Raw genomic sequence first — 144,179 nt, 5'->3', positions numbered from 1 at the left:
GGGAAGTAGCCAGCACTCAGCACAATATTGAAGAGTTTAACCATTGCAGCCTGTATTTCTGGTGGGCTGTACTTCAGCATTTCTGGTAGGATTCCATCCAGGCCACTGGCTTTTCTACATCTTATGGAGGGGAGTCTCTCGGCTACTTCCTGTAGTGTTATAGGTGTATCCACCGGGTTTTGGAAGTTTTTGATTTTTTCCTCCATTGCTTTTAGTTTCGCCATTATGTTTTCCTGTTCTTGGCTTAGCTCTTCCTTTGGAATGTCTTTATAGAGGTCTCTGAAGTATTGGAGCCAGAGGTTGCCATTTTGGATATGGGTGTTGTTTTTCTTGTCTTTGGTGCCCATGTGGTTCCATAGTTCCCAGAAGGAGTTGTCATGGAGGGCGTCTTGGAGTTGGTTAAGCTTGGTAGAGATGTAACTCTGCTTCTTCCTCCTGAGGAGGGTTTTGTACTGCCTTTGTATGGAGTCATAGGCTTCCCTCAGACCCAGGTGGTTGGGGTCTCTGTGTTTCTTGTTGGAGGCTGTTCTCAGGGTCTTCCGTACAGCTTTACATTCTTTGTCAAACCAGCCATTGACCTGTGTTTCTTTTGGTCTCTTGTAGTCGACTTTTTTAAGGTCGGACAGTCTGGCCATTGCGTAGAATATATTGTTGAGGTCCTTTGCGGCTTGGCTCACTCCCTCTGGGTTTGGCTTGTACTCGAGGTTGTAGAAGTGGTGCAGCATCCGCTGTATTTCAGGTCTGCTGGAAGCTTCTTTATACTTTAGTGCCGACATTTTGGACCATTTATAGGATGGAGGCCGGGTGAAGAGGCCGCTCTGCTGTGGCTTCTGAGTGGATGGTTTCTCTGTAGATTTCATGTACAGAAGAAGTTGGCTGTGGTCTGACAGGTGCGTTTGTGGGGTGACTATGAGGGCGCTGACATCTGCCAGGTTCAGATCTGTAATGGCGTAGTCTACTACACTCCTCCCTACATGGGAGTTTAGTGTATACCTTCCTAAGGAGTCACCCTTGCTTCGTCCATTAAGGATATGAAGTCCTAGACTTCTACATACGTTCAGGAGCTTTCTGCCACTTTTGTTGACTGTAGTGTCATAGCTGTTTCTCTCAGTGTGTACAGGGTCTTGGTCGTCATTCTCTGCTCCAAGTATGTAGATGTTTCCATCCGTGGTCAGGAAGTCTCTCTCTCTCCCTGTTCTTGCATTGAGGTCTCCAAAGATGAGAACTTTGCCCAGGGCCTGATAATGGGCGGCTTCTCTTTGTAAGATCTGGAAGCAGTCTGGATTGAAGTAGGGGGACTCTGGCGGTGGTATATAGGTGGCACAGAGGTGGACATCAGACTGGCAGGTGAGGATGGAGCTGCTGATTCTGATCCATATGTGGCTGCCTCCTTTCTTCACCGGTTTGATGTACTGGTGAAGCTCCTCTTTATACCAGATCAATACTCCTCCTGAGCCCCGGCCCTGTTTGGTGTTTTTATTTTTCTGGGCATGGACCGAGAATTCCTTGTATCCAGTAGGCACCAGGGATTCGTTTTCGGCTCTGGTCCATGTTTCCAGGAGGATCTGAATGTCTATATTTTTCAGTCTTTGTATAAAATCAGGGTCCTTTGTTTTAGATCCAAAGGTTGAGGCGTTGAGACCCTGGATATTCCAGCTGCTGATTGTAAGTGAAGACATTCTTCAGTGTATTTTGTGTGTATATACCTTGTAATGAGTATAGCTGTGTATATCTCTGATCCTGTATATATATATATATCTCCCCTCCTGTGTATATATATATATATATATATATATATATATATATATATCTCCCCTCCTGTATATATATATATCTCCCCCTCTGTATATATATATATATATATATATATATATATATATATATATATATATATATATATATATATATATCTCCCCTCCTGTATATATATATATCTCCCCTCCTGTATATATATATATATATATATATATATCTCCCCTCCTGTATATATGTATCTCCCCTCCTGTATATATATATATATATATCTCCCCTCCTGTATATATATATCTCCCCTCCTGTATATATATATCTCCCCCCCTGTATATATATATATATCTCCCCTCCTGTATATATATATATATCCCCCCTGTGTATATATATATCTCCCCTCCTGTATATATATATATCTCCCCCCTGTATATATATATATATCTCCCCTCCTGTATATATATATATCTCCCCCTCTGTATATATATATATATATATATATATATATATATATATATATATATCTCTCCCCTCCTGTGTATATATATATATATATATATATATATATATATATCTCCCCTCCTGTATATATATATATATCTCCCCTCCTGTATATATATATATCTCCCCCCTGTATATATATATCTCCCCTCCTGTATATATATATATATCTCCCCCCCTGTATATATATATATATATATATATATATCTCCCCTCCTGTATATATATATATCTCCCCCTCTGTATATATATATATATATATATCTCCCCTCCTGTATATATATATATATATATATATCCCCCCTGTATATATATATATATATATGTCCCCTCCTGTATATATATATATATATATATATCCCCCCTGTATATATATATCTCCCCTCCTGTATATATATATATATGTCCCCTCCTGTATATATATATATATATATATATCCCCCCTGTATATATATATCTCCCCTCCTGTATGTATATATATATATATATCTCCCCCCCTGTATATATATATATATATCTCCCCTCCTGTATATATATATATCTCCCCCCCTGTATATATATATATATCTCCCCTCCTGTATATATATATATCTCCCCCCTGTATATATATATATCTCCCCTCCTGTATATATATATATCTCCCCCCCTGTGTATATATATATCTCCCCTCCTGTATATATATATATATCTCCCCCCTGTATATATATATATCTCCCCTCCTGTATATATATATATCTCCCCTCCTGTATATATATATATATCTCCCCTCCTGTATATATATATATCTCCCCTCCTGTATATATATATATCTCCCCCCCTGTATATATATATATCTCCCCCCCTGTATATATATATATATATATATATATCTCCCCTCCTGTATATATATATCTCCCCCCCTGTATATATATATATCTCCCCCCCTGTATATATATATATCTCCCCTCCTGTATATATATATCTCCTCTCCTGTATATATATATATATCCCCCCTGTATATATATATATACAGCACTGAACATGAGCTCCTGAACTTTCATCACCTTATACCTTGTAATGAGGAAACTTTAGGACATAACCAGGATAAATACCAGTTTACCAAAGAAAAAATCCCCCATATAAAACTTGATGCTTTATTGAATTATCAAAAATACCCACATATAAAAGAGAGAAAAAAAACCCTATCAGAAAAGTCAGCTCAAAAAGAGGGGGAGTAAATAACCCCCCTACACAGATTATAAATATGTAACTAGATGGGTATTTCCTGAAGGAACTACAGATAGTGCTTTGGAATGGTGCCCGGGCTGCCCCTGCAAGACTTTCACACTTGGGTGCCCCTCAGGCGCTGGTTTGGTAGTTGTAGCCCCTAAAGGGGTGAGGCCACTCTGGGTCCGATTTGGTGGGTGGGGTCACTCTGGGACCAATTTGGCGGGCGGCGCCACTCTGGGTCCGATTTGGCGGGCGGCGCACCTCGGGATCCGATTTTGTGGGCGGGTCACTTTAAGAGTTGATATTATCTGGCAAAACTGTGTCTTGGTAGAGTTCGTAGGCGTTGGCATAATAACTGTGTCTGACTGTGCATATCAATGAGCTAATCAGCCAGGTGGCAAGTGGCAGTTATTTTTAGAAATTGCCTCAGAAACCAGGCCCATTATAAACGTATGGGAAGATTTCCCTATTGAAATGCATTGAAACACTTTTTTCAAATGCAAATTGCGCCAAAACTACAAATCCGATCGACACGAAAAATACTTAGCAGACCTCTTGGGGACGCTGGCTTCGAAATGACACCTCACTGGAGTCTGTGAGTGAAGCGGTTCGGGCCGCATTACGTGCGGACTGAATAATAAGAATAAGAAGAAGAAGTTATCCACGATGGAATAACAGTATAGTGCTTTGTTCCAAAGCACTATAATTAGGCAGTACACATACATTTAAATATCACAAATTGACGGTGATCAACACGCGTGATAACTGATACTTGCTAGAAGGGTGTATAGATATACGTGGAGTATCCCTCCAATCTACAAAAATGACCCTAAGATTCAATCTGCCTAGGTGCAGAGGTTGGCACCCTAAGAGGTAGCGAGAATGGCGCCCCCGCTGGTACGATGGCTGTCCCTAATCTCCTACCTCTTCCCTATAAGGTAATAGGGCAGAAACAGAAGGCCAGATGGCTGATAATAACTTGTAGCAGTATGTGCATTAATCTACACCGCGTCTCAGGCCCTCCCCCTCCAATGTGCTGTAAGACAAAGAGACAGGGATGCTATATACACTGAGTATAGCCACCACACTATTTAGGGTAAAGCAGAACAAAATAATATGAATGTGCACCTAATCCTACTATACAGCTGACTGATAGTCTAGTATATTATAAAGATAGATTTACCATGTACATACTAAGGTGCCACCACGCCTATCTAGAAAAGATAATGGCTAGACACAGCAGGGTAACCCAATGCCATAATTATAGATACAAACTAGAATGGTAGTATACTCAGCTGCTGTATTCATGGTCCCTAGATGGATAACTAGTCCAGATACCGTGGTTCAAACATCAGTTAATAAACGAAGAAACCTTCAAAGACACTCTCGACGCGTTTCCCCCACATAACTGGGTTCATCAGGAGAGACTGGATAGAGATATGGCAGTATGGAGTTGTCCACGAAAATAGGGCTGCCTATTGTAGGGGGCTTATTTACTCCCCCTCTTTTTGAGCTGACTTTTCTGATAGGGTTTTTTTTTTCTCTTTTATATGTGGGTATTTTTGATAATTCAATAAAGCATCAAGTTTTATATGGGGGTTTTTTTCTTTGGTAAACTGGTATTTTTCCCTTGATTTATATATTTCTTTAGTGAACCACATAACCAGGATAAATTCATCCCTGTGGATTACAGAAGTGAGCTGGACTGAGCCGGACTAAAGATCTTTATGAAAAAGGAGGAAAAATAAGTTTTAAAGGACAAAACAAGAATCTCCTGGCGGCCATACAGCAGGCAGCACCAGGTCTGACATCCAGAGGACAGCACCCTCAGGTAGGACCATCCTCAGCCTCATCACACTCGTAGACTTGCTAGAACTTACAACTATCAGAAATTAGAATATATATTAGAATAGGATTAGAATTATAAAAATGGAAAATGTAAATTTGGATCAAAACAAACAGAACAAAGTAAATGCAGATAGCAGAGAGCCGGGGACACAAGCCAGCAGGGGGTCAGAAGGGCAGAAGAGCATTCAAGCAAAGAAAGCCATAAAAACTGCCACAATTAGAGACAACCCAGAGACCCTCTATGCTGACTTTACATCTAGTGAGGAAGATAAAAGAAAAACCAATGTGTTAAGGTACCTTCACACGAAGCGACGCTGCAGTGATAGCGACAACGATGCCGATCGCTGCAGCGTCGCTGTTTGATCGCTGGGGAGCTGTCACACAGACCGCTCTCCAGCGACCAACGATGCCGAGGTCCCCGGGTAACCAGGGTAAACATCGGGTTGCTAAGCGCAGGGCCGCGCTTAGTAACCCGATGTTTACCCTGGTTACCAGCGTAAAAGTAAAAAAAACAAACACTGCATACTCACCTGCGCGTCCCCCGGCGTCCGCTTCCTGACACAGACTGAGCTCCGGCCCTAACAGCACAGCGGTGACGTCACCGCTGTGCTTTCACTTTCACTTTAGGGCCGGCACTCAGTAAGTGTCAGGAAGGGGACGCGCAGGTGAGCATGTACTATTTGTTTTTTTTACTTTTACGCTGGCAACCAGGGTAAACATCGGGTTACTAAGCGCGGCCCTGCACTTAGTAACCCGATGTTTATCCTGGTTACCAGTGTAAAACATCGCTGTTATCGTTGCTTTTGCTTTCAAACACAACGATACACGGCGATCGGACGACCAAATAAAGTTCTGGACTTTATTCAGCGACCAGCGACATCACAGCAGGATCCTGATCGCTGCTGCGTGTCAAACGAAACGAGATCGCTAGCGAGGACGCTGCAACGTCACGGATCGCTAGCGATATCGTTACAAAGTCGTTTCGTGTGAAGGTACCTTTATTCTTCACTGAACATCTCCTGGCCTGGCAAACCGCCCTGTGCAAACATTATAAATATACAACCAAGTCCAATATCAATAATGGCCGACAGATCAGAGTCAGAAACCATGAAGATGACGAGTGCAGCTCACTTACCATCACTCTGTATAACAATGGCACCGTCCTGGTACAAGGGACTGAGGACAATCTGGAGCAATTTGAAGACAGATTCACTGATATTAAACTCCAGGCCCAAACTCACAAAGTACAACAAACCCCAGCCACCTCTGGTGTCTGCAGCACTACAGAGACCTCTGTCGGCACCTCTACAGCCACCTATGATGACCCCACCACTACAGAGACCTCCAGAGATACCACTGCCCCAATGTTTCACACCCCTCACCCCAGACCCCCAGAGACTGTCTACGTCAACTAGAAAGAGACTTGATACAATTTAAGGAAGAACATCTGAGGAACACTGGTGACAGAAATGCTAATGACCCAGCAATTAAGGAGATAAACAAACTGAAATGTGAATATAGGTCGGCTCTGCAGGAAATACGAGCTGCAATGTGTGAACTGCAGCAGGAAAATGCCAGACTGAGGCAGGAGATAGAAAAGCTGAAACCACCGACCCCTGGACATCTGAGCCAGGAGGGGGCCATGGATAGGAGGAGTGCAGAGGACATGACCTCCACTGGCCAGGAGGCTGAGAGGCCTAATAACCTCAATATGGAGGAACCCGAGTCTAATAAAAGGGAGACAGAAATAAGACCCACAGAAGAGAACCTGCTACCAGCACAATCTCCAGCACAGACCCCCATCAGCAGCCACATCACCCATCCACAACGTCACAAAGTCCTGATACCGTCCTCATAATGGACTCAAATGGGAAATACCTGAATACACGGCGGCTATTCCCAGGAAAAAGGGTCAATAAAATCCGCTGTGCAACTATTGAGCAGGTGACAGCGGTCATCAATAATCCACGGTTTACCAACCCAAACCATATCATCATACACACCGGCACAAACAATCTGCCAGACCAGCACCAGCAGATCTCAGGACAACTGACCCAACTAGCAAGGACGGCACAACTAAAATTCCCTGAGAGCAAAATCATTCTGTCATCTTTGCTCCCAAGAAAGGATATATCCAGCCACACCATCCAGAACATTAACACGGACCTAACCGCAAGAATGAAATCTGTGCCAGGAGTGATTCTGGCACAACACCCCTCCATAAATCACCATCACCTCCATGACAGCAAGCACTTGAATAAACTAGGGGTCAGCCTTCTGGCCAAAGAGCTGAAGGACATTGTACTGAACAGGGACCCTAGGCCTGAATCCAACACCAACCACAATCTCATGAAAAGACCCTCAACAATATCTAAGGAACCTGGAAACAAACACCCTCACCCAAAATCTGACCATCAGAGGAAGAGACCACCATGGAGGAAACCACCGAACTCACACAGAGACCTACAAAACAGAGGCATCCAGAGCAGAGATATACAGAGCAGAGACATGGAGGAGATAAGGACATTGTGCAGGAAACTAATGTGACTGGATGGAACATCATTACTAAACCAGTCAGAGATCCAGTGTGTCCTACACAGCCACACTCATTACAAGGTATACACACACAAGTGATATATTAAAAAAAGTGACTTCACTTAAAGTTAGCAGCTGGAACATCCAAGGCCTGAACACCTCGGTGTTTGGATGTAAAACAAACGACCCAGATTTTATACAAAACCTGAAAAACATAGACATTCAGATTCTCCTAGAAACATGGACCAGGGCCGAAAATGAATCCCTGGTGCCCATCGGATACAGGGAAATCTGTGTCCCTGCCCTACAAAATAAGAACATTAAACAGGGCCGCTGCTCAGGAGGAATATTGATCTGGCATAAAGAAGAGCTCCACCAGTACATCAAACCGGTGAAGAGAGGAGACAGCCACATATGGTTTAAAATCAGCAGCTCCATCCTCACCGCTCAGTCTGATTGCTATGTCTGCGCCATCTATATACCACCACCAGAGTCACCCTACTTCAATCCAGAGAGCTTTGAGATCTTACAAGGAGAAGCTGCCCATTTTCAGGCCCTGGGCAAAGTTCTCATCATCGGAGACCTCAACGCAAGAACTGGGAGAGAAAAAGACTTTCTGACCACGGATGGAAACACCTACATTCTTGGTGCAGAGACTGACAGCTATGACTCAGTACACATGGAGAGAAACAGCTACGACAGTACAGTCAACAAAAGTGGCAAAAAGATCTTGAACCTATGTAGAAGTTTAGGACTTCATATTCTTAATGGTCGCACCAAGGGAGACTCCCTAGGAAGATACACATTAAACTCCCATGTAGGAAGGAGTGTAGTAGACTACGCCATTACAGATATGGACATGGAAAATATCGGCGGCTTCATAGTCACCCCACAAACGCACCTGTCAGATCACAGCCAACTTCTTCTGTACATAAAATCTACAGAGAACCATCAGCACAAAAGCCTCAGCAGAGTGGCCTCTTCAACCTGCCTCCATCCTATAAATGGTCCAAGACGTCAGCAATAAAATATCAAGAGGCTCCCAGCAGACACAGAATACAGCGGATGCTCCACCACTTCTACAACTACGAGTACAAGCCTAACCCAGAAGGAGTGAACCAAGCTACAAAAGACCTCAACGATATATTCTACACCATGGCCGAACTGTCCGACCTGAAAAAAGTCAACTATAAAAGGCCAAAAGAAAAACAGACCAATGGTTGGTTTGACAGAGAATGTAAAGCTGTACGGAAGACCCTGAGAACAGCCTCAAACAAGAAACACAGAGACCCCAACCATCCGGGTCTGAGGGATGCCTACGACACCATACAAAGGCAATACAAAACCATCCTCAAGAGGAAGAAACAAAGTTACATCTCCACCAAACTTAACCAACTGGAAGACGCCCTCCAGGACAACTCCTTCTGGGAACTATGGAACCACATGGGCACAAAAAACAAGAAGAACATCATCCATATCCAAAATGGCAATATCTGGCTTCAGTACTTCAGAGACCTCTACAAAGACATCCCGAAGGAAGAACTAAACCAAGAACAGAAAAACATAACGGAAAAACTAAAAGCTATGGAGGAAAAAGTCAAACATTTCCAAAACCCACTGGATACACCAATCACACTTCAGGAAGTTACAGAGAGAATATCTTCCATAAGGTGTAGAAAAGCCAGTGGCCCAGATGGAATCCCACCAGAAATGCTGAAGTACAGCCCACCAGAAATACATGCAGCAATGGTCAAATTGTTCAATATTGTGCTGAGTGCTGGCTACTTTCCTCGTACCTGGAATCAAGGCCTCATCTCACCCATTCACAAGAGTGGGGACAGGTACGACCCTGCCAACTACAGAGGCATATGTGTCAGCAGCAACCTGGGAAAACTGTTCAACAGTATCCTGAACAAGAGGATCCTCACCTTCCTCACCGAGCACAACGTCCTCAGCAAGAGCCAAGCAGGGTTCATGCCAAACCATCGCACTACCGACCACATCTACACCCTGCACAGCCTCATTCAGAGCCACGTCCACAACACTAAGCACGGGAAGATGTACGCTTGTTTTGTGGATTTCAGAAAGGCTTTTGACTCAGTGTGGCACCCGGGCCTGTTACTGAAACTGCTGGAGAGCGGAATAGGAGGAAAGACCTACGATGTCATCAAAAGCTCCTACACCGAGAACCGCTGCAGCGTGAGTGTGAACGGTAGAAGAACGGCTGATTTCCAGCGGAGTCAGACAGGGCTGCACCCTAAGCCTAACGCTCTTCAATATCTACATCAATGAGCTGGCCACCACTCTGGAATCTTCCACGGCACCAGGTCTCACACTCCATAATACCCAGGTGAAATTCTTGCTGTATGCAGATGACCTATTGCTCCTGTCACCAACTGAGAAAGGTCTCCAAGACAACCTGAAAATCCTGGAGAAATTCAGCTCCACGTGGGCACTACCGGTCAATGCAAAGAAAACCAACATCATGGTGTTCCAGAAGAGAAAACCAAGACCGAACCAGCACCTTTCATTCATGCTAAACAACTGCGCTCTTACAGAAATGAACAAATATACCTACCTGGGCCTGGAAATTCACCAGTCAGGGAGCTTCAAACAAGCCATAGAGACACTGAAGGACAAGGCCTGCAAAACCTTCTATGCCATCTGAAGGAAACTCTACCATCTGAAGCCACCAGTGAGAGTCTGGCTAAAAATCTTCGATGCCATAATCACCCCAATCCTCCTATACGGCAGTGAACTCTGGGGCCCTCACACATACCCAGACTGGTCAAAGTGGGATTCCAGTCCAACAGAAATATTCCACCTGGAATTCTGTAAACACCTTCTCCAGGTCCATCGGAGCACCACCAACAATGCCTGCCGAGCTGAGCTGGGCAGATTTCCACTGCACCTAGCAGTCCTGAAGAGGGTGCTGTCCTTCCAGGCTCACCTACAGAGTAGCAACCCAAGCTCCCATCACCATAAAGCCATGCTACATATAGGTGGTCCCCACAAACCAGGACCCCCGGAACAGCTCACCCAAACCCAACCTGCCCGAACCGTCAACCAAAACAACTCAACAAAAGCCACAATCAGGAAGATGGTAGAGGAGGGGCAGGAGAGGTACGTCAGTGTCTGGAGGAACGAGATCAGCAACTCCCAGAAACTGACCGTGTACCAGAGTCTACAGAGAGACTACAGACTGGCTCCATATCTGGAGAAACTCTCGGATCCCAGAGACCGCCAGATCCTAAGCCGGTATAGACTCAGCGCCCACAATCTGGCCATCGAGGTCGGCCGGCACAGACAGAGCTACAAGCCCAGAGAAGACAGACTGTGCCTACACTGTGACCTGGAGACCCTGGAGGATGAGACCCACTTCCTGCTACACTGCCCCAAATACTCAGCAGTGAGGGACACTCACTTCAGGAGACTCTCACATCTCTTCCCGGACTTCATCACCATGAAGGAGGAAGAGAAGACATATATCCTGCTGGGGGAAGAAGAGAGCGCAGTGGAGATAGCAGCGCGGTATGTGAGCGAATGTCATAGACTGCGAGAAAGACAGCCATGATATGCCATGGACTTCCTTACCCCCACCCTGCACCCCATCCATCGTCCCCGCAGTCCCCATCCATCGTCCCCGCAGTCCCTACCCATTATCCCCACAGTCCCTAGTCCCTACTGTACTTGTGCTTTGGCAAAACTGATGTTTGGCAGACGCGGTACTGTATAAGGTGCGCGTCTCTGACTGGGGAGCACCTAGATAGAGCAGCACGGAAAGGTTGTCAGTGCCAGTTCCCCCCTGGCATCACTCCCCTTTAGTGATGCACTAATTGGAAGACCCCCGGCCGGCCAGTGGTCACTGGAGGGGAGGGTACTACGGCCACTCCTACAGGGGTTAAATCCAGGTGTCTGGCCGGGAACTTTCTCTTTTCCTCCCGGCGGACACCTGGAAGCATTGTCCCTGTAGTAGCGATGTCGGACCCCCTGGTTGAGGCCTTGCAGAGGAGAGCGGCACAGAAAGGTGAGAACTGGCTTCAGGCCATTGTTGCCGACATCAGGGCTCAGCTTTCTGTGCGCTCTCCCGACCCCCTGCTCACACCCCCCTCATCTGGTCTGGTCGGGTCAGTCTCGTCCACCCTCACGCCCCCGGTGCCCCTTATGGTCACCTCACCTTCGGCCTGCTCGCCAGCTGGGGGGTGTCCTGGGCGGCCTCCCCACGGTCCGGAGCAGGAATCGGTGATGCCCCTATCTTCCGCGCAGCGGTCCGGGGGTCTCCCATCCGCCGAGGTTGGGCAGGCCTCTCGGAAGCGGCGGGGAAGGGCCGGGCGCCGCACACGCCGCAAAAACATAGGGGCCCCCCTGGCCGGCGAGGCACCGGGCTGCGCCGAGCGGTGCGCAGCGTCGCCTCCTCTCCCCGCGGCTCCGGGGGCTGGCGGCGAGCAGGCGGGCGGCGCGAGGCATCGCCCCCTTCCCTGGCTGCTCCGGTGGATCTCCCAGCCGCGCGGGGGGGCAGGCGGTCTGCCCGCTTGCCCCGCGCCCCGGAGCGGCTCCAGGTTGGGGAGGGGGCGGCCTCGCCGCCTCGCAGCTGCCGGCGTCTTCCGGCTCCCTCGTCGGGCTCGGTCCGGCGGTCAGAGGTAGCCCCGCCCACCAACTTCCTGTCCCCGCCCACCCACTTCCGGTCCCCGCATTTCAGCGCTGAGTACAGCGCTGGCCGGTCCTCCGTTACCTTCCCTGCGGGCACATATATGCTGCCCGCAGAGGGTAACCTGGAGGCCGGCACTAACCCTACACGGTCCCCAGAGCGCGCTGATCGGTCAAACCAGACCGATCAGCGCGCGGTTTTCTCACCAGGCCTGACCTCCAGCATACCCCCAGCAGGCGCAGCACTGATGCCTGCACGGGGGTATCAGGGGTCAGGCCGTATATGTGACAGGTCAGCTGAAGAGCGCGCGGTTCGGTCCAATAGGACCGATCAATGCGCTCAACAGCTGCACAGCGGGAATCACTGCGTAATATCATTAAACGCACCTAACACAGACACAGTTACACCTCCCCCCACTGACCAAATCCCTAATATTTTCCGTTAACCTCCGCCCCGCCAAATCCCAGCAATGTGGCTGAATACAGTTACCTCCTAACTCCCCCCCTTTTCAGTAGCACTGCTGAACCGTACACTGACGGTAATCCCCCTAGTAACAATGTTAGAATCCCCCACGTTACACCGCTAAGTAACGGCGGACGCAGGCGTAGACGCCAAACGTCCTCCCATTCTTCCACTGATGACTCCCGGCACCATTTGCGCTACCCCTCTAAACGCCCCTCCCGTCACAGACGCAGACGCAGCTCCCATAGGAGCCGCCGCAGATCCCGGGCCTCAGGATGGCTGTCATCAGCAACATCCGCAGGGTCCGATGTATCGCTGGGCACGGATAGGAGTCATCGCGCACGTGACAAATCCTCTACATCACGGGCACCCGCTAGGGCTTTCAGCCGGGGAGAACAATCCCCCACGGCTTCCAGCCACAACAACCACGCAGTCGCTGAAGACAGAGCCATTAATCCGCCACGTTGTGGTTGTAATCGGGCTCCAACGCACGATACTCAGTGCAACGGCCAATCCCTCGCTGTAGCGGGAGCCAGAGTTTCCCCGTCCTGCGACATCACCCCGTCAACATCTGCGGGGGTTCCTCCAGGATCGGTGTACACTCGTCCAGAGTCACACAGCGGTGAGTGTTCCAAGGGTGGCAAGGAAATGTTACAAGAAATGGAGCTGACTTCAGCGGTTAAGGAGTCAATCCTACAACTATCACACTCGAGCGGAAAAGTGGCGAATAATACAGCGCCACAGTCAGCTAATCTACACAAAGACGCCTTCTTCTGTGGGATCAGCCCGCTAGGCACCCATATAGATCAGGAAACTAGACAGAAAATCTGGAGCAACGATTATATTGATATATGGTCGCTGCTATCAGCGGACCAACAAACAGTGGATAAACCTAACGAGAGGGGTTTCGATAGGGGGAGATCAAGAATTGCATTAACCATGAATAATTGGCTCCAGGCCTTCGCAGTATTGGGCTGTATTATGGGCCAGAAACATCCGGAACGCTGCTCCGAATTGTTTATATATCAGGACATGATATATAGTTCATACAAGTCGCACGGCGGTTCAGCCTGGTGGCGGTATGACGAGGAGTTCCGCAGGCGTCTGGCCCTACAGCCCGATCTAGGCTGGGGAGTTAAAGCAACGGACGTGTGGTTGCGTTTGATGCTGTCCCAGAAGCAGCCCCCCTTTTCGGTCTCGACCACTAATTACTCCACAGCCGCAGGTCAAAACTCAGTGGTCGTGCAAAAACCCGGGGCCTGCTGGCTGTTCAACAAGGGAAACTGTCGTTTCCACACATTATGCAAATTTGCAGGGGGGGGGGGGGCACCCAGCGTCAAGGTGCACTCATCAGCCATACAAAGCGCCTACGCGGCAGAACCCCAGTGAGCGTAACCGCGATGGCCCCCTGGCTAAAGCTCTACCCCAATAAGGAAGCGGCGCAGCAGCTGCAAGCAGGATTCTCCGACGGGTTTTTTATTCCCTTTAGGCTAACAAGAACGCCAACCCTATCCGATAACCTAAAATCGGCTCGCGAATTCCCAGAAATACTTAGACAAAAAATCGAAAAGGAGGTCGAGTGGGGTAGAATAGCAGGCCCCTTCCAGGCGCTCCCCTTCAAAAATATGAAAATATCACCGTTAGGCATCATACCAAAAAAGGAACCTGGTAAATACCGCCTAATCCATCATCTATCTCACCCAAAGGGCGATTCGGTTAACGACGCAATTTCCCCAGAAGAAGCTTCCGTCTCATACGCGTCTTTCGATAAAGCGGTAGAATTAGTCCGGGCAGCCGGACCCGGCGCCCTGCTAGCCAAATCCGACATTGAATCGGCATTCCGCTTACTACCCGTGCACCCCGAATGTTTCCACCTTCTGGGCTGCAAAGTGGAACAGCTATATTACTTCGACATGTGCCTCCCGATGGGATGTTCCATCTCATGTCACTATTTTGAGCTATTCAGCACATTCCTAGATTGGGTAGTTCGGTACGAAACAGGCAGTAAATCCCTAATTCACTACCTCGATGATTTCCTGTTCGTCGGCCCCAGAAACTCTAAACTCTGCTCCGAGCTACTAGAAAAATTCAAATCTATCGCACTCGAATTCGGCGTGCCATTGTCACCGGAAAAAACGGAGGGACCATGTAATGTATTGCCTTTCTTGGGCATCGAAATAGATACCACTTCAATGGTTTTCCGCTTACCAAAGGATAAAATATTAAAAACCCTACAAATGTTGAAAGGCTTCCACGTGGTTAACAAGGTAACCCTCCAACAAATGCAGGCATTACTGGGCCTACTGACGTTCGCTTGTCGCGTAATGCCGGTCGGCAGAGCATTCTCGCGCAGACTGTCCTTGGCAACAAAAGGCGCTTCTCAACCCGGCCATAGAATCAGGCTCACTCGATCGCTAAAAGCAGATCTGCTAGTATGGCAAACGTTCCTGCAATCGTACAACGGTCACACGTGTGTCATGGCGAGAGAGATCGCAAGCAAGGATTTAGGGCTGACAGTAGGGTGGAACAAAAAAGAGGGATTTGCAGCAATTTATAAAAACCAATGGTGCAAATCGGGTTGGCCAGAGAGATGGACGACAACAAAATGGGGGCAAGACCCGGCCCTATGGGAATTATTTGCGGTGGTAGCAGCGCTGGAGATATGGGCCGTTCAGTTGAGAAACACGAACATTCGTTTCCAAACAAAAAATACGAAAACGGCGAAGAGTTTGAATCACATGTCTTCTTCATCACTGCCCATACTCGCCCTCTTGCGCCGGCTAGCGCTGATTTGCCTAGAAAACAATATTTGGTGTAGAGCCACTGTGGTGGCGGAAGTAGATGAGAATATCATTAACCCTCTGTTATTTTCCAATTGGCAGGCTTTCAGAATCCAGCAGCCCAACGCGCAACCCCGGGGTACTCTGTGTCCACTGTCCCTGTGGGATACAGTGGCCAATCATTGATGCCCTTAATCCGGGCCTCCGTTTCGCCAGCTACCTGGCAGGTGTATGGTAAGGCTTGGGAGGAGTGGTGCTCACTAATTCAGGGTAGGCCAGTCGACGAAAGCGACGGAGCGCGAAGCGCAGTGACAACTGATTTCCTATTACGGATGAGGGAAGGCGGGGCGTCGGGCACCTCGGCACAACAAAAATTATCGGGGCTAGCATTTTTCTTTCAATTATTGGGATGGGTAGACGTAACTAAATCCTTCTGCATAAGACAAGCCATAAAAGGTTGGAAAAGGCTTCACCCAAGCCAAGAATGTCGCCGCCCCATTTCTCTGAGACTATTGCAGGACCTGATTGCGATATCCCCGTCAGTCTGCTCATCGCAATATGAGGCGGCCCTCATATCGGCAGCTTTTGCGACCGTCTTTTTCGGAGCACTGCGTATTAGCGAATTGCTACCGCGGTCAAAAAACGCGGCGGAAGGAGGCTTAATTAACGAGGACATAGTTATATGCAGCGACGCCCTGCGCATCAGGGTTAGAAAATCCAAATGCGATCCCACTGGTAGGGGCACATGGGTCCTGGTTAACTCTACAGAGGGCCCAGCTTGCCCACTAAAAATGGTTAAAACATACGCAGTAATAAGACACGCTGGTAGATTTTTCTTCACTCATACAGACGGGTCCCCTCTGACCAAGTACCAATTCCAGGCAATGTTCAAGCTATGCTTGGAAAAAACCGGCGCAAATCCAAAGGAGTACGGAACACATTCGTTCCGGATAGGGGCGGCCACCGAGGCAGCTAGGGCAGGAGTGCCTGAGGCCGAAGTTCAGAGAATGGGTCGTTGGAAGTCCGCATGCTTCGCTAGATACATAAGACCCGACTTGCTTAATTAACATGTGTTGTCTCTTACAGGGGTTGAAGTTTGGGTTGTAGGAGATTCCTACGTACACTGGGCCGAAAAGAGGGCCAAACTGCGGCCAGGAGGAACAAATCTCTACATCCCAGGAATAAAAGTTAACTGGAGGGGTATCAGAGGCCTCCAGTGGAAACAGGTGTTTAAGGAGATGGTTGGCATAGCAAAGTTGACGGAACGCCCGGTGATATTGGTGTTACACGCGGGTGGCAATGACCTGGGCAAACAAAAGGTGGCCGAATTGTACAAATGGGTGACAACGGATACGGAACGGTTCAGCAGTCTGTTCAGGAACATGATTCTGGTGTGGTCGGAGATAACACCACGGGCCGTATGGCATGGTGCAAGAGATAAAAAAGCCATAGAGCAGACAAGGGTAAAATTCAATGCTCGGATCGGAAAATATGTGAGAGGAAGAGGCGGTATCGTGATTCATCACCAATACCTACAAAAGAAAAGCACGCCACAATTAAGACCGGACGGAGTTCACCTAACGGACATTGGCCTCGATATTTTTCTGTTGGGTTTACAGGACGGGGTTGAACAGGCCCTAAAAGTGATGGGTGGGGTCAGAGTCCCGCGTAGGTAATACACGGGATCCTCCGTGGCGGAAGAAGCGGAGGAGGGCAAAGGTCGTAGTGGCTCGTTGGTCCAATTCCCCTGTCGATCACGGACAGGAGCTCGGCGCGAGCGGCCGTCATGATATGTAATTGCCCTTCTCAGCTTATTTAATTAATAAACTGTGACCGACCTGTTCAACCCACCTAGGACTGTGTGTGTTTCATTACGGGATTGATGGGAGGGGGGAAGGCACTGGTTACGACACCCAGGTCTCCACAGTCTGGCAGACGCGGTACTGTATAAGGTGCGCGTCTCTGACTGGGGAGCACCTAGATAGAGCAGCACGGAAAGGTTGTCAGTGCCAGATCCCCCCTGGCATCACTCCCCTTTAGTGATGCACTAATTGGAAGACCCCCGGCCGGCCAGTGGTCACTGGAGGGGAGGGTCCTACGGCCACTCCTACAGGGGTTAAATCCAGGTGTCCGGCCGGGAACTTTCTCTTTTCCTCCCGGCGGACACCTGGAAGCATTGTCCCACCCTCCCTCCCTTTTAAAGGCTAAAGATGATACTAACCTGCGGGATTATGTGGATTGGTAAATGCTATTGTAATATTTTACGTAAAAAAAAAAAAAATGTATATACGTATGTGATATAACTAATCCTAGTAAACGTTATTAAGTCACAGCGGAAGAAGCGGAGGAGGGCAAAGGTCGTAGTCGCTCGTTGGTCCAATTCCCCTGTCGATCACGGACAGGAGCTCGGCGCGAGCGGCCGTCACGATATGTAATTGCCCTTCTCAGCTTATTTAATTAATAAACTTTGACCGACCTGTTCAACCCAACCCAGGACTGTGTGTGTTTCATTACGGGACTGATGGGAGGGGGGAAGGCACTGGTTACGACACCCAGGTCTCCACAGTCTATTTGGTCCTGCCAATAAAGCTTCTTTGAATTTGAATTTATATATATATCTCCCCTCCTGTATATATATATATATATATATATCTCCCCTCCTGTGTGTATATATATATATATATATATATATATATATATATCTCTCCCCTCCTGTATATATATATATATATCTCCCCTCCTGTGTATATATATATCTCCCCTCCTGTATATATATATCTCCCCTCCTGTATATATATATATATATCTCCCCTCCTGTATATACACTCACTGGCCACTTTGTTAGGTACACCTGTCCAACTTCTTGTTAACACTTAATTTCTAATCAGCCAATCACATGGCGGCAACTCAGTGCATTTAGGCATTTAGACATGGTCAAGACAATCTCCTGCAGTTCAAACCGAGCATCAGTATGGGGAAGAAAGGTGATTTGAGTGCCTTTGAACGTGGCATGGTTGTTGGTGCCAGAAGGGCTGGTCTGAGTATTTCAGAAACTGCTGATCTACTGGGATTTTCACGCACAACCATCTCTAGGGTTTACAGAGAATGGTCCGAAAAAGAAAAAAAATCCAGTGAGCGGCAGTTCTGTGGGCAGAAATGCCTTGTTGATGCCAGAGGTCAGAGGAGAATGGGCAGACTGGTTCGAGCTGATAGAAAGGCAACAGTGACTCAAATCGCCACCCGTTACAACCAAGGTAGGCCTAAGAGCATCTCTGAACGCACAGTGCGTCGAACTTTGAGGCAGATGGGCTACAGCAGCAGAAGACCACACCGGGTACCACTCCTTTCAGCTAAGAACAGGAAACTGAGGCTACAATTTGTACAAGCTCATCGAAATTGGACAGTAGAAGATTGGAAAAAACGTTGCTTGGTCTGATGAGTCTCGATTTCTGCTGCGACATTCGGATGGTAGGGTCAGAATTTGGCGTCAACAACATGAAAGCATGGATCCATCCTGCCTTGTATGGAGCATCTTTGGGATGTGCAGCCGACAAATCTGCGGCAACTGTGTGATGCCATCATGTCAATATGGACCAAAATCTCTGAGGAATGCTTCCAGCACCTTGTTGAATCTATGCCACGAAGAATTGAGGCAGTTCTGAAGGCAAAAGGGGGTCCAACCCGTTACTAGCATGGTGTACCTAATAAAGTGGCCGGTGAGTGTATATATATATGTCCCCTCCTGTATATATATATATCTCCCCTCCTGTGTATATATATATATATATATATATATCCCCTCCTGTATATATATATCTCCCCTCCTGTATATATATATATATATATATATCTCCCCTCCTGTATATATATATATCTCCCCTCCTGTGTATATATATATATATCTCCCCTCCTGTATATATATATATATATATATATATATATATATATATCTCCCCTCCTGTATATATATATCTCCCCTCCTGTATATATATATATATCTCCCCTCCTGTATATATATATCTCCCCTCCTGTATATATATATATATATCTCCCCTCCTGTATATATATATATATATCTCCCCTCCTGTATATATATATATATATATATCTCCCCTCCTGTATATATATATCTCCCCTCCTGTATATATATATATATATATATATATCTCCCCTCCTGTATATATATATCTCCCCTCCTGTATATATATATATATATATATATATATATATATATATCCCCTCCTGTATATATATCTCCCCTCCTGTATATATATATATCTCCCCTCCTGTATATATATATATATATATCTCCCCTCCTGTGTATATATATATATATCTCCCCTCCTGTATATATATATATATATATATATATATATATATATATATCTCCCCTCCTGTATATATATATCTCCCCTCCTGTGTATATATATATACATCTCCCCTCCTGTATATATATATATCTCCCCTCCTGTATATATATATCTCCCCTCCTGTGTATATATATATCTCCCCTCCTGTATATATATATATCTCCCCTCCTGTATATATATATATCTCCCCTCCTGTGTATATATATATATATCTCCCCTCCTGTATATATATATATATATATATCTCCCCTCCTGTATATATATATCTCCCCTCCTGTATATATATATATCTCCCCTCCTGTATATATATATATATATATATATATATACCTACCAACACGCAACCTCCGATCCTCTCAAGATCTCCTTCTCTACTCCCCCCTCATCTCTTCTTCCCACAACCGCATCCAAGACTTCTCCCGTGCTTCCCCCATACTCTGGAACTCTCTACCCCAGCACATCAGACTCTCGCCTACCATAGAAACTTTCAAAAAGAGCCTGAAGACTCACCTCTTCCGACAAGCCTACAGCCTGCAGTGATCCTGAACCTACTGAACCGCCGCACAACCAGCTCTACCCTCTCCTAGAGTATCCTCACCCATCCTCTGCAGACTGTGAGCCCTCGCGGGCAGGGTCCTCCCTCCTTATGTACCTATGTGCCTTGTTTTTGCTCATGTTTAATGTGTTTGTCTATATTTGCCCCGTACTTCACATGTAAAGCGCCATGGAATAAATGGCGCTATAAAAATGAATAATAATAATAATAAAATAATATATATATCTCCCCTCCTGTATATATATATATCTCCCCTCCTGTATGTATATATATATATATATATATATATATCTCCCCTCCTGTATATATATATATCTCCCCTCCTGTGTATATATATATATATATATCTCCCCTTCTGTATATATATATATATCTCCCCTCCTGTATATATATATATATATATCTCCCCTCCTGTATATATATATCTCCCCTCCTGTATATATATATATATCTCCCCTCCTGTGTATATATATATCTCCCCTCCTGTATATATATATATCTCCCCTCCTGTATATATATATATCTCCCCTCCTGTATATATATATCTCCCCTCCTGTATATATATATATCTCCCCTCCTGTATATATATATATCTATATATATAATTGTCTAAGGGTTTTTCCGTCTGTCTGTCTGTCTTTCTGTCTGTCTTTCTGTCTGTCTGTCTGTCTGTCCTGGAAATCCTGCGTCTCTGATTGGTCGAGGCCGCCAGGCGATGATGATGTCATAAAGGTTGCCTCGACCAATCAGCGACGGGCACAGTCTGCCGCCAGGCCTCGACCAATCAGCGACGGGCACAGTATCGACGTAGACGTCATAATGGTTGCCATGGCGACGATGATGTCATAAAGGTTTCCTCGACCAATCAGCGACGGGCACAGTCTGCCGCGAATTCTGGAATCATCATTGTCCATATACTACGGGGACATGCATATTCTAGAATACCCGATGCGTTAGAATCGGGCCACAATCTAGTATATATATATATATCTCCCCTCCTGTATATATATATATATATCTCCCCTCCTGTGTATATATATATATATATATATATATCTCCCCTCCTGTATATATATATATATATCTCCCCTCCTGTATATATATATCTCCCCTCCTGTATATATATATATATATCTCCCCTCCTGTGTATGTATATATCTCCCCTCCTGTGTATATATATATCTCCCCTCCTGTATATATATATATATATCTCCCCTCCTGTATATATATATATATATCTCCCCTCCTGTATATATATATATATATATATATATCTCCCCTCCTGTATATATATATCTCCCCTCCTGTATATATATATATATCTCCCCTCCTGTGTATATATATATCTCCCCTCCTGTATATATATATATCTCCCCTCCTGTATATATATATATCTCCCCTCCTGTATATATTGTTATGACCCCAATGGCGAGGGTCTCAGAGGAACGTGGAAGTCTGCAGAATACAAAAATCCAGCTCATAGGGCAGTGGTAGCTGGGTTGACCATATATCTACTCCTAACGCCAACACTAGAAGTAGCCGGGGATCATTCCTACGTTGATTCTAGATGACACGCTCCAGCCGGAGAATCTAGCTACCCCTAGTAGAGGAAAACAAAAGACCTTTCTTGCCTCCAGAGAAGGGGACCCCAAAGCTGGATAGAAGCCCCCCACAAATAATAACGGTGAGGTAAGATGAAATGACAAACACAGAAATGAACCAGGTTTAGCACAGAGAGGCCCGCTTACTGATAGCAGAATAAAGAAAGGTAACTTATATGGTCAACAAAAACCCTATCAAAATCCACACTGGAAATTCAAGAACCCCCGAACCGTCTAACGGTCCGGGGGGAGAACACCAGCCCCCTAGAGCTTCCAGCAAAGGTCAGGATATATATTTGGAACAAGCTGGACAAAAATACAAAACCAAAACAAAATAGCAAAAAGCAAAAAGCGGACTTAGCTGATATAACTGGAACCAGGATCAGTAGACAAGAGCACAGCAGACTAGCTCTGATAACTACGTTGCCAGGCATTGAACTGAAGGTCCAGGGAGCTTAAATAGCAACACCCTTAACTAACGACCCAGGTGCGGATAAAAGGAATGACAGAAAAACCAGAGTCAAAAAACTAGTAACCACTAGAGGGAGCAAAAAGTAAATTCACAACAGTACCCCCCCCCTTAGTGAGGGGTCACCGAACCCTCACCACGACCACCAGGGCGATCAGGATGAGCGGCATGAAAGGCACGAACTAAATCGGCCGCATGAACATCAGAGGCGACCACCCAGGAATTATCCTCCTGACCATAGCCCTTCCACTTGACCAGGTACTGAAGCCTCCGCCTGGAGAGGCGAGAATCCAAGATCTTCTCCACCACGTACTCCAACTCGCCCTCAACCAACACCGGAGCAGGATGCTCAGCAGAAGGAACTATAGGCACAATGTACCGCCGCAACAAGGACCTATGAAATACATTGTGAATAGCAAACGACACAGGAAGATCCAGACGAAAAGATACAGGATTAAGGATTTCCAATATCTTGTAAGGCCCAATAAAACGAGGTTTAAATTTGGGAGAGGAGACCTTCATAGGAACAAAGTGGGAAGAAAGCCATACCAAATCCCCAACGCGTAGTCGGGGACCCACACCGCGGCGGCGGTTGGCAAAGCGCTGAGCCCTCTCCTGTGACAACTTCAAGTTGTCCACCACATGATTCCAGATCCGCTGCAACCTATCCACCACAGAATCCACCCCAGGACAGTCAGAAGGCTCCACATGACCCGAAGAAAAGCGAGGATGGAAACCAGAGTTGCAGAAAAAAGGCGAAACCAAGGTGGCGGAACTAGCCCGATTATTAAGGGCAAACTCAGCCAACGGCAAGAATGTCACCCAATCGTCCTGATCAGCAGAGACAAAACACCTCAAATAAGCCTCCAAAGTCTGATTGGTTCGCTCCGTCTGTCCATTAGTCTGAGGATGGAAAGCAGACGAAAACGACAAATCAATGCCCATCCTACTACAAAAGGATCGCCAGAATCTGGAAACGAACTGGGATCCTCTGTCTGACACAATATTCTCAGGGATGCCGTGCAAACGAACCACGTTCTGGAAAAACACAGGAACCAGATCGGAAGAGGAAGGCAGCTTAGGCAAAGGAACCAAATGGACCATCTTTGAGAAGCGATCACATATCACCCAGATAACGGACATGCCCTGGGATAGCGGAAGATCAGAAATGAAATCCATGGAGATATGTGTCCAAGGTCTCTTCGGGACAGGCAAGGGCAAGAGCAAACCGCTGGCACGAGAACAGCAAGGCTTAGCTCGAGCACAAGTCCCACAGGACTGCACAAATGACCGCACATCCCTTGACAAGGAAGGCCACCAAAAGGACCTGGCCACCAGATCTCTGGTGCCAAAAATTCCCGGGTGACCTGCCAACACCGAGGAATGAACCTCGGAAATGACTCTGCTGGTCCACTTATCCGGGACAAACAGTCTGTCAGGTGGACAAGACTCAGGCCTATCAGCCTGAAATCTCTGCAACACACGTCGCAGATCCGGAGAAATAGCTGACAAGATAACTCCATCTTTAAGAATACCAACAGGATCAGCGACTCCAGGAGCATCAGGCACAAAGCTCCTAGAAAGAGCATCGGCCTTCACATTCTTTGAACCTGGTAAATACGAGACAACAAAATCAAAGCGGGAGAAAAACAATGACCAGCGGGCCTGTCTAGGATTAAGGCGTTTAGCAGACTCGAGATACATCAGATTTTTGTGATCAGTCAAGACCACCACACGATGCTTAGCACCCTCGAGCCAATGACGCCACTCCTCAAATGCCCATTTCATGGCCAACAACTCCCGATTGCCCACATCATAATTTCGCTCGGCAGGCGAAAACTTCCTAGAGAAAAAGGCACAAGGTTTCATAACAGAGCAACCAGGGCCTCTCTGCGACAAAACGGCCCCTGCTCCAATCTCTGAAGCATCCACCTCAACCTGAAAGGGAAGTGAGACATCGGGCTGGCACAAAACAGGCGCCGAAGTAAACCGGCGTTTCAACTCCTGGAAAGCCTCCACGGCAGCAGGAGCCCAGTTAGCTACATCGGAGCCCTTCTTGGTCATATCCGTCAAAGGTTTCACAATGCTAGAAAAATTAGCGATAAAACGACGGTAGAAGTTAGCGAAACCCAAGAACTTCTGTAGACTCTTAACTGACGAGGGCTGAGTCCAATCAAGAATAGCTCGGACCTTGACTGGGTCCATCTCCACAGCAGAAGGGGAAAAAATGAACCCCAAAAAGGGAACCTTCTGTACACCAAAGAGACACTTTGAGCCCTTGACAAACAAAAAATTTTCACGCAAAATTTTAAAGACCAACCTGACCTGCTCCACATGCGAATCCCAATTATCAGAAAAAACCAAAATATCATCCAGATAAACAATCAAAAATTTATCCAGATACTTCCGGAAAATGTCATGCATAAAGGACTGAAAAACTGAAGGCGCATTGGAGAGCCCAAAAGGCATCACCAAGTACTCAAAATGACCTTCGGGCGTATTGAATGCGGTTTTCCATTCATCACCTTGCTTAATGCGCACAAGGTTGTACGCACCACGAAGATCTATCTTGGTGAACCACTTGGCACCTTTAATCCGGGCAAACAAGTCAGACAACAGCGGTAAAGGATACTGAAATTTGACAGTGATCTTATTTAAAAGCCGATAATCAATACAAGGTCTCAAAGATCCGTCCTTTTTTGCCACAAAAAAGAATCCCGCACCAAGAGGGGAAGAAGACGGACGAATATGTCCTTTCTCTAGAGACTCCTTGATATATGAACGCATAGCGGTATGTTCAGGTACCGACAGATTAAACAGTCTTCCCTTAGGAAATTTACTGCCTGGGATCAAATCTATAGCACAGTCACAGTCCCTATGAGGAGGCAGTGCACTGGACTCAGACTCACTGAAGACATCCTGATAATCAGACAAATACTCCGGAACTTCCGAAGGCGTAGAAGAAGCAATAGACACAGGCAGGGAATCCCCATGAATACCACGACAGCCCCAACTTGAGACTGACATAGCCTTCCAGTCCAGGACTGGATTATGGGTCTGTAACCATGGCAGCCCTAAAACAACCAAATCATGCATTTTATGTAAAACCAGGAAACGTATCACCTCGCGGTGTTCAGGAGTCATGCACATGGTAACCTGTGTCCAATACTGCGGTTTATTTGCTGCCAATGGCGTAGCATCAATACCCCTAAGAGGAATAGGATTTTCTAATGGTTCAAGAGTAAAACCACAGTGCTTAGCAAATGACAGATCCATAAGACTCAGGGCAGCACCTGAATCTACAAACGCCATGACAGGAAAAGACGACAGTGAGCAAATCAAAGTTACAGACAGAATAAATTTAGGTTGCAAATTACCAACGGTGACAGGACTAACAACCTTAGCTATACGTTTAGAGCATGCTGAGATAATATGTGTAGAATCACCACAGTAGTAGCACAAGCCATTCCGGCGTCTATGAATTTTCCGCTCATTTCTAGTCAGGATTCTATCACATTGCATTAAATCAGGTGTCTGTTCAGACAACACCATGAGGGAATTTGCGATTTTTCTATCACATTGCACCGAATTAGGTGTCTGTTCAGACAACACCATGAGGGAATTTGCGGTTTTGCGCTCCCGCAACCGCCGGTCAATTTGAATAGCCAGTGCCATAGTATCATTCAGACCTGTGGGAATGGGAAAACCCACCATAACATTCTTAATGGCTTCAGAAAGGCCATTTCTAAAATTAGCGGCCAGTGCACACTCGTTCCAATGTGTCAGCACGGACCATTTCCGAAATTTTTGGCAGTACACTTCAGCCTCGTCCTGCCCCTGAGACATAGCCAGCAAGGCCTTTTCTGCCTGAATCTCAAGATTGGGTTCCTCATAAAGTAAACCGAGCGCCAGAAAAAACGCATTAATATCAGCCAATGCCGGATCTCCTGGCGCCAGCGAAAAAGCCCAATCCTGAGGGTCGCCCCGTAAGAACGAAATAACAATTTTTACTTGCTGAGCAGAGTCTCCAGATGAACAGGGTCTCAGGGACAAAAACAATTTACAATTATTCACAAAATTCCTAAACTTAAACCTGTCTCCGGAAAACAGTTCAGGAATCGGTATTTTAGGTTCTGACCTAGGATTACTGATAACATAGTCTTGTATGCCCTGCACACGAGTAGCCAGCTGGTCCACACTTGTAATCAAGGTCTGGACATTCATGTCTGCAGCAAGCATAGCCACTCTGAGGTAAAGGGGAAGAAGAAAAAAAAAAAAAACTCAGAATCTTCTTTCTTATAATCCCTCTTCTGCAATGCATTAAACATTTAATACTGGCCTGGCAAACTGTTATGACCCCAATGGCGAGGGTCTCAGAGGTACGTGGAAGTCTGCAGAATACAAAAATCCAGCTCATAGGGCAGTGGTAACTGGTTTGACCATATATCTACTCCTAACGCCAACACTAGAAGTAGCCGGGGATCATTCCTACGTTGATTTTAGATGACACGCTCCAGCCGGAGAATCTAGCTACCCCTAGTAGAGGAAAACAAAAGACCTTTCTTGCCTCCAGAGAAGGGGACCCCAAAGCTGGATAGAAGCCCCCCACAAATAATAACGGTGAGGTAAGATGAAATGACAAACACAGAAATGAACCAGGTTTAGCACAGAGAGGCCCGCTTACTGATAGCAGAATAAAGAAAGGTAACTTATATGGTCAACAAAAACCCTATCAAAATCCACACTGGAAATTCAAGAACCCCCGAACCGTCTAACGGTCCGGGGGGAGAACACCAGCCCCCTAGAGCTTCCAGCAAAGGTCAGGATATAGATTTGGAACAAGCTGGACAAAAATACAAAACCAAAACAAAATAGCAAAAAGCAAAAAGCGGACTTAGCTGATATAACTGGAACCAGGATCAGTAGACAAGAGCACAGCAGACTAGCTCTGATAACTACGTTGCCAGGCATTGAACTGAAGGTCCAGGGAGCTTAAATAGCAACACCCTTAACTAACGACCCAGGTGCGGATAAAAGGAATGACAGAAAAAACCAGAGTCAAAAAACTAGTAACCACTAGAGGGAGCAAAAAGTAAATTCACAACAATATATATATATCTCCCCTCCTGTATATATATATCTCCCCTCCTGTATATATATATATATCTCCCCTCCTGTATATATATATATATATCTCCCCTCCTGTATATATATATATCTCCCCTCCTGTATATATATATATATCTCCCCTCCTGTATATATATATCTCCCCTCCTGTATATATATATATATATCTCCCCTCCTGTATATATATATATATATCTCCCCTCCTGTATATATATATATATATATATATTCAATATTCAATATTCAAATAAGCTTTATTGGCAGGACCAAATACACATCAGTTTTGCCAAAGCAAGTGTATAAAGGCAATAGGAATAGGGACTGTGGGGATGTTGGGTAGGAGCTGTAGGGGAGGTGGATGGGGGCAGATCCAGGGTGGGGGCTATAGTCCATGGCATAGGGAAGGTGGATGGGGGCAGATCCTGGGTGGGGGCTATAGTCCATGGCATAGGGGAGGTGGATGGGGCAGATCCATTGTGGGGGCTATAGTCCATGGCATCATAGTTCTCTTTCTCGCAGTCTATGACATTCGCTCACATACCGCGCTGCTATCTCCACTGCTTTCTCTTCTTCTCCCAGCAGGATGTATGTCTTCTCTTCCTCCTTCATGGTGATGAAGTCCGGGAAGAGATGTGAGAGTCTCCTGAAGTGAGTGTCCCTCACTGCTGAGTATTTGGAGCAGTGTAGCAGGAAGTGGGTTTCGTCCTCTATGGCCTCCTGATCACAGTGTTGGCACAGTCTTTCCTCCCTGGGCTTGTAGTTCTGCCTGTGTCGGCCACATTCGATGGCCAGACTGTGGTCACTGAGTCTATATCGGCTCAGGATCTTGCGATCTCTGGGGTCCGGGAGTTTCTCCAGATATGGGGCCAGTCTGTAGTCTCTCTGTAGACTCCGGTACGTGTTCAGTTTCTTTGAGTTGTTGATATCATTCTTCCAGTCACTGACATACCTCTCCTGGCCTTCTTCTGCCATCTTCCTGATTCCGGCTTTTGTCAGGTTGTTGTGATTGGTGTTCTGGTCCGGTTGGGTTTGGCTTGGCTGTTCCGAGGGTTCTGGTTTTTCTGTTTCACCTACATGTATCAGGGCTTTATGGTGATGGGAGCTTGGATTGCTCCTATGCAGGTGAGCCCGGAATGACAGCGCCCTCTTTAGAACTGTTAGGTGTAGAGGGAATCTGCCCAGCTCAGCCCGACAAGCACTGTTGGAGGTGCTCCGATGGACCTGGAGAAGGTGCTTGCAGAATTCCAGGTGGAATATTTCTGTTGGACTGGAATCCCACCTTGACCAGTCTGGGTAGGTGTGAGGACCCCAGACTTCGCTGCCATACAGGAGGATTGGGGCGATGATGGAGTCGAAAATTTTTAGCCAGACCCTCACTGGTGGCTTCAGATGGTAGAGTTTCCTTTGGATGGCATAGAAGGTTTTGCAGGCCTTGTCTTTCAGGGTCTCTATGGCTTGTTTGAAGCTCCCTGACCGGTGAATCTCTAGGCCCAGGTAGGTATATTTGTCCGTTCCTGTGAGGTCGCAGTTGTTGAGGACAAATGATGGGTGCTGGTCTGATTTTCTCTTTCTCCTCTGGAACACCATGGTGTTGGTTTTCTTTAGGTTGACCGGTAGAGCCCAGGTGGAGCTGAATTTCTCTAGGATTTTCAGGTTGTCCTGGAGGCCTTTCTCGGTTGGTGACAGCAGCAGTAGGTCATCTGCATACAGCAGGAATTTCACCTGCGTGTCGTGGAGGGTGAGACCTGGTGCTGAGGAGGATTCCAGGACGGTAGCCAGCTCGTTGATGTAAATGTTGAAGAGTGTTGGACTTAGGCTGCAGCCTTGTCTGACCCCGCGGTTCTGCTGGAAATAAGCCGTTCTTCTGCCGTTCACACTCACGCTGCAGCGGTTCTCGGTGTAGGAGCTTTTGATGACATCATAGGTCTTTCCTCCTATTCCGCTCTCCAGCAGTTTCAGGAATAAGCCCGGGTGCCACACTGAATCAAAGGCCTTTTTAAAGTCCACAAAGCAGGCGTATATCTTCCCATTCTTTGTATTGTAGACGTGTCTCTGAATGAGGCTGTGCAGAGTGTAGATGTGGTCAGTGGTTCGGCATGAACCCTGCTTGGCTCTTGCTGAGGACGTTGTGCTCGGTGAGGAAGGTGAGGATCCTCTTGTTCAGGATACTGTTGAACAGTTTTCCCAGGTTGCTGCTGACACATATGCCTCTGTAGTTGGCTGGGTCATACCTGTCCCCACTCTTGTGGATGGGTGTGATGAGGCCTTGGTTCCATTTACAAGGGAAGTAGCCGGCACTCAGCACAATATTGAAGAGTTTGACCATTGCAGCCTGTATTTCTGGTGGGCTGTACTTCAGCATTTCTGGTAGGATTCCGTCCAGGCCACTGGCTTTTCTACATCTTATGGAGGAGAGTCTCTCGGCTACTTCCTGTAGTGTTATAGGTGTATCCACCGGGTTTTGGAAGTTTTTGATTTTTTCCTCCATTGCTTTTAGTTTCGCCATTATGTTTTCCTGTTCTTGGCTTAGCTCTTCCTTTGGAATGTCTTTATAGAGGTCTCTGAAGTATTGGAGCCAGAGGTTGCCATTTTGGATATGGGTGTTGTTTTTCTTGTCTTTGGTGCCCATGTGGTTCCATAGTTCCCAGAAGGAGTTGTCCTGGAGGGCGTCTTGGAGTTGGTTAAGCTTGGTAGAGATGTAACTCTGCTTCTTCCTCCTGAGGAGGGTTTTGTACTGCCTTTGTATGGAGTCATAGGCTTCCCTCAGACCCAGGTGGTTGGGGTCTCTGTGTGTCTTGTTGGAGGCTGTTCTCAAGGTCTTCCGTACAGCTTTACATTCTTTGTCAAACCAGCCATTGACCTGTGTTTCATTTGGTCTCTTGTAGTCGACTTTTTTAAGGTCGGACAGTCTGGCCATTGCGTAGAATATATTGTTGAGGTCCTTTGCGGCTTGGCTCACTCCCTCTGGGTTTGGCTTGTACTCGAGGTTGTAGAAGTGGTGCAGCATCCGCTGTATTTCAGGTCTGCTGGAAGCTTCTTTATACTTTAGTGCCGACATTTTGGACCATTTATAGGATGGAGGCCGGGTGAAGAGGCCGCTATAGCGAACTAGGAGAGACAAGAGTGGACCCTCTGGACCGTGGGGAGCCCTACCCCTGGGCGAGCGACCTAGGAGATAACGACCCCTATACAGGGACCGCAAGGAGCAAGCCCAGAGGTCACTTACCCACGGTGAGATACCAGTAGGGACGGCTCCAGGAAGAGAGATAAACGAAGGCAGGATACTGAGGAAAAATACGGGAAGCAGCTAGAGAGCCCGGAGGGCTGGGAGGCAGGAATGGAGCTGAGCTGAGGGAAGGAAAACAAAACAAAGACCATAGGAAAACTACAGGAAAAGAAGAACGGGGACTGCAGGTAACAACAAGGAGGAAACGGAGTGAACCAGAGAGAACCGGAAGGTAGCACGGTAAGGCACAGAGTGCAGGTACTTGAGCAGGGAATACGAAGGGCCAAACGTAATAGCAAACGTGCTAAAACAATCAGGCACCAGGAAGCAGGAAGAACTACCTTTTATAGGAGGAGCAGGAACAGGATTGGATGGAAAGAACATGTGACTTCAGGAGGAGGTAACAGAGACGCTGGGCCTGCGAGCTACAGGGAAGCTAGAGCGCCTGCGCAGAGAAAGAACACCTGCAGAGGAGCGTGCAGACCGGGACGCTGGAGCGATGGAACGAGGACGCTGGAGCGTAGCGGAGGATGTAACAGTACCCCCCTTCTTACACCCCCCTTTACGAAGAGTAGCAAAAAAACTATTGAGAATACGAGGAGCATCAATGTTCTCCAAGGGCTCCCAGGACCTCTCCTCCGGACCAAAACCCTTCCAGTCCACCAGAAAAAACTCTTTTCCCCGAACCTTTTTAACAGCCAAAATGTCCTTAACCTCAAAAATGTTGTCCGTGCTGGCAGGTTGAGAAGAGGAACAAGAGGGAGAATGAAAACGGTTAAAGACGGCTGGTTTGAGAAGAGAGACATGAAACGTATTGGGTATACGGAGCGAAGCAGGCAATTTCAGCTTGTAGGCGACATCGTTGACTCGACGTAGAATCTCAAAAGGACCGATGAACCGTGGACCAAGCTTGTAGGAAGGAATCTTGAGTCTGATGAATTTTGAAGAAAGCCAAACTTTGTCACCAGGAGAAAAAGGAGGAGAATCTAAACGCCTCTTGTCTGCTTGTCTCTTCATTCTAGAAGAAGCTAGATTTAAGGTCCCTTTGACCTCGCTCCAGATGGAAGAAAAGTTGAGAGCCGTAGAGTCAGCAGCTGGAACACCAGAGGCAGGAGAAACCGGTAGGGGAACACTTGGATGCCGTCCAAAAACAACAAAAAATGGAGACTTTGCGGAGGATTCGCTGGAATGGTTGTTATAGGCAAACTCCGCCCAAGGAAGTAGTTCGACCCAGTCATTATGGTGAGCATTAGAAAAATGCCGAAGATAAGCAGCCAAGGTTTGGTTGGTACGTTCTGCTTGACCGTTAGTTTGAGGGTGATACGAGGAAGAGAAGTCCAGATTCACCTTTAAAAGTTTGCACAAAGCTCTCCAAAAGCGGGAAGTAAATTGAACCCCTCTGTCTGACACGATGTGCTGAGGAAGACCATGGAATTTGAAGATGTTAAGAATAAAAATGTTAGCCAACTCAGGAGCTGAAGGTAAACCGGATAATGGAATGAAGTGAGCCATCTTAGAGAATCTGTCCACAACGACGAGGATGACCGTGCAGGCGGAAGAGCAAGGTAGATCGGTGATGAAGTCCATTGCGATGTGTTGCCAAGGTGCGGATGGAACAGGAAGAGGAAGGAGATTTCCATGCGGTAGTCGCCTGGGTACCTTGTTTCTGGCACAAGAAGGACAAGAGGCTACGAAGTCCTTTACGTCTTGACGTAAAGTAGGCCACCAATAGTAACGCGAAATGAGAAGAAAAGTCTTTCTAGTACCGGCATGACCAGCCAATTTGGAAGAATGGCCCCAAGATAAGACCCTCTTAGTGTCTTCATCCAAGACAAGAGTTTTGCCCGGAGGAGGTTGGAACATCCGTAAAGGGGCTACGGTGACCATCTTAGTAGGGTCAATGATGTAAGCTGGCTCCTCTACGGTATCTGACGATTGGAAGGACATGGACAGGGCGTCAGCTCTTATGTTTTTGTTGCCGGGCCGAAAACGAAGTTCGAACTCAAAGCGAGCAAAGAACAAGGACCATCTAGCTTGACGTGGATTCAATCTTTGCGCAGTCTGTAGGTAAGTAAGATTCTTGTGATCGGAGAAGATTACAAACGGGTGCACCGAGCCCTCCAGTAGATATCTCCACTCGCCTAGAGCCAATTTGATGGCCAGCAATTCTCGATCTCCAATTGTGTAATTTCGTTCAGAGGGTGAAAAGGCTTTTGAGAAGAAGCCGCACGGTGCCGTTAAACCCTCAGGAGTCTTTTGTGAGAGCACAGCTCCAGCTCCGGTAGAGGAGGCGTCAACTTCCAGAATAAAAGGCTTGTTCACCTCCGGGTGATGCAAGACTGGGGCAGAAGAAAAAGATCTCTTGAGAAGGACAAAGGACTTCTCGGCCTCAGGAGACCAATCCTTGGAGCAGGAACCTTTGCGAGTGAGAGAAGAGAGAGGACGAATCATGGAGGAGAAATGTGGGATGAATTGCCTGTAGTAATTAGCGAATCCGATGAAGCGTTGAATGGCTTTCACTCCGCAGGGCCGTGGCCAGTTAATAATGGCATTCACCTTCTCAGGGTCCATCTTAAGGCCGGAGTCAGAGACAATGTAACCAAGGAAAGGTAGTGAGGTTTGCTCAAACAAGCACTTCTCTATCTTGGCATACAAGTGGTTTTCTCTTAGGCGTTGCAAGACCTCGCGGACACTCCTGCGATGTGACGGAAGATCAGAAGAAAAAATAAGGATATCATCCAAATAAACCAAAACACAAGAGTACAGAAGATCCCGGAACACATCGTTAACGAACTCTTGGAAAACCGCAGGAGCGTTGCAGAGACCGAAAGGCATGACTAAATACTCGTAGTGTCCATCCCGGGTGTTAAAAGCTGTTTTCCACTCATCACCAGAGCGGATCCGGACCAAATTGTAAGCGCCTCGTAAATCCAACTTAGTAAAAATACGAGCGCCACGGAGGCGATCGAAGAGCTCCGGTATAAGGGGCAGAGGATACCGATTCTTAATCGTGATGCTGTTCAAACCCCGATAGTCTATACAAGGTCTTAAGGAACCGTCCTTCTTCTTCACAAAGAAGAACCCTGCTCCAGCAGGGGAGGAGGATTTCCGGATGAATCCTTTAGCTAGGTTCTCTTGTATGTACTCAGACATAGATTTGGTCTCAGCTGCAGAAAGCGGGTAAATCCTTCCCCTAGGTGGAGAACGGCCGGGAAGAAGCTCCACAGGACAATCGTAAGAACGATGGGGAGGAAGATTCTCAGCCTCTCGCTTGTTGAAGACGTCAGCGTAAGACCAGTAAGGAGAAGGTAACCCGTCAGGAACTTCAGCAGGCTGGGTACGAGAAACCGGACATACAGACCGAAGGCAACGATCATGGCACGAAGGACCCCACCGAAGTACATCTCCAGTGCGCCAATTCAGTGTGGGCTCATGTAGTCGAAGCCAAGGGAGACCCAGCAGGAAGGCGTAGGAAAGGTTAGGCAGAACATAAAAAGCGATCTTCTCGCGATGAAGGGCCCAATTTGTATCTCCACCTCTTCAGTGACGAGGGAAATTGCATCTTGTAAAGGTCTTCCATCCACAGAGGCGATTAGACGGGGGGTGTCCAAAGAGATTACTGGTACGCGAAGCCTCCGAACCGCCTCAAGACTGATAAAATTGCCTGCCGCTCCAGAATCCACATACGCCACCTCGGAAGATTGATGCTGGTTAGAGAAAAAAAGAATGGAAAGAGTCAAAGGTTGAGAGGAAACGCGGACACCTAGGGAGGCCTCTCTTACCTGTCCTAGGCGGAAGAGTTTTCCGGTCTGTCAGGGCAACTGCGGAGTAAATGGGTTGCACTACCACAATAGAAGCAGAGGCCCTGGGTGCGTCTCTCTTTGCGGCGTTGTTCCGCCATTTTAACTCGATCCACTTGCATAGGTTCAGAGGTTGGAACAGTAGAGGGAACAGAAACGGGAGCACGAGAAATACTAGACTGACGGAAGGTAGCGGAGACAGGCATAGATCTCCTCTCTCTAGCAGACTCCCGCGAACGCTCCTGGAAGCGGAGGTCGATCCGAGTGGCGAGAGAGATAAGGTCCTCCAGGGTAGTTGGAGTGTCACGACCGGCGAGCTCGTCTTTAATACGGCTGGACAGGCCTCGCCAGAAAGCACCCACAAGAGCCTCATTGTTCCACCCTAACTCCGAGGCCAAAGTACGAAAGCGGATGGCATATTGTCCAACGGAAGAAGAACCCTGACGCAGATTAAAGAGAGACTCGGTCGTAGAGGCTAAACGTCCGGGCTCATCGAAAACTTTCCGAAACGTCTCAAGAAAGTCCTCCAGGTGGCTGACAACGGGATCGTCACGCTCCCATAAGGGGTTCACCCAAGCTAATGCCTCCCCCTCAAGATGAGACACTATGAACGCCACTCTCGCCCGATCTGATGGATACTGAAGTGGGAGAAGCTCAAAGTGGAGGCGGCATTGATTTAAAAAACCCCTGCAAAGTTTTGGATCGCCAGAGTACCTGGGAGGTTTACCCAAACGAGGGGGAGGGTGAGCGGTAGACGGAGGACTGGAGTCAAGGGAAGAGGCTTGTGTGACCACAGCTGGGGCAGACTGGAGATTAAACAAACGGTCATCAATAGAGGCCATATAACTCAGCATGCGGGATTGGGTATCGCGTTGCTGGGCAAGCTCTTGTTGGAGACTAGCTAACTGGGCAGCGTTAACTGGGTCTGAAGTCTGTATCGAGGTAAGGCGGGACTCCATAGACTTCATAAAAGCCATTATGCACCGTTGGTTTTCACGCAAATGGGCTAGCTCTTTCTGGGCCGAGAAAGGGGTACCCGCGGGGTCCATGGCCTGATTGTACTATAGCGAACTAGGAGAGACAAGAGTGGACCCTCTGGACCGTGGGGAGCCCTACCCCTGGGCGAGCGACCTAGGAGATAACGACCCCTATACAGGGACCGCAAGGAGCAAGCCCAGAGGTCACTTACCCACGGTGAGATACCAGTAGGTACGGCTCCAGGAAGAGAGATAAACGAAGGCAGGATACTGAGGAAAAATACGGGAAGCAGCTAGAGAGCCCGGAGGGCTGGGAGGCAGGAATGGAGCTGAGCTGAGGGAAGGAAAACAAAACAAAGACCATAGGAAAACTACAGGAAAAGAAGAACGGGGACTGCAGGTAACAACAAGGAGGAAACGGAGTGAACCAGAGAGAACCGGAAGGTAGCACGGTAAGGCACAGAGTGCAGGTACTTGAGCAGGGAATACGAAGGGCCAAACGTAATAGCAAACGTGCTAAAACAATCAGGCACCAGGAAGCAGGAAGAACTACCTTTTATAGGAGGAGCAGGAACAGGATTGGATGGAAAGAACATGTGACTTCAGGAGGAGGTAACAGAGACGCTGGGCCTGCGAGCTACAGGGAAGCTAGAGCGCCTGCGCAGAGAAAGAACACCTGCAGAGGAGCGTGCAGACCGGGACGCTGGAGCGGTGGAAACGGCGACGCTGGAGCGTGCAGACCGGGACGCTGGAGCGATGGAACGAGGACGCTGGAGCATAGCGGAGGATGTAACAGCCGCTCTGCTGTGGTTTCTGAGTGGATGGTTTCTCTGTAGATTTCATGTACAGAAGAAGTTGGCTGTGGTCTGACAGGTGCGTTTGTGGGGTGACTATGAGGGCGCTGACATCTGCCAGGTTCAGATCTGTAATGGCGTAGTCTACTACACTCCTCCCTACATGGGAGTTTAGTGTATACCTTCCTAAGGAGTCACCCTTGCTTCGTCCATTAAGGATATGAAGTCCTAGACTTCTACATACGTTCAGGAGCTTTCTGCCACTTTTGTTGACTGTAGTGTCATAGCTGTTTCTCTCAGTGTGTACAGGGTCTTGGTCGTCATTCTCTGCTCCAAGTATGTAGATGTTTCCATCCGTGGTCAGGAAGTCTCTCTCTCTCCCTGTTCTTGCATTGAGGTCTCCAAAGATGAGAACTTTGCCCAGGGCCTGATAATGGGCGGCTTCTCTTTGTAAGATCTGGAAGCAGTCTGGATTGAAGTAGGGGGACTCTGGCGGTGGTATATAGGTGGCACAGAGGTGGACATCAGACTGGCAGGTGAGGATGGAGCTGCTGATTCTGATCCATATGTGGCTGCCTCCTTTCTTCACCGGTTTGATGTACTGGTGAAGCTCCTCTTTATACCAGATCAATACTCCTCCTGAGCCCCGGCCCTGTTTGATGTTTTTATTTTTCTGGGCATGGACCGAGAATTCCTTGTATCCAGTAGGCACCAGGAATTCGTTTTCGGCTCTGGTCCATGTTTCCAGGAGGATCTGAATGTCTATATTTTTCAGTCTTTGTATAAAATCAGGGTCCTTTGTTTTAGATCCAAAGGTTGAGGCATTGAGACCCTGAATATTCCAGCTGCTGATTGTAAGTGAAGACATTCTTCAGTGTATTTTGTGTGTATATACCTTGTAATGAGTATAGCTGTGTGGGACAAACTGGATTTCTGACTGTTTTATAGAAGTGCTTGGTTCCATCCAGTCACATTAGAATTCTGCACAGTGCATTGAGCAGGTTCTTTATCTCATCCCTATCTCTGCTCTGCATGTGTCTGTGCGGGCTCGGTGGTCTCCTCCATGGAGGTCTCCTCCTCTGATGGTCTGACACTGGGTGAAGAGCTTTGTTTCCAGCTTCAGGAGGTAGCGTTGGGGTTTTCTGCTCTTTCGTTCTCGGGGGTCTTTCAGTGTGATTATGGCCACTGTTGGATCCAGCCCTGGGGTCTCTGTTTAGCACGATGTCCTTCAGCTCTTTGGCCAGGAGGCTGACCCCTTGTTTGTTGAGGTGTTTATTATCGTGCAGGTGACTGGTGTTTATGGAGGGGTGTTGTGCCAGGGTCACGTTTGGCACAGTCTTGATCCTTTCAGTCAGTTCTGTATTGATGGTTTGGGTGGTTTGCCTGGGTGTATCCTTTCTTGGGAGCAGCGATGACAGAATGATTTTACTGTCCGGGAATTTTTGTTGTGCCATCTTTGCCAGGTTGATCAGTTGTTCTGCGATCTGCTGGTGCTGGTCTGGCAGATTGTTTGTACCCGTGTGTATAATAATATGCTTTGGGTTGGTAAACCGTGGCTTACTGATGACCTCTGCCACCTGTTCAATATTCGCACAGCGGATTGTACGGACCTGTTTTCCTGGGAATAGCCGCTGTGTATTTAGGTACTTCCCATTTGAGTCCATTATTAGGACAATGTCAGGACTTTGTGATGTCTTGGGTGGGCTACGGTGCTGCTGACGGGGGTCTGTGAGGCTGGCTTTGCTGGTGGCTGGTTCTCTTCTCTCTTCCATCTCTCTGGTTTCAGGATCAGTCATATTGTTGGTTATTATTTTATTGCTAGTAGGTGTCTCTACATTCTGTTCAGTGGTGGCCATGTTGTCTGCTCTCTGGCTGGTTTCCATTGCCCCCTGCGGGTTCAGATGCCCAGGGCTATGGGCTTTTAATTCTGCAATCTCCTTTCTGAGTTCATCATTGTCTTTTTTCAGGTCCCCCATTTCCTGTAGAGCTGCCTGGTGTTGACATTTCAGTTCACACATTTCTTCCCTTATTTTCTGTAGGGCTGTGTCATTTGTTGCTTGGTAATTTGCATTCCCTTGTGCGTTTCTTTCACATTCTAATTTCAGTTGGACCAAGGGTACCGTCACACATTGAAATTTTCATCGCTGCGACGGCACGATCCGTGACGTCGCAGCGATCGTATGAATATCGCTCCAGCGTCGTAGACTGCGGTCACACGTTGCAATCACGGCGCTGGAGCGATGCCGAAGTCCCCGGGTAACCAGGGTAAACATCGGGTAACTAAGCGCAGGGCCGCGCTTAGTAACCCGATGTTTACCCTGGTTACCAGCGTAAACGTAAAAAAACAAACCGTACATGCTCACCCGTCGGTGTCCTTCAGGTCCCTTGCCGTCTGCTTCCTGCTCTGAGTGCAGCCGTACAGTGAGAGCAGAGCGCAGCACCGCTGTGATCTGCTCTCACTTTCCGGCCGGCACTCAGAGCAGGAAGCAGACGGCAAGGGACCTGAAGGACACCGACGGGTGAGCATGTACGGTTTGTTTTTTTACGTTTACGCTTGTAACCAGGGTAAACATCGGGTTACTAAGCGCGGCCCTGCGCTTAGTTACCCGATGTTTACCCTGGTTACAAGCGAAGACATCGCTGGATCGGTGTCACACACAACGATCCAGCGATGTCAGCGGGTGATCAAGCGACGAAAGAAAGTTCCATACGATCTGCTACGACGTACGATTCTCAGCAGGATCCCTGATCGCTGCTGCGTGTCAGACACTGCGATATCGTAACGATATCGCTAGAACGTCACGAATCGTACCGTCATAGCGATGGAAATTTCAATGTGTGACGGTACCCCAAGTCTCTTTCTAATTGAGATAAGAAGTCTCTGATGTTATCCTGCGAGAGGTGGGAAGTGTCGGGGGATAGGCGGCTCTGTCTGGGAATCTCTATATGAGCATTAGAGGTAGCATTAGAGGTAGCATTAGAGGTAGCTGCTGGGGCTTGTAGTCCTTTAAAGGTTTGTGCCTGCTCTTTGATATCAGAAAAACACTTTTCAAATTGCTGCAGAATCTCCTCCGTCCCCTGCACCATGACGGTGCCATTGTTGTACAGGCTTATGGTGAGCACATTGGTGTCGTCATCGGCTTGGCTGGTAATTTTCATCCGCTGGGCATTATTGGTGTTGGATTTAGATACATGTTTATATCGATTGCACAGGGCAGTGTGCCAGGCTGAGAGCTGCTCTGTATAGAATAATACATTGGTTTTTCTTTTTGGTTCTTCCTTTGTGAAATCTGCATAAAGAGTCTCTGGATTCTCTCTAATATAGTCCTTCTTGGGTTTATTGCCCCACTGCCCCTGTATTATCTCGAGATCTGACCCCCAGCATTCCTGTGTCTCTGGGCTTTGTTCTTTTACTTGTTCCAAATTTGTGTTCTCCATTTTGTAGTTATGTTAATTATAATCCTTATTTCTAAGAAGATTAATTTGTAACAAGTCTATGGGTTGTGTTGTGGTTAAGGAATTCTCCTACATTTTATAGGTCCAGGTATCAGAAGGTGAGATGTACGATGCCAGCTGTTTCCAGTCTGCTTCCTCCAGGGGATTCTTGTTTTCTCCTTTAAATCCTCCAATTCTTCCTTTTTTCATAAAATTTAAAGTCCAGTTCGGTCCAGATCACTTTTATGTTCCACGGAGTTGAGTTTTTCCAGGTTTTGTCTTACAGTTGCCTCATTACAAGGTATAAAGTGATGGAAATTCAGGAGCTCATGTTCAGTGCTTCTCACTCCTAGGAATGGTGGGCGGGATATATCTCCCCTCCTGTATATATATATATCTCCCCTCCTGTATATATATATATCTCCCCTCCTGTATATATATATATCTCCCCCCTGTATATATATATATATCTCCCCTCCTGTATATATATATATCTCCCCTCCTGTATATATATATATATCTCCCCTCCTGTATATATATATATATCTCCCCTCCTGTATATATATATATATCTCCCCTCCTGTATATATATATATCTCCCCCCTGTATATATATATATATCTCCCCTCCTGTATATATATATATCTCCCCTCCTGTATATATATATATATCTCCCCTCCTGTATATATATATATATCTCCCCTCCTGTATATATATATATCTCCCCTCCTGTATATATATATATCTCCCCTCCTGTATATATATATATCTCCCCTCCTGTATATATATATATCTCCCCTCCTGTGTATATATATATATCTCCCCTCCTGTATATATATATATATCTCCCCTCCTGTGTATATATATATCTCCCCTCCTGTATATATATATATCTCCCCTCCTGTATATATATATCTCCCCTCCTGTATATATATATATCTCCCCTCCTGTATATATATATATCTCCCCTCCTGTATATATATATCTCCCCTCCTGTATATATATATATCTCCCCTCCTGTATATATATATATCTCCCCTCCTGTATATATATATATATATATATATATATATATATATATATATATATATATATATATCTCCCCTCCTGTGTATATATATATCTCCCCTCCTGTATATATATATATATCTCCCCTCCTGTATATATATCTCCCCTCCTGTATATATATATATCTCCCCTCCTGTGTATATATATATCTCCCCTCCTGTATATATATATCTCCCCTCCTGTATATATATATATCTCCCCTCCTGTGTATATATATATCTCCCCTCCTGTATATATATCTCCCCTCCTGTATATATATCTATCTCCCCTCCTGTATATATATATATCTCCCCCCTGTATATATATATATCTCCCCTCCTGTATATATATATATATATCTCCCCTCCTGTATATATATATATCTCCCCTCCTGTATATATATATCTCCCCTCCTGTATATATATATATCTCCCCACCTGTATATATATATATCTCCCCACCTGTATATATATATATATCTCCCCCCCTGTATATATATATATATATCTCCCCTCCTGTATATATATATATCTCCCCCCCTGTATATATATATATCTCCCCTCCTGTATATATATATATCTCCCCTCCTGTATATATATCTATCTCCCCTCCTGTATATATATATATCTCCCCCCTGTATATATATATATCTCCCCACCTGTATATATATATATATATCTCCCCTCCTGTATATATATATATATATCTCCCCTCCTGTATATATATATATCTCCCCTCCTGTATATATATATATCTCCCCCCTGTATATATATATATCTCCCCTCCTGTATATATATATATCTCCCCCCCTGTATATATATATATATATCTCCCCTCCTGTATATATATATATATCTCCCCTCCTGTATATATATCTATCTCCCCTCCTGTATATATATCTATCTCCCCTCCTGTATATATATATATCTCCCCCCTGTATATATATATATCTCCCCACCTGTATATATATATATATATCTCCCCTCCTGTATATATATATATATATATATCTCCCCTCCTGTGTATATATATATATATCTCCCCTCCTGTATATATATATATATATATATATATCTCCCCTCCTGTATATATATATATATATATCTCCCCTCCTGTATATATATATATATATCTCCCCTCCTGTATATATATATATCTCCCCTCCTGTATATATATATATATATCTCCCCTCCTGTATATATATATATCTCCCCTCCTGTATATATATATATATATATCTCCCCTCCTGTATATATATATATATCTCCCCTCCTGTATATATATCTATCTCCCCCCTGTATATATATATATCTCCCCACCTGTATATATATATATATATATATATATCTCCCCCCCTGTATATATATCTATCTCCCCTCCTGTATATATATATATCTCCCCTCCTGTATATATATATATCTCCCCCCTGTATATATATATATCTCCCCACCTGTATATATATATATATATATATCTCCCCTCCTGTGTATATATATATCTCCCCTCCTGTATATATATATATATATATCTCCCCCCCTGTATATATATATCTCCCCTCCTGTATATATATATATATATCTCCCCCCCTGTATATATATATATATCTCCCCTCCTGTATATATATATATCTCCCCTCCTGTATATATATATATATATATATATATATCTCCCCTCCTGTATATATATATATATCTCCCCTCCTGTATATATATATATATCTCCCCTCCTGTATATATATATATATATCTCCCCTCCTGTATATATATCTATCTCCCCTCCTGTATATATATATATCTCCCCCCTGTATATATATATATCTCCCCACCTGTATATATATATATATATATATATATATCTCCCCCCCTGTATATATATATATCTCCCCTCCTGTATATATATATATATCTCCCCTCCTGTATATATATCTATCTCCCCTCCTGTATATATATATATCTCCCCTCCTGTATATATATATATCTCCCCCCTGTATATATATATATCTCCCCACCTGTATATATATATATATATCTCCCCCCCTGTATATATATATCTCCCCTCCTGTATATATATATATCTCCCCTCCTGTATATATATATATATCTCCCCTCCTGTATATATATATCTCCCCCCCTGTATATATATATATCTCCCCTCCTGTATATATATATATCTCCCCTCCTGTATATATATATATATCTCCCCTCCTGTATATATATATATCTCCCCCCTGTATATATATATATCTCCCCTCCTGTATATATATATATATATCTCCCCTCCTGTATATATATATATATATATATATATATCTCCCCTCCTGTATATATATATATCTCCCCCCCTGTATATATATATATATATATCTCCCCCTCCTGTATATATATATATCTCCCCTCCTGTATATATATATATCTCCCCCCCTGTATATATATATGTCTCCCCTCCTGTATATATATATATCTCCCCTCCTGTATATATATATATCTCCCCTCCTGTATATATATATATCTCCCCTCCTGTATATATATATATCTCCCCTCCTGTATATATATATATCTCCCCCCCTGTATATATATATATCTCCCCCCTGTATATATATATATCTCCCCCTCCTGTATATATATATATATATATATATCTCCCCTCCTGTATATATATATATCTCCCCCTCCTGTATATATATATATCTCCCCTCCTGTATATATATATATATCTCCCCTCCTGTATATATATATATATATCTCCCCCTCCTGTATATATATATATCTCCCCTCCTGTATATATATATATCTCCCCCTCCTGTATATATATATATCTCCCCTCCTGTATATATATATATCTCCCCTCCTGTATATATATATATATATCTCCCCCTCCTGTATACATATATATCTCCCCTCCTGTATATATATATATCTCCCCTCCTGTATATATATATCTCCCCCCCTGTATATATATATATCTCCCCTCCTGTATATATATATATCTCCCCCTCTGTATATATATATATATATCTCCCCTCCTGTATATATATATATATATATATCTCCCCTCCTGTATATATATATATATCTCCCCCTCTGTATATATATATATATATATCTCCCCTCCTGTATATATATATATATATCTCCCCTCCTGTATATATATATATATATCTCCCCTCCTGTATATATATATATATATATATATATATCTCCCCCTCCTGTATATATATATATCTCCCCCTCCTGTATATATATATCTCCCCTCCTGTATATATATATATCTCCCCCCTGTATATATATATATATATATCTCCCCTCCTGTATATATATATATATATATCTCCCCCTCCTGTATATATATATATATATATCTCCCCTCCTGTATATATATATCTCCCCTCCTGTATATATATATATATATATATATATATATCTCCCCCCTGTATATATATATATATATATATCTCCCCTCCTGTATATATATATCTCCCCTCCTGTATATATATATATATATCTCCCCTCCTGTATATATATATATATATATATATATCTCCCCCCTGTATATATATATATCTCCCCTCCTGTATATATATATGTTGTGAATTTGGATTCTGGGCTCCCCCGGTGGCCGCTTGTGGAATTGGACTTGTCATCCTCTTTCCTGTTTCACCTGGTTCCATCAGTAGTGGGTGTCGCTATTTAAGCTCATTTCTCTGGTGGTTTCTTGCCGGTCAACAATGTTATCTGATGCCTCTCAGTGCTTGTTCCTGCTTCTAGACAACTACTAGATAAGTTGGACTTTTGTCCATGTTTTGTTTTGCCTATTTGTTCCAGTTCACAGCTGAAGTTTTGTTACTGTGTCTGGAAAGCTCTCGTTGATCAGGGATTGCTACTCTGGCATTATGAGTTAATGCCAGAGTTTAAGGTAATCTCTGGATGGTGTTTTGTTAGTGTTTTTCTGCTGACCATGAAAGTATACTATCTGTCTTCTGCTATCTAGTAAGCGGACCTCAAATTTGCTAAGACTATTTTCCTGCTGCGTTTGTTGTTTCATCTGAACTCACCGTCATTATATGTGGGGGGGCTACTGTCTTCTTTGGAATATTTCTCTAGAGGTGAGCCAGGTCTTATATTTCCCTCTGCTAGCTATTTAGGTCTTAGGCCAGAGCTGGGCATCTAGCGATAAATAGGAAATGCTACCTGGCTATTTCTAGTTGCGCGGCAGGCTTAGTTCATGGTCAGTATAGTTCCATCTTCCGAGAGCTTGTCCCTCTATAGGCTTGCTATGATCTCTGCCTGCAGAGATCATGACAGTTTGACCGGCCAATAAAGTGTTAAAAACCCAGGTTGAGAAAGGAGAGTTATAAGAAGTCTGCTGGAATTTTTTTTTTTTTTTTTCCTCCAGTCTGCCTTGCTGCAGTCTTTTTTTCTCTCTCTCCTCCTAATCTCTGTATGCTCTGTGTGCACCTGACAATAATGGATCTCCAGAGTGTAACTGCGGGTTTGAATAATCTCATCACGAAAGTACAAAATTTACAAGATTTTGTGGTACATGCTCCGGTATCTGAGCCGAGAATTCCTTTGCCGGAGTTCTTCACAGGGAATAGAGCTAGCTTCCAGAATTTCCGAAATAATTGTAAGCTTTATTTGTCCCTGAAGTCTCGTTCAGCTGGAGACCCTGCTCAGCAGGTTAGGATTGTGATTTCCTTGCTCAGGGGTGACCCTCAAGATTGGGCCTTCTCATTGCCAGCAGGGGATCCTGCGTTACGCGATGTGGATGCGTTTTTTCTGGCCTTGGGCTTGCTTTATGAGGAACCTCATTTGGAACTTCAGGCAGAAAAAACTTTGATGGCACTATCTCAGGGGCAAGACGAAGCTGAAGTTTTCTGCCAAAAATTCCGTAAATGGTCTGTGCTTACTCAGTGGAATGAGTGCGCCTTGGCGGCAACTTTCAGAGAAGGTCTCTCTGATGCCGTTAAGGATGTTATGGTGGGGTTCCCTTTGCCTGCAGGTCTGAACGAGTCCATGACAATGGCTATTCAGATTGATAGGCGTCTGCGGGAGCGCAAACCGGTGCACCATCTGGCGGTGTCTATGGAAAAGACGCCAGAAAGTATGCAGTGTGATAGAATTCTGTCCAGGAGCGAGCGACAGAATTTTAGACGGAAGAATGGATTGTGTTTCTATTGTGGGGATTCTACTCATGTTATATCAGCATGCTCTAGGCGTACAAAGAAGCTTGATAAGTCTGTTTCCATTGGCACCATTCAGTCTAAGTTTATTTTGTCTGTAACCCTGATTTGCTCTTTGTCATCCATTGCCACGGACGCCTATGTTGACTCTGGCGCCGCTCTGAGTCTTATGGATTGGTCCTTTGCCAATCGTTGTGGTTTTGATTTAGAGCCTTTGGAGACTCTTATTCCTCTGAAGGGGATTGACTCCACCCCATTGGCTAATAATAAACCACAATACTGGACACAAGTAACCATGCGTATCAATCCGGATCACCAGGAGATTATTCGTTTCCTGGTGCTGTATAATTTACATGACGATTTGGTACTGGGATTGCCATGGTTGCAGTCTCACAACCCAGTCTTGGACTGGAGAGCAATGTCTGTGTTGAGCTGGGGATGTAAGGGTATTCATGGGGACGTACCTTTGGTTTCTATTTCGTCGTCCATTCCCTCTGAAGTCCCTGAGTTCCTCTCTGATTATCAAGACGTCTTTGACGAACCCAAGCTTGGGTCGTTACCTCCGCACCGTGAGTGCGATTGTGCCATAGATTTGATACCGGGTTGTAAATATCCAAAGGGTCGTTTGTTTAATTTGTCTGTGCCGGAACATGCTGCTATGCGGGAATATATAAAGGAGTCTTTGGAAAAGGGACATATTCGTCCATCTTCTTCTCCCTTGGGAGCTGGGTTTTTCTTTGTCTCAAAAAAAGACGGCTCTTTGAGACCATGTATTGATTATCGGCTTCTGAATAAGATCACTGTTAAGTATCAATACCCATTGCCATTGCTTACTGATTTGTTTGCTCGTATAGAGGGTGCTAAGTGGTTCTCTAAAATTGATCTTCGTGGGGCGTATAATTTGGTGCGGATCAGGCAGGGGGATGAGTGGAAGACCGCATTTAATACGCCCGAGGGCCACTTTGAGTATTTGGTCATGCCTTTTGGTCTTTCTAATGCCCCTTCAGTTTTCCAGTCTTTTATGCATGATATTTTCCGCGATTTTCTGGATAAATTTATGATAATATATCTGGATGATATTCTGATTTTTTCTGATGACTGGGACTCTCATGTCCAGCAGGTCAGGAGAGTTTTTCAGGTTCTGCGGTCTAATTCTTTATGTGTGAAGGGGTCTAAGTGCGTTTTTGGGGTCCAGAAAATTTCCTTTTTGGGGTATATTTTTTCTCCCTCTTCCATTGAGATGGATCCCGTCAAGGTGCAAGCTATTTGTGACTGGACTCAGCCCTCCTCTCTTAAGGGTCTTCAGAGATTTTTGGGCTTTGCCAACTTTTACCGCCGATTTATTGCTGGTTTTTCGGATGTCGTTAAACCACTGACTGATTTGACCAGACAAGGCGCTGATGTTGCTAATTGGTCCCCTCATGCTGTAGAGGCCTTTCAGGAGCTTAAGCGCCGTTTTGCCTCTGCCCCTGTGTTGCGTCAGCCTGATGTGAATCTGCCTTTTCAGGTTGAGGTTGACGCTTCGGAGATCGGAGCTGGGGCAGTGTTGTCGCAGAAAGGTTCCGACTGCTCCGTCATTAGGCCTTGTGCCTTCTTTTCTCGCAAATTTTCGCCCGCAGAGCGGAATTATGATGTTGGGAATCGGGAGCTTTTGGCCATGAAGTGGGCGTTTGAGGAGTGGCGCCATTGGCTCGAGGGGGCTAGGCATCAGGTGGTGGTATTGACTGACCACAAAAATTTGATTTATCTTGAGACTGCCAGACGCCTGAATCCTAGACAGGCGCGCTGGTCTTTATTTTTTTCTCGCTTTAATTTTGTGGTGTCATACCTACCGGGTTCTAAGAATGTTAAGGCAGATGCCCTTTCTAGGAGTTTTGACCCGGACTCTCCTGGTAATTCTGAACCCACAGGTATCCTTAGGGAGGGAGTAATTTTGTCGGCCGTTTCTCCTGATCTGCGGCGGTCCTTGCAAGAGTTTCAGGCGGATAGACCGGATCGTTGTCCGCCTGATAGACTGTTTGTTCCGGATGATTGGACCAGCAGAGTCATCTCTGAGGTACATTCTTCTGCATTGGCAGGTCATCCCGGAATTTTTGGTACCAGGGATTTGGTGGCAAGATCCTTCTGGTGGCCTTCCCTGTCACGAGATGTGCGAGTCTTTGTGCAGTCATGTGACGTTTGTGCTCGGGCCAAGTCTTGTAGTTCTCGGGCTAGCGGACTGCTGTTGCCCTTGCCTATTCCTAAGAGGCCTTGGACACACATCTCGATGGATTTTATTTCAGATCTGCCTGTTTCCCAGAAGATGTCTGTCATCTGGGTGGTCTGTGACCGTTTCTCTAAAATGGTCCATTTGGTTCCTCTGCCCAAGTTGCCTTCTTCTTCTGAGTTGGTTCCTCTGTTTTTTCAGAATGTTGTCCGATTGCACGGTATTCCTGAGAATATTGTTTCTGACAGAGGTACCCAATTTGTGTCTAGATTTTGGCGGGCATTCTGTGCTAGGATGGGCATAGATTTGTCTTTTTCATCTGCTTTTCACCCTCAGACTAATGGCCAGACCGAGCGGACTAATCAGACCCTTGAGACATATCTGAGGTGTTTTGTCTCTGCTGACCAGGATGATTGGGTTGCTTTTTTGCCATTGGCAGAGTTCGCCCTCAATAATCGGGCCAGTTCTTCCACCTTGGTGTCCCCGTTTTTCTGTAATTCGGGGTTTCACCCTCGATTTTCCTCCGGTCAGGTGGAATCCTCGGATTGTCCTGGAGTGGATGCGGTGGTGGAGAGATTGCATCACATCTGGGGGCAGGTTATGGACAATTTGAAGTTGTCCCAGGAGAAGACTCAGCGTTTTGCCAACCGTCATCGTCGTGTTGGTTCTCGGCTTTGTGTTGGAGATTTAGTGTGGTTGTCTTCTCGTTTTGTCCCTATGAGGGTCTCTTCTCCTAAGTTTAAACCTCGGTTCATCGGCCCTTATAGAATATTGGAGATTCTTAATCCTGTTTCTTTCCGTTTGGACCTCCCTGCGTCCTTTTCCATTCATAACGTTTTTCATCGGTCGTTATTGCGCAGGTATGAGGTACCTGTTGTACCTTCAGTTGAGCCTCCTGCTCCGGTGTTGGTTGAGGGTGAGTTGGAGTACGTTGTGGAGAAAATTTTGGACTCTCGTGTTTCCAGACGGAAACTCCAGTATCTGGTCAACTGGAAGGGTTACGGCCAGGAGGATAATTCTTGGGTCAATGCATCTGATGTTCATGCTTCTGATCTTGTTCGTGCCTTCCATAGGGCTCATCCTGGTCGCCCTGGTGGATCTGGTGAGGGTTCGGTGCCCCCTCCTTGAGGGGGGGGTACTGTTGTGAATTTGGATTCTGGGCTCCCCCGGTGGCCGCTTGTGGAATTGGACTTGTCATCCTCTTTCCTGTTTCACCTGGTTCCATCAGTAGTGGGTGTCGCTATTTAAGCTCATTTCTCTGGTGGTTTCTTGCCGGTCAACAATGTTATCTGATGCCTCTCAGTGCTTGTTCCTGCTTCTAGACAACTACTAGATAAGTTGGACTTTTGTCCATGTTTTGTTTTGCCTATTTGTTCCAGTTCACAGCTGAAGTTTTGTTACTGTGTCTGGAAAGCTCTCGTTGATCAGGGATTGCTACTCTGGCATTATGAGTTAATGCCAGAGTTTAAGGTAATCTCTGGATGGTGTTTTGTTAGTGTTTTTCTGCTGACCATGAAAGTATACTATCTGTCTTCTGCTATCTAGTAAGCGGACCTCAAATTTGCTAAGACTATTTTCCTGCTGCGTTTGTTGTTTCATCTGAACTCACCGTCATTATATGTGGGGGGGCTACTGTCTTCTTTGGAATATTTCTCTAGAGGTGAGCCAGGTCTTATATTTCCCTCTGCTAGCTATTTAGGTCTTAGGCCAGAGCTGGGCATCTAGCGATAAATAGGAAATGCTACCTGGCTATTTCTAGTTGCGCGGCAGGCTTAGTTCATGGTCAGTATAGTTCCATCTTCCGAGAGCTTGTCCCTCTATAGGCTTGCTATGATCTCTGCCTGCAGAGATCATGACATATATATCTCCCCTCCTGTATATATATATCTCCCCTCCTGTGTATATATATATATATATATATATATCTCCCCTCCTGTATATATATATCTCCCCTCCTGTATATATATATCTCCCCTCCTGTATATATATATATATATATATCTCCCCTCCTGTATATATATATATCTCCCCTCCTGTATATATATATATCTCCCCTCCTGTATATATATATATCTCCCCTCCTGTATATATATATATATATATATATATATATATATCTCCCCTCCTGTATATATATATATCTCCCCTCCTGTATATATATATATCTCCCCTCCTGTATATATATATCTCCCCTCCTGTATATATATATATATCTCCCCCTCCTGTATATATATATCTCCCCTCCTGTATATATATATATATCTCCCCTCCTGTATATATATATATCTCCCCTCCTGTATATATATATATCTCCTCCTGTATATATATATATATCTCCCCCTCCTGTATATATATATCTCCCCTCCTGTATATATATATATATCTCCCCTCCTGTATATATATATATCTCCCCTCCTGTATATATATATATCCCCTCCTGTATATATATATATATCTCCCCCCCTGTATATATATATATCTCCCCTCCTGTATATATATATATCTCCCCCCCTGTATATATATATATCTCCCCTCCTGTATATATATATATCCCCTCCTGTATATATATATATCTCCCCCCCTGTATATATATATATCTCCCCTCCTGTATATATATATATCTCCCCTCCTGTATATATATATATCTCCCCTCCTGTATATATATATCCCCTCCTGTATATATATATATCTCCCCCCCTGTATATATATATATCTCCCCCCCTGTATATATATATATCTCCCCCCCTGTATATATATATCTCCCCTCCTGTATATATATATATCTCCCCTCCTGTATATATATATATCTCCCCTCCTGTATATATATATATATCTCCCCTCCTGTATATATATATATCTCCCCCCCTGTATATATATATATCTCCCCCCTGTATATATATATATCTCCCCCCCTGTATATATATATATCTCCCCTCCTGTATATATATATATCTCCCCTCCTGTATATATATATATCTCCTCTCCTGTATATATATATATATCTCCCCTCCTGTATATATATATATATATATATATATATATATATATATATATCTCCCCTCCTGTATATATATATATATATATCTCCCCTCCTGTATATATATATATCTCCCCTCCTGTATATATATATATCCCCTCCTGTATATATATATATCTCCCCTCCTGTATATATATATATCTCCCCTCCTGTATATATATATATATATATATCTCCCCTCCTGTATATATATATATATCCCCTCCTGTATATATATATATCTCCCCTCCTGTATATATATATATCTCCCCTCCTGTATATATATATATCTCCCCTCCTGTATATATATATATATCCCCTCCTGTATATATATATATCCCCTCCTGTATATATATATATCTCCCCCCCTGTATATATATATATCTCCCCTCCTGTATATATATATATATATATATATATATATATATATCTCCCCTCCTGTATATATATATATATCTCCCCTCCTGTATATATATATATATCTCCCCCCCTGTATATATATCTCCCCTCCTGTATATATATATATATATATATATATATATATATATATATATATATATCCCCTCCTGTATATATATATATATCTCCCCTCCTGTATATATATATATATATCCCCTCCTGTATATATATATATCTCCCCCCCTGTATATATATATATCTCCCCTCCTGTATATATATATATATATATCTCCCCTCCTGTATATATATATCTCCCCTCCTGTATATATATATATATATATCTCCCCTCCTGTATATATATATATATATATATATATATATATATATCTCCCCTCCTGTATATATATATATATCTCCCCTCCTGTATATATATATATATCTCCCCCCCTGTATATATATCTCCCCTCCTGTATATATATATATATATATATATATATATATATATATATATATATATATCCCCTCCTGTATATATATATATATCTCCCCTCCTGTATATATATATATATATCCCCTCCTGTATATATATATATCTCCCCCCCTGTATATATATATATCTCCCCTCCTGTATATATATATATATATATCTCCCCTCCTGTGTATTCCTGCAGTTCCCGCTCCGGCCGTTAGGTGTCATCTTCTTCCTCTCGGTGACGTCACCCTTGTTCTGCGCAGACGCTTTTGGTGGAAAATGACACCTGACAAGTTCGGCGCCAGCTGTTCTCCTGCGTCATCGCTTGGTAACCATGGCAGCAGAGACATCAATGTGCGCGTCAGAACCCCGGTCACCAGGCAACAGGGCGGAGTTTCTGGGCCGATGGCGCAGGTGTGACGTCAATAAGGCGGGGCTACGGTGCTGTGGGCGGAGTTATGTAGCGCAGACACTAGAAACACGTGATGAACGGGGAAAGAAGACGAGAAACCGGGCGAGAAGCATGAGCAAGAGGGAGAGCGGGAGCTGAGAGACCCCCGGGACAGGTGAGGGAGGAGAGACCCCCGGGAGAGAGAGGAGACCCCCGGGAGAGAGATTAGACCCCCGGGAGAGAGAGAGGAGAGACCCGGGAGTGAGGGGAGACCCCCGGGAGAGAGAGGAGAGACCCCCGGGAGAGAGAGGAGAGACCCCCGGGAGAGAGAGGGGAGACCCCCGGGAGAGAGAGAGAGAGAGGAGAGACTCCCGGGAGAGAGAGGGGAGACCCCCGGGAGAGAGAGGAGAGACCCCCGGGAGAGAGAGGGGAGACCCCCGGGAGAGAGAGGGGAGACCCCCGGGAGAGAGAGGAGAGACCCCCGGGAGAGAGAGGAGAGACCCCCGGGAGAGAGGAGAGACCCCCGGGAGAGAGAGAGAGGAGAGACTCCCGGGAGAGAGAGGAGACCCCCGGGAGAGAGAGAGAGGGGAGACCCCCGGGAGAGAGAGAGAGGAGAGACCCCCGGGAGAGAGAGGGGAGACCCCCGGGAGAGAGAGGAGAGACCCCCGGGAGAGAGGAGAGACCCCCGGGAGAGAGAGAGAGGAGAGACTCCCGGGAGAGGGAGGAGACCCCCGGGAGAGAGAGAGAGGGGAGACCCCCGGGAGAGAGAGAGAGGAGAGACCCCCGGGAGAGAGAGGGGAGACCCCCGGGAGAGAGAGAGAGGAGAGACTCCCGGGAGAGAGAGGAGACCCCCGGGAGAGAGAGAGAGGAGAGACCCCCGGGAGAGAGAGAGAGAGGAGAGACTCCCGGGAGAGAGAGAGAGGAGAGACCCCCGGGAGAGAGAGAGAGGAGAGACTCCCGGGAGAGAGAGAGAGAAGAGACTCCCGGGAGAGAGAGGAGACCCCCGGGAGAGAGAGAGAGGAGAGACCCCCGGGAGAGAGAGAGAGAGGAGAGACTCCCGAGAGAGAGAGGAGACCCCCGGGAGAGAGAGAGAGAGAGGAGAGACCCCCGGGAGAGAGAGAGAGGAGAGACTCCCGGGAGAGAGAGGAGACCCCCGGGAGAGAGAGAGAGAGAGGAGAGACCCCCGGGAGAGAGAGGAGAGACCCCCGGGAGAGAGAGAGAGGAGAGACCCCCGGGAGAGAGAGAGAGGAGAGACTCCCGGGAGAGAGAGAGAGAAGAGACTCCCGGGAGAGAGAGGAGACCCCCGGGAGAGAGAGAGAGGAGAGACCCCCGGGAGAGAGAGAGAGAGAGGAGAGACTCCCGGGAGAGAGAGGAGACCCCCGGGAGAGAGAGAGAGAGAGGAGAGACCCCCGGGAGAGAGAGAGAGGAGAGACTCCTGGGAGAGAGAGGAGACCCCCGGGAGAGAGAGAGAGGAGAGACTCCCGGGAGAGAGAGGAGACCCCCGGGAGAGAGAGAGAGAGAGAGGAGAGACCCCCGGGAGAGAGAGAGAGGGGAGACCCCCGGGAGAGAGAGAGAGGAGAGACTCCCGGGAGAGAGAGGAGAGACCCCCGGGAGAGAGAGAGAGGAGAGACCCCCGGGAGAGAGAGAGAGGAGAGACTCCCGGGAGAGAGAGGAGACCCCCGGGAGAGAGAGAGAGAGAGAGGAGAGACCCCCGGGAGAGAGAGAGGAGAGACCCCCGGGAGAGAGAGAGAGGGGAGACCCCCGGGAGAGAGAGGGGAGACCCCCGGGAGAGAGGAGACCCCCGGGAGAGAGAGGGGAGACCCCCGGGAGAGAGAGAGAGAGAGGAGAGACCCCCGGGAGAGAGAGAGAGGGGAGACCCCCGGGAGAGAGAGGGGAGACCCCCGGGAGAGAGAGAGAGGAGAGACTCCCGGGAGAGAGAGAGAGAAGAGACTCCCGGGAGAGAGAGGAGACCCCCGGGAGAGAGAGAGAGGAGAGACCCCCGGGAGAGAGAGAGAGAGGAGAGACTCCCGGGAGAGAGAGGAGACCCCCGGGAGAGAGAGAGAGAGAGGAGAGACCCCCGGGAGAGAGAGAGAGGAGAGACTCCCGGGAGAGAGAGGAGACCCCCGGGAGAGAGAGAGAGAGAGGAGAGACCCCCGGGAGAGAGAGGAGAGACCCCCGGGAGAGAGAGAGAGGAGAGACCCCCGGGAGAGAGAGAGAGGAGAGACTCCCGGGAGAGAGAGAGAGAAGAGACTCCCGGGAGAGAGAGGAGACCCCCGGGAGAGAGAGAGAGGAGAGACCCCCGGGAGAGAGAGAGAGAGAGGAGAGACTCCCGGGAGAGAGAGGAGACCCCCGGGAGAGAGAGAGAGAGAGGAGAGACCCCCGGGAGAGAGAGAGAGGAGAGACTCCCGGGAGAGAGAGGAGACCCCCGGGAGAGAGAGAGAGGAGAGACTCCCGGGAGAGAGAGGAGACCCCCGGGAGAGAGAGAGAGAGAGAGGAGAGACCCCCGGGAGAGAGAGAGAGGGGAGACCCCCGGGAGAGAGAGAGAGGAGAGACTCCCGGGAGAGAGAGGAGAGACCCCCGGGAGAGAGAGAGAGGAGAGACCCCCGGGAGAGAGAGAGAGGAGAGACTCCCGGGAGAGAGAGGAGACCCCCGGGAGAGAGAGAGAGAGAGAGGAGAGACCCCCGGGAGAGAGAGAGGAGAGACCCCCGGGAGAGAGAGAGAGGGGAGACCCCCGGGAGAGAGAGGGGAGACCCCCGGGAGAGAGGAGACCCCCGGGAGAGAGAGGGGAGACCCCCGGGAGAGAGAGAGAGAGAGAGGAGAGACCCCCGGGAGAGAGAGAGAGGGGAGACCCCCGGGAGAGAGAGGGGAGACCCCCGGGAGAGAGAGAGAGGGGAGAGACCCCCGGGAGAGAGAGAGAGGGGAGAGACCCCCGGGAGAGAGAGAGAGGGGAGAGACCCCCGGGAGAGAGAGAGAGGGGAGAGACCCCCGGGAGAGAGAGAGAGGGGAGACCCCCGGGAGAGAGAGGGGAGAGACCCGGGAGAGAGGGGAGACCCCCGGGAGAGAGAGAGAGGAGAGAGAGGGGAGACCCCCGGGAGAGAGAGGAGAGACCCCCGAGACAGGTGAGAGAGGAGAGACCCCCGGGAGAGAGAGAGGAGACCCCCGGGAGAGAGAGAGGAGAGACCCGGGAGAGAGGGGAGACCCCCGGGAGAGAGAGAGAGGAGAGAGAGGGGAGACCCCCGGGAGAGAGAGGAGAGACCCCCGAGACAGGTGAGAGAGAGGAGACCCCCGGGAGAGAGAGGAGACCCCCGGGAGAGAGAGAGAGGAGAGACTCCCGGGAGAGAGAGGAGACCCCCGGGAGAGAGAGAGAGAGAGGAGAGACCCCCGGGAGAGAGAGAGAGGGGAGACCCCCGGGAGAGAGAGAGAGAGGAGAGACCTCCGGGAGAGAGAGAGGAGAGACCCCCGGGAGAGAGAGAGAGGAGAGACCCCCGGGGGAGAGAGAGAGAGGAGAGACTCCCGGGAGAGAGAGGAGACCCCCGGGAGAGAGAGAGAGAGGAGAGACCCCCGGGAGAGAGAGAGAGAGGAGAGACCCCCGGGAGAGAGAGAGAGGAGAGACCCCCGGGAGAGAGAGAGAGGGGAGACCCCCGGGAGAGAGAGGGGAGACCCCCGGGAGAGAGAGGGGAGACCCCCGGGAGAGAGAGAGGAGACCCCCGGGAGAGAGAGAGGGGAGACCCCCGGGAGAGAGAGAGAGAGGAGAGACCCCCGGGAGAGAGAGGAGACCCCCGGGAGAGAGAGAGAGGAGAGACCCCCGGGAGAGAGAGAGAGGGGAGACCCCCGGGAGAGAGGGGAGACCCCCGGGAGAGAGAGGAGACCCCCGGGAGAGAGAGAGAGAGAGGGGAGACCCCCGGGAGAGAGAGAGAGAGAGGGGAGACCCCCGGGAGAGAGAGGGGAGACCCCCGGGAGAGAGAGGGGAGACCCCCGGGAGAGAGAGAGAGGGGAGAGACCCCCGGGAGAGAGAGGGGAGACCCCCGGGAGAGAGAGAGAGAGAGAGGAGAGACCCCCGGGAGAGAGAGGAGAGACCCCCGAGACAGGTGAGAGAGGAGAGACCCCCGGGAGAGAGAGGAGACCCCCGGGAGAGAGAGAGAGGAGAGACCCGGGAGAGAGGGGAGACCCCCGGGAGAGAGAGAGAGGAGAGAGAGGGGAGACCCCCGGGAGAGAGAGGAGAGACCCCCGGGAGAGAGAGGAGACCCCCGGGAGAGAGAGGAGACCCCCGGGAGAGAGAGGAGAGACCCGGGAGAGAGGGGAGACCCCCGGGAGAGAGAGAGAGGAGAGACCCGGGAGAGAGGGGAGACCCCCGGGAGAGAGAGAGAGGAGAGAGAGGGGAGACCCCCGGGAGAGAGAGGAGAGACCCCCGGGAGAGAGAGGAGACCCCCGGGAGAGAGAGGAGACCCCCGGGAGAGAGAGGAGAGACCCGGGAGAGAGGGGAGACCCCCGGGAGAGAGAGGGAGGGGAGCTCCTGCTGACACCTCAAGAGACTGATCTCTTCCCAGACTTCGCCTCCATGGAGGAGGAGAAACTGCCGATAACACTGGGGGAATAGGAACGTGCCCCCGACTGTGAGGAGCCTGGTGGGCCACGGACCCCCCACCTCCCACCTTCTACCATCTGCTTTGGCAATGCTGACATGTCCTGCCAATGAGGAGAGGGGGGACGTCTGCAACATCGTGCTCTGCCCCCGACTCTTCCCCCCCCCCCCCCCCCCCCATTGTGGCTCCTGTGCCCCCCCTCCCCCCATTGTGGCTCCCGTGTGCCCCCTGACTCTCTTCCTCCCTCTGCAGGATGGTGATTCTCAGGGACGGCCGTGCTGCCCATAGACCCCTCCGGGTCGGCTTTTATGACATTGGGGCGACACTCGGCAAAGGCAACTTCGCGGTGGTGAAACTGGCGAGACACCGAGTGACCAACACACAGGTAGTGGGGGGCAGGGGCCGGGTGTGGGGGGCAGGGTCCGGGTGTGGGGGGCGCAGCGCGGGTCATCACCTCTCACCCTCCTCCTCGCAGGTCGCCATCAAGATCATCGATAAAACGCGACTGGACCGCACCAATCTGGAGAAGATTTATAGAGAGGTCCAGATCATGAAACGCCTGCGCCACCCCCACATCATCCGCCTGTACCAGGTGAGGGACTGTACCCCCTGTGTGTCCCCTCACCACCCTCACACGACCCCCATATACTGTGCTGCCTCCCATGACCCCCATATACTGTGCTGCCTCCCATGACCCCCCCATATATACTGTGCTGCCTCCCATGACCCCCCCATATATACTGTGCTGCCTCCCATGACCCCCATATATACTGTGCTGCCTCCCATGACCCCCATATATACTGTGCTGCCTCCCATGACCCCCCCATATATACTGTGCTGCCTCCCATGACCCCCATATATACTGTGCTGCCTCCCATGACCCCCATATATACTGTGCTGCCTCCCATGACCCCCATATATACTGTGCTGCCTCCCATGACCCCCATATATACTGTGCTGCCTCCCATGACCCCCATATATACTGTGCTGCCTCCCATGACCCCCCCCCCATATGCTGTGCCCCACTTCCTCACATGAGCCCTTCGCCTCCCTCCGCGCCGCTCCCCAGGCCTCCCTCCGCGCCGCTCCCCAGGCCTCCCTCCGCGCCGCTCCCCAGGCCTCCCTCCGCGCCGCTCTCCAGGCCTCCCTCCGCGCCGCTCTCCAGGCCTCCCTCCGCGCCGCTCTCCAGGCCTCCCTCCGCGCCGCTCCCCAGGCCTCCCTCCACGCTGCGCCCCTCGCTGCCATTACTCTTCCGTTATGTTGCAGGTGATGGAGACCAAAGACATGATTTATATCGTCACAGAATACGCCAGAAATGGGGAGTTGTTTGGTGAGTGTGCGCCGGTGTCGCTGGTAGCGCAGACCTAGTGTATGTCACGGTCTGACCCCTGTGTGTCCCACAGATTACCTGACCGTCCGCAGGCGCCTGTCTGAGGAGGAAGCCAGAGCCAAATTCCTGCAGATCCTGTCCGCGGTGGAGTATTGTCATTCCCAGAACATTGTCCACCGAGACCTAAAGACCGAGAACCTGCTGCTGAGCGATAGCATGGACGTCAAGCTGGCCGGTGAGCCGGGGGGCTGGGCGGGCTGGTGCTGAGAGACCAACAGGCCCTGGTGAGGGTGGCCCTGAGGATGGAGTAGCCTGGGCCCTGGTGAGGGTGGCCCTGAGGACGGAGTAGCCTGGGCCCTGGTGAGGGTGGCCCTGAGGACGGAGTAGCCTGGGCCCTGGTGAGGGTGGCCCTGAGAAGGTGGTAGGACAGGGCCTGCTGAGGGTGGCCCTGAGGAGGGGGCAGGATGGGCCCTGGTGAGGGTGGCCCTGAGGAGAGGGTAGCCCCAATCCTGCTGAGGGTGTCCCTGAGGATTAGTGGATAGGATGGGCCATGGTGAGGATATCCCTGAAGAGTAGGTAGGCCTGGTGAGGGTGGCACTGAAGAGGGAGTAGCCTTGGCCCTGGTGAGGGTGGCCCTGAGGAGGGACTAGCCTGGGCCCTGGTGAGGGTGGCCCTGAGGAGGGACTAGCCTGGGTCCTGGTGAGGGTGGCCCTGAGGAGGAGGTAGCCCCATCCATGATGAGGGTGGCCTTGACGAGGGGGTAGCTTGGTCCTGCTGAGAGGGTGGCTGTAAGGAGGTGTAGAATGGGGCCTGATGAGGGTGGCCCTGAGGAAGTGGTAGGAGCGGACCTGGTGAGGGTGTCTTTTGAGGAGGTGGTAGAACGGGGCCTGGTGAAGGTGACCCTCAGGAGTTGGTAGGACGGGACCTGGTGTGAGTGTCTTTTGAGGAGGTGGTGGGACGGGGCCTGGTGAGGGTGTTTTTTGAGGAGGTGGTGCTCTGGGGCCTGGAGAGGATGTCTTTTTGAGGAGGTGGTAGGACGGGACCTGGTGAGGGTGTCTTTTGAGGAGGTGATGGGACGGGGTCTGGTGTGGGTGGCCCTGAGGAGGTGGAAGGATGGGACCTGGTGAAGGTGTATTTTAAGGAGGTGGTAGAACGGGGCCTGGTGAGGGTGGCCCTGAGGAGGTGGTAGGACGGGACCTGGTGAAGGTGTATTTTGAGGAGGTGATGGGACGGGGCCTGGTGAGGGTGTCCCTGAGGAGGTGGTAGGACGGGACCTGGTGAAGGTGTATTTTGAGGAGGTGATGGGACAGGACCTTGTATGGGTGGCCCTGAGGAGGTGGTAGGACGGGACCTGGTGAAGGTGTATTTTGAGGAGGTGATGGGACAGGGCCTTGTATGGGTGGCCCTGAGGAGGTGGAAGGACGGGACCTGATGAAGGTGTCTTTTGAGGAGGTGGTAGAACGGGGCCTGGTGAGGGTGTGCCTGAGGAGGTGGAAGGATGGGACCTGGTGAGGGTGTATTTTGAGGAGGTGATGGGACGGGGCCTGGTGTGGGTGGCCTTGAGGAGGGAGTAGCATGGGCCCTTGTGACGGAGGGCGTTGAGGGTGATGGCACAAGTGGTGACAGGTTGTAACAAACACTATTAATGTTTCTCTGTAGATTTTGGATTTGGTAACTTCTACATGGAGGGTCGGCCCCTCAATACCTGGTGTGGGAGCCCCCCGTATGCGGCCCCAGAAGTGTTCCAGGGAAAGGAGTATGAGGGGCCTCTACTGGATGTCTGGGTGAGTCCTGCATGACGTGGCGGGAAGGGGATGTACTCTGTATATATTACCCCGGTGCAGGGAGTTCTGTATATACGGGGGTGTATATATTACCCCGGTGCAGGGAGTTCTGTATATACGGGGGGTGTATATATTACCCCGGTGCAGGGAGCTCTGTATATACAGGGGGGGTGTATATATTACCCCGGTGCAGGGAGCTCTGTATATACAGGGGGTGTATATATTACCCCGGTGCAGGGAGCTCTGTATATACGGGGGGTGTATATATTACCCCGGTGCAGGGAGCTCTGTATATACGGGGTGTGTGTATATATTACCCCGGTGCAGGAAGTTCTGTATATACGGGGGTGTATATATTACCCCGGTGCAGGGAGCTCTGTATATATGGGGGGTGTATATATTACCCCGGTGCAGGGTGCTCTGTATCTACAGGGGGGGGGGGGGGTGTATATATATTACCCCGGTGCAGGAAGTTCTGTATATACGGGGGTGTATATATTACCCCGGTGCAGGGTGCTCTGTATATACGGGGGGTGTATATATTACCCCGGTGCAGGGAGCTCTGTATATACGGGGTGTATATATTACCCCGGTGCAGGGTGCTCTGTATATACGGGGGGTGTATATATTACCCCGGTGCAGGGTGCTCTGTATATACGGGGTGTATATATTACCCCGGTGCAGGGAGCTCTGTATATACGGGGGGTGTATATATTACCCCGGTGCAGGGAGCTCTGTATATACGGGGTGTATATATTACCCCGGTGCAGGGAGCTCTGTATATACAGAGGGGTGTATATATTACCCCGGTGCAGGGAGCTCTGTATATACGGGGGTGTATATATTACCCCGGTGCAGGGAGCTCTGTATATACGGGGGTGTATATATTACCCCGGTGCAGGGAGCTCTGTATATACGGGGTGTATATATTACCCCAGTGCAGGGAGCTCTGTATATACGGGGGGTGTATATACTACCCCGGTGCAGGGAGCTCTGTATATACGGGGGGTGTATATATTACCCCGGTGCAGGGAGCTCTGTATATATGGGGGATGTATATATTACCCCGGTGCAGGGTGCTCTGTATATATGGGGGATGTATATATTACCCCGGTGCAGGGAGCTCTGTATATATGGGGGATGTATATATTACCCCGGTGCAGGGTGCTCTGTATATACAGGGGGTGTGTATATTATCCCGGTGCAGGGAGCTCTGTATATATGGGGGGTGTATATATTACCCCGGTGCAGGGAGCTCTGTATATATGGGGGGTGTATATATTACCCCGGTGCAGGGAGCTCTGTATATACAGGGGGTGTATATATTACCCCGGTGCAGGGAGCTCTGTATATACGGGGTGTGTATATATTACCCCGGTGCAGGGAGCTCTGTATATACGGGGGGTGTATATATTACCCCGGTGCAGGGAGCTCTGTATATACGGGGGGTGTATATATTACCCCGGTGCAGGGAGCTCTGTATATATGGGGGGTGTATATATTACCCCGGTGCAGGGTGCTCTGTATATATGGGGTGTGTATATATTACCCCGGTGCAGGGTGCTCTGTATATACGGTGTGTATATATTACCCCGGTGCAGGGAGCTCTGTATATATGGGGGGTGTATATATTACCCCGGTGCAGGGAGCTCTGTATATACGGGGTGTATATATTACCCCGGTGCAGGGAGCTCTGTATATACGGGGGGTGTATATATTACCCCGGTGCAGGGAGCTCTGTATATACGGGGGGTGTATATATTACCCCGGTGCAGGGAGCTCTGTATATATGGGGGGTATATATTACCCCGGTGCAGGGAGCTCTGTATATACGGGGGTGTATATATTACCCCGGTGCAGGGAGCTCTGTATATACGGTGTGTATATATTACCCCGGTGCAGGGAGCTCTGTATATATGGGGTGTATATATTACCCCGGTGCAGGGAGCTCTGTATATACAGGGGTGTATATATTACCCCGGTGCAGGGAGCTCTGTATATACGGGGGTGTATATATTACCCCGGTGCAGGGAGCTCTGTATATACGGGGTGTATATATTACCCCAGTGCAGGGAGCTCTGTATATACGGGGGGTGTATATATTACCCCGGTGCAGGGAGCTCTGTATATACGGGGGGTGTATATATTACCCCGGTGCAGGGAGCTCTGTATATACGGGGGTGTATATATTACCCCGGTGCAGGGTGCTCTGTATATACGGGGGTGTATATATTACCCCGGTGCAGGGAGCTCTGTATATACGGGGGTGTATATATTACCCCGGTGCAGGGAGCTCTGTATATACGGGGGTGTATATATTACCCCGGTGCAGGGAGCTCTGTATATATGGGGGATGTATATATTACCCCGGTGCAGGGAGCTCTGTATATATGGGGTGTATATATTACCCCGGTGCAGGGAGCTCTGTATATACGGGGGGTGTATATATTACCCCGGTGCAGGGAGCTCTGTATATATGGGGGGTATATATTACCCCGGTGCAGGGAGCTCTGTATATACGGGGGGTGTATATATTACCCCGGTGCAGGGAGCTCTGTATATACGGGGGTGTATATATTACCCCGGTGCAGGGAGCTCTGTATATACGGGGGTGTATATATTACCCCGGTGCAGGGAGCTCTGTATATACGGGGGTGTATATATTACCCCGGTGCAGGGAGCTCTGTATATATGGGGTGTATATATTACCCCGGTGCAGGGAGCTCTGTATATACGGGGGGTGTATATATTACCCCGGTGCAGGGAGCTCTGTATATATGGGGGGTATATATTACCCCGGTGCAGGGAGCTCTGTATATACGGGGGGTGTATATATTACCCCGGTGCAGGGTGCTCTGTATATACAGAGGGGTGTATATATTACCCCGGTGCAGGGAGCTCTGTATATACGGGGGTGTATATATTACCCCGGTGCAGGGAGCTCTGTATATACGGGGGATGTATATATTACCCCGGTGCAGGGAGCTCTGTATATATGGGGTGTATATATTACCCCGGTGCAGGGAGCTCTGTATATACGGGGGGTGTATATATTACCCCGGTGCAGGGTGCTCTGTATATACGGGGTGTATATATTACCCCGGTGCAGGGAGCTCTGTATATACGGGGGTGTATATATTACCCCGGTGCAGGGAGCTCTGTATATACGGGGGTGTATATATTACCCCGGTGCAGGGAGCTCTGTATATATGGGGGATGTATATATTACCCCGGTGCAGGGAGCTCTGTATATATGGGGTGTATATATTACCCCGGTGCAGGGAGCTCTGTATATACGGGGGGTGTATATATTACCCCGGTGCAGGGAGCTCTGTATATATGGGGGGTATATATTACCCCGGTGCAGGGAGCTCTGTATATACGGGGGGTGTATATATTACCCCGGTGCAGGGAGCTCTGTATATACGGGGGGTGTATATATTACCCCGGTGCAGGGAGCTCTGTATATACGGGGGGTGTATATATTACCCCGGTGCAGGGAGCTCTGTATATACGGGGGGTGTATATATTACCCCGGTGCAGGGTGCTCTGTATATACAGGGGTGTATATATTACCCCGGTGCAGGGAGCTCTGTATATACGGGGTGTGTATATATTACCCCGGTGCAGGGAGCTCTGTATATACGGGGGGTGTATATATTACCCCGGTGCAGGGAGCTCTGTATATACGGGGGGTGTATATATTACCCCGGTGCAGGGAGCTCTGTATATATGGGGGGTATATATTACCCCGGTGCAGGGTGCTCTGTATATACGGGGGGGTGTAATATAGGATACCTTGTATGTGTATAGTGTGTTTATAAGATACCCCATATATAGGGGCATGTAAAAGTTTGTGCACCTTAGGGTTAAAATTACAGTTTTTGTGAAGCACGTTGAAGATGAAATGATCTAAAAGCCTAACGTTACAGACGACACAACTCCTCCTTATTTTATGTAAAAAAAAAATAAATAAAACGTATATATTTTCATCTTTTACATCTTAAAAATTGCAGAAAGTAAAGTGGACCGGGCCGAGCTTTGTGCCCCCTATATTTGTAGTACCTAGTGGCGCCCCCTTTTACAGGTATCACAGCTTGTAAACGCTTTTGTAGCCAGAGAAGAGTCTTTTAGTTCTTCTGATTTTCCTCCGTTCTTCCTTGGAGAATTCCTCCCATTCTGTGGGATTCCCGGTCGTCTTGCTTCCTCTGCTGTTTTGAGGTCCAGCCACAGATTTTCAATGATGCTCAGATCAGGGGACTGTGAGGGCCATTGTGAACCCTTCAGCTTTCGCCTTCTGAGGTCGTCTATTGTGGGTTGTGACGTGTGTTTAGGATCATTCTCCATTTGTAGCAGCCATCCTCATCCTCATCCTCTTCCTCATCCTCTTCTCACCTTCAGCTTTTTTACAGATGGTGTTATGTTTGCATCAACAATTTGTTGAAATTTCATTGAATCCATTTTGCCCTCTACCGGTGAAATGTCCCCGTGTCATCAGCTGCAGCACAACCCCAGAGCATGATTGGTCCCCATGGCTAATGGCCGGCGAGATGCTCTTTTCCTGAAAACGCCTTGTTACCTGCTGATAGCCTTCTCCTGCTTTGTGGGTCTCCACCATTAAGCATCTACAGCTCTGGCAAAAACTGAGACTACTGCAAAATGTTCAGTTTGTCTGATTGTTCTCGTTATATTTTTGAGTAAATTGTTCTTTTATTCTATAAACTACTGACAACATGTCTCCGAGGTTCCAAGCAATAAAGGTTGTATTTTCTCTTCTGACAAAGAAAAATGGTCAAAATAACCCCCCCCCCCAAGTGGTTTCAGACCTCAGATAATGCAAAGAAAACAAGTCCATAATCATTTAGAAGCAACAATACTAATGTTTTACCCCAGGAAGAGTTCAGAAATCAATATTGTGTGGAATAACCATGATTGTTAATCCCAGCTTTCCTGCGTCTTGGCAGCTTTCCTCCAGTCTCTCACTTGCTCCTGGTACAATAATGTCAGCAGTTCTTCTCTGTGTGATGCCTTGTGACTGTCCATCACCCTCCTGATCACATTCCAGGGGTTTACAATGGGGTTCAGGTCTGGAGACTGGGCGGCCATGACAGGGATGTGATGTGGGGGTCTCGTCATTTTTGCCAGAGCTGTATATACCTGTTCACAATGACAGTAATTTTGATGTGGGGTGCCCAAACCTTTACATGCCACTGTATATGCTGTGTGTTTAGGGTCCTCCATATACAGTGGGTACAGAAAGTATTCACACCCCTATAAACTTGTCATTCTGTTTCATTGCAGCCATTTAGTAAATTCAAAAAAGTTCATTTTTTCCATTACACTCTGCGCCCCATCCTGACTGAAAACCCCCCAGAAATGTAGAAATTTTTGCAATTTAAAAAAAGAAAAAAACCTGAAATATCCCATGGCCATAAGTCTGCAGCCCCTTTGCTCAGACCCTCATATTTGTCCCATGCTGTCCATTTCCTTGTGATCCTCCGTGAGATGGTTCTCCTCCTTCACTGGAGGCCAGCTGTGTGTAATTACACTGACAGGACGTGATTTGGGAAGGCGCACCCCTGTCTGTATAAGGCTACTTCCACACAGCGTCGTTTTGGAGAAAAAACGCATCCTGCAAAGTTGCCCACAGGATGCGTGATTTCTCCATAGACTTTCATTAGCGACGCATTGCCACACGTCGCATCCGTCCTGCGACGGATGTGTCGTGTTTTGGCGGACCGTCAGCACAAAAAATGTTCCATGTAACGCTTTTTTGTGCGTCGTGTCTGCCATTTTCGACCGCACATGCGCGGCCGGAACTCCGCCCCCTCCTCCCCGGACATTACAATGGGGCAGCGGATGCGTTGTAAAACTGCATCCGCTGCCCACGTTGTGCTACATTAACACACTGTCCGAAGACCTCACAGCTCACAGTGCATGTCAGACCAAAGGAGAATCATGAGGTCAAAGGAAGTGGCCAAGGAGCTCAGAGACAGAATTGTGGCACAGATCTGGCCAAGGTTACAACACAATTTCTGCAGTACTCAAGGTTCCTAAGAGCACAGTGGCCTCCATAATCCTTAAATGGAAGAAGTTTGGGACCACCAGAAGTCTTTCTAGACCTGGCCGTCCAGCCAAACTGAGCAATTGTGGGAGAAGAGCCTTGGTGAGAGAGGTAAAGAAGAACCCCAAGATCACTGTGGCTGAGCTCCAGAGATGCAGTAGGGAGATCAGAGAAAGTTCCACAAAGTCAAGTATCACTGAAACCCTCCACCAGTCAGGTCTTTATGGCAGAGTGGCCTGATGGAAGCCTCTCCTCAGTGCAAGACATATGAATGCCCACATAGTTTGCTAAAAAACACATGAAGGACTCCTAGACTATGAGAAATAAGATTCTCTGGTCTGATGAGATGAAGATAGACCTTTTTGGTGATAATTCTAAGCGGTATGTGTGCAGAAAACCAGGCACTGCTCATCACCTGCCCAATACAATCCCCACAGTGAAGCATGGTGGAGGCAGCATCATGCTATGGGGGTGTTTTTCAGCTGCAGGGACAGGACAACTGGTTGTCATTGAAGGAAACATGAATGCGGCCAAGTACAGAGATATCCTGGATGAAAACCTCTTCCATAGTGCTCTGGACCTCAGACGTGGCTGAAGGTTCACCTTCCAGCAAGACAATGACCCTAAGCACACAGCTAAAATAACAAAGGAGTGTCTTCAGAACAACTCTGTGACCATTCTTGACCGGCCCAGCCAGAGCCCTGACCTAAACCCAATGGAGCATCTCTGGAGAGACCTGGAAATGGCGTCCACCAACGTTCACCATCCACCAACGTTCACCATCCAACCTGATGGAAAAATGTAAAGGGGTCTGAATACTACCCACTGTCTATGGTGTGTGTGTATCTATACCTAGTATATTAAGTTGTTTGTCGCACACATCCTGGCATCTGCAGTGCCACGTCTCGTGCTGGTGGCTTACGCTACGTCTCTTCCTCTCCTCAGAGTTTGGGGGTCGTTCTTTATGTTTTGCTTTGTGGATCGTTTCCCTTCGATGGACCGACCCTCCCGGCTGTGCGGCAGAGGGTCCTAGATGGCCGCTTCCGAATCCCATACTACATGTCCCAAGGTGAGCGGCTGGCTGATAGGGATTGTCGTGTCCTTTACATGTTCGTCCTAGTGGAGGGTTGGGGGTCTATGTGCCATCCTCCTTGGTTTTCCACTTTATCCCCCATTAACTGACTCTTGTGCTGTCGCCTGCAGACTGCGAGTCTCTGCTGCGCCGGATGCTGGTGGTCGACCCAGGAAAGCGGCTGAGCATTGCACAGATCCGACAGCACCAGTGGTTCCAGGGTGTAGCCCCCCATGAGCCCATCCTGCACTCCCACAACCTGGCACCCCAGCCCTGCGTACAAGCTCTGGCCGTCATGCAGAGTCTGGGCATCGACAGAGAGCGCACCCTGCAGGTGAGTGGCTGTACTGTCCGGCTCTGCGCAACTCCACACAGCAGCGCTAAGTCCCAGAGTGATGCTCGTCTCGCTCTCTCAGGCTCTGCAGAACGACACCTATGATCATTATGCCGCCATCTACTACCTCCTGGTGGAGCGGCTGCAGGGGTCGCGGCTTGGACAGCCCTCAGAAGCCGAAACCAAAGCCTCACTGGACTGTGTGAAGGTAAAGGCCCTGAGGGGCGGGGTGGGGCAGTCAGCAGTCAGGACTCTGGGGGGTGGGGCGGGGTGGTCTGGGGGGTTGGGGCGGTCAGGATTTGCGGGGCAGTCAGGACGTTCAGGACTCTGGGGGGTGGGGCGGTCAGGATTCGTGGGGCGGGGCGGTCAGGACTCTGTGGGGCGGGGTGGTCAGGATTTTCGGGGCGGTCAGGACGTTCAGGACTCTGAGGGTTGGGGCGGTCAGGATTCGTGGGGCGGTCAGGACTCTGGGGGTTGGGGCGGTCAGGACGTTCAGGACTCTGGGGGGTTGGGGCGGTCAGGACTCGGGCGGGGCAGTCAGGACTCTGGGGGGCAGGGCGGTCAGGATTCGTGGGGCGGGGCAGTCAGGACTCTGGGGGGCAGGGCGGTCAGGACGTTCAGGACTCTGGGGGGTGGGGCGGTCAGGATTCGTGGGGCGGGGCGGTCAGGACTCTGTGGGGCGGGGTGGTCAGGATTTTCGGGGCGGTCAGGACGTTCAGGACTCTGAGGGTTGGGGCGGTCAGGATTCGTGGGGCGGTCAGGACTCTGGGGGTTGGGGCGGTCAGGACGTTCAGGACTCTGGGGGGTTGGGGCGGTCAGGACTCGGGCGGGGCAGTCAGGACTCTGGGGGGCAGGGCGGTCAGGATTCGTGGGGCGGGGCAGTCAGGACTCTGGGGGGCAGGGCGGTCAGGACGTTCAGGACTCTGGGGGGTTGGGGCGGTCAGGACTCGTGGAGCGGGGCGGTCAGGACGTTCAGGACTCTGGGGTGCTGGGCGACATGTCCACTGCTGCATTTCTGATCCACGGTCTCCTCCCCTACAGGCCTCCTCCTCTGCCGGCTCGTCCCTCTTGTGTCAGCCGCGGGCTGCGGTGACAGATTATGATTGTGAGCTCAGCGGTCCGCTGCAGGTGAGTGATCTGGCACAGGTGTAGGATAGTGGTGTAGGATACGTGTCCATCCCTGTAGTCACACAGAAGCGTATACGCACACGTACACATATAGAATACTGCGAGGTTGTGGATGATACAATTAATGAGGGCCCCCCAGCTGCCACGGGGCGGCCTCCCCCTGATGGCACCTTGACATATATATCATATGCTCGCACCTGCGTCTGCCATTTCCCCGACTCCTCTGCTCTTGTCTTAGTCTCTGCTGTGTCTCGGAGAGCCGCCTGCTCCTGCGTCGCCCCCTTGTCCTCCACCAGTGCTGGAGGCTTCGTTACTTGAGGGCCCGCCGCTGTATGAGAAGATCCTGAGGAGCCGACCTCCCAGCCTAGTGACCCCAGGTACAAGCTGCTGGATTCCTCTGCTGCTTTGCGGCCGTGTTGGCATGTGCACTTTTCTGATTTTTTTTCCTTCTCTTGCAGATATTCTTGTTTCCTCCACGCCTTCCCCTTGTGACAGTCTAGAGAATTGTCTGAGACCGTCCGGCCTCCATCCACTGCTGGGCGCCACTAACTCGTGCTCGACGGCGCCCCTCAGTACCCAGTCCGCTACCCCAGTCCTGCAGCATCAGGGAGTCCCCTCTCCCAACCGTCTCCTGCCCGTCACCTTCCAGGAGGGGCGCCGAGCATCCGACACCTACCTGACGCTAGGTAAGTCCTTACTGGTTATACACAGGGGCTTCATTCTGAGACTGGAGGCAGAACCCTGAAAATCCCCTCCACTAATCCCTACTCATGTGTGATAACTAATGTGCCAACCTTATAGGCCCATGTGGGAAAAGGCTGCAAAGAGCATGAAGGGTTAATAGTTTATTGTATTAATTAGCAAGATACAAAAAGACTGAAGAAAAGAGAAATGTAAATCACATCAGTGTCTGGTGACCGCCCGTCGCCCCTCTGTTCAGTGTCTGGTGACCGCCCGTCGCCTCTCTCCTCGGTGTCTGGTGACCGCCCGTCGCCCCTCTGTTCAGTGTCTGGTGACCGCCCGTCGCCTCTCTCCTCGGTGTCTGGTGACCGCCCGTCGCCCCTCTGTTCAGTGTCTGGTGACCGCCCGTCGCCCCTCTGTTCAGTGTCTGGTGACCGCCCGTCGCCCCTCTGTTCAGTGTCTGGTAACCGCCCATCGCCCCTCTCCTCAGTGTCTGGTGACCGCCTGTCGCCCCTCTGTTCAGTGTCTGGTGACCGCCCGTCGCCCCTCTGTTCAGTGTCTGGTGACCGCCCGTCGCCCCCTGTTCAGTGTCTGGTAACCGCCCGTCGCCCCTCTCCTCAGTGTCTGGTGACCGCCCGTCGCCCCTCTGTTCAGTGTCTGGTGACCGCCCGTCGCTCCTCTCCTCAGTGTCTGGTGACCGCCCGTCGCCCCTCTGTTCAGTGTCTGGTGACCGCTCGTCGCCTCTCTCCTCGGTGTCTGGTGACCGCCCGTCGCCCCTCTCCTCAGTGCCTGGTGACCGCCCGTCGCTCCTCTCCTCGGTGCCTGGTGACCGCCCGTCGCCCCTCTGTTCAGTGTCTGGTGACCGCCCGTCGCTCCTCTCCTCGGTGTCTGGTGACCACCCGTCGCCTCTCTCCTCGGTGTCTGGTGACCGCCCGTCGCCCCTCTCCTCGGTGTCTGGAGACCGCCCGTCGCCTCTCTCCTCAGTGCCTGGTGACCGCCCGTCGCTCCTCTCCTCAGTGTCTGGTGACCGCCCGTCGCCTCTCTCCTCGGTGTCTGGTGACCGCCCGTCGCCCCTCTCCTCAGTGCCTGGTGACCGCCCGTCGCTCCTCTCCTCAGTGTCTGGTGACCGCCCGTCGCCCCTCTCCTCGGTGTCTGGTGACCGCCCATCGCCTCTCTCCTCGGTGTCTGGAGACCGCCCGTCGCCCCTCTCCTCAGTGTCTGGTGACCGCCCGTCGCCCTTCTCCTCGGTGTCTGGTGACCGCCCGTCGCCCCTCTCCTCAGTGCCTGGTGACCGCCCGTCGCCCCTCTCCTCGGTGTCTGGAGACCGCCCGTCGCCTCTCTCCTCAGTGTCTGGTGACCGCCCGTCGCCTCTCTCCTCGGTGTCTGGTGACCGCCCGTCGCCCTTCTCCTCGGTGTCTGGTGACCGCCCGTCGCCTCTCGGTGTCTGGTGACCGCCCGTCGCCCCTCTCCTCGGTGTCTGGTGACCGCCCGTCGCCCCTCTCCTCAGTGCCTGGTGACCGCCCGTCGCTCCTCTCCTCAGTGTCTGGTGACCGCCCGTCGCCCCTCTCCTCAGTGTCTGGTGACCGCCCGTCGCCTCTCTCCTCGGTGTCTGGTGACCGCCCGTCGCCTCTCTCCTCGGTGTCTGGTGACCGCCCGTCGCCTCTCTCCTCGGTGTCTGGTGACCGCCCGTCGCCTCTCTCCTCGGTGTCTGGAGACCGCCCGCTTGGCGCCTCCATTACTTCTCATCACGTGTACACAGGTTATGGAGGATCTCAGCAGGAGGTTGTACCAAACATCTTGGAGAACTGACCCCAGATCTTCTGTGTATGAGGCTTGTGCAGTTCCTTCTGTCTCGTCATGTGATCCCAGACAGACTGGATGATGTGAGATGAGGACTCCTCCATCTTAATGGCATTGGCTGGTTGTTGGGGGTCTTTGTCCGGCTGCAGAATAATCTGGAGCCAACCAGACGCCCCGTCAACGTTAGATGATGGGTCAGGGTCTGTCGGTATTTCTCATCACTGAGGACACCACTAATCCTAAAAAATATCCGTACCCATTTGTTGAACTGCAGCCCCAAACCTGATGGCCCACCCTCCATGTGTTACTGTTCTTGCAGAGCCTCCTTATTGTGCAGCTCTCAGACCTTCAGGACCTTCTGCTCCTGTTACAGCCCCACATTCCACATTGTCCTCCTGGTTCCAGAGACCGCTGACCATGCTCTACAGTGCAGTATAACTACCTTGTTGCTGCACTCTTGCCATGGAGTATGACCTGTGCTCTGGAACAGTCCTTCACATCATCACCTTTGAGGCAGTTTGGCTGTTCCTCGCCCAGTGTTACGCCTCCTACATCTCAAGCTCCAGATCAGAACGATCATTATCACCTGTTCGGTAAAATTGGTTCCTAATACACCCGACTATAATCCTTCAAAATCCCTGAGTGTACAAGTGACAGGTGACCAAGAGGACGTGGCGACCACGACGGCGGTCACTAAATACTAATGGGGACTTACATTTCTCTTCACTTATTTTGTATTTTCTTAATTGACGAAAATAAACTAATAACACTTGTACTTATGAAAGCGTGCGTGTGCGTGTGTGTACGACCAGTGTGTGTGTGTGTACGACCAGTGTGTGTGTGTGTGTGTGTGTGTGTGTGTGTGTGTGTGTACGACCAGTGTGTGTGTACGACCAGTGTGTGTGTACGACCAGTGTGTGTGTACGACCAGTGTGTGTGTACGACCAGTGTGTGTGTGTGTGTACGACCAGTGTGTGTGTGTGTGTACGACCAGAGTGTGTGTGTGTATGACCAGTGTGTGTGTGTGTGTGTGTGTGTGTGTGTGTGTGTGTGTGTGTGTGTGTGTGTACGACCAGTGTGTGTGTGTGTATGACCAGTGTGTGTGTGTGTGTGTGTGTGTACGACCAGAGTGTGTGTGTGTATGACCAGTGTGTCTGTGTGTGTGTGTGTGTGTGTGTACGACCAGAGTGTGTGTGTGTGTATGACCAGTGTGTGTGTGTGTGTACGACCAGAGTGTGTGTGTGTGTGTGTACGACCAGAGTGTGTGTGTGTGTACGACCAGAGTGTGTGTGTGTGTACGACCAGAGTGTGTGTGTGTGTATGACCAGTGTGTGTGTGTGTACGACCAGAGTGTGTGTGTGTGTGTACGACCAGAGTGTGTGTGTGTGTATGACCAGTGTGTGTGTGTACGACCAGAGTGTGTGTGTGTGTATGACCAGTGTGTCTGTGTGTGTGTGTGTGTGTGTGTGTGTGTGTATGACCAGTGTGTCTGTGTGTGTGTGTGTGTGTGTGTGTGTATGACCAGTGTGTCTGTGTGTGTGTGTGTGTGTGTGTGTACGACCAGAGTGTGTGTGTGTGTATGACCAGTGTGTGTGTGTGTGTACGACCAGAGTGTGTGTGTGTGTGTGTGTACGACCAGAGTGTGTGTGTGTGTACGACCAGAGTGTGTGTGTGTGTGTATGACCAGTGTGTGTGTGTGTACGACCAGAGTGTGTGTGTGTGTGTACGACCAGAGTGTGTGTGTGTGTATGACCAGTGTGTGTGTGTACGACCAGAGTGTGTGTGTGTGTATGACCAGTGTGTTGTATACACTATGTTCCAAATTATTATGCAAATGACATTTTCTCGGATTTTCCTAAATGGTCGGTGCAAATGACAGTCAGTCTAATAAAAGTCATCACCCGATAGATTATACATCGAATTTTATTGAATAAACCTCCCAATGATAATAGTATAATCTCCAAAATGAATAAAACCCACAATGCACTGCTCCAAATTATTAGGCCCAGTAGAATTTCTAAACATTTGATATAAAGAACTGTAAAGTCTCATTTGTGGAATTAGCAGCATTAGGAGGTCACATTCACTGAACAGAAAAGCTATTTACCTCCAGAACCTCCTAACAGCCAAGTTACATGTAACATAGGAGCCTTCTCTGATGTCATCTTCACAATTCCTGCCTCCATTGAACTTGTGAGTTTTTGGAGAGTTTCTCCTTGTATTTCTTCCCTCCCAGAGCTGCTGTTTGGATGTGAACGGCCTCCCACCCTCATAGATCTTTGGCTTGATGATCCTCCAAAGGTTCTCTATAGGGTTGAGGTCAGGGGAGATGGTGGCCACTAGGGTTGAGCGAAACGGATCGGTCATTTTCATAAGTCGCCGACTTTTGGCAAAGTCGGCGTCTCATGAAACCCGACCCGACCCCAGCGTGGGGGTCGGCCATGCGGTACGCGATCTTGGCGCCAAAGTCGCGTTTTGAATGACGCCTTCCCCGCCATTTTTTCAGCCAATTAATTGTGGGCAGCGTGATGACATAGGTTTCGGCCCGGTTTCTGCGGCGTCATAGAGCCATATTACCGTTTGGGCTGCAGTGATTTCCGGAGTCAAATACAATATATATATATATATATATATATATATATATATATATAGAGAGAGAGAGAGAGAGAGAGAGAGAGAGAGAGAGAGAGAGAGAGAGAGAGAGAGAGAGAGAGAGAGAGAGAGAGAGAGAGAGAGAGAGAGAGAGAGAGAGAGAGAGAGAGAGAGAGAGAGAGAGAGAGAGAGAGAGAGAGAGAGAGAGAGAGAGAGAGAGAGAGAGAGAGAGAGAGAGAGAGAGAGAGAGAGAGAGAGAGAGAGAGAGAGAGAGAGAGAGAGAGAGAGAGAGATTTAAAAAAAAAAAAAAAATCTTTACTGGGTTTCGTGTTTCGGCTGAAACCCGAGTTTCCACTGTGGTCGGCCGATTTCACTCGACGTTTAAGACAGTCGGGTTTCACAAAACCCGACTCGACCCTAAAAAACTAAAGGTCGCTCAACCCTAGTGGCCACACCATGAGTTTACCTCCTTTTATGCCCATAGCAGCCAATGACTCAGAGGTTTTCTTTGCAGCATGAGATGGGGCATTGTCAGCATGAAGATGATTTTGCTCCTGGTTTCTGCTTTTTAGACCATAGAAGAAAGTTGTCAGTCAGACACTCTATATACTTTGCAGAGGTAATTTTCACACCTTCAGGAACCTTAAAGGGCCCTACCAGCTGGTTCCCCATGATTCCGGCCCAAAACATGACTCCTCCACCTCCTTGCTGTCGTTGCAGCCTTGTTGGGACATGGTGGCCATCCACCAACCATCCACGACTCCATCCATCTGGACCATCCAGGGTTGCTCAACACTTATCAGTAAACAAGACTGTTTGGAAATTAGTCTTCATGTATGTGTGGGCCCAATACAACCATTTCTGCTTGTGAACACTGTTTAGGAGTGGCCGAATAGTAGGTTTATGCACCACAGCAAGCCTTTGAAGGAGCCTACACCTTGAGGTTCGAGGGACTCCAGAGGCACCAGCAGCTTCAAATATCTGCTGCTTTGTAATGGTATTTTAGGAGCTGCTCTCTTAATCCAATGAATTTGTCTGGCAGAAACCTTCCTCATTATGCCTTTATCAGCATGAACTCTGTCTGTGTTCTGCTTCAGTCACAAATCTCTTAACAGTACGATGATCAATCTTAAGTTTTCGGGAAATATCTAATGTTTTCATACATTGTCCAAGGCATTGCACTATTTGATGCTTTTCGGCAGCAGAGAGATCCTTTTTCTTTCCCATGTTACTTGAAAACTGTGACCTGCTTAATAATGTGGAACATCATTTTTGAGTAGTTTTCCTTTAATTAGAATCACCTGGAAAACCAATTATCACGTGTTTAAGATTGATTTCAGTGATCCATTGAGCCCTGAGACACAATACCATCCACGAGTTTATTTGAAAAACAAAACAATTAAATCTTTATCACACTTAAATCCAATTTGCATAATAATTTGGAACATGGTGTATGTAGATATCGTAATAACGTTTCTATTAAAAGTCCGGCTGGTTTTTCACCCCTCATAAACCACATCATGGGAAAACTTAAATACAGCCCGTGTCCAGCATAAAGTTAATGGTCCATACAATAGTGCAGGTTCGCCTGCTTGGAATAGAGTGCAGTTTCCTATTGCTTTAAAAAGGCACCCAATCCTGGAGGTCTGTACACCTCATCACACAGAACATATGTGAACCACACCCAGGGGTGGAGCTATGGCGAGCAGCTGTGCCACCCAACTCTTGAGCTGCCCACATTAAAGGGACTCTGTCACCCTAAAATTATCACAGAGGTGAAAATCCTGTCGGACCGGACCGCCCCTGGGTGAGTATAATCTAACCTCTTTTTCTCCTCTTTCAGGATACGTCGGGGGCTTATCTACAGCATTACAGAATGCGTTACACATTGCTGGAGATAAGCCCCTGATGCCGGTGGGCTTAGCTCAGATACAATTTTTAGGGTGACAGTCCCTTTAAACCCGGCCCTGTCATGGCCGATTAACCCCTCTTAGTACAATGGGGAGCAGTATTCTAGACTTGCATCACACAGGATTTCCACCTCTGTGATATATATCTTCCATCCACTATCTGTACATTGCATACCTCCGCCCTCTGCATAAAGCCATGGGGCTGAGCACCTTGTACCACTAGACATGGGATTCTCGAGAGAGCATCAGCATTACCATGTAACTTCCCTGCTGTGTCCCACATGGAAGCGGAAATCCTGCAGGGCTAGAAACCAGAGGGTGACTGTCACGAATCCCACTATATGTCACCAATATATCACGATTCCCGGGGAGGATACCTTTATCATCCCCACCACTCACGCTAATTTGTCACAAACCGGGGTGGTTTGGTTGCCCCTGGTTCCTTCTGAAGGGGATTTATCTATATCCCAGTTAAGGTTTGGAACTTGCAGCTCTCTGGCGCCCCCCTTACCCTCAGGTCAGAATGGGTACTGTACCTAGGATAATTAGTCGCCAAAAAGGCTGCCTTACTTTGTACTGGTTATTGGGCACGCTGCAGCGAGGGCGATATAACTACTCCCACTCCGACGGGAACAATAATTATCAACGCCGCCAGTCGCTGCAAAGCCCCCCAATCACACAGGACAAATTTCACTGCCACCAGCTCCAATTTCCTACGTAGTAACGGGTTCAGAGCTCACCCAGATTAGTAGCGTAATTCACTTCAGAGCACATGACCGTTCGTTATAGAGCAAGGAGAGACAAGCTAGTAGTTTTATATTTCACTCCAAAAAAAAGGTAGGCAGTGTTTACAAAGTTTATAAAGAAAAGTATCATGCGTACTGTACAATTACAAATAAAATGGAAAAGAACACTTACATTTCATTATGTCATCTTATTTCATGGCTGACCGTGTGCTGTGGGGGATGAGCGAGCATATATCCAGATGCATCACCCCTGTATAGCTTCTAGAACCCAGACAAAGACACGTGAAGACTGGTGCTTTACTCACTTATTTCCTAGCCTAAAACCAAACCACTCCCCTATGGTGACCTCACTTAGAGGCTGAATCTTCCCCTTCTCTTAGAGTTATGGCACCCATTTTTTATACCTAGCTCGCTGTATGTACCTCGTATATGAAAGTCACAATGATCAAGATGTGCACCACGTCGGGGCGATTCTTTTAAGTGTAAACGCGGCGTGTTTACATGACCCGCTTACGGAGAAACCAGCTCTTTGCACTTGTTGTGTTTAGCTTCTAGCGATTTCAGGGAGTTATAGATCCCTCGATGGATGTCCAGAATATATAATCCTTATGTCTCTAGCCCTGATCGGTGCCACTATATATAACCTTAAAAGAACAATAGAAGCTTATAGTTTCTATACCAGTTTGAACCAGTACCAGGTGTGAAGGGGAATGAGTAGGGTAGGGAGATTTGTCTGCCCGCAGCATAGAGCCATAAACTGCTCAGTGGGGGCTGCTACACATTGGTATCAAGTTGCACAGAGTGTGTCTGCCATAAGGCTTTGTTTTTGTATCAACGAATGCAGTGGGGGAGAAAGGGGGTCGAATCTGCAGCGTGGGTCTGTGCCATGGTACCTTCTAGAACTAAAATCACTTTTTTTACATTATCTTGACAGTGACACAAGCATTTTTCCCCTTTTTCTCACTAATTCACCCGAGTGGGGCAAGGTCTGACACTAATTTAAATTTTTGCCCTAATGGGGAGTATCACAATGTGTCCACCGCCCACTTTATGACCAAGCATTCCTTTTCAACAATGGAATACTTTTTCTCACATGCCAACGGTTTCCTACTCTGGTAGAGAGCAGGGTGCTCCTCTCTGTGTATCTCCTGAGAAAGGACTGCTCCTAATCCGACTTCTGAGGCATCTGTCAGGTGTACAAATTCTTAAAGTTGGAGGTTGCCAGGACCATTTGCTCAGAAAGAGCTACTTTCAGGTCTTGAAGGGCCATAACAGATTTTGTCCCCTTAATGAGGTCAGTCAGTTGTGTGGCCACCATGACAAAGTTTGGAATGAACCTCCTGTAGTACCCCAAGATTTCCAGAAAGGCCCCAACTTGCTTCTTTGAGAGGGGTCTCGGACAGTTCTGGATTGTGTTGACTTTATTGATCTGAGCTTGATCTCTCCTCACCATATTTTTGGGGAATTCATAGAGAATCCAGCCTTCCTGAGAGTATCAAACACCACCTGGACCTTTTCCAGATGATGTCTCCAATCTGGACTGAAAATTACAATATTGTCCCGGTATGCCATGGCATAACTCTTATGGGGTGCGAGGATCCTGTTCATGGCCCTCTGAAAGGTGGCCGGAGCTCCCTGTAGACCGAACACCATCCGGACGTATTGGAAGCATCCGTCGGGCGTAGAGAAGGCGATCGTCTCGTTTACTTCTTGTGACATGAAGATTTGCCAGTATTGCTTCATTAGATCCAGGGTAGTTATGTACCTTGCTGGACCAAGTCTCTTGATCAGCTCGTCGACATGCGGCAATAGATCTGCGTTGAACTTGGAGACTTTGTTCAGCTTCCGATAATTTTTACAGAGTCTCCATTCATCATCGGGTTTTGGAACAAGGACAATTGGGCTAGACCACTCACTCTTAGATTCCTCAATGACACTGAGATTTAGCATACGCTTCACTTTTTTGGAGATCAGCTCTTGCCGGGCCTCAGGAATTCGATAGGGCTTCTAGGTCACCCGCGCATGGAGTTCCGTTAGAACCTCCTGTTCTATGACATTTGTACACCCCTGCAAATCTGTGAACAGGACCCCGTTTTGCTGCAACAATTCCCAACACTACTGTCTTTGGGCCTTCGACAGTGTCTCCACTATTGTGACACCTTCAATGTTCCCTTCTGGCTTAAACAGCAACCAGAGTTTCAGTGGGCTCTCTGTCTTGCCATGGCTTTATAATATTGATGAGGTAGATCTGGTAAGGCTTGCATCGTCACGGTTGATGAACCTTGTAGTTAACTTCACCCAGATTTACCACCTCATAGGGGCCTTGCTATTTGGCCAAAAACGTACTCTCTACCTTAAGAATACGCATCAAGACTCATTCCCTGGGGCTGAACTGCCTCACCCTAGCTGACTGGTTGTAGACTCGGGATTGATCTCTTGAGCCTGTAGGAAATGTTCCTTTTACGATGGGCACTACCTTTGCGACACTCTTCTGCGTCTGGGTGACCTGCTCGATGATCCTCCGGTTGGGCGTGACTTCAGCTTCCCAGGTTTCCTTCGCTTTATCAAGGAGACCCCGTGGATGTCGGCCATAAAGGAGTTCAAATGGAGAAAATCTGGTAGAGGCTTGTGGAACCTCCTAGGTAGAGAATAACCGATATGGGAGGAGACAGTCCCAGTCTCAACCGTCCTTTTTCTGTGACTTTCTTAAGCATACCTTTAAAGTTTTATTAAACCTTTCCACAAGGCCATCCGACTGTGGCTGCTAAACTGGTGTTCCCCTCTGGCTCCTACGCTATGCCATTTTCTAACAGTTACATTAATGAATGCCTCTTTTAGAGTTTGGTCCCTTTTTGTTGGGCTGACGCAAAATTTTCTCTGGTCATTCCTATCTCAGGAATGTCTGCCTCATACCCCCAGCACTACATAGAAGGGCAATCTGTCAGACTCTGGGTGTGGTGAGACTTCTTTAGGGGTAACCTTTCTCTTATCTGAGCAAGTTAGGCCTCTTCCCTTCTCTCACAACTCCCCAAAAAAAACAAAGTCCCGGCCTGTTATAATTGGGTGCAATAAATTCCAGACCACGCCAACCGCATGGGACTCCGTACCTCGGGCTGTCTGGCCACCGGTTTGGTGTGTCCAAACTTTTGGTCTGTACTGTGTATATATATATATATATATATATATATATATATATATATATATATATATATATATATATATATATATATATATATATATATATACAGTACAAACCAAACGTTAGGACACACCTTCTCATTTAAAGATTTTTCTGTATTTTCATGACTATGAAAATTGTACATTCACACTGAAGACATTATGCATTATAATACTTTGGCCACATTGTATGTATTTATATAGAGTTCCAGACAATCAGTGTCCCCCACGTTGCCCCCTTTTTTCCTTGGTACTTTCCCACCCCTCCTTATGGTTTATGTATCCTTAAATAAATATTTTCTTTATTCAAAATATTGGATAGTTGTTTGGGTTCTTTTTTTTTCACTGTAAATTATTTTAATTTCCGAGTTGTCCATCTTGCATTGTCCATTAGTGCACCCAGTACAATATTATTTTGTATTCTGGATTTTCTTATTTCTTAGTTGTGTGCACTTTGCCTGGGAATTTTGTATTTAACTTTTTTGTTAAGTATATAATTCCACATGTGTTAATTCATAGTTTTGATGCCTTCAGTGTGAATGTACAATGTTCATAGTCATGAAAATACAGAAAAATCTTTAAATGAGAAGATGTGTCCAAAGTTTTGGTCTGTACTGTATGTGTGTGTGTGTATATATATATATATATATATATATATATATATATATATATATATATATATATATATATATATATATATATTGTGTGTGTGTGTGTATAATCAGTATTTGGGGTGTGTTTGCAGACTGTGTGTATGTATGTACATACTGTGTGTAGTGTGTTTATATGATAGATATGTTCGTGTTTTTGTATATAGCATATGTATATAGGAGTACGGACAGTCTATGTTGTGTGTGTGTGTGTGTGTGTATATATAGTGTGCCCGAACAGTGTATGTTGTGTGTGTGTGTATAGTGTGTCCGGACAGTGGATTTGTGTCTGTGTATGTATATACTGTGTGTAGTGTGTGTATGAGTACAGACAGTGTATGTTGTGTGTGTATGAGATAGATATATTAGTGGTTTGTGTATAGCGTGTGTATATAGTGTGTCCGGACAGTGTGTGTGTGTGTGTGTATATATAGTGTGCCCGGACAGTGTATGTTGTGTGTGTGTGTGTGTGTATAGTGTGTCCAGACACTGGATTTGTGTCTGTGTATGTATATACTGTGTGTAGTGTGTGTATGAGTACAGACAGTCTATGTTGTGTGTGTATGAGATAGATATATTAGTGGTTTGTGTATAGCGTGTGTATATAGTGTGTCCGGACAGTGTATGTTGTGTGTGTGTGTATATAGTGTGTCCGGACAGTGTATGTTGTGTGTGTGTGTGTATATAGTGTGTCCGGACAGTGGATTTGTGTGTATGTATATACTGTGTGTAGTGTGTGTATGAGTACGGACAGTGTATGTTGTGTGTGTATGAGATAGATATATTAGTGGTTTGTGTATAGCGTGTGTATATAGTGTGTCCGGACAGTGTATGTTGTGTGTGTGTGTGTGTGTGTGTGTGTATATATAGTGTGTCCGGACAGTGTATGTTGTGTGTGTGTGTGTATATAGTGTGTCCGGACAGTGTATGTTGTGTGTGTGTATATATAGTGTGTCCGGACAGTGTATGTTGTGTGTGTGTGTGTGTATATATAGTGTGTCCGGACAGTGTATGTTGTGTGTGTGTGTGTGTGTGTGTGTATAGTGTGTCCGGACAGTGGATTTGTGTCTGTGTATGTATATACTGTGTGTAGTGTGTGTATGAGTACAGACAGTGTATGTTGTGTGTGTATGAGATAGATATATTAGTGGTTTGTGTGTATATAGTGTGTCCGGACAGTGTATGGTGTGTGTGTGTATATATAGTGTGTCCGGACAGTGTATGTTGTGTGTGTGTGTGTGTGTGTATATATAGTGTGTCCGGACAGTGTATGTTGTGTGTGTGTGTGTGTGTATATAGTGTGTCCGGACAGTGTATGTTGTGTGTGTGTGTGTGTGTATAGTGTGTCCGGACAGTGTATGTTGTGTGTGTGTGTGTGTATATAGTGTGTCCGGACAGTGTATGTTGTGTGTGTGTGTGTGTATATAGTGTGTCCGGACAGTGTATGTTGTGTGTGTGTGTATAGTGTGTCCGGACAGTGGATTTGTGTCTGTGTATGTATATACTGTGTCTAGCGTGTGTATGAGTACGGACAGCGTATGTTGTGTGTGTATGAGATAGATATATTAGTGGTTTGTGTGTATATAGTGTGTCCGGACAGTGTATGTTGTGTGTGTGTATAGTGTGTCCGGACAGTGTATGTTGTGTGTGTGTGTGTATATAGTGTGTCCGGACAGTGTATGTTGTGTGTGTGTGTGTGTGTACATAGTGTGTCCGGACAGTGTATGTTGTGTGTGTGTGTGTGTGTATAGTGTGTCCGGACAGTGTATGTTGTGTGTGTGTGTGTGTGTATATAGTGTGTCCGGACAGTGTATGTTGTGTGTGTGTGTGTGTATATAGTGTGTCCGGACAGTGTATGTTGTGTGTGTGTGTATAGTGTGTCCGGACAGTGGATTTGTGTCTGTGTATGTATATACTGTGTCTAGCGTGTGTATGAGTACGGACAGCGTATGTTGTGTGTGTATGAGATAGATATATTAGTGGTTTGTGTGTATATAGTGTGTCCGGACAGTGTATGTTGTGTGTGTGTATAGTGTGTCCGGACAGTGTATGTTGTGTGTGTGTGTGTATATAGTGTGTCCGGACAGTGTATGTTGTGTGTGTGTGTGTGTGTACATAGTGTGTCCGGACAGTGTATGTTGTGTGTGTGTGTGTGTGTGTGTGTGTGTGTGTGTATAGTGTGTCCGGACAGTGGATTTGTCTGTGTATGTATATACTGTGTCTAGCGTGTGTATGAGTACAGACAGTGTATGTTGTGTGTGTATGAGATAGATATATTAGTGGTTTGTGTGTATATAGTGTGTCCGGACAGTGTATGTTGTGTGTGTGTATAGTGTGTCCGGACAGTGTATGTTGTGTGTGTGTGTGTGTGTATATAGTGTGTCCGGACAGTGGATTTGTGTGTATGTATATACTGTGTAGCGTGTGTATGAGTACGGACAGTGTATGTTGTGTGTGTGTGTGTGTGTGTGTGTGTATAGTGTGTCCGGACAGTGGATTTGTGTCTGTGTATGTATATACTGTGTGTAGTGTGTGTATGAGTACAGACAGTGTATGTTGTGTGTGTATGAGATAGATATATTAGTGGTTTGTGTGTATATAGTGTGTCCGGACAGTGTATGTTGTGTGTGTGTGTGTGTATAGTGTGTCCGGACAGTGGATTTGTGTCTGTGTATGTATATACTGTGTGTAGTGTGTGTATGAGTACAGACAGTGTATGTTGTGTGTGTATGAGATAGATATATTAGTGGTTTGTGTGTATATAGTGTGTCCGGACAGTGTATGTTGTGTGTGTGTGTGTGTGTGTGTGTGTATATATAGCGTGTCCGGACAGTGTATGTTGTGTGTGTATGAGATAGATATATTAGTGGTTTGTGTATAGCGTGTGTATATAGTGTGTCCGGACAGTGGATGTTGTGTGTGTGTGTATATAGTGTGTCCGGACAGTGTATGTTGTGTGTGTGTGTATATAGTGTGTCCGGACAGTGTATGTTGTGTGTGTGTGTATATAGTGTGTCCGGACAGTGGATTTGTGTGTATGTATATACTGTGTGTAGTGTGTGTATGAGTACGGACAGTGTATGTTGTGTGTGTATGAGATAGATATATTAGTGGTTTGTGTATAGCGTGTGTATATAGTGTGTCCGGACAGTGTATGTTGTGTGTGTATATATAGTGTGTCCGGACAGTGTATGTTGTGTGTGTGTGTGTGTGTGTGTGTGTATAGTGTGTCCGGACAGTGGATTTGTCTGTGTATGTATATACTGTGTCTAGCGTGTGTATGAGTACAGACAGTGTATGTTGTGTGTGTATGAGATAGATATATTAGTGGTTTGTGTGTATATAGTGTGTCCGGACAGTGTATGGTGTGTGTGTGTATATATAGTGTGTCCGGACAGTGTATGTTGTGTGTGTGTGTGTGTGTGTGTGTGTGTGTGTGTATGTATATAGTGTGTCCGGACAGTGTATGTTGTGTGTGTGTGTGTGTGTGTGTGTGTATATAGTGTGTCCGGACAGTGTATGTTGTGTGTGTGTATATAGTGTGTCCGGACAGTGTATGTTGTGTGTGTGTGTGTATATAGTGTGTCCGGACAGTGTATGTTGTGTGTGTGTGTGTATATATAGTGTGTCCGGACAGTGTATGTTGTGTGTGTGTGTGTGTATAGTGTGTCCGGACAGTGGATTTGTCTGTGTATGTATATACTGTGTCTAGCGTGTGTATGAGTACAGACAGTGTATGTTGTGTGTGTATGAGATAGATATATTAGTGGTTTGTGTGTATATAGTGTGTCCGGACAGTGTATGGTGTGTGTGTGTATATATAGTGTGTCCGGACAGTGTATGTTGTGTGTGTGTGTGTGTATATAGTGTGTCCGGACAGTGTATGTTGTGTGTGTGTGTGTGTGTGTGTGTGTGTATATAGTGTGTCCGGACAGTGTATGTTGTGTGTGTGTGTGTATAGTGTGTCCGGACAGTGTATGTTGTGTGTGTGTGTGTATATAGTGTGTCCGGACAGTGTATGTTGTGTGTGTGTGTGTGTGTGTACATAGTGTGTCCGGACAGTGTATGTTGTGTGTGTGTGTGTGTGTATATAGTGTGTCCGGACAGTGGATTTGTGTGTATGTATATACTGTGTAGCGTGTGTATGAGTACGGACAGTGTATGTTGTGTGTGTGTGTGTGTGTGTGTGTGTGTATAGTGTGTCCGGACAGTGGATTTGTGTCTGTGTATGTATATACTGTGTGTAGTGTGTGTATGAGATAGATATATTAGTGGTTTGTGTATAGCGTGTGTATATAGTGTGTCCGGACAGTGGATGTTGTGTGTGTGTGTATATAGTGTGTCCGGACAGTGGATTTGTGTGTATGTATATACTGTGTAGCGTGTGTATGAGTACGGACAGTGTATGTTGTGTGTGTGTGTGTGTATATAGTGTGTCCGGACAGTGTATGTTGTGTGTATAGCGTGTGTATATAGTGTGTCCGGACAGTGGATTTGTGTGTATGTATATACTGTGTAGCGTGTGTATGAGTACGGACAGTGTATGTTGTGTGTGTGTGTGTATATAGTGCGTCCGGACACTTTGTGTATATAATACACTGATATGTGCACTCTGCCAATGGCTTCTGCTGTGTATTAACCCTTTGTGTGTTTGGTTAGGAGCCAGCCCCCTGCGACAGCTGCGACGGACTGTTCGAGTGCGCGGTTTTCTGTGTCTGCACAAGCTGCGTCACCGGGGGATCTCCACCTGTGGGGGGCGCACTGCAGACTCGCCAGGCTTCCTGCTCGGTGTGCGCCGGCAGCAGCGGTGAGTGCTTGTTCCGCAGATCTGCTTCCAGTGGCCGAGCCTTGGCGACTCTCATGATTGTCTCTATTCTTGCAGTTTGCTTCAGATTTCCCTCTCTCATCCTGCCACATCCCCATCAAGAGTCCCATCTTCGCTGCTCCCCGAAAATCCTGCAGATTGCTGCTTGCACCACAAATTCTTCACGGAAGCAAAGGTGTGGCCCCCGACACTGATGACTTGTAGTGTGAACTGTGCAGTGAATGATGGGGGGGTGTAGTTTTTAGCTTTTACCTCGTTCCTGCTCCTTGGCAGGTGGCCTAGCAATATATCACATGCACAGTGGGGCCACACTGTCCCTGGAGGGGGCCGCACAGCACTGACCGGGATGAAGCAATAACCACAAGCACAGAACAAAATGTCAACTCATCTCCTCCTCTAGTGTTTATTATTTATACGGCGGTGGCTGGAAGCCGCGACGTGCGCTGGAAGCCGTGACACCGCGACGTGCGCTGGAAGCCGTGACACCGCCACGTGCGCTGGAAGCCGTGACACCGCGACGTGCGCTGGAAGCCGTGACACCGCCACGTGCGCTGGAAGCCGTGACACCGCCACGTGCGCTGGAAGCCGTGACACCGCCACGTGCGCTGGAAGCCGTGACACCGCCACGTGCGCTGGAAGCCGTGACACCGCCACGTGCGCTGGAAGCCGTGACACCGCCACGTGCGCTGGAAGCCGTGACACCGCCACGTGCGCTGGAAGCCGTGACACCGCCACGTGCACTCAAACTATGACTGTGGAGCTCAGAAAGCTGCTAATTCACAAGATGATTCCTTCTCTGTTTTCCACCTGAAGACCGCTCTCCCCCCAACTGCACTGTAATGTGACTCCCTGCCTTGTACCTCCATTTGTATTTGCCTTTCCTCCTCTGTACCCTCTCCTCCATACCTGACCACCACAGCTGCCTCTCCTCCTCTTTACCCTCCCCAGCCCTCCATACATAACCGCCGTAGCTGCCTCTCCTTCTCCATACCTGACCGCCGCAGCTTCCTCTCCCTCTTTACCCTCCCCAGCCCTCCATACGTAACCGCCGTAGCTGCCTCTCATCCTCTGTACTCTCCATACCTGACCGCCGCAGCTGCCTCTCCTCCTTTTTACCCTCCCCAGCCGTCCATACGTAACCGCCACAGCTGCCTCTCCTCTTCTGTACCCTCCCCAGCCTCTATTCCTGACCGCCGCAGCTGCCTCTCCTCTTCTGTACACTCCCCAGCCCTCCATACCTGACCGCCGCAGCTGCCCTCCTCCTCTTTACCCACCCTAGCCCTCCATACGTAACCGCCGTAGCTGCCTCTCTTCTGTACCCTCCCCAGCCTCCATACCTGACCGCAGCTGCCTCTCCTCCTCTGTACCCTCCCCAGTCCTCCATACGTAACCGCCGTAACTGCCTCTCTTCTGTACCCTCCCCAGCCTCTATTCCTGACCGTCGCAGCTGCCTCTCCTCTTCTGTACCCTCCCCAGCCTCCATACCTGACCGCAGCTGCCTCTCCTCTTCTGTACCCTCCCCAGTCCTCCATACGTAACCGCCGTAACTGCCTCTTCTGTACCCTTCCCAGCCTCCATACCTGACCGCAGCTGCCTCTCCTCTTCTGTACCCTCCCCAGTCCTCCATACGTAACCGCCGTAACTGCCTCTTCTGTACCCTTCTCAGCCTCCATACCTGACCGCAGCTGCCTCTCCTCCTCTTTACCCTCCCTAGCCCTCTATACATAACCGCCGTAGCTGCCTCTTCTGTACCCTCCCCAGCCTCCATACCTGACCGCAGCTGCCTCTCCTCCTCTTTACCCTCCCTAGCCCTCCATACCTGACCGTCGTAGCTGCATCTTCTGTACCCTCCCCAGCCTCCATACCTGACCGCAGCTGCCTCTCCTCCTCTTTACCCTCCCTAGCCCTCCATACCTGACCGTCGTAGCTGCATCTTCTGTACCCTCCCCAGCCTCCATACCTGACCGCAGCTGCCTCTCCTCCTCTTTACCCTCCCTAGCCCTCTATACATAACCGCCGTAGCTGCCTCTTCTGTACCCTCCCCAGCCTCCATACCTGACCGCAGCTGCCTCTCCTCCTCTTTACCCTCCCTAGCCCTCCATACCTGACCGTCGTAGCTGCATCTTCTGTACCCTCCCCAGCCTCCATACCTGACCGCAGCTGCCTCTCCTCCTCTTTACCCTCCCTAGCCCTCCATACCTGACCGTCGTAGCTGCATCTTCTGTACCCTCCCCAGCCTCCATACCTGACCGCAGCTGCCTCTCCTCCTCTTTACCCTCCCTAGCCCTCCATACCTGACCGTCGTAGCTGCATCTTCTGTACCCTCCCCAGCCTCCATACCTGACCGCAGCTGCCTCTCCTCCTCTTTACCCTCCCTAGCCCTCCATACCTGACCGTCGTAGCTGCATCTCCTTTGAGGGTTGCGCTTTGAGTATTTTCCTGCGTGTTGCAGGACAGAAGGACACTAACGGGTCAACAACTCATTTCTACTTTTAAGTTACTAAATAAATTATTTTTCATACCTGATGGGAGTGATTGTCATGTTATACCAAATAAATAAGAGCAGCTGGGCTCACACAATGTGACCAAACATGCGGAGAGTAGAACCTCGGCTCACGTCTCTGCGTCATCAGCGCCGGGGTGCAGCGGTGTTACTGCCTTCTGAAGCTACAGATAATGCAGCTACTAAAGGCTGTTGTTCGGTGGGGCCCCTGCAAGTTTGGCGCTACCCCTTCTACAAATGAACATAGAGAAGGGAGGACGTCAAGGGTCATGCATGCTACCATCCGACCAGAGACCCCCGCTCCACATATCATAGACACATGCGGCTGATATCAGGATATCTTTATTTCTGTTTTGGCCCTGCAATCTCTACACAGGAAAGCAGAGGCCTGGGGCAGAAAGGAAGTCTGGAAGGGGGCTGTTTTAGGAGGAGGGGGCTGAGGTGGGCTTCTCCTCACGGGAGACAGGGATGGGTCTCTCACTGTGGCTTGAATCCAGGTTGGAAAGCAGTTTGGGACCAGAGAAGGTTAAAATACCATCGGCGGAGAGGGAGCAGCTGACTGAGGACTGGTCCAAGCTTTGTGGGAGGCGATAACGGCGGTGAAACTCCCGGGCGATGTATCCGTGATCGTCCTTAACAGAGAGAACATGTTGTTATACATGTGCAACCACCTCCAATGACCAGATCACATCCGCACCAATATTGTGACCATATAATCGGCGACTCGTCATATAAAAGGATGCAGAGAAAATATTTGCAATATTAGATAATACTGATCACATTCTGGTCCAGTGACCATGTCTGACAACAGTGGGGCTGTCATAGCTTACCTGCCTTTTGCTAGAGTGTGCAAGAGGCTACCTCCACTTCATCTTTTCAACTTCTCCACCGATCCATCCTTCCACCCACTCACCAATCCATCCTATCACCCATTATTCATCCATGCATTCTTCCACTATCCATCCTTCCACACCTACCATCCACTTCTCCATCACTCAACCAACCATCTATCCATTCCACTTCCTCACGGATCCACCCTTCCACCCACTCACCAATCCATCCGATCACCCATTGTTCCATCCATGCATTCTTCCACTATCCATCCTTCCACACCTACCATCCACTTCTCCATCACTCAACCAACCATCTATCTTTTCCACCGATCCATCCTTCCACCCACTCACCAATCCATCGGGTCACCCATCGTTCCATCCATGCATTCTTCCACTATCCCCCCCTTCCACACCTACCATACACCTCTCCATCACTCAACCATCCATCTAACCATTCCCCTTCTCCGTCGATCCATCCTTCAAGCCACTCACCAATCCATCCATGCATTCTTCAACTATCCATCCTTCCACACCTACCATCCACCTCTCCATCACTCAACCAACCATCTATCTTTTCCACTTCTCCACCGATCCGTCCTTCAGGCCACTCACTAATCCATCCAATCACCCATTGTTCCACCCATCCATTCTTCGATTATCCATCCTTCCTCACCCACCATCCTTCCACACACTTGCCAATCATTCCATCCATTTATCCCTTGGCACCTCTGCCCTGCGGCCACATTGCCCACCTGTCTTTCACTGTGTTTTCCGTGGATCTCCACAAAGTCATCCAGAAGTTTCACCGTCAGATCCTCAGGAGAAAAATGCTTCACGTCCAAGTTAATGGTGAAACGCTCACGGTCTGAGCGCACCTGTAATGATACACAGAGGTCAGGGGCGTTCATGTGGTCACCCATGGTAGACACCGGCTGCCGCATATAGCAGACTGCAATGAAGGTGACAAGGAGAGACATTCAGGCACAGAAGGAGCAGACATTTCTTCACTGACCTCTGATTGTCCCAGAATGGACAGAACCAATGTCTGCAGGAAGTAATGAAAGCCTAACAGGTGGGGTCAGGGTAAGGGTATGCTGGGACTGGTAGTTCTAGAACAGAGATCATGGCCCTACATGTTCTAGCAGCCACAAGAGGGGCCCTCACCTCAGAGATGCCAGAATCCATATATCCCCTGAAGAGGCTCTGCCTGTAGTAAGGGCTGATAGTGGAGGAGAAGAAGGGGTAAAGGTCATAATCAAACAACCCTTCACCAAAGATCTGGTCGAAGAGACGGTTTGTAAAGAAGGGGCCCAGCGCACGCTTGAACCAAGGGTGCTGAATAGTGATGTCCATCGTGGAGACGTGAAGCCAGACCCAGACGTGCCACAATGTGCCAGTGCCCCCTTATATACCAGGAGAAAAGGGGCTCACACGTTCACAAGGGGAGGCCGAGCCCTCTGCAGAGACATGACTTCATCTGCACCCAACCGTCAGCACATTTCTCTGTCTGACCCGATGCACATTGTCTGCCCAGCCAGCTTCTCCTGCGCCAGCAAAATCCCTGTGAGAGGGATCACAATGGTTGGGTCACAGGAGGCTGAAATATGAAGGAAAATTAGGCACTACTACCCTCATCTGTCAGGGCGAAATGCAAGATGAGAAAACAATCCTTAGAGATTACATAAGAAGGAATCGGATCTCACACAGGAATACAGATCAGATCTCTCAGCTGCCAAACGATCAAAAAACTCGAGATCAGACACCAAAATATAATGAGGAATCGGGATCAGATCTCACAGATACAGAAATATAATGAGGAATCGGGATCAGATCTCACAGATATAGAAATATAATGAGGAATCAGGATCAGATTATTATTATTATTTATTGTTATAGCGCCATTTATTGCATGGCGCTTTACATGTGAGGAGGGGTGTACATAAAAACAAGTACAATAATCTTGAACAATACAAGTCATAACTGGTACAGTAGGAGAGAGGACCCGGCCCGCGAAGGCTCACAATCTACAAGGGATGTGTGAGAATACAGTAGGTGAGGATAGAGCTCGTCGTGCAGCGGTTTGGTCGATCGGTGGTTACTGCAGGTTGTAGGCTTGTCGGAAGAGGTGGGTCTTCAGATTCTTTTTGAAGATTTCGATGGTAGGTGAGAGTCTGATGTGTTGTGGTAGAGAGTTCCAGAGTAGGGGTGATACGCGAGAGAAATCTTGTATACGATTGTGGGAAGAGGAGATAAGAGGGGAGTAGAGAAGGAGATCTTGTGAGGAACGGAGGTTGCGTGTAGGTAAGTACCGGGAGACGAGGTCACAGATGTATGGAGGAGACAGGTTGTGGATGGCTTTGTATGTCATGGTTAGGGTTTTGTACTGGAGTCTCTGGGTAATGGGGAGCCAGTGAAGGGATTGACAGAGGGGAGAGGCCGGAGAATAGCGGGGTGGAGAGGTGGATTAGTCGGGCAGCAGAGTTTAGAATAGATTGGAGGGGTGCGAGAGTGTTTGAGGGGAGGCCACAGAGCAGGAGGTTGCAGTAGTCAAGGTGAGAGATGATGAGGGCATGGACTAGGGTTTTTGCAGATTCTTGGTTGAGGAATGAACAGATTCGTGAAATATTTTTGAGTTGAAGTCGGCAGGAAGTGGAAAGGGCTTGGATATGTGGTTTGAAGGAGAGATCAGCGTCAAGGATTACCCCGAGGCAGCGAGCTTGTGGGACTGGGGAGAGTGGGCAGCCATTTACTGTAATGGATAGGTTCGTTGGGGGGTCGCGTGAGATGGGGGAAAGATGATGAATTCTGTTTTGTCCATGTTAAGTTTCAGAAATCTAGCAGAGAAGAAGGATGAAATAGTGTGTCACGATATTGTATGAAATATCATATAAGTTTAGTTTCTCCTGTTAGCCCAGGCTGTGGGCTAAAACACCCCCCCCCCTTCCCTGTGTTTCTAACTGTGTAGAAGAGCTTGCCTTGTCAATGTATGGGGGGGAGTTTTATTGAAGAAAGGTATTTACGACCGCTAAACGTAGCTGCATAGACAGTTGTACCAGCTTAAACTGGTAGAGAAGCTTCCAGAATCCATGAAAGTCCTTTGTTCTGTTTTTGTAAGATATTGGGCAAACCAATTAAGATAGGAACAGGAAAATGCATATTCTTAATCTCCCTCGGTGGATCTATCCGCCACGGTAAGCACGGGCTTCTAACTCCATCTGGTAAAGAAGTAGGGATTTCTCTGTAATTATGCATCCCAAATAGGACATATTTGATCTCATTAGAATGCCAACGCTAATACGAGATGAATGCTGGGTTTGTTATGACTATGACATGTTCTGTAGTGGAGTTATAAGCATTATACCGATTGAGGTGGAATGTCCTAAGACTGAAGAGATAGGAGGGACTGTGGAAGCCAGCCCTGGTGGTGATGTCACGGGCTGTGGGTTATAAGTTTCTATTGTAAAACAATGGGGAGACAAAGAGCGCAATAGGGTCTTATCCACGTTACACAGAGGAGAATATACACCAAATTTGCTCACCTGGTTAGGATGAGATTAGAGCATGTAGATAGCGGCTGCTGCAGATCCACAGGTCTTCACCAACCAGAGAAAATAATGTCTTCAAAGGGAGATTTGTAGTTAAAATTCTGCGCTGCCGCTAAGATGAATTTCAGGAGAGTATAGTTGATTCACAGTGGTTTTATTCAACGCGTTTCAGGGGTCTCATGCCCCCTTCATCAGGAAATACCACACAGAATATACAGGCATCACAGGTATAAATAGTTTTGCTAGGTTACAAAAAAAAGGGCGCAAACAGGTCAGATGACTCAGTGTCAAAGTTCAATGATAACACACAATTAACAATTCAAACGATTAGAGAGGTATATATAATGAAAAAAATACACTGACATCTTTTATATTTCTAGACAATAGTTCAAAATTTGCAGCATTTAGGAGGAGGAACAAAAAAAAAAAAAAAAAAAAGAGATCTCTACTTAAATGGACAAGAACCTGTAAGAAAAGGAATTTCTCCAGTTCGGAAGCGAATGCCTTACAGATGGACTACCGTGTGGAATCGACAAGCTGCTTTTTCTTATCAAAAATCCATTGGAATCTTTACATTGAATGAGGCATAAAATCATGTTTTATTATTTTACATTAAAAAATATAAATATATATATATGAAGATTAATTTGTGGTAATTTGTGGTGATCTAAAATTACGAAAATTATAATTAGTGAGTTTAAAATTGCGTCACGTATATAAGAGTAACAGTTTAAGCAGCAAACCAGCGTTTAAGGTGAGCGCAGAAACAAAGTGGAAGTAACACTTCACCTGTCCAAGGACCAATGATAGATATCATATGTAACAAAAGACAATTTAGCATTGCCAAGGGAGGGGAATGAATGCACAGCACTCAGTGATCACAGAGAACAGCAGAGTAAGGGTACCGTCACACAGTACCATTTTAATCGCTACGACGGCACGATCCGTGACGTCGCAGCGATCGTATGATTATCGCTCCAGTGTCGTAGACTGCGGTCACACGTTGCAATCACGGCGCTGGAGCGATGCCGAAGTCCCCGGTAACCAGGGTAAACATCGGGTAACTAAGCGCAGGGCCGCGCTTAGTAACCCGATGTTTACCGTGGTTACCAGCGTAAACGTAAAAAAAACAAACAGTACATACTCACATTCCGGTGTCTGTCCCCCGGCGTTCTGCTTCTCTCCACTGTGTAAGCGCCATAGCCGGAAAGCACAGCGGTGACGTCAGACGTCACCGCTGTGCTCGCTTTCTGGCTGGCCGGCGCTCACAGTGCAGAGAAGCTGAGACGCCGGAGGACAGACACCGGAATGTGAGTATGTACTGTTTGGTTTTTTTACGTTTACGCTGGTAACCACGGTAAACATCGGGTTACTAAGCGCGGCCCTGCGCTTAGTAACCCGATGTTTACCCTGGTTACAAGCGAACACATCGCTGGATCGCTGTCACACACAACGATCCAGCGATGTCAGCGGGTGATCAAGCGACGAAAGAAAGTTCCATACGATCTGCTACGACGTACGATTCTCAGCAGGATCCCTGATCGCTGCTGCGTGTCAGACACTGCGATATCATATGGATATCGCTGGAACGTCACGAATCGTAACGTCGTAGCGATCAAAATGGCACTGTGTGACGGTACCCTAAAGGATTGAGTTACTCCTGTCGGGAGGGGTCATTACACCCTGTGAAGCTGCCACAATCAGCACTATCTCCCAGGATTTGATCCCAAGAGAAAATAAACCATTTTTTAGGACACAGTTGTGGTGGAGACAATTTGTATGGATTAAAAGAGTGAAAGCGCTCCTCTCCAGGGCAGACTCAGACTATGCAAACATGAGGGCAGAAGAAGAAGAATTTTCTTGTAAAAAATATAAAAATATAAAAAAATGAATTACATGGATTAAAGGCAGAAATTATTCCAAGATGATCCTAAATGCAAATATATATTTAAATCTTAAATGGCTCAAAGCACAAAGGATTAAAAATCAATCATAACTATACAAATAAAAATATAAATATAGAAATATCAAATTCTTAAAAAAAGGGGAGGAGGGCTGCGCATTCAAATACAACCTTGGTTGTTACACTAAATATATACATATATACACATACAAACATACATATATATATATATATATATATATATATATATATACATATACAAAAATAAATAAAAATATATAAACATCTAAAAATAGGGGGAAAAAAAAAAAAAGTGCACTATTCAGATGAAAACCTCAGTTATTTCATTTAAGCCTTGTGGTTTTAGGCTACCTAATTTGTAGGTCCAATATACTTCTTTCCTATTTAATTTCATGGATCTGTTAGGTACATGCTTAGGTATATGATCAATAGGGCTGATTTTTAATAGTTTAAAGTCCTTATTATGCATCAGGGCATAAAAATCAATGCATCTGTTCAGATGTCATTGATTTTTTGCGGACCGTGTCTCCGTGTGCCAAACACGGAGACATGTCAGTGTTCGTGGGAGCGCACGGATTACATGGACCCAATAGAGTCAATGGGTCCGTGTAAAACACGGACCTCACACGGACGTTCTCCGTCTGGGGTCCGTGTGCGTGCAGGAGACAGCGCTACAGTAAGCGCTGTCCCCCCCACATGGTGCTGAAGCCGCGATTCATATGTTCCCTGCAGCAGCGTTTGCTGCAGAGAAAATATGAATAATAGTGTTTAAAATAAAGATCTATGTGTCCGCCCCCCCCCCCTGTGCGCCCCCCCCCCGCTGTTCAGAAAATACTCACCCGCTCCCTCGTTGGCTGTCACTCCTTCCTGGTCTGGCCCCATCTTCTCCTGTATGCGGTCACGTGGGGCCGCTCATTTACAATCATGAATAGTCGGCTCCGCCCCTATGGGAGGTGGAGCCACATATTCATGACTGTAAATGATTGGCCCCACGTGACCGCATACAGGAGAAGATGGGGCCAGACCAGGAAGCCGCGACAGCCAACGTGGGAGCGGGTGAGTATTTTCTGAACAGCGGGGGGGCGCACAGGGGGTGGGAGGGCGGGGGACACATAGATCTTTATTTTAAACACTATTATTCATATTTTCTCTGCAGCAAACGCTGCTGCAGGGAACATATGAATCGCGGCTTCAGCGCGATGCAGGGTACCACACGCCTGGGTACCACACGCTCCGTGTGGTACCCACTCGCCATACGGGCGGCACACGTGTGCCGCACGTATGGCCTACGTGAGTTCCCAGGCACACGGACACGGATAACTCCGGTACCGATTTATTCCGGTAGCGGAATTATCTGGACGTGTGGGACAGCCCGTAAACAGTATGTGGGGAGAACGACACAGCCCCTACACCTCAGACTGAATTCCCATCGTCACAATATAAAAAAAGGCTTACTCACTCATGGTCTGTCCAGACATTATGCCCTGATGCATAATGAATTTAAACTATTAAAAATCAGCCCTATTGATCATATACCTAAGCATGTACCTAACAGATCCATGAAATTAAATAGGAAAGAAGTATATTGGACCTACAAATTAGGTAGCCTAAAACCACAAGGCTTAAATGAAATAACTGAGGTTTTCATCTGAATAGTGCACTTTTTTTTTTTTCCCCCCTATTTTTAGATGTTTATATATTTTTATTTATTTTTGTATATGTATATATATATATATATATATATATATATGTATGTTTGTATGTGTATATATATGTATATATTTAGTGTAACAACCAAGGTTGTATTTGAATGCGCAGCCCTCCTCCCCTTTTTTTAAGAATTTGATATTTCTATATTTATATTTTTATTTGTATAGTTATGATTGATTTTTAATCCTTTGTGCTTTGAGTCATTTAAGATTTAAATATATATTTGCATTTAGGATCATCTTGGAATAATTTCTGCCTTTAATCCATGTAATTCATTTTTTTATATTTTTATATTTTTTACAAGAAAATTCTTCTTCTTCTGCCCTCATGTTTGCATAGTCTGAGTCTGCCCTGGAGAGGAGCGCTTTCACTCTTTTAATCCATACAAATTGTCTCCACCACAACTGTGTCCTAAAAAATGGTTTATTTTCTCTTGGGATCAAATCCTGGGAGATAGTGCTGATTGTGGCAGCTTCACAGGGTGTAATGACCCCTCCCGACAGGAGTAACTCAATCCTTTACTCTGCTGTTCTCTGTGATCACTGAGTGCTGTGCATTCATTCCCCTCCCTTGGCAATGCTAAATTGTCTCTTGTTACATATGATATCTATCATTGGTCCTTGGCAGGTGAAGTGTTACTTCCACTTTGTTTCTGCGCTCACCTTAAACGCTGGTTTGCTGCTTAAACTGTTACTCTTATATACGTGATGCAATTTTAAACTCACTAATTATAATTTTCGTAATTTTAGATCACCACAAATTACCACAAATTAATCTTCATATATATATTTATATTTTTTAATGTTAAATAATAAAACATGATTTTATGCCACATTCAATGTAAAGATTCCAATGGATTTTTGATAAGAAAAAGCAGCTTGTTGATTCCACACAGTAGTTCATCTGTAAGGCATTCGCTTCTGAACTAGAGAAATTCCTTTTCTTACAGGTTCTTGTCCATTTAAGTAGAGATCTCTTTTTTTTTTTTTTTTGTTCCTCCTCCTAAATGCTGCAAATTTTGAACTATTGTCTAGAAATATAAAAGATGTCAGTGTATTTTTTTCATTATATATACCTCTCTAATCGTTTGAATTGTTAATTGTGTGTTATCATTGAACTTTGACACTGAGTCATCTGACCTGTTTGCGCCCTTTTTTTTGTAACCTAGCAAAACTATTTATACCTGTGATGCCTGTATATTCTGTGTGGTATTTCCTGATGAAGGGGGCATGAGACCCCTGAAACGCGTTGAATAAAACCACTGTGAATCAACTATACTCTCCTGAAATTCATCTTTACGGCAGCGCAGAATTTTAACTACAAATCTCCCTTTGAAGAGGTTATAAGTTTCTGGCAGGCTTCCAGCAGGGGGTTGTTAGTTTTTACCTGAAGAGCTCTGAGCAAGTCCTAATGCACTGGGACGTATGGGAACTCCACTAGCCTGGTTGCCTGCAATGCTCTGAACACATGTAAGTGTTATTTCTCAGTTATTCCCTGTTTTTTTTATAATTACCTTGTACATATTTGCAATTGTCTCTTTTGTAACATCCTTGTAAAATAACTTTTTATAAACACTGCCTAAAAATCATTTATGGAGTATAATATTTAATATACTAGATTCGTTCTCCCTGTTCTCAAATGTACCCTGTCTCCTGAAGGGAATTACGCTACTGTGTTGGGTTAACTTCGGACCCGTTTAATCGAAACAGGTGGCAGCTTACCGTGTGCAGGCCTTTGGGTGTTGTAGCGACTGCGGCGTTGATAATTATTGTTCCTGCCTGAGCGTGAGTAGTTTATCGCGTCGCTGCAGCGTGCCCAATAGCCAGTACATAGCAGGCAGCCTTTCTGGCGACTAATTACCCTAGGTGCAGTACCTAATCTGACCTGACAGTAAGGGGGCGCCAGAGAGCTGCAAGGTTTAAGTGGAACTGTAAGCGGGATATACACAAATCCCTGCAGTTCATGGTATATTGAAGAGCAGTGGGATACCTGAAATAAGCCCCTGCTGTAAACTAAGAGGTCAGTAGCCGTGTGTGTGTGTTTTTTTATCACATTGCTAGCAGTGGAGGGATAACTAAGATAAGCCCCCTGCACATGTGATAGCCGTCTGTTGGCCTAAAGTCACCCTGATCCGTGACGTAGGGGTGACGGTCACGGTGTGAATCATGACAAATTGGTGGCAGCGGTCAGGAATCCTGACAGTGGACAGACATTGAGGGATTCTGGTTAGTAGGGTGGTGATATCTGGACCAGAGATGTAGATCTGTTTGTCATCAGCATAGAGGGGATACTGAAAGCCGTGAGATTCTATGAGCTGTCCCAGGCCAAAGGTGTAAATGGAGAAGAGCAGGGGCCCTAGGACTGAGCCTTGTGGGACTCCGACAGATAGGGGGTGAGGTGAGGAGGTGGTGTGTGAGTGGGAGACGCTGAATGTCCGGTCTGTTAGGTATGATGAGATCCAGGATAGGGCCAAGTCTGTGATGCCAAGGGATGAGAAGGTCTGTAATAATAGGGAATGGTCCACTGTGTCAAAGGCAGCCGACAGGTCAAGGAGGAGGAGGACAGAGTAGTGTCGCTTGCTCTTGGGGGTTAAGAGGTCGTTGGTGACCTTAGTTAGGGCAGTTTCAGTGGAATGGTGTGACCGGAAACCAGATTGTAAGCGGTCAAAGAGGGAGCAAGAAGAGAGATGGGAGGACAGTTCAAGGTAAACGTGTTGTTCCAGTAGTTTGGAGGCATAAGGGAGAAGTGATATAGGGTGATAGCTAGATACAGAGGATGGGTCAAGAGAGGGCTTTGAGGATAGGTGTGATGGAGGCATGTTTAAAGCTTGAGGGGAAAACACCAGTTGTTAGTGATAGGTTGAAGAGATGGGTTAGGGTTGGGATGAAGACTGTGGTGAGGTTTGGGATGAGGTGGGATGGGAGCGGGTCAAGTACACAGGTGGTGAGATGCGATCTTGAGAGTAGAGTCGAGAGTTGATCTTCTGTAATGGTGGAGAATGTTGTGAGTTCCGTTCTCGGGCTCCCTCCTGTGGTCGTGAATGGTACTTTGGTGAGTTCTGTCCTTGGACACCCTCTGGTGGCTTTGAGTGGAACTGCTGATCTTTGAGGTTGGCTTTCTCAGTTGCCCTCGCTTATTGCTTCTGCTGGCTTCCCTATTTAACTCTGCCCAGGTCGTTAGTTCATGCCAGCTGTCAATGTCTCAGTACTGGTTCAGATCTCTCTTGGATTTCTCAGATGACCTGTCTACTCCAGCAGAAGCTAAGTCCCTGCTAGTTCATTTGCTGTTTATTGGTTTTTGAATATATTTCTCAGTACCTGCTATGTTTCTAGTCCAGCTTGCTATTATGATATTTCCTTGCTAGCTGGATGCTCTGGGGGTGCAGAGCTGCACCTCCACACCGTGAGTCGGTGTGGAGGTCTTTTTGCACACTCTGCGTGGTTTTTGTAGTTTTTTAATACTGACCGCATAGTTCCCTTTCCTATCCTCTGTCTATCTAGAGAAGATTCGGCCTCCTTTGCTAAAATCTGTTTCATTCCTGTGTTTGTTACTTCCCTCTTAACTCACAGTCAATATTTGTGGGGGGCTACCTTTACTTTGGGAAATTTCTCTGAGGCAAGGTAGGCTGCTATTTCTATCTTTAGGGGTAGTTAGCTCTTAGGCTGTGAAGAGGCATCTAGGGAGAGTTAGGCACGCTCCACGGCTATTTCTAGTGTTTGTGATAGGATTAGGGATTGCGGTCAGTAGAGTTTCCACCTCCTCAGAGCTTGTCCCAGGTTTTCGGTTTTAACCACCAGGTCATTTCGGGTGCTCCTAACCACCAGGTCCATAACAGGAGAAGTTGGTTTTGGAGGTGGAGGGCTGGGAAGTTGGGAGGAAGGGCTCTGGGGGTTGTTGACCAAAACTGTCTCTGATGCCATCAATCTTCTGCTTGAAAAATGAGGCAAAGTCTTCAGCGGAGATAAGTGGGGAGGGAGGAGGTGCTGGGGGACGGAGGAGAGAATTGAAGGTGTTGCATAACTGTTTAGGGTTGTGAGACAGGGAGGATATGAGAGATGAGAAGTAGGTTTGTTTAGCTGTGGCGAGTGTGATCTTGAAAGTAGTGAGGGACTGTTTGAATGCGATGAAGTGCTCATTGGAGTGGGATCTTTTCCATCTGCGCTCAGCAGCCCGGGAAGCTCGCCTCAGTTCTTTGGTCAGGCTGGTGTGCCAGGGCTGTCTGTTGATATTGCAAGCTTTGGTATGTGTAAGTGGGGCAGCAGATTCCAAAGCTACAGCTATTGTGGTGTTATATAGAGCGGCAGCATCATCCGCATTGTGTAAGGAACTTATGTCTGTGAGAGGGAGGAGGGATTCAGAGAATGAATGTAGGTCAAGATGTTTAAGATTTCTGCGAGGGTGTGAAAGTTTGTGGGGTGGGGATTGTAGACATGGAGTGGAGAGAGATGAGAATGTGAGAAGGTTGTGATCAGAGAGTGGAAGAGGTGAGTTAGAGAGGTTAGATAGGGAGCAGAGGCGGGTGAAGATGAGGTCCAGTGTGTGACCATCTTTGTGAGTGGCTGCAGAAGACCATTGAGTGAGGCCGAAGGAGGAAGTGAGAGATAGAAGTTTAGTGGCAGCTGAGAGGGAAGTGTCAATGGGGATGTTGAAGTCGCCCATGATGATAGTGGGGATGTCCGCAGAAAGGAAATGAAGTAGCCAGGTGGTGAAGTGGTCAAAGAAGTTGGTGGCTGGCCCTGGGGGTGGTAAATGGCAGCCAGTTGGAGGGGGAGTAGATGCGCACAGAGTGCACCTCAAAGGAAGGGAGGGTAGCAGAGGGTGGCAGTGGGATTGGGGTGAAGGAGCAGTTATCTGACAGGAGAAAACCAACTCCTCCACCATGCTTGCTGCTGGGGCGGGGTGTGTGAGAAAGGTGGAAGCCACCGTAGGAGAGTGCAGCAGGTGAGGCTGTGTCAGAAGGGGTGAGCCAGGTTTCGGTGATGGCGAGGAAGGAAAGTTTGGTAGTAACAAAAAGATCATGGATGTAGGAAAGCTTGTTACAGACAGAGCGAGCGTTCCACAGAGCTCCTGTTAGTGGGACAGGGGAAGTGGTGGCTGGGCGAATGGGTATAAGGTTAGAGAGTAGTGTTGAGCATTCCGATGCTGCAAGTATCGGGTATCGGCCGATACTTGCTGTATCGGAATTCCGATACCGGGATTCCGATACTCTTGTGGTATCGGGTATCGGGTATCGGAACAACATTTTATTTTAATTCTCTCTTTTACACATTTTAACATTGTTAAAATGTGTAAAAGAGAGAATTAAAATAAAAAATATCGCTATACTCACCTGTCCGACGCAGCCGGGACCTCAGCGCAGGAACCGGCAGCGTTGTTTGTTTAAAATTCCCGCTTTTACATGGTTACGCGAACTCCCGGCTTGTGATTGGTCAGGGCGCCCATGTTGCCGGGCCGCGGACCAATCACAGCAAGCCGTGACGAAAATACGTCACGGCTTGCTGTGATTGGTCCGCGTCCCGGCAACATGGCCGCCATTAACCAATCACAAGCCGTGACGTCACGGGAGGCTGGACTTGCGCGCTTTTGAAAAAGCGCGCGTGTCCAGCCTCCAGTGACGTCCCGGCTTATGATTGGTTGCGCCGCGATCAACCAATCACAAGCCGGGAGGCTGGACACGCGCGCAATTTTAAAATGCGCGCTTGTCCTGCCTCCCGTGACGTCACGGCTTGTGATTGGTTAATGGCGGCCATGTTGCCGGGCCGCGGACCAATCACAGCAAGCCGTGACGTATTTTCGTCACGGCTTGCTGTGATTGGTCCGCGTCCCGGCAACATGGCGCCGTGACCAATCATAAGCCGGGACGTCACTGGAGGCTGGACACGCGCGCTTTTTCAAAAGCGCGCAAGTCCAGCCTCCCGTGACGTCACGGCTTGTGATTGGTTAATGGCGGCCATGTTGCCGGGACGCGGACCAATCACAGCAAGCCGTGACGTATTTTCGTCACGGCTTGCTGTGATTGGTCCGCGGCCCGGCAACATGGGCGCCCTGACCAATCACAAGCCGGGAGTTCGCGTAACCATGTAAAAGCGGGAATTTTAAACAAACAACGCTGCCGGTTCCTGCGCTGAGGTCCCGGCTGCGTCGGAGAGGTAAAGTATAGCGATATTTTTTATTTTAATTCTTTCTTTTACACATTTATATGGTTCCCAGGGCCTGAAGGAGAGTTTCCTCTCCTTCAGACCCTGGGAACCATCAGGAATACCGTCCGATACTTGAGTCCCATTGACTTGTATTGGTATCGGGTATCGGTATCGGATTGGATCCGATACTTTGCCGGTATCGGCCGATACTTTCCGATACCGATACTTTCAAGTATCGGACGGTATCGCTCAACACTATTAGAGAGGTTACAGAAGTTTGTGATGGAGCGTGGATGGGAGGTAGAAATGACTGTGGGAATATGGTGAGGAGGACCAGGATTTGGACAGATATCACCAGCAGTGAGAAGGAGCAGAGAAAGTGTTAGCAGGTGGGAGCAGGAGAGGGCATGAGGGGGCTGCCTGTGCTTTGAGACAGAGGATTGTATGTTAAGGAACAGTTCTGAGGAGGAGGTGAGGTGGATGGGGAGGATTGAAGAGGAGATGAACAGTTCCTTAATTGGTGTGGGGATTGGGGGAGGTAGCAGAAAGTGAAGGATTATAGGGGTGAAAGTGAAAACAAACTGAAACATTGTTTGCACTGACTGGCCAGTTACCTTCAGGTTTTAATTCTAATGTAATCCACACTTTTAGGACACACTTCTAGGGGTCACACTGCAGACTAAAGTCAAGCAGACTTTTGCTATGCAATATATGGAAAACTAAGTGCGTTCAGGTGTGAAGCAGAGAGGAGTGGTCTCTGCTCATCTTGGTCAGAGAATTAAGAGTGGACCAGATGCGTACAATCAAGCCTAAGTAAACAAGGTCATAAATATCACAGGGTGAGCTGGGGTTAGCTGAAAGACATAACATGTGAAAGCAAGGAGCAGGGGGAAGTCTATGTGCACTTCATAGACAGACAGCAGGAGAGCTGGGTGGATGAACATACCTGTTGGAAGAATAGAGATGCTTGTTAGAGTGCGATGGTGGCAGGTAGCAGGGCACAGTCTGTATACATCTTTCAGGTTTTAATTCTAATGTAATCCACACTTTTAGGACACACTTCTAGGGATCACACTGCAGATCTCACAGATATAGAAATATAACGAGGAATCAGGATCAGATCTCACAGATATAGAAATATAATGAGGAATCGGGATCAGATCTCACAGATATAGAAATATAATGAGGAATCGGGATCAGATCTCACAGATATAGAAATATAATGAGGAATCGGGATCAGATCTCACAGATATAGAAATATAACGAGGAATCGGGATCAGATCTCACAGATACCGAAATATAATGAGGAATCAGGATCAAATATCACAGATATAGAAATATAATGAGGAATCGGGATCAGATCTCACAGATACAGAAATATAAGGAGGAATCGGGATCAGATCTCACAGATATAGAAATATAATGAGGAATCGGGATCAGATCTCACAGATATAGAAATATAATGAGGAATCGGGATCAGATCTCACAGATACAGAAATATAAGGAGGAATCGGGATCAGATCTCACAGATATAGAAATATAATGAGGAATCGGGATCAGATCTCACAGATATAGAAATATAACGAGGAATCGGGATCAGATCTCACAGATACCGAAATATAATGAGGAATCAGGATCAAATATCACAGATATAGAAATATAATGAGGAATCGGGATCAGATCTCACAGATACAGAAATATAAGGAGGAATCGGGATCAGATCTCACAGATATAGAAATATAATGAGGAATCGGGATCAGATCTCACAGATATAGAAATATAATGAGGAATCGGGATCAGATCTCACAGATACAGAAATATAAGGAGGAATCGGGATCAGATCTCACAGATATAGAAATATAATGAGGAATCGGGATCAGATCTCACAGATATAGAAATATAACGAGGAATCGGGATCAGATCTCACAGATACCGAAATATAATGAGGAATCAGGATCAAATATCACAGATATAGAAATATAATGAGGAATCGGGATCAGATCTCACAGATACAGAAATATAAGGAGGAATCGGGATCAGATCTCACAGATATAGAAATATAATGAGGAATCGGGATCAGATCTCACAGATATAGAAATATAATGAGGAATCGGGATCAGATCTCACAGATACCGAAATATAATGAGGAATCGGGATCAGATCTCACAGATACCGAAATATAATGAGGAATCAGGATCAGATTTCACAGATATTGAAATATAACGAGGAATCGGGATCAGATCTCACAGATGCCGAAATATAACGAGGAATCGGGATCAGATCTCACAGATATAGAAATATAATGAGGAATCGGGATCAAATCTCACAGATATAGAAATATAATGAGGAATCGGGATCAGATCTCACAGATACCGAAATATAATGAGGAATCAGGATCAGATCTCACAGATACAGAAATATAATGAGGAATCGGGATCAGATCTCACAGATACTGAAATATGAGGAATCGGGATCAGATCTCACAGATACCGAAATATAATGAGGAATCTGGATCAGATCTCACAGATATAGAAATATAATGAGGAATCGGGATCAGATCTCACAGATACCGAAATATAATGAGGAATCGGGATCAGATCTCACAGATACAGAAATATAATGAGGAATCGGGATCAAATCTCACAGATACTGAAATATGAGGAATCGGGATCAGATCTCACAGATACCGAAATATAATGAGGAATCGGGATCAGATCTCACAGATATAGAAATATGAGGAATCGGGATCAGATCTCACAGATACCGAAATATAATGAGGAATCGGGATCAGATCTCACAGATGCCAAAATATAACGAGGAATTGGGATCAGATCTCACAGATATAGAAATATAATGAGGAATCAGGATCAGATCTCACAGATACAGAAATATAATGAGGAATCGGGATCAGATCTCACAGATATAGAAATATAATGAGGAATCGGGATCAGATCTCACAGATATAGAAATATAACGAGTAATCGGGATCAAATCTCACAGATATAGAAATATAACGAGGAATCGGGATCAAATATCACAGATACCAAAATATGACGAGGAATCGGGATCAGATCTCACAGATACAGAAATATAATGAGGAATCGGGATCAAATATCACAGATACCGAAATATAATGAGGAATCAGGATCAGATCTCACAGATATAGAAATATAATGAGGAATCGGGATCAGATCTCACAGATATAGAAATATAATGAGGAATCGGGATCAGATCTCACAGATATAGAAATATAATGAGGAATCGGGATCAGATCTCACAGATACCGAAATATAACGAGGAATCGGGATCAGATCTCACAGATATAAAAATATAATGAGGAATCGGGATCAGATCTCACAGATATAGAAATATAATGAGGAATCGGGATCAGATCTCACAGATACCGAAATATAACGAGGAATCGGGATCAGATCTCACAGATACCGAAACATAATGAGGAATCGGGATCAGATCTTCAAGATCTTCAAAATATAACGAGTAGTGATGGGCGAGCACTAAAATGCTCGGTTGCTCATTACTTGTAACGAGTAAGTCGTATTGCTCCAGTTTTCTACTCGAGTAACCAGCACAATGGACGTCAATGGGAAGCGTCTGTATTTTTCTGGAGGACCGTCCCAGGATGTCTGGGGCCCGGGGGATAGGAAATTTGCTGAAATGAATGGGGAAATATCCCTGGATGCATCTCTGACTCCCAGGTCGCTGCTAGGAACAATGTTGTCAGAGTATTACGCCACTTTTACATACTGACAATAAAACATGCAAAACTGAAGATAAAATGGATTTTACAGGAAAAAAGGTTAGGAAATAATCTTTCCAGTATAATGACTTGTATATAAGGCAAAGAAAAGAGAGAGAAATAAAACAACGCCTCCTCCACTCCTTAGGCAATGTTCACACATAACGTTTTTGCTCTCTCATTGCTTTCAATCGTGAAAAAATGCTGCAAAAACACTAAAAGAATTTATATGCTCCTTCTTTCAAAAATGCAGCAGTTTTCTATTTCAGTAATGGTAAAAAAAGAATAAGGAATCGTGTGCATGATATTTCTGAAATGTTTTCCCATTTGTAAGGAGTGGGAATCCTAGACTGGTGGGGCCTATGCAGTAAGTCCAAGCATAGCTCCCAACTGTCCCTCATACTGCGGGACTGTCCCGATTCTGAGGCTGTGCCCCGCAGTCCCGCACACAGCAGAAGCAGCCGACACGCTCCCTTGTATTAGGCAGGGATGGAATGGAAGCAGCGAAGAAGAAACTCCAGGCAGTGACCGTGCAGAGGCTGAGCACAGCTACTCTCGCAGCTAGGTCTGATGAGCCGCCATTAGAGACACTTTGGGAAGAGATCTCCACTCCAGTCTCCCTCTCTCTGCTTCCTCCCTGATTTATTTCCTCGATGGTAGAGAACAGAGGGAGGATGAGGAGGGTAAGTTACAAGGGAGGCGAGAGGGAAGGCTCCTGCACTCAGCACAAGCTGCTGCTGCCGGAAAGTTAAGTGCACTGTCTGCGCTCCGTCATAGCTGACAGCTCACCACTCCCTGGCCGAGAGCACACCAGGAACTTACTGCTCAGATGGCAGTGTCCGTGTGCCAGTGCGCCTGGGCTCACACACTCTGCTGCCTCTGCTCCTGCATTACAGTAATTACCCTGGTGCTGCAGCAGACCTACTGTCTCCAATTACCAATATATCTAGCAATAAGCGGCACTTCTTATCTGCCATGCTCATCGACATCAGCCAGCAGCCTGGGGCTACAACCTGGGCATCACAGACCCCCAGAGCATCACAGACCCCCCAAAGTATCACAGACCTCCCAGAGCATCACAGACCCCCCCAGGGCATCACAGACCCCCAGAGCATCACAGACCCCCAAAGGACCACAGACCCTCAGAGCATCACAGACCCCCCAGAGCATCACAGACCCCCCCCAGAGCATCACAGACCCCCCCAGAGCCTCCCAGACCCCCAGAGCATCACAGACCCCCCAAAAGCATCACAGAACCCCCAGAGCCTCACAGGCCCCCAGAGCATCACAGACCCCCCAGAACATCACAGACCCCCAGAGCATCACAGACCCCCCAGAGCATCACAGACCCCCAGAACAGGGACACATCTCCTCCAAAAACCTGCAGCAGGTCCGTCTATATACACACTGCAAGCTGCAGCAGGTCCATCTATGTGCACACTGCAAGCTGCAGCAGGTCGCTTATACACTATGGAGCATCATGTGTGGCCATTATACAGTATGGAGCATCATGTGTGGTCATTATGCAATATGGAGCACTGTGTGGCCATTATACAGTATGGAGCATCATGTGTGGCCATTTGTTGTGATCCGCTTTTTGGCTCCCCTGGTGGTGGCTGGTGGTACTGGAGACTTGTGTGTGCTTTTCTGCCTCAGCTCACCTGCTTCCATCAGTTTTGGGAGTTCCCTATTTAGCCTTGCTCTCCAGTCACTTCCTTGCCGGTCATCATTGTAACCTGAGTCTTTCAGTTGCATGTTCCTGCTACTAGTCTGCTGATCAGCTAAGTGGACTCTTGTCCTTATTGTTTTGTTTTTCTTGTCCAGTTTACAGTTTTGTCATTTTCTGTTACTGGAAGCTCTTGTGGACTGAAATTGCCACTCCTGTGTCATGAGTTGACACAGGAGTCTTAAAGTAATTTCAGGATGGGTTTTTGAAAGGGTTTTTCAGCTGACCGTGAAGTCCTCTTTTGTATCCTTCCTCTATCTAGTAAGTGGACCTCGCTTTGCTAAATCTACCTTCATACTGTGTATGTCTTTTCCTCTGAACTCACCGTCAATATACGTGGGGGCTGCTATCATCTTTGGGGAATTTCTCTAGAGGTAAGCCAGGTCTATTCCTTCCTCTTCCAGGCGTAGTTAGTTCTCCGGCTGGCGCATGGCATCTAGGCAGCCGTAGGAATGCTTCCTGGCTACTGTTAGTTGTGTGGTAGATTTAGGTCACGGTTAGCTTGAGTTTCCATCACCCGAGAGCTAGTCTCTTATTTTTGTGTTTCTGATGTTCCCATGCCATTGGGGAATCATGACAGTATGACCGGCCAACAAAGTGTTAATTGTTTGGGCTGAAGCTGGAGAAAAAGAAGTGTTGAAGGAAAATTATTTTTTTTTTTTCTTTCCCTCAGAGTTTTGCTGCCTAGCCCTTAATTGCTGTCTAGCTGCTTCTTACCTCCTCTTAACCCTTGAATGGCTCTGACCTTAGCTGTTTAACATGGATGTCCAGAGTTTGGCTGCAGGTTTAAATAATCTTGCTACGAAGGTTCAGAATTTACAAGATTATGTTATACGTACTCCTATTTCTGAACCTAAGATTCCTACACCAGAGGTATTTTCTGGAGATAGATCTCGGTTTCTGAATTTCAAATGTAATTGTAAATTATTCCTTTCTCTCAGACCTCACTCCTCTGGAGATCCTGTTCAGCAGGTTAAGATTGTGATTTCTTTGCTGCGAGGTGACCCTCAAAATTGGGCATTTTCATTGACACCAGGGGATCCTGCGTTGCTCAATGTGGATGCGTTTTTTCTGGCTTTAGGGTTGCTGTATGAGGAACCTAATTTGGAGATTCAAGCTGAAAAAGCTTTAATAGCCCTGTCTCAAGGGCAAGATGAAGCTGAGATATACTGCCAAAAATTTCGTAAATGGTCTGTGCTTACTCAGTGGAATGAGTGTGCCCTAGCGGCAAATTTCAGAGAGGGCCTTTCTGATGCCGTTAAGGATGTCATGGTGGGGTTTCCTACGCCCACAGGTCTGAATGAGTCCATGACAATGGCGATTCAGATTGATCGGCGTTTGCGGGAGCGCAAACCCGTGCACCATTTGGCGGTATCTTCTGAAGGGACGCCAGAGAAAATGCAATGTGACAGAATTCTGTCAAGAAGCGAGCGGCAGAACTATAGGCGCAAAAATGGCTTGTGCTTCTACTGTCGTGATTCCGCGCATGTTATATCGGCATGCTCTAAACGTACTAGGAAGGTTGACAAGTCTATTTCTATCGGCACTTTACAGTCTAAATTTCTTCTGTCTGTAACTCTGATTTGTTCATTATCAGTTATTACCGTGGATGCCTATGTGGACTCTGGCGCCGCTCTGAGTCTCATGGATTGGTCCTTCGCCAGGCGCTGTGGGTTTGATTTGGAGCCTCTGGAAGTCCCTATACCTCTGAAGGGTATTGATTCTACACCTTTGGCTTGTAATAGACCACAGTTCTGGACGCAAGTGACTATGCGTATGACTCCAGACCATCAGGAGATGATTCGCTTCCTCGTGTTGTATAATTTACATGATGTTTTAGTGCTTGGATTACCATGGTTACAATCTCATAACCCAGTACTGGACTGGAAAACTATGTCTGTGTTAAGCTGGGGATGTCGGGGGGCTCATGGGGACATACCTTTGGTTCCTATCTCGTCATCTATTCCCTCTGAGATTCCTGCATTTTTGTCGGATTTTGGGGATATTTTTGAAGAGCCTAAAATTGGTTCTCTCCCTCCCCACAGAGAGTGTGATTGCGCCATAGATCTGATTCCAGGCAGTAAATTTCCAAAGGGTCATTTGTTTAACCTATCTGTACCTGAGCATGCTGCCATGCGAGAATATGTTAAGGAGTCCCTGGAAAAGGGACATATTCGTCCTTCTTCATCACCTTTAGGAGCTGGGTTTTTCTTTGTCTCTAAAAAGGATGGCTCGCTGAGGCCTTGTATTGATTATCGACTCCTGAATAAAATTACTGTCAAATATCAGTATCCGTTGCAGCTGCTTACTGATTTGTTTGCTCGCATAAGGGGGGCTAAGTGGTTCTCCAAGATTGATCTCCGTGGGGCGTATAATTTGGTGCGAATTAAGCAAGGGGATGAGTGGAAAACCGCATTTAATACGCCTGAGGGCCACTTTGAGTATTTAGTAATGCCTTTCGGCCTTTCTAATGCGCCTTCAGTTTTTCAGTCCTTTATGCATGATATTTTCCGTGAATATCTGGATAAATTTATGATTGTGTATTTGGACGATATTTTGATTTTTTCTGAGGACTGGGAGTCTCATGTTCAGCAGGTCAGGAGGGTTTTTCAGGTCTTGCGGGAGAATTCTCTGTGTGTAAAGGGTTCTAAGTGTGTTTTTGGGGTTCAAAAGATTTCCTTTTTGGGGTACATTTTTTCCCCTTCTTCTGTTGAGATGGACCCTGTCAAGGTTCGGGCTATTTGTGACTGGACGCAGCCTACTTCTCTAAAGGGTCTTCAGAAGTTCTTGGGCTTTGCTAATTTTTATCGTCGATTTATAACTGGTTTTTCTGGTGTTGCTAAGCCTCTTACGGATTTGACTAAGAAGGGTGCTGATGTTGCCAATTGGTCCTCTGCCGCTGTGGAGGCCTTTCGGGAACTTAAGCGCCGCTTTTCGTCTGCCCCTGTGTTGCGCCAGCCCGATGTCTCTCTCCCCTTTCAGGTTGAGGTCGATGCTTCCGAGATCGGAGCGGGGGCGGTTTTGTCGCAGAAAAGTTCCGATTGCTCAGTGATGAGACCTTGTGCGTTCTTTTCTCGAAAATTTTCTGCCGCCGAAAGAAATTATGATGTCGGTAATCGGGAGCTTTTGGCCATGAAGTGGGCATTTGAGGAGTGGCGTCATTGGCTTGAGGGTGCTAGACATCAGGTGGTGGTTTTGACTGATCACAAGAATCTGATTTATCTTGAGTCTGCCAGGCGCCTGAATCCTAGACAGGCGCGCTGGTCGTTGTTTTTCTCTCGGTTTAATTTTGTGGTCTCATATCTACCAGGTTCTAAGAATGTGAAGGCGGATGCCCTTTCTAGGAGTTTTGAGCCTGATTCCCCTGGTGATTCGGAACCTACAGGTATCCTTAAGGATGGGGTGATATTGTCCGCTATTTCCCCAGATCTGCGACGTGCTTTGCAAGAGTTTCAGGCGGATAGACCTGATCGCTGTCCACCTGGTAGACTGTTTGTTCCTGATGATTAGACCAGTAGAGTCATCTCGGAGGTTCATTCTTCTACGCTGGCGGGTCATCCTGGAATTTTTGGTACCAGGGATTTGGTGGCTAGATCCTTCTGGTGGCCATCTCTGTCTCGTGATGTGCGTGTTTTTGTGCAGTCTTGTGATGTGTGTTCTCGGGCCAAGCCTTGTTGTTCTAGGGCTAGCGGGTTGTTGTTGCCCTTGCCTATTCCGAAGAGGCCTTGGACGCACATCTCGATGGACTTTATTTCTGATCTTCCTGTCTCTCAGAGGATGTCTGTTATCTGGGTGGTGTGTGACCGTTTTTCTAAGATGGTTCATTTGGTGCCATTGCCGAAGTTGCCTTCCTCGTCTGAGTTGGTTCCTTTGTTTTTTCAAAATGTGGTTCGCTTGCATGGTATTCCTGAAAATATCGTTTCTGATAGGGGTACCCAGTTCGTTTCTAGATTTTGGCGGGCATTCTGTGCCAGGTTGGGCATTGATTTGTCTTTTTCGTCTGCCTTCCATCCTCAAACTAATGGCCAGACGGAGCGAACTAATCAAACTTTGGAGACGTATTTGAGGTGTTTTGTGTCTGCGGATCAGGATGATTGGGTTGCCTTTTTGCCGTTGGCGGAGTTTGCTCTTAATAATCGGGCCAGTTCTGCCACTTTGGTTTCCCCTTTCTTTTGCAATTCGGGGTTTCATCCCCGTTTTTCTTCTGGTCAGGTGGAGTCTTCGGATTGTCCTGGAGTAGATGCTGTGGTGGATCGGTTGTATCGGATTTGGGAACAAGTGGTGGACAATTTGAATTTGTCCCAGGAGAGGACTCAGCGGTTTGCTAACCGCCAGCGTCGGGTTGGTCCTCGCCTTCGTGTTGGGGACTTGGTGTGGTTGTCTTCCCGTTTTGTCCCAATGAGGGTTTCTTCTCCTAAATTTAAGCCTCGGTTCATCGGTCCCTATAGGATTTTGGAGATTATTAACCCTGTTTCCTTTCGTTTGGACCTTCCGGCATCTTTCGCTATCCATAATGTTTTTCATCGGTCGTTGTTGCGGAGATACGAGGTGCCGGTGGTTCCTTCTGCTGGGCCTCCTGCTCCTGTGCTGGTTGAGGGTGAATTGGAGTACGTTATAGAGAAGATCTTGGACTCCCGTATTTCCAGGCGGAGACTCCAGTACCTGGTTAAATGGAAGGGCTATGGTCAGGAAGATAATTCTTGGGTAACTGCCTCTGATGTTCATGCCTCGGATTTGGTTCGTGCCTTTCATAGGGCTCATCCAGGTCGCCTTGGCGGTTCTTGTGAGGGTTCGGTGCCCCCTCCTTAAGGGGGGGGTACTGTTGTGATCCGCTTTTTGGCTCCCCTGGTGGTGGCTGGTGGTACTGGAGACTTGTGTGTGCTTTTCTGCCTCAGCTCACCTGCTTCCATCAGTTTTGGGAGTTCCCTATTTAGCCTTGCTCTCCAGTCACTTCCTTGCCGGTCATCATTGTAACCTGAGTCTTTCAGTTGCATGTTCCTGCTACTAGTCTGCTGATCAGCTAAGTGGACTCTTGTCCTTATTGTTTTGTTTTTCTTGTCCAGTTTACAGTTTTGTCATTTTCTGTTACTGGAAGCTCTTGTGGACTGAAATTGCCACTCCTGTGTCATGAGTTGACACAGGAGTCTTAAAGTAATTTCAGGATGGGTTTTTTAAAGGGTTTTTCAGCTGACCGTGAAGTCCTCTTTTGTATCCTTCCTCTATCTAGTAAGTGGACCTCGCTTTGCTAAATCTACCTTCATACTGTGTATGTCTTTTCCTCTGAACTCACCGTCAATATACGTGGGGGCTACTATCATCTTTGGGGATTTCTCTAGAGGTAAGCCAGGCCTGTTCCTTCCTCTCCCAGGCGTAGTTAGTTCTCCGGCTGGCGCATGGCATCTAGGCAGCCGTAGGAATGCTTCCTGGCTACTGTTAGTTGTGTGGTAGATTTAGGTCACGGTCAGCTTGAGTTTCCATCACCCGAGAGCTAGTCTCTTATTTTTGTGTTTCTGATGTTCCCATGCCATTGGGGAATCATGACAGCCATTATACTGTACTCCGCATCATGTGTGGCGATTATACAGTATTGAGCATCATGTGTGGCCATTATACAGTATTGAGCATCATGTGTGGCCATTATACAGTATGAAGCATCATGTGTGACCATTATACAGTATTGAGCATCATGTGTGTCCATTATACAGTATGGAGCACTGTGTGGCCATGATACAGTATTGTGCATCATGTGGGGCGATTATACAGTATGAAGTACTTTGTGGCCATTATACAGTATGGAGCACTGTGTAGCCATTATACAGTATTGAGTATCATGTGTGGCCATTATACAGTATGGAGCATCATGTGGCCATTATACAGTATGGGGCATCATGTGTGGCCATTATACAGTATGGAGCATCATGTGTGGCCATTATACAGTATGGAGCATCATGTGGCCATTACACAGTATGGGGCATCATGTGTGGCCATTATACAGTATGGAGCATCATGTGTGACCATTATACAGTATGGAGCATCATGTGTGGCCATTATACAGTATGGAACACTGTGTGGCCAATATACAGTATGGGTCATCATGTGGAGCCATTATACAGTATGGAGCATCATGTGTGGCCATTATACAGTATGGGGCACTGTGTGGCCAATATACAGTATGGAGCATCATGTGTGGCCATTATACAGTATGGAGCATAATGTGGTCATTATACAGTATGGAGCATCATGTGTGGCCATTATACAGTATGGAGCACTGTGTGGCCATTATACAGTATGGAGCACTGTGTGGCCAATATACAGTATGGAGCATCATGTGGAGCCATTATACAGTATGGAGCATCATGTGTGGCCATTATACAGTATGGGGCATCATGTGGAGCCATTATACAGTATGGAGCATCATGCGTGGCCATTATACAGTATGGAGCATAATGTGGCCATTATAAAGTATGGAGCACCATGTGTAGCCATTATACAGTATGGAGCATCATGTGGCCATTATACAGTAAGGAGCATCATGTGTGGCCATTATACAGTATGGAGCACTGTGTGGCCATTATACAGTATGGAGCACTGTGTGGCCAATATACAGTATGGAGCATCATGTGGAGCCATTATACAGTATGGAGCATCATGTGTGGCCATTATACAGTATGGAGCACTGTGTGGCCATTATACAGTATGGAGCATCATGTGGAGCCATTATACAGTATGGAGCATCATGTGTGGCCATTATACAGTATGGAGCACTGTGTGGCCAATATACAGTATGGAGCATCATGTGGAGCCATTATACAGTATGGAGCATCATGTGTGGCCATTATACAGTATGCAGCATCATGTTGGCCCATTATACTGTATGGAGCATCACGTGGGGCCAGTACACTGTACGCAGCATAATTTGGGGCCATTATACAGTATGGAGCATCATGTGTGGCCATTATACAGTATGGAGCGTCATGTGTGGCCATTATACAGTATGGAGCGTCATGTGTGGCCATTATACAGTATGGAGCATCATGTGTGGCCATTATACAGTATGGAGCGTCATGTGTGGCCATTATACAGTATGGAGCGTCATGTGTGGCCATTATACAGTATGGAGCGTCATGTGTGGCCATATTTTTTGTTTATAATTATTGTTTACGAAACATTGTGATCAGAAGTGCTAAATGGGTGTGGTTGGGGCGTGACTAGTTGTGAAATGGGTGTGGTCAGAGGTGTGGCCTAAAATTCCCTCTTTCCCTTCCTCAAAAGTTGGGAGGTATGGGTATCTAGGTTAGCTTCTCTGTCCAAGAGACGTTTTCTAATGTCACTGCTGCTTGGATTCGCAGCTGCTCGCTCTATTCCAAAGATTTGCATTGAAGAGGTATGTCTGTTGTGTGGTAAAATGGAGAAACGCTGCGATTATTGTGAGGTGTACTGTAGGTGTCTGTGAGATCTTCCCATATACCTTGTTTAGTTTTCGTATGGTGCAATCCGCATACAATTTACTGCATGCGGTGCATTTAATAATGTTCACCACATGGTCACTGTTACAATTAATGTATTGTTTAATATGAAATGACTGAGTATCATCAGTGTTGTTACTTCTGCAAAACGGTATAAGCCGCATCTGTTGAAACCACAGCTATAGAAACCCTTACAATTTAACCACATGTGACATTGCTCCATTTTGTTGGAAAATTTGGGAGACAGGCTGCTGCCCAGGGTTCTGGCTCTTTTAGTTACTACTTTGACACCGGGAATCAAAACGTTCAACCTTGCGGCATCATCTTGCAGTAAGGGTAAGTGTTTCATGACTATGTTTTTTATGTCATAGAATTGTGGGCTATGGTGCAGAGCTAATACTAGTTCAGGTGATGTGTTGCAACTATTTTTTGATTCTACGGTTCTTTTGGTGCCTATTAGATCTGTTCTTTTCCTGGTATCTATCATTTTACAGGCCCCGTCTACTGTCCAGGTGGGATATCCTCTGCCAGACAATCTATCCTACATTCATTGATTTATTTTTTACACTCATCTGTATTACTGCAATGGTGTAAATTCTCCTACCGGGATTGCTTTAATCGTGTTTCGTGGGTGAACACTATTAGAGTGAAGAATAGTATTGCCTGACATTGGCTTAAAGTGAGTGAAGTGGATATATTGTGTTGAGTTCCCTCTAGTTTTAGACCTAAAAAGGAAAATATATTTTGATTGAATGTATAGTTAAAGCAAAGATTGTATTGGTTATTATTCATGTACTGGACAAAGGTTGGTATGGCTGATAAATCGCCCCTCCAGATGAGGAGGAGGTCGTCAATGTATCTGCCATACCAAAACACGTCCTGTAAAAATAGATTAACATTGTAGAGATAATTAACCTCCCAAAAAGACTTGACAAGATTTGCAAGTGAGGGCGAATATTTTGTGCCCATAGAGACGCCTTTGTGTTGTAGAAAGTAATTCTGAGAATACACGAAGAAATGAGACATAAGAAATGAAATTACATGCAGGATATAATTGCAGAAATCTATTGTATAATTACCATGATTTCTACCGCTTGTAGCGCAATGTTCAGCGGAATACAAGTGTATAGTGATGCTACATCACAACTTAGCCAATTATATTGGGGGGCCCATGATAAATTACAAATTGTTTTAATACATCACGAGTCTTTTAGGAAACCGAGCACCCTTTGTACCAGCGATTGTAGCAATGTATCCAACCAGTTCCCTAAATGTTCTGTGACCGAATTAGTGCAGGAAATTGTAGGTCTCATAGGAGGGGGATTGGTCACTTTGTGGGTTTTTGGGAGACTGTTGTGAACTCTGTTTTTAGGCTCCCTCTTGTGGTCACAAGTGGTACTGTGTGAGTGCTGGCTTTGGGCTCCCTCTGGTGGCTCTTTGTGTCATTCTGCAGGTCTGAGGCTGGATCAGCTGTCTCGTTATCTGTTAGCTGGTTTCCTATTTAGCTCACCTGGACTATCAGTTGTTGCCTGCTGTCGATGTATTCAGTGCTATTTTGATCTCTCCTGAATTCCCTCGCTATCAGTCTCGCCAAGAGAAGCTAAGTTTCTGTTTGGTTATTTTTTGCTCATCAGAGTTCAATATGTTTCTTGGTTATTTATTTGTCCTTGTCCAGCTTGCTAATATGTGATTTCCTTGCTTGCTGGTAGCTCTAGGGGGCTGAGTTTCTCCCCTCACACCGTTAGTTGGTGTGGGGGTTCTTGTATTCTCAGCGTGGATATTTTGTATAGGGTTTTTTACTGACCGCACAGTTCCCTGTCTGTCTTCTGCTATCTAGTATTAGTGGGCCTCATTTGCTGAATCTGTTTTCATTTCTGCGTTTGTATTTTCCCCTTACCTCACCGTTATTATTTGTTGGGGGCTTCCTATATCTTTGGGGTCATTTCTCTGAGGCAAGTGAGGTCTTACTTTCTCTATAGGGGTAGCAAGTTTCTCAGGCTGCGTCGAGACGTCCAGGAATTTAGGCACGTTCACCGGCTACCTTTAGTGTGTTTGGTTAGGATCAGGTTTTGCGGTCAGTCCAGTTACCACCTCCCTAGAGCTTGTTCTATGTTCAGTAACTTAGCTAGTCCAATCTGTGATCCTCAGCCACTAAGGATCATAACAGGAGACCATATAGGCAGGGAAGAACAGGATAATCCACAATTACAGTAAATAGTCTCTCTGTTTCTCAATAATTACTCCAAGAGCAAAACTTTCAATGATTAGGTTATGCTTTTCTCCGGTAAGAGATGGGAGCGGATTATATGGATTTTTTTATATGTTGTGACCTCCAGGCGCATGTTATTTGTAAGTTGTACATTTCAGAGTCCATTACTACAAGACCTCCTTTGTCAGACATTCTGGTAGTAATATCTTGCATGTTTTTAAGTTCATGTAGAACTTGGAGTTCTTCTTTGTAAAATTATGTTTTTGTTTGCAGTTGTTTCCGTTATTGGTGACGGAGTGTAATTTCTTGAGCTGTTTTTGTATGATTTCTTGGTATTTGTCCACGGAATCTGTTCTGGATTGAACTAGGTAAAAATTTGGGTTTTTAACTTGGAAGATTGATGCCAAATTCATAATGGGTTTACTTTGTGAGTCATTACATTGATGAGTTGATTGTATTTATTGGGACATTCCCTGTCAAGAAACCACCGGAGCAATAGGCGGAGGATGGGCATGACTTTGGGAAGGGCGGATCTTTAAGGCCATGTGCACACGTTCAGTATTTTTCGCGTTTTTTTCACTATAAAAACGTGATAAAAATGCGAAAAAAACACGAAAAAAACACTTACATATGCCTCCCATTATTTTAAGTGTATTCCGCATTTCTTGTGCAAATGTTGCATTTTTTTCCGCGAAAATATCGCATCGCGGAAAAAAAAGCAACATGTTCATTAAAATTTCAGAATTGCGGGGATTCCGCACACCTAGGAATGCATTGATCTGCTTACTTTCCACATGTGGCTGTGCACACCATGCGGGAAGTAAGCAGATCATGTGCGGTTGGTACCCAGGGTGGAGGAGAGGAGACTTTCCTCCACGGACTGGGCACCGTATAATTGGTACAAAAAAAAAGAATTAAAATAAAAAATAGTCATGTACTCACCTTCGATGGCCCCTGGAGTCTTCCCGCCTCTCAGCGGTGCATGCTGCCGCTTCCATTCCTATAGATGGTATGGTGAAGGACCTGCGATGAAGTCGCGGTCACATGACCACGACGTCACCGAAGGTCCTGCACACACCATCTATAGGAACGGACGCCGCTGAGGAGATCGGCTGTCTGCAGAGGGTGAGTATAACCATTTTTAAATTTTTTTATTATTTTTAACATGATATCTTTTTACTATTGATGCTGCATAAGCAGCATCTAGAGTAAAAAGTTGGTCACACTTGTCAAACAGTATGTTTGACAAGTGTGACCAACCTGTCAGTCAGTTTTCCAAGCGATGCTACAGATCGCTTGGAAAACTTTAGCATTCTGCAAGCTAATTTCGCTTGCAAAATGCTAAAAAAAACGTGAAAAAAACGCAAAAAAAAAAAAGCGGATTTCTTGCCGAAAATTTCCGGTTTTCTTCAGGAAATTTTTGCAAGAAATCCTGACGTGTGCACATACCCTAACTCCTGGAGTTTTGTGTGTATAGTGGGGTAGATTTTAAGCAAGAGTGATGTGGCTTTAAGACTGAAGGATATGTTTGTGCCTGATGTGTCACTGTGAGGAGGGTGGGGGTTATATAGGTGAGGTAACTCTGTCTCTTTCTGTGAGGAGGGTGGGGGCTGGTCTCTCTCCATGAGGGGGTGGGGGTTTATATAGAGGAGGTAAATTTGTCTTTCTGACTTTTTCTTCCACCAGATGAAATGGAGAAGACATCACCCGCCCTCCTGTTATAATCACTGTCCCAAAACGTTTTAATTATTACTTGTATAATGATGAATGCTTTATTTTATTTTTGTTTTGAATTTGCTATTGTATATCTTTTACCAGGTCCAATTTTTTAATGATTATAAAGAGTTAACATTGGCATTAACCTTCTAAGCCCAAGGGAAAGGCAATCCTTCAGCCATGGTTCCCTAGAGGTTTCCTCCATGGGGTTTTTTCCTCTCCTGGGCACTGTAGGATGACTCTTTGTGAGTCAGAGGTTTGCCAAGTTTACTTCCCTTAATGCTTTTGCAGGGACTTTTAGTTTATAAGTTTACAAAAGTGATTTATAAAAAAGTGTAAAAGAATGTGACTTGGAATTTATAACCCGTCACAGCTTTGCGGTTTAGGAGTCAGGTGGAAGTTGCAGACAAGGTGGACTCATTTTAACTAATAGAGGAGGTAAAGACCTCATGGTGGTGAACAGACTCGGCTTTGGTGGCCAGCCTCAAGGACGTTGTAATGGTAATGTCAATTAGGGGCAGGCACAGTGGTTAAACACAGGAGTGAGGATAATAGGGTCATTGGTGCCCTGAAAGTTTATGGGCTATGCTTAATTGGCATGCCAGTGGGTCCCGCCCCTTTTATGGCTGTCTGTCCTGGTGCTACATGTCAGACAGCTGGGGGTATCACAATACTTGTGAATCCCAATGTACAAGCACTTCACCTGACTCCTACTGTGGTTGTTCTAATCTTGTGGTTTAAATAAAGCTGTGGCCATTTTGACAACCAAAAAAGTGTGTTTTGTGTATTTATTCTAGTGCCTAGGTTTACTGTAGATATGGTTGTTTTAAAATGGAGTGGGGATCTGTCCAATATCCAAAAGTCATGAGTAACTGTGGTTTCAGTTCACAGTAAAAATGTCTTTGATGGTAATGTTTGGTATTGATGTCCAGTAGTGTGTTGAAGAGATTGAATTTTTCATCTGGTACAAAGTTCATACCATACGATAGAACTTTAGTTTGTTCACATGTGAGGACTGCCTTGGAAAGATTTACAACATTGGGTGTTCGATGTTGTTTCCTGTGGTGGGTAGACATACTTAAAGTGCTTGTGTCCACCATGTTTGGTGCATTTTTTTGTTTTGCGAAAATAGGAAAAATCCTGGTTCAAATTTATAGGATCCATTCCACTGGTGTTACTATCCAAAAGATCAGGGTCCGAAGAGCTGAACTGAACGATCTGAGGAGCTTTCCTGCTGAAGTTGTTACATTTTAGAATCTATTTGGGGGTTCTTGGGATTTTTCCCATCTGCCCCACTCATAAACTTGATTCAATGAGTAATCGTTGCTGTCCCTCATAAATTTGTTCTTTTTTTCTGGCAATGATAGTGCCTCTAATTCCATTACATTATTTTTAATTTGTTGCGTTTTATCATATACCGCTGTGCTAAACTGATTTTTTAAAGAGGCTTTAATTAACTTCATCTCCATATTGAGAGAGATCTGATTGATCCATGTTAACCAGACGTTTTTGAATCGATTTGCTTCCATCCGCTAAGTTGAGCTGTTGAGGGAGGATTTAAAGTGATCCTTCACGGTTAACCCAGTGATTTCCAAATTAATATATAAGGTGTTGCCGGCAACTGAAAATGACCAGACGGAGACGTGTGTCTCTGTATGGGGGATCGAGCAGATCTCTGGCCCCCGTTTATTGTATATCATTTTTTATAATCATAAAAAATTATACTTCAACCAATCAGCATAAAAACACGTTCACGGTTTTTAGCCTATAAGAATACAGGAACAATCTGTGCGTCAATGTCTCGTAGAACAATATACCCTCAGTCTCATATTCTGTCCAATTTGCAACAATCAAGGTCTCATAACAGCGATAAAGTTTAGCCTACTAGCCTACTAACAAAATTTATATCAAAACAACAAAATGGAGTCGAAAAGCACAAAATGGAGAACCTTTCTTAATTTCTTCCTTCACATTCCCCCCTAGATAAATTTTGTTAATTAATGTCCAGCATCAGAGGTACTATCCCAAGCTATAAGCTCGAGGGATACTGGTCTTCACATGACTGGTGCCATGTTACCAGCCATAGCTGTTGCGGCGCACCCGTCCCCCCTGTATACTAGAATTTACGAATAACAATTATTGATAACAGTAGTGGGGATCCTTTGAAGATAGCCATACGCTTGGCTTCAACATCTTCATCAGGTAACTTTGTAAAATCGGTGTAGAGAAGAGCAGGGGTGGCAACGCTTTTGGTTTCATCATTAGTTATCCTAGTACAGAATTTCCTAATACACACAAATACACCAAAAAACAAGTTTTAGTATTACATACATAACAAGGATAAAGGTGAATACTAGCAGCCATTTTAAATACAGTTATATCTGCAAACATAGGAAAAAGTTATTGTTTCACAGTATGAGTATAGCAGTACAAAAAAAGGTATAAAGATATATATTTTCACCTTGACAATCCCCCCTAAACACTAAGTTTTTCCCCTAAAGAAAGATCCTTCGAGACTGTCCATGTGATGGGAAAGGGGAGGTGGATTTCTTCATCCAGACACCTCAGAAACTCTCCCCTAGCGAGAGGCCTCCAGGCAGCTGAACCCTTCACTAACCTCACATGGAGTTCTCCCACTGTCCCTAAACTAAATCTCTTAGCATCATCTGAGAATGGGGGGTTTTGTTTACTCTCTTGAGGGGGACATACTTAGGGATCTCCCCTGGATCAGTACCATCGTACTCTGGTGGGTCTACTTCTTGATTGAGGAAGGTGCCAGTCGGGATTGCTTTCACTAACTACCTAGGCCTGCCCAGGTGTACTTATATGTCCATCATATTGTCTTTATTTGTTTGTAAAATGAGAAAGGTTGGTTCTCAGGGTCAGCCAATTGTTTTTGCATAGCTAGCTAGTCAGAGGGCCTCCAGGGATAATACTCCTGTATCTGTCTTACCCTACCTGATGTGGTTGGTTCTCTGGTGGTGGGGGCGACATGACATGCTGGTCTACAGCTCCTTCCCAAAAGGATTACTGTCAGCCTACTCCCAAAAGTTAATGTCTCCAGTATCCACCAACCACAATCCTGTGTCAGCTTCTTATATCACTGCATGTGATCTTGTCTGGACAGGATTCAGTGTAATTCTCTTAGGTCGGGTTGCAGCACGGGTCATACAAGTGTTAGGGCCCAAATCCTCAACTATACCCTAAAAGGCATCACAGCTATAATTGACAAATCTTTGTTCACTGTAATATATATATTTGATCCATTCAACATTTTTATTAATCTGCACCTGTGGGATTATAGAAGCAAAGCCAGCATAGATCTGGTTCTGGGCTTTAAACTGGTCAGGCACCCCCCTTGGCACTCCAATGGCATTGATATATACTAGTGGATCTTCTTCATAACTCATGTGGAGCTGATCGAGACTTCTCCTCTTTCTGGTAGGTTCATCAGGTGTCTTTGGATCTCAAGGTAAAATCTTGAACTGCATGGCTAGTTTAACAGGGGTGCATTGGCCTATCCAGGCATTAGGCAACCTAGGACGGAGCTTACCATCTCCACATAACCAATAAATGTCGTACATATATTCTGTATGTTTGATTAGCAAATCAGTATCTAGAGAACTGTTCCCTTTGCAGAAACTTGTCTCGAAGATCCCTACTGGTGTACCTGTGGTGTCGTGGGAATTATAGCAGGTGTAATTGTCAGCTAATATGGTTACTTCTCCTGGGACCTTTAGTTTAGGTTCCTTATGAAATAGTAGGACATAATCTGGACAATCAGTGGACTTCAAACCTTTCAACAAATTCATGACACAGGCAGTGGTGTTGTCATCAGGGAAAAGCAATGCATGTGTGTATAGGTGTGTATTCGCAGCAGCACAAGCAATACATCCTACAGAGATATTCTGGACTCTTACATTGTATCTCACCCATTCTAACCACAGGTTTTTCCTTGGGGCTGTTTGTGTTTCTATGGAGAAAACCTCTTGCCAACTGAGAGCTGGAATGGGGATCACTTCATTAACTACATTGTGCAAACGCTCACCTGGGCCTGTTTTAGGTGTACTGGTAACAGGGGCCATGGTTGGTCTGAAACTAATATCCTGGAGCTGTATATGGCCTAAATTCCCATGGTATCCACTACTAAATACATAATTATAATGCCTTCCCAGTACAAATGTCTGCAGGTCAGCAGATTGGGAGCTTTTGAGATTTAGGAGGAGGGAGTGACAACTTTTACCCCATTTACAGCCCCTAAGTGGTTGTAGAAGGGCTGTTAGATGCATTCTCCCACGATGACTTCTACCCGTCCCATCCTTAGGGAACATGGCTTCACTAGGTTTATATCCCCAATCATCTCCCGTAATCCAGGCAGCATCTGTCCAATAATAACAGTTATTGTTGTCATTTCTGGTAACACATATATAAAACTGGATGATCCCCTCTACCACCCGTCCAGTCTCAAGGCACTTGACTACATCACAGAAATCAAATCGCCAGATATTCGCCGGGGCTGTCAGGTTTACCCAGAGAATAGTGGGACCAGAATTCTTATTTTTACAATAGGGACCAAAGAGGTAGGGGCGAGGATAGCCCTCAGTTCCAGGATCAAAAACAACAGTCTCTTTTACAGTGTGAGGCGTGGATCCAGGTGCTCTTTCCTTCGAGTTTTACTGCAGTGGGGGTAACCAGGATCACCGTGTGAGGTCCTTCAAATCTCGTCTGGAGACAATCTCTGCGCACAAACTTTTTCACATACACCAGGTCTCCTGGCACAAAGGGATGGTGTCCAGGAACCTTGTCTGGGTCTGGAAGAGAACTGAAAACGGTTAAATGCACTTTGGCAAGGTGTCCATGTAAGGCCTGCACATAGCTAGTCAAGTCCTGGTACTTGAGCTGCAACTGTTGTGGAAAGAAACATTCAAGATTGGGGCTCCTGCCAAACAGAATCTCATACGGTGACAGTCCTGTTTTCCTGTTTGGGGTATATCTTACTGAAAACAAAGCTAGAGGAAGGCATTCTGTCCATGGTTTTCCAGTCTCTGCCATTGCCTTCTGGATTTAAAGCTTAAGAGTTCCATTTAGTCTCTCCACTCTTCCACTGCTCTGCGGATGGTATGGAGTATGCAATGCTTGACTTACCCCCAGTGCTGCCATTACCTCTGACATGATCTCTCCAGTAAAATGGGAGTCCCAATCGCTTTCAATGACGTCAGGAACTCCATACCTGCATATGATCTCAGCCATCAGTTTCTTCGCCGTTGTCTTAGCCGTAGCTTTGGCAACTGGGTAGGCTTCTGGCCAACCTGAAAATAAATCAATGCAGACCAACACATACTCATACGTCCCTACCCTGAGTAACTGAATATAATCAATCTGCAGTCTCTGGAATTGGTTAAAGGGCCGGGGAGTGTGTTTGGATGGGGTTTTCACTGTCCTACTCTGATTATGTGTGGCACATATCATGCAGCTCTGTACCTGCCTTTCTGCGCAGGTGGAAAACCCGGGGGCAATCCATTGTTTCTGTAGGGTGTCACACATGGCCGTCTTCGAGTGGTGCACATTCCCGTGCAGAACCTGTGCCATCATTGGGTACAGTACCTGTGGGAGGCAGACCTTTTCACCCCTCCCCCATAGTCCAGTGACGGTATCAGAGCAAGCCCCTATCTTTTGCCACCTATTTTTCTCCTCCTTACTTGCCTGTTCTTGTAACCGGGCTAAGATGTCTTTCAACACAAGTGGAGATGGTGGGGTGTCTAGGTGATGTACTTGAGAGGCTACAGGAGTGCTTGCTGCTTTCTTGGCAGCCTGGTCTGCCAGTGCGTTACCCTTTGTCCGTCCATCAGTGCCTTTGGTATGTGCCTTTACCTTTATGATGCCTGCTTGGGTGGGAAGCTGTAGTGCATTCATAAGTTGCTGGACTGCCTCAGCATGTTTAATGGGGTGGCCATTTGCTGTCAGGAAAGCCCTGGCTCTCCAGATAGGCCCATAATCGTGTGTAATGCCAAAGGCATACCTGGAATCAGTGTAGATATTTACAGTCTTACCTTCTGCTAGTTTGCTCTGCTTCTTGTGCAGACATATGAGCTGGCATTGACTCTGCCTTGATTACCTCATGTTCTGAGACCACAGCATATCTGGTACAGAAGCGTCCTTGGTAATCTTGGTGACGGGATCCATCTACAAAAAGCTCAAAATCAGCATTAGAATAGGCACACTAGAGACCAGCCGTTTCCTGAGACATCAATTCTAGACAATCATGTGGTTTGGAAACCTAATCTTGTTCCTCTGGATCCATTCTAGAAAGAAAAAGTGTCCTTTTTCATATCACCTACTCCTCCCCCCTTTGGATCCATAGGAACTAGGGGAAGAGTAGCGGGGTTTAGGACAGTGCACCTTTTTAAAGTCACATTAGTAGGCATGAGAATAGCACACTGAAGTCGCAGCTGTCCAGCCATGGACATGTGGCTAGGTTGTAACTGGAAAGGGAAACTTGAGGGTAGCATCTGTCAGCAGGGGTGTGACAATTTCTCTGAAAGTGACCGGGCCGGCCATAGCGCCAACACTGCAAGTGAGAACTGGTGCGGCGGGGCTGGGGAGCAATACCTCCAGACATAGGGTTAAAAGAAATATTTGAGTAGGGGACTGAATTTGTATAAGGTGGGAGGGCTGGAGTTGGAATTTGCTGCTGGGCAGGCCACTGATAAGGAGCCAGCTGCATTCTTGTACCTGGGGTGGGGGCTGGAATTGGAGCAGAGACTGCTGCAGCTACAGTTTTAACCCTTGATTTAAAACTCTGATATTACTGACTCGGGGGCGGGGGGAGGAGGTGGCGGTACAAGAGGCATCTGCTGCAGAAGCGGGACAGAAGGCTCTGTTACAGTTAGAGATACCAGCAGAGATTAATGGTATGACCATTATACGTTGAGGCATCGTATCGGGAGGAACGGAGGAGGCATACAGAATTGCACTCTGGATGGCCTCAGTAAATAATTGTTGGGACTTGAAAATGTTGCTAGGACTATACCGTGGCCCCACTGCATGTATTACATATTGACACGGAAACTGTCCTGCTCTGGTTGCTGCGACCTGTCCTGTTTCTACCTGGCCATAAGTTTGTATATATGAATTAGATTCTTCCTGTATCATGGGTCCACCTTTCTGTGAAATCACTGCAGCCAGTCCTCCAGCATGGCGGAGCTGGTTATCTGCAGCATTTACTATGGCCCCAACATATTATTTTGTGAGATCCCCTGACCCTATCCTAAAGAGCACATTATGACGGTGGGGTCCAGGAATAACATTGGAATACATTTCCTGGAAATCTTCCATCTCCTCTGTATATCCCGTCTCTGACCGAGTGATTAAGGTAGGTGGGGGCGGATACTCATAACCGCTAGCAATACTAGGCATAGCAGGAGCTTGTGCTGGCGGTGGCTGATAATAGGTGCCGTCAGCGTTTAGCAAGGGAAAGGTGGGGGCTACAACTCCGGGTCTTCTTGCTCCACAATTGTAACAGACCTCTCTACACTGAGAATTAGTAACTCCGCATACATCACAAATCCACCCAGCCAGGTCATAGGGTGGAGGCACACTAAGTTTTGGCAACCCAGTATATATTGGTTCTTTGGGATTAAGGGGCACGGAGCTTACCGTCGGGAGGAGAGGCTTGATTTCCTGAGGAGGGACCATATCATCTAACAAGGAGTTTCTCAATTCCTTCCGGTACCACAAAACATCCAGACTTTATCATAGGAGTAGACAGCTTTCATTTTTCAACGTAGCAAAAAAAACAATCAGAATTCATTTTCTCTGTTGATCCTCAATTTGCTATATATCAACCACTCAACTTGCTTTTACCAATCTTTCAATCACTTACAAATTTCCTTCTAAAACTAGACACTAGATTTCACTTTCAATTTTCCAGATTTCACAGATCTACCAGCGCGTACAACACTAAGAAAACACAGAGAGACTCAAGAGCGCAGCGACGCGCGCACGCCCCCTCCCTTTTCAGAAACAGCGATAAAAAAAATCACAGCATTCCTCAGTGCAGAAAGGAAAAAAAACCACAGCGCAGCTGCTCAACCCCTCCCATCGGATATTCCAAAAACAAACACAGACACAAAAAATACAGCAGTTCTTAGACTTAATTAATTTCTACAAAATCTTCACCGCACAATTCACATACCAGAACACCTTAGAAAAACCAATGATTGAGAATATTTTCCCCGTTAGAATCATGAGACTAATAGTATCAGCTCCATCACACAGATTCAAATTCTTCTTTTTTTTTCTTCCATAACGGAAACATGATTCTCCTTTAAAGCGAAATACCCTTACTTAGTCGTGTATAGATACCAGAGCGGCTGCTTAGTCTATTCCACTGGGGTTTTTACCTGTCCCCCGCTGGGACAACCCAAAATCGCGGTACTCAGCGAAAGGAGGAGGGCGTCTCAGACTTTCCCTCCGGATACCTCTGGATATATTTAAATCAATATAAACCTGAGTTACGTATCCTACCCAATCTTCGATCACCTCACCGTGCCTGATTCTAACAGTGATCAGGAATTCAGGATATTTTGACTGTAAAGAGAATTACATCACTGGTTAATCCGGGGTGTCCGTCCCTTATGAGGTACGGTTCGAGCACTAGGCTTCCAACGGAACTACACCTCTATATGATTCCACCCAAGAATCATCCCACCTCCGGGGACAAACCTCAGATCCTCTTTGCAGCAACAAACACTGGAAAACCACACCAAACGGTCAGTCTGGACAGTATAACTGCCAACTTACCGTGGTTGTTGTGGGGGATGATCAGTCCCAATTTTCCAGTGCCTGTGTCCGATCCGAGGATCCTTTGTCTTGTTGTCCACCGGGGGGCAGAGGCGTTCCTGCTTGGAGCCCCACGTTCCCGGGCGCCAACTGTTGAGGGAGGATTTAAAGTGATCCTTCACGGTTAACCCAGTGATTTCCAAATTAATATATAAGGTGTTGCCGGCAACTGAAAATGACCAGATGGAGACGTGTGTCTCTGTATGGGGGATCGAGCAGATCTCTGGCCCCCGTTTATTGTATATCATTTTTTATAATCATAAAAAATTATACTTCAATCAATCAGCATAAAAACACGTTCACGGTTTTTAGCCTATAAGAATACAGGAACAATCTGTGCGTCAATGTCTCGTAGAACAATATACCCTCAGTCTCATATTCTGTCCAATTTGCAACAATCAAGGTCTCATAACAGCGATAAAGTTTAGCCTACTAGCCTACTAACAAAATTTATATCAAAACAACAAAATGGAGTCGAAAAGCACAAAATGGAGAACCTTTCTTAATTTCTTCCTTCACAGAGCTATCTCTATTACCAACGTTTAGTAAGTCTTTTGTTAATCCTGTGTCACGGGTTTACCGCCACAAAGAAGAGCTAGAAGACCGCAGCATCTGATATCTCCTACGTATGCGCTTAATAGAATCACTTCACCTTCATATTAAATGGTGTAAGTTTCTTTTAGCAGTGCAGGGGCTAATCTGCTCAGTTGAGAGCTCCTGGAAGCTTTCCTGCATTAAGGCTCTCTGTTGTTCACTGTTAGCCCCTCCCATCTCCTACATAGTCTGGGTCCTGGCTAGCACTCATTGTCAAAGCTAGCTTATGCTGCATGATTGGAGGTTGCTGTTGGTGGTTATTTGAGTAGAAAGTTGGTAGATTTATCAGTTGCGTGGTTTCCAGTGTGTGATAATTCTCTTTCTGCTCCTACTTTGGTTTAACCCCATTCTCCACTCCCTGATACTTTATTCTGTTATTTGTGTGTGTATATTTGCATGTTTGGTATTTTCCGTTACCCCTGTTCGTATTACCTTGTTTACTCAGGTTGGTGTATTGCACTCCACTACTACTCCCCTCTTACCTGAGTGGGGGAAGGGTACAAACGGAGGGCAAATTCAGGAGTTAAGGCACGGTACATGGCCCCGTCGCCTTCGCCATCAGAAGTAATCCGGGAAGCAGGGTGAGCTAGGGTGCCCCTAGCGTTAGGGACAGGGAAGGAGCCCTGGTGCCTGGACACCCGACAGGAGACTCATGAGTCATGCAGAAAAATTTGACCTCCTGTTTCTACATTGAACTTAGAAGAATTCAGTTTGTCAGTCTTTAATCACATGATGTCATAGACCTAATGGAAAAAAGAATTAACTTGGTAGAAAGGCAAAATGAGCGATTGTAAGTGCACAGTGCTATATAATATGACTGCAATATAGTAAGAGGATACAAGTTTTGAAGGGAGGAAGAGGAGGAGTCCTTCTTAAGTAGTTTTCCTGTAATTGGGCACCTGGCAACTAATTATCACAAGATACACAAAAAGGAAAAGGGACGAGGAAAGTCAGCTCACCGTATTGTGATGCACGTTGTCAGGTATGTATAGTTTGCACTGAGCCATCCCAGTTAAGGACGCAAGCAGCAAAGGCAAAGGAAGAAAAAGGGGTCTCCAGGGATAAAATTGGCGCAAAGTCAGTAATAAAAAAAAATTAGCTTTTAATTGATCCATTAAAAACGATACAGCCAAGGTAGGTAACCAAAAGGCAATCCACATTTGACAAACCGACATTTTTCAGCAAGGAGCCTTATTCATGGTGACATCTTTCTCATCCTCCGATTTCCCACTTTTCCTCAGCTCTCATCTTTCCCATCCTCTGCTTTTTCTCAGCTGTCATCTTTCTCATCCTCCGATTTTCCTCCTGGCGCCCTCAGGACAGACCAGACCTGCCATGATGCTTTAACCCCATAGTGAACTATCCTTGTCCAGGTAAAAAAAATCCCGAAACAGATCCATTATTCCTGATATCCTTCTCTAGTAGACCAATCTCCCTGGAATGATATTACAGGCTGTGCAAACAGAGAATATTTTGGAGACATAGATCTCTTCTTTGCCTGAGATAGTCGATACAACAGATTTATTTGGTTTGCACTGATAAAGCAGTGCCGAGTCAGTGTGCAAAGCACAACACCATGACGATTAGTTCAGCTCACGACTGGGCCCTTGTGAGGTCATCATATAGGGGTGTGGGGTGGGACTCAGGGTCTGAGATCAAAGATCAATCCCGATTATAATCCGCGTTCCTGTAGCGATACATATTGTGTGTGCAGGGTTCCCGTTTATTCACGGCCCCAGAGAAGCGCTCTCCTTCAGGTAAACTGAATCATCTCCGTGATCGGTGTAGCAAGTTTTTCTGTTCATCCCTTTTCTTGAATGTAACTGTTTATGCTGTATTGTTTTATCCCCTTATAAAATCTTTTGTATATTTTTCAGACACTGCCTCCCTTTGGATTAAATATAAAATGTAATAGTTCTGTTTCTTCTGTTCTGTAACTTATGCCTCGAAGCCATTAGCTACCATTTTTTTATGGTGCCTAATAGACCAAATAGCCAGACACCGTCCCTGCACACATTACATGCCGTCCCCGCACGTTACACGCCGTCCCTGCACACATTACACGCTGACCCTGAACATGTTACACGCCATCCCAGCCTGATACACGCCGTCCCCGAGCGCGATAAATGCCTACCCACACGTTAGGCCCCTTTCACACATCACTTTTCTGCTATCAGTCGCAACCCATCAAATTTTGATAAAGACAAATCCGGCGACTGATGCTGCCGGATCCATTTTTTTTCTCATAGACTTGTATTAGCGACGGATGGCCTCATGTTTCATCTGTCGTTCGCCGGATCCATCAAAAATTGTTTGTCCAGAGGCGACAGACAAAGTAACGTTTTTTGTGTATGTAAAAAAATCGGACAGCGATGGATCTGCAGCGCCCCAGAGTCCTGGTCGTTGCAGTACTGTGGCTCCGCCGCTAAGGGGGGCTATGGTACGTCTGATGGCACTGAAGGAGTTCATCTGACCAGGTATCACAGACACCAATACATTTCACAGTCTGGCCTCCAGGGGGAGCTAAGGGTACTATTCATTAGGCCACTCCTCACAGTCTGGTAAAACTGGGGGTTAGGCAGGAAGTTAGGGAGAACGCTGACTGGGTTGGAACCAGGCAACACCTTGTGGCAGAGGGTGTTGTTTCATAGCGGTGGTGCCCTACAAAACGACAAGAAGCGAGATTTATTGTGCTGAGTGAGAAACGAGATCAACGCAACAGGGAAAAATACCAGTAGGAGTCGTGCTGTTAGACCGAGGCAACATCCTACTGAGGCGTAACTAACCGGTGGCCGGAATGCCGAGGAAGTACAGAGCTCTAAGCATTACTTCAAACCAACGGCAGGACAGAGAGCTATAGGCTGGCTGTCTCACCTACATCACCTACGCAGACATAGGGGGCAACTTGTGGAGAGGGGCGACTCTAGGGTCCCGGAAGAGCTCCGAGCCTTCCCGTCATACGGGTGCGTCCTACCATAAGATCTGGGGGACGAGATTCAGAAGAACATCAGAATCGAGTTGTTGTGAGGGAACACGAGAAACAGACACAACAGTTGTGGGGTACTATCCCGTAAGCACAGCAGGGGAGGACCACAACACATAAGCGCTAGAAGGAAGGCACAGATTTCCACCTGCAAAGAGAACTCTGGAGGTGCCATCGGACCGGCCGGACTTGCGCAGCCCGGTTAACCGTATTCCGGACTGAGGACCCAGAAGCCTTCAGTAAAGAGGTAAAGAGACTGCAACCTGGTGTCCTCGTTATTTACTGCACCGCACCACTACCACCACCATCACCATCCACATCTAGCATTGCATGCCCCTCAGCAGGGTCACGGACCGGGTCTAGCCACCGTGACAACCCCAGAGCAGAGACTCAGAGGCCCGGTACCGGGTACCCCTCGGCCCTGTGGCAGTGGGGGCGCTGCAAACTTGGCGTCACGAACAGGATCTACTTAAGCCTGAAGAATCGGGTCATGTGTGCCTTAGAACTGTGATTTATTATACTTGGACTGTGATTTATTGCAAAGACTGTGCCGCGCCACTTGCCGCCAAAATCCGCCATTACAGCGCTGAGGAGAGCACAGGAGAAGAAGAGGGGCGTGGAGTGGGCATAGACAAGCTGAAGAGCGCGAAAGACAATGGCCGCCCAGTCTAAATATTGTTGCATCCTAAGGGCGGGCCCGTCAACAGGGGAGATCCGCCTCCTGATCTTCTATGGCGGGCGGAGACCGAAGAAACGAAACTATGACTCAGATGAGGTGGGGCTGGAGACTAGAGAAGGCCTGCAGAAGAGGATGGCCCCGCATCGACCCCCGTCACCAGAGGATTACTCTGATATGCCCCCACTGGAGGATTTGGATCCGTGGGAGCTGTCGATGGGGCATCCTTCGCCTGCGTGGTCCCCAGCCCGTGTGCCTCCCCCAGGGGAAAGGAGTGATGCTGGAGGAGTCACCCCAGGTAGGGGTACTGAGTGCCGCGACCCCCAGGGAGACCGCCTCACCTCTGCACCAGACCCGGCCGCCGCTGTGGCCACTGGTGCCCCAGCATTCCTGCCGCTTGATCCCAAGGAACCAAGAGGACCAGACATGGGGCCCTTCCCTTGGGGAGAGTACAGGAATCACCTGATTGCAGAGTTCCAGCGGGAAGTGGAGCGGGAGGCGCGTGGTGAGCTGCTGGAGGGCTCCCTGCCGAAGTGGGGCGTCGTCATTGTTTACCTGCCCCAGACAGGAAAGGGCTTCGTGCAGGAGATTGGAACAGCCCTGAGAGTCCGCATCACCCGGGATGAGGTGGAGCCCTGCCTGCGTGGAGACGGCGCCAAGTCCTTCCTGAAGCCGGGGGATGTGGTCACGTATCGCCGGCACCTAAAGGGGAGCAGCTGGTGGGCCCGGGATATGCAGCGCTGCACAGCCGTTCTGGCGGTATCCCGAACCGAGGGGGAGGAGCTCGCCGCTGAAGCCGCTGCTGCCGCCGCCGCTGCCAGCATCATCCATCGACCCACACAGACCCTCATCGCAGCGCACGACCTGGTCGTGCAGAAGACCCGAACCCATGGGGTACACCTGGCCGCGGGAGTGGACTTGGAGTTCAGCCTATCCGGGCCGCAGAAAGCCACCTGCCAGGTAAAGCCTCGGTGGGGGCTGCCAGAAACTGAGTAGTGAGTAAGCTTTAATGGATGTACATAGTTAATTGTTTTCTCTGTTATTTTGCTGCTAAAACCCGTCTAGGGTTATTCTTAAAGGGATCCCTTTGTTGACCCGGGATCCCTATTGTTTTGTTTGTTTTCTACTTTTTGCACAAGTTATCCAGAACTGCTGAATCATGAACAATGCATGATACAAACTCCTTGTATATAGTTTGCACCTTTTTAAAGGTGCTCTCTACTGGTTTTACATAAAAGACGGACTCTTTGCGAAGATACGGTTCTTGGAACCTGCACTGGAGTCCTTGCTGCATACGGACTTGCAGCTTGAAAAGTTGCACTACCTCATAGAGACTTGGTCCCCTCTTAAAGGGGATGTTCACATCCTGCACTTATGAACAGTGTTGCCTTAAGACGGTTGAATGGCAATAATGTCCTGAAAAGAAAGTATTGATGATGTTGATATGTGAAAGTTAAATGTAACCAACTAGTTGATTGTAAGAAATGTTCAATAATGTTAATAGAAGAATGAGGACAGGAAGTGAACCCGTAGGGGTTAGTGGTGAGTCCTCTTAGGAGCCATATAGAGATGGCTCAGTGATCTTAAACTGAAAGAAAAATGATATGTTCTATACTATGTATAGTAGTGGAAGGACAGTAGGCTCGGGCGGAAAGGAGCGGTCCTGTAACAGAAAGGAGAGGCAGGAAGTCTGGAGCAGTTAGGACAGGCGGTCCTGCAGATTTAAAGAAGGAGAATGCATAAAAGTTAATTAGCCTTATATGTGATATAAGAAGGTCTTTAGTGGATTCAGCAGGTACGTCCTTAAAGGCAAAGTTGGATTATTGTTCAAAAATTTTGCACTTAGTAGAATACCCGGTTGGGTAAGAAAAGTTATTTATAGTAAAAGTTATTTAAAAGTATTTAACCATGTTTGTAACGTTCAAGTGTCCTCACCTCCCATAAAGGGAAGCTCTGTTAAAAAGTTTACTTGTACTTGCATTTTCAAAATTGTATGTATTTTTGCTAACCTGTATTGTTGTTTTCTTCCCAGTCCAGGAGTACTGGATTTAACCGGGGGGGGAGTGCAGCGCCCCAGAGTCCTGGTCGTTGCCGTACTGTGGCTCCGCCGCTAAGGGGGGCTATGGTACGTCTGATGGCACTGAAGGAGTTCATCTGACCAGGTATCACAGACACCAATACATTTCACAGTCTGGCCTCCAGGGGGAGCTAAGGGTACTATTCATTAGGCCACTCCTCACAGTCTGGTAAAACTGGGGGTTAGGCAGGAAGTTAGGGAGAATGCTGACTGGGTTGGAACCAGGCAACACCTTGTGGCAGAGGGTGTTGTAGGGGGAAGATTCGGTAGGGTCCCTGTCAGGGGTGGGATCCTGACAGAGGCCTGGCAATCAGAGAGAAAGCTACGGGACCGCGCCTGCACTTCATAGCGGCGGTGCTCTAAGAAAGGACAAGAAGCGAGATTTATTGTGCTGAGTGAGAAACGAGATCAACGCAATAGGGAGAAATACCAGTAGGAGTCGTGCTGTTAGACCGAGGCAACATCCTACTGAGGCGTAACTAACCGGTGGCCGGAACGCCGAGGAAGTACAGAGCTCTAAGTATTACTTCAAACCAACGGCAGGACAGAGAGCTATAGGCTGGCTGTCTCACCTACATCACCTACGCAGACATAGGGGGCAACTTGTGGAGAGGGGCGACTCTAGGGTCCCGGAAGAGCTCCGAGCCTTCCCGTCATACGGGTGCGTCCTACCATAAGATCTGGGGGACGAGATTCAGAAGAACATCAGAATCGAGTTGTTGTGAGGGAACACGAGAAACAGACACAACAGTTGTGGGGTACTATCCCGTAAGCACAGCAGGGGAGGACCACAACACATAAGCGCTAGAAGGAAGGCACAGATTTCCACCTGCAAAGAGAACTCTGGAGGTGCCATCGGACCGGCCGGACTTGCGCAGCCCGGTTAACCGTATTCCGGACTGAGGACCCAGAAGCCTTCAGTAAAGAGGTAAAGAGACTGCAACCTGGTGTCCTCGTTATTTACTGCACCGCACCACTACCACCACCACCACCATCCACATCTAGCATTGCACGCCCCTCAGCAGGGTCACGGACCGGGTCTAGCCACCGTGACAACCCCAGAGCAGAGACTCAGAGGCCCGGTACCGGGTACCCCTTGGCCCTGCGGCAGTGGGGGCGCTGCAGATCCGTCGCCGTCCGTCGTTTGCTCGAATAGAAGCCTATGGGTGACAGATTCCATTTTTTTAACTGAGCATGCTCCGATTTAGGATCCAATTAGCCAGCCCCAATTAGGAAAGGTATATAAACCTGCCAGGTAAGGCTTCACTCATCCATGTCCCAGCAAGCAAGCCAGCGGGAGTCCAGCCAGCAGGAGTTGCAGTGTCCAGCGACCCAGCCAGGCCTACCAGCCACACAGACAAGCTAGCCAGTCTCAGTAAACATGTCTTCTTCTGGGAGCCCTCCCTCACATCGTCAGCAAACTGAGGTAAATATATATACCGTATATACTCGAGTATAAGCCAAGATTTTCAGCCCACTTTTTTGGGCTGAAAGTAACCCTCTCGGCTTATACTCGAGTCATACCCAGGGGTCGGCAGGGGAGGGGGAGCAGAGTTGTGTAATAATACTCACCTGCTCCTGGCGCGGTCCCTGCACATCTTTTCCCCGGCGCCGGTAGCTTCTTCCTGTAGTGAGCGGTCACATGGTACCGCTCATTACAGTAATGAATATGGCCCCGACCACTTCCATAGGGGTGGAGCCGCATATTCATTACTGTAATGAGCGGTACCATGTGACCGCTCAATACAGGAACAAGCTGTCGGCGCTGGGGAACAGACGGGCAGCCACGGCGCCAGGAGCAGGTGAGTATAACTCAGTGTGCGATATTCACCTGCTCCCCATTCCACCGTCGGTGCCGCTGTCTTCTGGGTCCTCTGCAGTGAAGCGCAGGTCAGAGGGCGCGATGACGCAATTAGTGCGTGCCGCCCTCTGTCTGAACGTCGGTGCAGAGGACGGGAAGACACAGCAGCAGTCGGCGGTGGAACGGGGAGCAGGTGAATATAGCAAGTGCCGGGGGCCTGAGAGGTATGTGATTTTTTAATCGCAGCAACAGCATATGGGGCAATTATCTCTATGCAGCATCTTATGGGGCCATGTGCAGCATGATATGGGGCAAATATCTGTATGGGGCCATGTGCAGCATTATATGGGGCAAATATCTGTATGGGGCCATGTACAGCATTATATGGGGCAAATATCTCGATGGAGCATCTTATAGGGCCATAATCAGTGTTTGTGCAGTATTATATGAGGCATATTTTAATATGGAGCATCTTATGGGGCCCATCATGAACTGTATGGCGCATGTTATGGGGCCCATCATGAACTGTATGGAGCATTATATTGGGCTCCTGATTCGATATGGATATTGAAAAACACAAACTACTGATGTCTCAATTAATTTTACTTTTATTGGTATCTATTTTTATTTTTGACATTTACCGGTAGCTGCTGCATTTTCCACCCTAGGCTTATACTCGAGTCATTAAGTTTTCCCAGATTTTTGTGGCAAAATTAAGGGGGTCGGCTTATACTTGAGTATATACGATATATTTTTTTGTGATATTAACATTTTTTGTACACATAACCCTATATGCATTATTTCTTGTTTAACAGGAAGCTGCAGCATCAGAGGTGTGTCATGAATCCCAATGGCTAGGGATAGCACAGGACAAGCAAAGTACAAATATATTACGGACGAGCTCTAGGGTGATGGAACCTGGGCTGACCGCTGCCCTACGCCTGACAAACGCAACTAGAGATAGCCAGGGAGCGTGCCTACGTTGGTTCTAGACGCCACGCACCAGCCTAAGAGCTAACTAGCACTGCAGAGAAAATTAAGACCTCACTTGCCTCCAGCGGAATGAACCCCAAAATATATAGTTGCCCCCCACATGTATTGACGGTGAAATGAGAGGAAGGCACACACATAGAGATGATATATATAGTTTTAGCAAATTGAGGCCCGCTGTAAACTAGAAAGCAGAACGATACAAAAGGGGACTGAGCGGTCAGCAAAAAACCCTAATCAAAAAAACCATCCTGAGATTACAAGAACCCATGTGCCAACTCATGGCACATGGGGAGAACCTCAGTCCACTAGAGCTACCAGCTAGCATAGAGACATAATAAGCAAGCTGGACAAAAAACCAAACAACTGAAAATCAGCACTTAGCTTATCCTGAAAGATCTGGGAGCAGGTAGGCAGGAACCAAACAGAGCACATCTGAATACATTGATAGCCGGCAAGGGAAATGACAGAAAGGCCAGGTAAAATAGGAAACACCCAGCCACTGATGGACAGGTGGAAACCAAAGGCCGCAACCCACCAAAGTCACCCAGTACCAGCAGTAACCACCAGAGGGAGCCCACAAACAGAATCCACAACAGAGGTGCTTCCAGAAGGAGACGGACGGGGTGGAGAAAAACACAGAGCGGGCTTGCAGAGTTTAAGTTTCTTACATGCATCACAGAAACAGATCATCTCAGTACACCCAACACATAAAAAAACAAAGCCTACATCCAAGCACATAATGTTTCTTTTTTATATAGTCTTGTTTCTGGGGCTCAACGTAGAGGTCCTCAAAGCGCCTCCCAGGGTCGTCAGCGTGTCGGGGCAGTCAGCAGAAAGTACCTTTTTTTTTTTGTATTTTTCAACTTCTTGTGGATGATTTGAGTGTAATGTTTTTTGTCTTTTTTAACAGGCTTCACAGCGTGCTCCCAATTCTGCCAGTGACGAGGCCGGTCTAGACATCAATCTCCTTATCGATCTTATCTTAGGGTGGGAGCAGCTGTGGAACATGGGGGACCGCCGCCACACTGATGCTGTTGTGACCCCTCGGCTATGGGAGGAAGTGTGCCACGAAGTTGTTGAAGATTGGGAGGACCTTGATGCTGGGGCCCAGAATCAAGCGCGTAAGTATTCACAGTTCAGTAACTTTGTGTTGCAGGATGGCAGGATGTAATGTGTTGTATACTAACCAATTTGTGCTTTCACTTTACAGGGGACAGTTATCAAGTGGTGGCGGTCACTCAGGGATCGCTTCAAGAGGGAGTTCAACAAAGAGATGCGGGCCCGAGTGGATCGGGAGGACGCAGGAGCTCAAAGTACAAGTATGCTAGAGCCCTGTCGTTCCTCCGGTCGACTATGGTGAGCAGGAGGTAAATATTCCCCACCCCATTTACTAAGTAAAAATGTTTACATGTGTAACCTTTTTGTTTGTTTGTTTCAGCCAGGGCCAAGCAATACCAATATATTACTTTTTTCTTTGTTCCACAGCACCGTCGGCAGCACTCGGGAGCCTGCAGTGTTGAACCCTTCTGGGACGATCCCTCAGGAGTCCGCCACCGGGTACCACTTCGACAGACCTGACCCCTCTGCACCTTCCCAGCCTTCCCTCACATCTGATCCCTCGGTCCCATCCACCAGCGCTGGAGCATCAGGGCCGACTGCGTTACATGAAGCTGCTGGTGAGGATGTAGCTTGTCCTTTACCCCACACCTCTGACACTGCTGCCACCTCTAGTACACCTGTGGGTTCTGGGCGGCAGCGCCAGAGGGGTCAGGAAAAGAACTATGCATCCGAGTTCTTGCATCTGAATGCATCCTTCCAGAACTCGATGAAACTTCTCCGAGCAAATGAGTGCTGGATTCAACCTCATGTATGCTTGAATGGAGTACTCGTCTGGATCGGATGCATTTAGATGCAAGTAAATGGCCCACTCACTCCTTTTTCCAGGCAGTAGTCGAGCGCATAGACAAGCTATCTCCTGATCAGCAGATGCATGTAATGCAAGCGCCCAAGCCCCTCCACCCGCCCTGGTAGTTCCTCCCGCACCTACTCCCCCCTCCAGCCACTGTCCCTCCTGTACAATACCAGCTTCCTGCCACGTACCAGTTCCCAACCACAGCATCTGTGCCTCCACTCCCTGCCCAACCTGTACTCCCTGCCCACTACCACCAGACCCCTTCTGCACCCATCATGCCCCAAATACAACCCTCTTCTCCACCCACCACCTCTTCTGCCTCCCAGTCCATCCACTCCACCCCTCAAACCTTATCAAATCCCATCCCTACTCCCGGTTTGTTGCCCACCCGTCCTCTTGGTTTCTCCACCCCTTCACCTTCTGTTTTACCTTCCAATCCGTCACCACCACAATCTGCTCTCCCACTGTCGAAGTGGTCCAATAAATAAAAATATATATATTTTTTTATAAAAAGCTTTATTGTCTCATTTATTTAATGATAAGGTACAATACTTTGGGTAACAAGGTACAATACTTTGGTTAATAGAAAAAAATCATGGTGTAATCACAAATATGAGAAGTGCAATAAGTTTGGTACTCCAACATACATTATATCAAAAGACAAAGATATCAAACCATCTCCTCCTGCCATTCTACTCTTCCTTGAGGTGAAAAAGTACTCTGCAAATTTGTCCCTTATTCTTGAAACTGCCACAGGTCTTTGAAAAGTAATATTCATACAAGGAGGTTTCTACCTAATTGTCATCCATAGCAATCTGTTCCTTGCATACTAGGAAATTGTGCAGGACCACACAAGCTTTTGCGGCGCCCCAGTGTCCTGGTCGTCGCCGTGATGTCATTATCCTTTCAGGGGAGAAGTGATGTCATGTCTGAAGGCAATGAAAGACAACCACATTCAGGTATCACACATACAACATGTTCACACTCCAGACCAGAAGGGGGAGCTCTAAGCCTGTTTAGGGTTAGCTCCCCTATTTTACATCCTGATCTGGAGAAAAGGGGTTCAGTTCCTGTCAGGCAGACAGAAGAAGTGGATCTCTGCTGGCCTGAAGTGCTGCAACTCCTGGAAGAAAGACACTAAAAGGTGAACATACTGCAGAGAGTGTGCAGGAAAGCAGAGCACAGGAGAGGAATATCAGAGGGAGATCAGCCAGGAACAAGCTGCTCCTTTCTGAGGCGCAGAAGCCGGTAGCCAGAAACACCGAGGAAGTAATAGACTCTACGCTTTACTTCAGAGACCGGCAGGACAGTCAATTCCAAGTTGGCTGCCCGACCTTAATACCTAAGAAGACACAGTGGCAACTTGCGGGGGCAGGGGCGTCTCTAGGGTCCCTATAAAAAGCCTCAGGCCATCAGTCAAACGGGTTTGTCCTATCCATACCATCTGGGGGACAGAGAGGAAGAAATAACATCTAGAACATCTACAACAGTTGTGAGGACCTTACCGAGAAGCTCAGCAGGGAGGTACTACAACACACAGGCGCTAGAGGAAGGCTACTGATTTCCACCTGGATAAGGGGACTCTGGAATTGCCTTCAGACCTACCGGACTCTGCCTGCCCTGTCATCTGGCGCTCCGGGCTGAGGATACCATCTGAAGTCTTCAGTAAACAACGTAAAAGACTGCAAACCTGTCGCCTCGTCCTTTATTGCACCTTGCCCATATATAAACTCTTTTACTGGACACCCCTGAGGGCCATGGACCGGGTCAGCCACCGTGAGATCCCCCGAACCGCAGGACCCGGTACCGAGTACCCCATTGCCCTACACTGGGGGCGATCCACTTTCACCGCCTCATCCACAGTGTGAGTCTTCAGGTTAATAGCGGTTAACAGAACTCGCCATTTGGATGTGAGAATGCCAAAAGCGCACTCCACCATTCTTCGCCCTCGTGTTAAGCGATAATTAAACAACTCTTTTCGTTGGCGTCAATCCACTTCTTGTGTATGGCTTCAGCAGGTGTTGCAAGAGTTGGAAGGCTTCGTCTCCAACACATACAAATGGCTTTGGTGGTCCAGAGGTTTCAGGAAGTGGTCTTGGTGGTGGATTTTGGAAGCTGTTCCATATAAATGACGCCCCATTGCAGACAATTTAAATACTTGAGAGTCATTGGAGCGGCCATAGGCCCCAATATCGACCGCTATGAACTTGTATTGTGCGTCTGCAATGGCCATGAGCACAATGGAGAAAAACCGGATTACTTACCAGTAATGGTCTTTTATAGAGCCCACGACAGCACCCACAGAGAGGGGATCCACCCCTAGGAACAGGAAACCTACAGAGAGATAAAAGGAGCGGCCCCCCTCACTACTCCATTGGATTACAGAGAATGAGAGGAACCGCCACTGGGTTTTAGTTAATTTGCTGCATAAAAAGTATGTATACATATCTATACCCTTAGGCCATCTACAGCCCACTATATACAATTATCCCCTCACCACCAGAATGCACCGCATGTAACTATAAGGGAGGGAAGTGAGTGGGCCCTGCAGGCTGCATTGGTTAAACCTGCCGTTCTAGCCGCTAGGTGGAGAGAGTCAATGGAAGCGTCTGACAGGAAGGCAGCTGCACCTCTAATTAAAGGAATGGAGGAGCATAACTTATCTCTTGACTTACCGTTCTTTATATTTTGCTCTAGCTGATCCAACCAAACCAGCATGGACCTCCCTGTACACGTGGCCAATATTGCTGGTTTAAACGCTTCTATGCAGGACTCCCAGGATCTTTTTAGAAGGGCATCTGACTTGTGATCCATGGGATCAGACAATACACCAGCATCCTCTACCGGCAGGCAGGGTAGATGGGAGGTAGAGGCAACTGCCGCATCTACCTTGGGGGCTTTCTTTAGCCCAAGAGGCCAGATCTTCATCAGTTATTAAGGTTGAAGGAAGACTTTAAGTCCATCTAGTCCAACCCATAGCCTAACCTAACATGCCCTAACATGTTGATCAAGAGGAAGGCAAAAAAAACCCCATGTGGCAAATAGTAAGCTCCACATTGGGGAAACAAAATTCCTTCCCGACTCCACATACGGCAATCAGACTAGATCCCTGGATCAACGCCCTATCAAGGAATCTAGTGTATATACCCTGTAACATTATACTTTTCCAGAAAGGCATCCAGTCCCCAGTTCCATAGTCTCACTGCTCTTACACTAAAGAATCTGCATCTGTTATTATACTTAATTCATCAAATGGATACCGCCTTTTAGATGCTGCGGGCATGAAACCACTTTGCCCGTCTCTCCCATTCCTTTTTTACCAATTCTTTAATTGCTGGGATTACCGGAAATGCTTGGCCTTTCCGTTGGGAGAGACTGGGAGTACGGGGTTCCTTGGCTTCTGATAATCCCATCGTGTCTCTTACTGACTTGACTTGTTAATGCTGTCAGTTGGAAATCACACGTGCTCCTCTTCTTCAGAGGATACGGACCCTCGGGATGTATCCGAATTAATTTCGCCACTATCTGGAGAGGATTCGGCCCCGGGAGAGGTAAACTTCCTGCTGGGTTTACTCCCCATGACACTATTAGAACCCCCCAGGGACTGTAGCTCCTCTCGAATGGTTAAACGTGAACCTTCCACTTGCAGGGTATGTCCAATGAAAATTTGACATAACCTCTTAGGATAAGTGTCTGGGAACATAGGGCACATTCCTTTTGCTTGGATTTTCCACTCTTTTTAGCCTAGGGACATACAAAAAAGGGGGACATGAGCTTGATAGGCATGATTATTAACACTCACCCAGTGGAGCTCGTCATCAAGATACCGGCTGTGGGGATGAAGGCACAGGATGAGACATGGAATGAGCCGACTTCTTATCCTTTCCAGCTTTGTCCGTGGAACCACTCTGCTTAGAGTGTCCATTATCACTTTTCCTGCTAGTGCTGCGAGCAAACACCATTAGCTCCTCCAGTGGGCGCGAAACAGGGTCACTTAGGGATGACATTGTAGCGCACCGGTATGCCGACTGGCCGGTGTTTATATGCAGCTGCCCATTAGTGACATCTCATTTCTTCTTTTTTTTCTCTGTGCGTTGATCTGCTGTCTCTCTCGCTCCTTTTTAGAATGATCGCCTCAACAGTAAAATCCACATAAATCTTCACAATGTTCGCAATCACACCTTCCATCTTCGCCACTTGCTCCTCTACAACCTGTCACAGACGGGCTGTAGGAACACTGTATATATAGGTTTTCAGTAGCCAATCACATTTGGGAGCCTCCCAGGGGCGTTTCTAAAAAATCAGATCCGTCGAAAAACAGAAGAAATGGATGAAAAATCGGATATGACGGATCCGTTTTTTCACCGGCTCAGCTAGTCGGATCCATCAAAAAAACAAATCCGTTGCATCAGTTTTTCACAATCTGCAACGGATTCGTCGCGCCAACAGATTGTGACTGATGGCAAAAAACTGATGTGTGAAAGGGGCCTTACCCACAATCCCCGCACACGTTACATGCTGTCCCTCTACAATACACAGTCTCCGCACGTTACACGCCATCCCTCTACGATACACATCATCCCCGCGCACATTACAAGCCGTCCCCACACGCGCACGATACACCCTGTCCCTGCACACATTACATGCCTTCCCCACACACATTACACACCGTCCCTCTAAGATACTCCGTGTGCAGAATTATTAGGCAAGTTGTCTTTTGATCACATGATCCTTTTTATACATGCCGTCCTACTCCAAGCTGTTCAGGCTGAGAGCCAACTACCAATTAAGTAAATCAGGTGATGTGCATCTCTGTAATGAGGAGGGGCGTTGTCTAATGACATCAGAACCCTATATAAGATGTGCTTAATTATTAGGCAGCTTCCTTTCCTTTGGCAAAATGGGTCAGAAGAGAGATTTGACGGCTCTGAAAAGTCCAAAATTGTGAGATGTCTTGAAGAGGGATGCAGCAGTCTTGAAATTGCCAAACTTTTGAAGCGTGATCACCGAACAATCAGGCCGGGGTCACACTCAGCGTATGAAAATACGGTCTGTATTTTACGGCCGTAATACGCAGAAATGTTCCCAAAATAGTGATCCGTATGTCATCCGTAGGCAGGGTGTGTCAGTGTATTTTGCGCATGGCATCCTCCGTACGTAATCCGTATGGCATCCGTACTGCAAGATTTTCTCGCAGGCTTGCAAAACCGACATCTAATGGATTTTTCGGCTCAAATGTTCGTTAAAACATATATACAGTCTATAAATATATATATATGTCATTGAGACACATTATATATATT

At 47.2% G+C, this 144,179-nt stretch overlaps 2 protein-coding genes across 3 annotated transcripts; one reads left to right on the top strand and one right to left on the bottom strand.

Moving 5' to 3' along the window:
- Positions 1-52,688: 52,688 nt before the first annotated feature.
- SIK1 (salt inducible kinase 1) lies at positions 52,689-87,996 on the top strand. 2 transcript variants are annotated; one of them, XM_077293538.1, is made up of 14 exons: positions 52,689-52,817; positions 57,630-57,762; positions 57,853-57,969; positions 58,644-58,707; positions 58,781-58,942; positions 60,367-60,491; positions 67,501-67,624; positions 67,759-67,961; positions 68,044-68,169; positions 69,003-69,089; positions 69,328-69,466; positions 69,548-69,775; positions 85,305-85,452; positions 85,528-87,996. In XM_077293538.1, exons 1-14 carry the CDS (start codon positions 52,738-52,740, stop codon positions 85,706-85,708), a joined length of 1,917 nt encoding a protein of 638 aa, XP_077149653.1. In that variant the 5' UTR covers positions 52,689-52,737; the 3' UTR covers positions 85,709-87,996. The 2 variants fall into 2 exon arrangements, with proteins under 2 accessions (XP_077149653.1, XP_077149655.1); XM_077293540.1 differs by lacking the exon at positions 52,689-52,817 and adding an exon at positions 52,831-52,969.
- Positions 87,997-88,305: 309 nt separating this feature from the next.
- Positions 88,306-90,197, bottom strand: CRYAA (crystallin alpha A). Its single transcript, XM_077299332.1, has 3 exons — positions 89,971-90,197; positions 89,559-89,681; positions 88,306-88,605 (listed from the first exon to the last, which is right to left on the bottom strand). Exons 1-3 carry the CDS (start codon positions 90,157-90,159, stop codon positions 88,396-88,398), a joined length of 522 nt encoding a protein of 173 aa, XP_077155447.1. The 5' UTR covers positions 90,160-90,197; the 3' UTR covers positions 88,306-88,395.
- Between the last annotated feature and the right edge of the window lie 53,982 nt (positions 90,198-144,179).

This window comes from Ranitomeya variabilis, chromosome 3 (genome assembly GCF_051348905.1).
Source record: "Ranitomeya variabilis isolate aRanVar5 chromosome 3, aRanVar5.hap1, whole genome shotgun sequence".
Classification (NCBI taxonomy): Eukaryota; Metazoa; Chordata; class Amphibia; order Anura; family Dendrobatidae; genus Ranitomeya; species Ranitomeya variabilis.
This window is presented reverse-complemented; position numbering and strand designations above follow the sequence as displayed.

Coding starts and splice junctions, on each gene's coding strand:
- SIK1 (XM_077293538.1), top strand. CDS start 52,738: ATGGCAGCAGAGACATCAATGTGCGCGTCAGAACCCCGGTCACCAGGC. Junction 57,763..57,852: donor ACCGAGTGACCAACACACAG/GTAGTGGGGGGC, acceptor TCCTCCTCGCAG/GTCGCCATCAAGATCATCGA. Junction 69,467..69,547: donor TCCCAGCCTAGTGACCCCAG/GTACAAGCTGCT, acceptor CTTCTCTTGCAG/ATATTCTTGTTTCCTCCACG.
- CRYAA (XM_077299332.1), bottom strand. CDS start 90,159: ATGGACATCACTATTCAGCACCCTTGGTTCAAGCGTGCGCTGGGCCCC. Junction 89,682..89,970: donor TGGATTCTGGCATCTCTGAG/GTGAGGGCCCCT, acceptor GTATCATTACAG/GTGCGCTCAGACCGTGAGCG. Junction 88,606..89,558: donor GAAAACACAGTGAAAGACAG/GTGGGCAATGTG, acceptor CTCTCTGTTAAG/GACGATCACGGATACATCGC.